This window comes from Cricetulus griseus, chromosome 3, assembly GCF_003668045.3.
Source record: "Cricetulus griseus strain 17A/GY chromosome 3, alternate assembly CriGri-PICRH-1.0, whole genome shotgun sequence".
Taxonomy (NCBI): Eukaryota; Metazoa; Chordata; class Mammalia; order Rodentia; family Cricetidae; genus Cricetulus; species Cricetulus griseus.
Window position 1 is genome coordinate 159,111,501 of NC_048596.1, and position 136,914 is coordinate 159,248,414.

Sequence of the window (136,914 nt, forward strand, 5' to 3'; positions counted from 1 at the left end):
CTCAGGGTGGGGTGGCAAATAAAAGTCCAGGCCACTGACTGTGCTGTCTGTCCCTTTCTGCCAGCACCCTGTGTACCCTCCTGGAATACTGGTTGGACAAGTTCCCTGAAGATTTTTGCAAGATCGAACACCTGCCCATTGTGCAGCGGCTGAAGTGCTACTTGATTGTGAACCTGCCTTACTCAGACCTTCTGGTCCGTGTCCACAATGTCGAGATGCAGTTGCTGGCAAAGGTGGCCACCAAGGAGGAGGAGGAAGAGGAGGAGGAGGAGGAGGAGGAGGAGGAGGAGGAAGCAGAAGCCTCAGGGTAGGTGCTTGGCAGTCTGTGAGAGGGCTCAGGACCTGAGTGCTCTGTGGATCCAGGAGAGGCTCCTCTTTGCAGGAGCTGTCGCTGGACCCTAACCCGGGCACGGGTCCTTTTGTAGGATAAGGGTCCGGAGTCCGGGCAGACATGGTCTCATCTGTGTTTGGAAAGGCTGATTCCGGCCATGTCTCTTCCTGTAGCTCCATGGCCACTTCCCCTACTAGAGACGCCTGCGCCAGCAGCACATCTGCCTCCGTCCTCAGACCCGGAGAACCGCACCTCTGCAGATCCAGAGCTCCCAGACTTGTTACCAGCAATGAGGATGCCTCTTCTCGCCCCCAAAGCCGCCGGGGCACTGGACGCAGAGAGGACACAACCAATAGAAGGTGCTGTGAGGCGTGTGCACCTAGAGCCCGATGTGGCAGCTTCAGTAGGATCATCACAACAACCCTTTGAATCTTTCGATTTTGCATCTGTGCTCGCCATGACAGACATGGCCAGTAGCCTTTATGCTATTTGGATTTATTTCATGTTGTGTTACTTTTTTTTGAGTATTGGATTTTAATAAATTGTTCTTGTTTGTTTTCCATTGTCTAACTGGTGGTTCTGACATCCACTCAGCATGCTTGTAGTGGGCTTAGGGGAAAGGCTCCCTGGGCGAGGCTACATGGAGACACACCATTCTGGAGAAAGGGAGACCAAAGCCCCAGCCTTGACAGAGACCAGCTGAATTCCGAGAGTGGGACTACAAGTACACAGAGTTGTGGCTGGCTGCCATTGGCCGGGGTCCTGACGGCCAGGGTCATGTGTTTAGAGGTCTGGCCGACCAGGTGACCTTCAAAGGGGTTTCTGTTTGAGGTGTAGGCTCCTGTAGCTGGATAGCAGTACCATGTCAGGGGCCGATGAGGACAAACTCTAATGTCGTGCATGAGATCCCTGTCTGCTATGAGCACAGGGCCAGGTACACTTACCCTTTCTGAGGAGAGGATGTGGGGGGTGGTGTTAGAAATGAGGTTAGGGTGATGGGGAGCGGGACGGAAGGGAGAGGAGAAACTGTAATTGATGTGCAAAATAAATGAAACAAAAAGATGAATTAAAAAAATGAAAATCAAAATAAAACCCCAAAACCCATTAATCGCAGTGCCCTGAAGTTGACTCTTCTACTGGTATTCTCACCCGCTGTGTCCTTGTCCTCCAAATGGGGGCAGTGGTGAGAGTCAGCAGCCTTTGGGAAAGTTGGGAAGTAGGGAGGAGCTGCTGAAGGCTCCAGGCCTTTGGAAGTGATCTCTCTCTCTCTCTCTCTCTCTCTCTCTCTCTCTCTCTCCCTCTCTCTCTCTCTCTCTCTCTCTCTCTCCTCTCTCTCTCTCTCTCTCTCTCTCTCTCTCTCTCTCTCTCTGTTCTTTCCCTGCACTGTTTTGCTTGCTGAAAAAATATCCAGCATGGAGGAGGTGACCCTAGTAGTGCCTAGGTACATAGAGCTGCAGGAGCCTGTACCAGAAACCATCAAACCATAGCCAAAGGGAGGATAGGGAGAAGAAACACTATGGCACTCCATGTCAACAGAGCACAGGATTTTAATTAACTCTACAAATGTCCCCACCGGGTTGAGGTGGGGGAGTACACCTGTAATCCCAGTACACAGGTGGTTCTGTGTGAGTTAACCAGCTTAATCCACAGAGTGAGTTCCAGCTCAGCCTGCTCTATACAAAGAAGCCCCGTCTTAAAACAGAAAAATACAAAATACAAATCTGAAAACTTGAAGAAAAATCTCCACCGTGTCTTGGTGCTCATATTTCACTCAGAACACACACCAAGTAGTGTGGAGACAAGGCAACATGGTTAGGGTTTATGGTGTGCTAGTCCGATTAGGGTCGAGTTGAGGATGAGGGTAAGAGATGCAGGTGAACCATAGGGACTCAGAGTGCCAAGCTGAGGTGCTGCCTGTTCCCAGACAACCCTGGGAGCAGTGGAATGGGTAGCACCCCAGTGAGGGTGTAGAGTAGTGCAGCTGCGAGGCAGGAGGGGACCTGGGTACTCTTGGGAAAGCATCTAGTGAGCAGGAGACTCAGGTAGGGGACCCCAGGAGTGACCTCACTTCATTAACGATGACCTAACAATGCGGGACCCAGCAACCAGCTAGCCAACTGCTTACAGACAGACCAGAAGGCTCACTTGTCTTGAGACACTAGAGAAAGAAGGATGTTTACTTCTTGTCTTGGGATTACTCGAGAAGGAGGCTCAGACCTCAATGAAGATGCAAGCAGAGGCCGTGGTGGAGGCCGTGGTGGAGACCATGGTGGTTCCTGGATATTCCGGGCACACTCCTGGCTCCAAGGCCTCTGGCCATTTGGCCGGAGAGATACAAATTTGAGCCAGGGCAACCAGGGCAGCCAGGGCAGCCAGGGCAGCCTGGGCAGCCAGGGCAGCCCTGGGAGCCAGGTTAGCCATGTTAGCCAGGGCAGCCGTGGTAGCCTGGACAGCCAGGGCAGCCAGAGCAGCCAGAGCAGCCAGTGCAGCCAGGGCAGGCTGGGCAGCCAGGGCAGCCCGGGGACCCAGGTTAGCCATGTTAGCCAGGGCGGCCGTGGTAGCCTAGGCAGGCAGGGCAGCCAGCGCAGCCAGGGCAGCCAGCCCTGCCAGCACAGCCAGCGCACCCAGTGCAGCCAGCACAGCCAGGACCAGGACCACACAGACCAGGTGTGCACTCTGAAATCTCAAGAGGTTTCCCCCAGTTTCAATCTGGGTGTTTGGCAGTCTAGAGCATCAGGAACGATGGACATTGGAACGATGACAGCCAGTCAGAAGGTCGCAGTCCTGTCCTTGTCTGAGCCATCCACCTTGATCTCTCCTCAGGTCGGGAAGGAGTCTGCCCCTAAGGTCCTGAAGGAGGCGTCCCGTAGAACGCCCCTCTTCGGCTCGCTGGAAGAGATGGTGGCTCACCTGGTGACGTCCCTGCAGGCTGGAAACACCTGCTTTGTCCTTGTCTTCCTCTGCATATACCACAGGTTTCTCACCACCCAGCAGGTGCTGGACATGCTGTTCAAGCGGTGAGTGTCCACCTCCAAGCTCATAGGCCTCACATGATCTTGTTGGCTGTGGGAAGCGCTCTGCCTTTCTCTGAGCCTACTCTGATTTTCTAGGGTCTTGTCAGGACCCAACAGCATGAAGTCAGAAAATGCTTCCTCCAGGCTCTGCCCGGAGCTGAGAGCCTAATGAGTGTGGTGTCCTCTGAACATACAAGAAGCTCTCTATCCGGGGCCCAGGTTTTCTGAGGCCAGGGTCAAAGCCCTTCTCCATTGTAAAGGAGGTCCTAGAAGTTGTGTTGGAGTAGCGAAGAGAGCTGTGTCCAGACTGGAGAGCCGTGGAGGGTAATGGGAGGGAGGGACCCTGTGTCCGCTGAGTGTCTGGTTAGAGGTGTTTGTGATCACCCACCCACTGCACAAAAGTATTTGAAGCACCTACTTGTATGCAGGGGAACGAGTGATTCTTAGAGCAGACAGAACTTCTAGGCTCTGGGCTTTGATTCCTCTCCAGGAATCAGCAGTGCCCCCAGGTGTCTGTCCTTTAGGTGGGGGACCTGGGACTCTCCAGGTGACATCCTGCCTGGTCTCCTCTAGATACTCATCCTTCCGGACCGCCTGTGAAGAGGATGAACAAGTAAAGAAGTAAGTGGGCTTTGTAACGAGAGAAGTGTTTCCTGGGCTCTCCAGAGCGGGGTCATGTGGGTTCTAAGGGTAAGGGATGGCCTGCCTATGCTTGGGTCTCACCCTCCTGGTCTCTACTACCATCCTGGGGTCTAAGCGTTGCCTGGAGGGTGAGAAGAACTGCCCGGGCATGGTCCCTGCAAGGGGGGATATTGGGGATGCCTGTGGCCTCTGGTACCCCTGGGAGACTCTACCCTCATCTCAGCCCATGGCATGCTCCATCAGAGCCCGAGGAAGGGGTGTGTGGAGCTCCCTGCTCACACAGACCTCACAAGGACTGGATCTCTTCCACTTTGCGGTCTCACATGCTCAGAGCCCTCTCAGGGTGGGGTGGCAAATAAAAGTCCAGGCCACTGACTGTGCTGTCTGTCCCTTTCTGCCAGCACCCTGTGTACCCTCCTGGAATACTGGTTGGACAAGTTCCCTGAGGATTTTTGCAAGATCGAACACCTGCCCATTGTGCAGCGGCTGAAGTGCTACTTGATTGTGAACCTGCCTTACTCAGACCTTCTGGTCCGCGTCCACAATGTCGAGATGCAGTTGCTGGCAAAGGTGGCCACCAAGGAGGAGGAGGAGGAGGAAGCCTCAGGGTAGGTGCTTGGCAGCCTGTGAGAGGTCTCAGGACCTGGAGTGCTCTGTGGATCCAGGAGAGGCTCCTCTTTGCAGGAGCTGTCGCTGGACCCTAACCCGGGCAAGGGTCCTTTTGTAGGATAAGGGTCCGGAGTCCAGGCAGACATGGTCTCCTCTGTGTTTGGAAAGGCTGATTCCGGCCATGTTGTCTCTTCCTGTAGCTCCATGGCCACTTCCCCTACTAGAGACGCCTGCGCCAGCAGCACATCTGCCTCCGTCCTCAGACCCGGAGAACCGCACCTCTGCAGATCCAGAGCTCCCAGACTTGTAACTAGCAATCAGGGCGGGGGCGAGAGCTGCCGGGGCAGTGGACGCAGAGAGGACACAACCAACAGAAAGGTCTGTGAGGTGTGTGCACCTAGAGCCCGATGTGGCAGCTTCAGTAGGATCGTCACAAGAACCCTCTGAATCTTTCGATGTTGCATCTCTGCTCGCGATGACAGACAAGGGGTCACTTTTAACAATTGCTTGGACATGTATAGGACTGCAGACAGCACAGGTTCTCTTGTTCTCCCACACAAGGATTCCATGATTTCAACCCAGCAGCATCCCCAGCCCCACAGCCAGACCCACCCTCCCTCCCCTGGACAGGAGCCTTTTTGCTATTCGGGTTTATTTCAAGTTGTGTTACTTTCATTTGAGTATTGGATTTTATTCTTGTTTGTTTTCCATTGTCTAAGTCGTGGTTATGACATCCACTCAGCATGCTTGTAGTGGGCTTAGGGGAAAGGCTCCCTGGGCGAGGCTACATGGAGAGACACCATTCTGGAGAAAGGGAGACAAAAGCCCCAACCTTGACAGAGACCAGCTGAATTCCGAGAGTGGGACTACAAGTATACAGAGTTGTGGCTGGCTGCCATTGGCCGGGGTCCTGCCTGACGGCCAGGGTCATGTGTTTGAGGTCAGGCCGACCAGGTGACCTTCAAAGGGGTTTCTGCTTGAGGTGCAGACTCCTGTAGCTGGATAGCAGTACCATGTCAGGGGCCGATGAGGACAAACTCTAATGTCATGCATGAGATCCCTGTCTGAAATGAGCACAGGGCCAGGTACACTTACCCTTTCTGAGGAGAGGATGTGGGGGGTGGTGTTAGAAATGAGGTTAGGGTGATGGGGAGCGGGACGGAAGGGAGAGGAGAAACTGTAATTGATGTGCAAAATAAATGAAACAAAAAGATGAATTAAAAAAATGAAACCCTCCCAACCCCCCAAAAAACCCATTAATCACAGTGCCCTGAAGTTGACTCTTCTACTGGTATTCTCACCCGTTGTGTCCTTGTCCTCCAAATGGGGGCAGTGGTGAGAGTCAGCAGCCTTTGGGAAAGTTGGGGAGTAGGGAGGAGCTGCTGAAGGCTCCAGGCCTTTGGAAGTGATCTCTCACTCTCAGGTCTTTCCCTGCACTGTTTTGCTTGCTGAAAAAATATCGAGCATGGAGGAGGTGACCTTAGTGGTGCCTAGGTACATAGAGCTGCAGGAGCCTGTACCAGAAACCATCAAACCATAGCCAAAGGGAGGATAGGGAGAAGAAACACTATGGCACTCCATGTCAACAGAGCACAGGATTTTAATTAACTCTACAAATGTCCCACCCCGGGTTGAGGTGGGGGAGTACACCTGTAATCCCAGTACACAGGTGGTTCTGTGTGAGTTCAAGACCAGCTGAATCCACAGAGTGAGTTCCAGCTCAGCCAGGACTATACAAAGAAACCCTGTCTTAAAACAAAAAAACAAAAAATACAAATTTGAAACTTGAAGAAAAATCTGCACCGTGTCTTGGGGCTCATATTTCACTCAGAACACACACCAAGTAGCGTGGAGACAAGGCAACATGGTTAGGGTTTATGGTGTGCTAGTCTAATTAGGGTCGAGTTGAGGATGAGGGTAAGAGATGCAGGTGAACCATAGGGACTCAGAGTGCCAAGCTGAGGTGCTGCCTGTTCCCAGACAACCCTGGGAGCAGTGGAATGGGAAGCTCCCAAGTTTGGGTGTAGAGTAGTGCAGCTGCGAGGCAGGAGAGGACCTGGGTACTCTTGGGAAAGCATCTAGTGAGCAGGAGACTCAGGTAGGGGACCCCAGGAATGACCTCACTTCATTAGCGATGACCCAACCATGCGTGACCCACAACCAGCTAGCCAACTGCTTACAGACAGACCAACAGGCTCACTTGTCTTGAGACAATAGAGAAAGCAGGATGTTTCCTTGCTGTCTTGCGATTACTCGAGAAGGAGGCTGAGACCTCAATGAAGATGAAAGTAGAGGCCATGGTGGTGCCTGGAGATTCCGGGCACACTCCTGGCTCCAAGGCCTCTGGCCATTGGCCGGAGAGATAACAAATTTGAGCCAGGCAGCCAGGGCAGCCAGAGCAGCCAGGGCAGCCTTAGTAGCCTGGACAGCCAGGGCCGGAAGCGCAACCAGCGCAGCCAGTGCAGCCAGGACCAGGACCACACAGACCAGGTGTGCACTCTGAAATCTCAAGAGGTTTCCCCAGTTTCACTCTGGGTGTTTGGCAGTCTAGAGCATCAGGAACAATGGACAATGGAACAATGACAGCCAGTCAGAAGGTCGCAGTCCTGTCCTTGTCTGAGCCATCCACCTTGATCTCTCCTCAGGTCGGGAAGGAGTCTGCCCCTAAGGTCCTGAAGGAGGAGTCCCGTAGAACGCCCCTCTTCGGCTCGCTGGAAGAGATGGTGGCTCACCTGGTGACGTCCCTGCAGGCTGGAAACACCTGCTTTGTCCTTGGATTCCTGTGCACTTACCAAAGGTTTCTCACCACCCAGCAGGTGCTGGACATGCTGTTCAAGCGGTGAGTGTCCACCTCCAAGCTCATAGGCCTCACATGATCTTATTGGCTGTGGGAAGCGCTCTGCCTTTCTCTGAGCCTACTGATTTTCTAGGGTCTTGTCAGGACCCAACAGCATGAAGTCAGAAAATGCTTTCTCCAGGCTCTGCCCTAGGGACTGGCCTGTCCGGAGCTGAGAGCCTAATGAGTGTGGGTGTCCTCTGAATATACAAGAAGCTCTCTATCCTTGGCCCAGGTTTACTGAGGCCTTGGTCAAAGCCCTTCTCCATTGAAAAGGAGATCCTAGAAGTTGTGTTGGAGTAGTGAAGAGAGCTGTGTCCAGACTGGACAGCCGTGGAGGGTAATGGGAGGGAGGGACCCTGTGTCCGCTGAGTGTCTGGTTAGAGGTGTTTGTGATCACCCACCCACTGCACAAACGTATTTGAAGCACCTACTTACTTGTATGCAGGGGAACGAGTGATTCTTAGAGCAGACAGAACTTCTAGGCTCTGGGCTTTGATTCCTCTCCAGGAATCAGCAGTGCCCCCAGGTGTCTGTCCTTTAGGTGGGGGACCTGGGACTCTCCAGGTGACATCCTGCCTGGTCTCCTCTAGATACTCATCCTTCCGGACCGCCTGTGAAGAGGATGAACAAGTAAAGAAGTAAGTGGGCTTTGTAACGAGAGAAGTGTTTCCTGGGCTCTCCAGAGCGGGGTCATGTGGGTTCTAAGGGTAAGGGATGGCCTGCCTATGCTTGGGTCTCACCCTCCTGGTCTCTACTACCATCCTGGGGTCTAAGCGTTGCCTGGAGGGTGAGAAGAACTGCCCGGGCATGGTCCCTGCAAGGGGGGATATTGGGGATGCCTGTGGCCTCTGGTACCCCTGGGAGACTCTACCCTCATCTCAGCCCATGGCATGCTCCATCAGAGCCCGAGGAAGGGGTGTGTGGAGCTCCCTGCTCACACAGACCTCACAAGGACTGGATCTCTTCCACTTTGCGGTCTCACATGCTCAGAGCCCTCTCAGGGTGGGGTGGCAAATAAAAGTCCAGGCCACTGACTGTGCTGTCTGTCCCTTTCTGCCAGCACCCTGTGTACCCTCCTGGAATACTGGTTGGACAAGTTCCCTGAAGATTTTTGCAAGATCGAACACCTGCCCATTGTGCAGCGGCTGAAGTGCTACTTGATTGTGAACCTGCCTTACTCAGACCTTCTGGTCCGTGTCCACAATGTCGAGATGCAGTTGCTGGCAAAGGTGGCCACCAAGGAGGAGGAGGAAGAGGAGGAGGAGGAGGAGGAGGAGGAGGAGGAGGAGGAGGAAGCAGAAGCCTCAGGGTAGGTGCTTGGCAGTCTGTGAGAGGGCTCAGGACCTGAGTGCTCTGTGGATCCAGGAGAGGCTCCTCTTTGCAGGAGCTGTCGCTGGACCCTAACCCGGGCACGGGTCCTTTTGTAGGATAAGGGTCCGGAGTCCGGGCAGACATGGTCTCATCTGTGTTTGGAAAGGCTGATTCCGGCCATGTCTCTTCCTGTAGCTCCATGGCCACTTCCCCTACTAGAGACGCCTGCGCCAGCAGCACATCTGCCTCCGTCCTCAGACCCGGAGAACCGCACCTCTGCAGATCCAGAGCTCCCAGACTTGTTACCAGCAATGAGGATGCCTCTTCTCGCCCCCAAAGCCGCCGGGGCACTGGACGCAGAGAGGACACAACCAATAGAAGGTGCTGTGAGGCGTGTGCACCTAGAGCCCGATGTGGCAGCTTCAGTAGGATCATCACAACAACCCTTTGAATCTTTCGATTTTGCATCTGTGCTCGCCATGACAGACATGGCCAGTAGCCTTTATGCTATTTGGATTTATTTCATGTTGTGTTACTTTTTTTTGAGTATTGGATTTTAATAAATTGTTCTTGTTTGTTTTCCATTGTCTAACTGGTGGTTCTGACATCCACTCAGCATGCTTGTAGTGGGCTTAGGGGAAAGGCTCCCTGGGCGAGGCTACATGGAGACACACCATTCTGGAGAAAGGGAGACCAAAGCCCCAGCCTTGACAGAGACCAGCTGAATTCCGAGAGTGGGACTACAAGTACACAGAGTTGTGGCTTGCTGCCATTGGCCGGGGTCCTGACGGCCAGGGTCATGTGTTTAGAGGTATGGCCGACCAGGTGACCTTCAAAGGGGTTTCTGTTTGAGGTGCAGGCTCCTGTAGCTGGATAGCAGTACCATGTCAGGGGCGGATGAGGACAAACTCTAATGTCGTGCATGAGATCCCTGTCTGCTATGAGCACAGGGCCAGGTACACTTACCCTTTCTGAGGAGAGGATGTGGAGGGTGGTGTTAGAAATGAGGTTAGGGTGATGGGGAGCGGGACGGAAGGGAGAGGAGAAACTGTAATTGATGTGCAAAATAAATGAAACAAAAAGATGAATTAAAAAAATGAAAATCAAAATAAAACCCCAAAACCCATTAATCGCAGTACCCTGGATCTTACTCTTCTACTGGTATTCTCACCCGCTGTGTCCTTGTCCTCCAAATGGGGGCAGTGGTGAGAGTCAGCAGCCTTTGGGAAAGTTGGGGAGTAGGGAGGAGCTGCTGAAGGCTCCAGGCCTTTGGAAGTGATCTCTCACTCTCAGGTCTTTCCCTGCACTGTTTTGCTTGCTGAAAAAATATCGAGCATGGAGGAGGTGACCTTAGTGGTGCCTAGGTACATAGAGCTGCGGGAGCCTGTACCAGAAACCATCAAACCATAGCCAAAGGGAGGATAGGGAGAAGAAACACTATGGCACTCCATGTCAACAGAGCACAGGATTTTAATTAACTCTACAAATGTCCCACCCCGGGTTGAGGTGGGGGAGTACAACTGTAATCCCAGTACACAGGTGGTTCTGTGTGAGTTCAAGACCAGCTGAATCCACAGAGTGAGTTCCAGCTCAGCCAGGACTATACAAAGAAACCCTGTCTTAAAACAAAAAAACAAAAAATACAAATTTGAAACTTGAAGAAAAATCTGCACCGTGTCTTGGGGCTCATATTTCACTCAGAACACACACCAAGTAGCGTGGAGACAAGGCAACATGGTTAGGGTTTATGGTGTGCTAGTCTAATTAGGGTCGAGTTGAGGATGAGGGTAAGAGATGCAGGTGAACCATAGGGACTCAGAGTGCCAAGCTGAGGTGCTGCCTGTTCCCAGACAACCCTGGGAGCAGTGGAATGGGTAGCACCCCAGTGAGGGTGTAGAGTAGTGCAGCTGCGAGGCAGGAGGGGACCTGGGTACTCTTGGGAAAGCATCTAGTGAGCAGGAGACTCAGGTAGGGGACCCCAGGAGTGACCTCACTTCATTAACGATGACCTAACAATGCGGGACCCAGCAACCAGCTAGCCAACTGCTTACAGACAGACCAGAAGGCTCACTTGTCTTGAGACACTAGAGAAAGAAGTATGTTTTCTTCTTGTCTTGGGATTACTCGAGAAGGAGGCTCAGACCTCAATGAAGATGCAAGCAGAGGCCGTGGTGGAGGCCGTGGTGGAGACCATGGTGGTTCCTGGATATTCCGGGCACACTCCTGGCTCCAAGGCCTCTGGCCATTTGGCCGGAGAGATACAAATTTGAGCCAGGGCAACCAGGGCAGCCAGGGCAGCCAGGGCAGCCTGGGCAGCCAGGGCAGCCCTGGGAGCCAGGTTAGCCATGTTAGCCAGGGCAGCCGTGGTAGCCTGGACAGCCAGGGCAGCCAGAGCAGCCAGAGCAGCCAGTGCAGCCAGGGCAGGCTGGGCAGCCAGGGCAGCCCGGGGACCCAGGTTAGCCATGTTAGCCAGGGCGGCCGTGGTAGCCTAGGCAGGCAGGGCAGCCAGCGCAGCCAGGGCAGCCAGCCCTGCCAGCACAGCCAGCGCACCCAGTGCAGCCAGCACAGCCAGGACCAGGACCACACAGACCAGGTGTGCACTCTGAAATCTCAAGAGGTTTCCCCCAGTTTCAATCTGGGTGTTTGGCAGTCTAGAGCATCAGGAACGATGGACATTGGAACGATGACAGCCAGTCAGAAGGTCGCAGTCCTGTCCTTGTCTGAGCCATCCACCTTGATCTCTCCTCAGGTCGGGAAGGAGTCTGCCCCTAAGGTCCTGAAGGAGGCGTCCCGTAGAACGCCCCTCTTCGGCTCGCTGGAAGAGATGGTGGCTCACCTGGTGACGTCCCTGCAGGCTGGAAACACCTGCTTTGTCCTTGTCTTCCTCTGCATATACCACAGGTTTCTCACCACCCAGCAGGTGCTGGACATGCTGTTCAAGCGGTGAGTGTCCACCTCCAAGCTCATAGGCCTCACATGATCTTGTTGGCTGTGGGAAGCGCTCTGCCTTTCTCTGAGCCTACTCTGATTTTCTAGGGTCTTGTCAGGACCCAACAGCATGAAGTCAGAAAATGCTTCCTCCAGGCTCTGCCCGGAGCTGAGAGCCTAATGAGTGTGGTGTCCTCTGAACATACAAGAAGCTCTCTATCCGGGGCCCAGGTTTTCTGAGGCCAGGGTCAAAGCCCTTCTCCATTGTAAAGGAGGTCCTAGAAGTTGTGTTGGAGTAGCGAAGAGAGCTGTGTCCAGACTGGAGAGCCGTGGAGGGTAATGGGAGGGAGGGACCCTGTGTCCGCTGAGTGTCTGGTTAGAGGTGTTTGTGATCACCCACCCACTGCACAAAAGTATTTGAAGCACCTACTTGTATGCAGGGGAACGAGTGATTCTTAGAGCAGACAGAACTTCTAGGCTCTGGGCTTTGATTCCTCTCCAGGAATCAGCAGTGCCCCCAGGTGTCTGTCCTTTAGGTGGGGGACCTGGGACTCTCCAGGTGACATCCTGCCTGGTCTCCTCTAGATACTCATCCTTCCGGACCGCCTGTGAAGAGGATGAACAAGCAAAGAAGTAAGTGGGCTTTGTAACGAGAGAAGTGTTTCCTGGGCTCTCCAGAGCGGGGTCATGTGGGTTCTAAGGGTAAGGGATGGCCTGCCTATGCTTGGGTCTCACCCTCCTGGTCTCTACTACCATCCTGGGGTCTAAGCGTTGCCTGGAGGGTGAGAAGAACTGCCCGGGCATGGTCCCTGCAAGGGGGGATATTGGGGATGCCTGTGGCCTCTGGTACCCCTGGGAGACTCTACCCTCATCTCAGCCCATGGCATGCTCCATCAGAGCCCGAGGAAGGGGTGTGTGGAGCTCCCTGCTCACACAGACCTCACAAGGACTGGATCTCTTCCACTTTGCGGTCTCACATGCTCAGAGCCCTCTCAGGGTGGGGTGGCAAATAAAAGTCCAGGCCACTGACTGTGCTGTCTGTCCCTTTCTGCCAGCACCCTGTGTACCCTCCTGGAATACTGGTTGGACAAGTTCCCTGAGGATTTTTGCAAGATCGAACACCTGCCCATTGTGCAGCGGCTGAAGTGCTACTTGATTGTGAACCTGCCTTACTCAGACCTTCTGGTCCGCGTCCACAATGTCGAGATGCAGTTGCTGGCAAAGGTGGCCACCAAGGAGGAGGAGGAGGAGGAAGCCTCAGGGTAGGTGCTTGGCAGCCTGTGAGAGGTCTCAGGACCTGGAGTGCTCTGTGGATCCAGGAGAGGCTCCTCTTTGCAGGAGCTGTCGCTGGACCCTAACCCGGGCAAGGGTCCTTTTGTAGGATAAGGGTCCGGAGTCCAGGCAGACATGGTCTCCTCTGTGTTTGGAAAGGCTGATTCCGGCCATGTTGTCTCTTCCTGTAGCTCCATGGCCACTTCCCCTACTAGAGACGCCTGCGCCAGCAGCACATCTGCCTCCGTCCTCAGACCCGGAGAACCGCACCTCTGCAGATCCAGAGCTCCCAGACTTGTAACTAGCAATCAGGGCGGGGGCGAGAGCTGCCGGGGCAGTGGACGCAGAGAGGACACAACCAACAGAAAGGTCTGTGAGGTGTGTGCACCTAGAGCCCGATGTGGCAGCTTCAGTAGGATCGTCACAAGAACCCTCTGAATCTTTCGATGTTGCATCTCTGCTCGCGATGACAGACAAGGGGTCACTTTTAACAATTGCTTGGACATGTATAGGACTGCAGACAGCACAGGTTCTCTTGTTCTCCCACACAAGGATTCCATGATTTCAACCCAGCAGCATCCCCAGCCCCACAGCCAGACCCACCCTCCCTCCCCTGGACAGGAGCCTTTTTGCTATTCGGGTTTATTTCAAGTTGTGTTACTTTCATTTGAGTATTGGATTTTATTCTTGTTTGTTTTCCATTGTCTAAGTCGTGGTTATGACATCCACTCAGCATGCTTGTAGTGGGCTTAGGGGAAAGGCTCCCTGGGCGAGGCTACATGGAGAGACACCATTCTGGAGAAAGGGAGACAAAAGCCCCAACCTTGACAGAGACCAGCTGAATTCCGAGAGTGGGACTACAAGTATACAGAGTTGTGGCTGGCTGCCATTGGCCGGGGTCCTGCCTGACGGCCAGGGTCATGTGTTTGAGGTCAGGCCGACCAGGTGACCTTCAAAGGGGTTTCTGCTTGAGGTAAAGACTCCTGTAGCTGGATAGCAGTACCATGTCAGGGGCCGATGAGGACAAACTCTAATGTCATGCATGAGATCCCTGTCTGCTATGAGCACAGGGCCAGGTACACTTACCCTTTCTGAGGAGAGGATGGGGGTGGTGTTAGAAATGAGGTTAGGGTGATGGGGAGCGGGACGGAAGGGAGAGGAGAAACTGTAATTGATGTGCAAAATAAATGAAACAAAAAGATGAATTAAAAAAATGAAACCCTCCCAACCCCCCAAAAAAACGCAAAACCCATTAATCACAGTGCCCTGAAGTTGACTCTTCTACTGGTATTCTCACCCGCTGTGTCCTTGTCCTCCAAATGGGGGCAGTGGTGAGAGTCAGCAGCCTTTGGGAAAGTTGGGAAGTAGGGAGGAGCTGCTGAAGGCTCCAGGCCTTTGGAAGTGATCTCTCACTCTCAGGTCTTTCCCTGCACTGTTTTGCTTGCTGAAAAAATATCGAGCATGGAGGAGGTGACCTTAGTGGTGCCTAGGTACATAGAGCTGCAGGAGCCTGTACCAGAAACCATCAAACCATAGCCAAAGGGAGGATAGGGAGAAGAAACACTATGGCACTCCATGTCAACAGAGCACAGGATTTTAATTAACTCTACAAATGTCCCACCCCGGGTTGAGGTGGGGGAGTACACCTGTAATCCCAGTACACAGGTGGTTCTGTGTGAGTTCAAGACCAGCTGAATCCACAGAGTGAGTTCCAGCTCAGCCAGGACTATACAAAGAAACCCTGTCTTAAAACAAAAAAACAAAAAATACAAATTTGAAACTTGAAGAAAAATCTGCACCGTGTCTTGGGGCTCATATTTCACTCAGAACACACACCAAGTAGCGTGGAGACAAGGCAACATGGTTAGGGTTTATGGTGTGCTAGTCTAATTAGGGTCGAGTTGAGGATGAGGGTAAGAGATGCAGGTGAACCATAGGGACTCAGAGTGCCAAGCTGAGGTGCTGCCTGTTCCCAGACAACCCTGGGAGCAGTGGAATGGGAAGCTCCCAAGTTTGGGTGTAGAGTAGTGCAGCTGCGAGGCAGGAGAGGACCTGGGTACTCTTGGGAAAGCATCTAGTGAGCAGGAGACTCAGGTAGGGGACCCCAGGAGTGACCTCACTTCATTAGCGATGACCCAATCATGCGTGACCCACAACCAGCTAGCCAACTGCTTACAGACAGACCAACAGGCTCACTTGTCTTGAGACAATAGAGAAAGCAGGATGTTTCCTTGCTGTCTTGCGATTACTCGAGAAGGAGGCTGAGACCTCAATGAAGATGAAAGTAGAGGCCATGGTGGTGCCTGGAGATTCCGGGCACACTCCTGGCTCCAAGGCCTCTGGCCATTGGCCGGAGAGATAACAAATTTGAGCCAGGCAGCCAGGGCAGCCAGAGCAGCCAGGGCAGCCTTAGTAGCCTGGACAGCCAGGGCCGGAAGCGCAACCAGCGCAGCCAGTGCAGCCAGGACCAGGACCACACAGACCAGGTGTGCACTCTGAAATCTCAAGAGGTTTCCCCAGTTTCACTCTGGGTGTTTGGCAGTCTAGAGCATCAGGAACAATGGACAATGGAACAATGACAGCCAGTCAGAAGGTCGCAGTCCTGTCCTTGTCTGAGCCATCCACCTTGATCTCTCCTCAGGTCGGGAAGGAGTCTGCCCCTAAGGTCCTGAAGGAGGAGTCCCGTAGAACGCCCCTCTTCGGCTCGCTGGAAGAGATGGTGGCTCACCTGGTGACGTCCCTGCAGGCTGGAAACACCTGCTTTGTCCTTGGATTCCTGTGCACTTACCAAAGGTTTCTCACCACCCAGCAGGTGCTGGACATGCTGTTCAAGCGGTGAGTGTCCACCTCCAAGCTCATAGGCCTCACATGATCTTGTTGGCGCTGGGAAGCACTCTGCCTTTCTCTGAGCCTACTGATTTTCTAGGGTCTTGTCAGGACCCAACAGCATGAAGTCAGAAAATGCTTTCTCCAGGCTCTGCCCTAGGGACTGGCCTGTCCGGAGCTGAGAGACTAATGAGTGTGGGTGTCCTCTGAATATACAAGAAGCTCTCTATCCTTGGCCCAGGTTTACTGAGGCCTTGGTCAAAGCCCTTCTCCATTGAAAAGGAGATCCTAGGAGTTGTGTTGGAGTAGTGAAGAGAGCTGTGTCCAGACTGGACAGCCGTGGAGGGTAATGGGAGGGAGGGACCCTGTGTCCGCTGAGTGTCTGGTTAGAGGTGTTTGTGATCACCCACCCACTGCACAAAAGTATTTGAAGCACCTACTTACTTGTATGCAGGGGAACGAGTGATTCTTAGAGCAGACAGAACTTCTAGGCTCTGGGCTTTGATTCCTCTCCAGGAATCAGCAGTGCCCCCAGGTGTCTGTCCTTTAGGTGGGGGACCTGGGACTCTCCAGGTGACATCCTGCCTTGTCTCCTCTAGATACTCATCCTTCCGGACCGCCTGTGAAGAGGATGAACAAGTAAAGAAGTAAGTGGGCTTTGTAACGAGAGAAGTGTTTCCTGGGCTGTCCAGAGCGGGGTCATGTGGGTTCTAAGGGTAAGGGATGGCCTGCCTATGCTTGGGTCTCACCCTCCTGGTCTCTACTACCATCCTGGGGTCTAAGCCTTGCCTGGAGGGTGAGAAGAACTGCCCGGGCATGGTCCCTGCAAGGGGGGATATTGGGGATGCCTGTGGCCTCTCGTACCCCTGGGAGACTCTACCCTCATCTCAGCCCATGGCATGCTCCATCAGAGCCCGAGGAAGGGGTGTGTGGAGCTCCCTGCTCACACAGACCTCACAAGGACTGGATCTCTTCCACTTTGCGGTCTCACATGCTCAGAGCCCTCTCAGGGTGGGGTGGCAAATAAAAGTCCAGGCCACTGACTGTGCTGTCTGTCCCTTTCTGCCAGCACCCTGTGTACCCTCCTGGAATACTGGTTGGACAAGTTCCCTGAAGATTTTTGCAAGATCGAACACCTGCCCATTGTGCAGCGGCTGAAGTGCTACTTGATTGTGAACCTGCCTTACTCAGACCTTCTGGTCCGTGTCCACAATGTCGAGATGCAGTTGCTGGCAAAGGTGGCCACCAAGGAGGAGGAGGAAGAGGAGGAAGAGGAGGAGGAGGAGGAGGAGGAGGAGGAGGAAGCAGAAGCCTCAGGGTAGGTGCTTGGCAGTCTGTGAGAGGGCTCAGGACCTGAGTGCTCTGTGGATCCAGGAGAGGCTCCTCTTTGCAGGAGCTGTCGCTGGACCCTAACCCGGGCACGGGTCCTTTTGTAGGATAAGGGTCCGGAATCCGGGCAGACATGGTCTCATCTGTGTTTGGAAAGGCTGATTCCGGCCATGTCTCTTCCTGTAGCTCCATGGCCACTTCCCCTACTAGAGACGCCTGCGCCAGCAGCACATCTGCCTCCGTCCTCAGACCCGGAGAACCGCACCTCTGCAGATCCAGAGCTCCCAGACTTGTTACCAGCAATGAGGATGCCTCTTCTCGCCCCTAAAGCCGCCGGGGCACTGGACGCAGAGAGGACACAACCAATAGAAGGTGCTGTGAGGCGTGTGCACCTAGAGCCCGATGTGGCAGCTTCAGTAGGATCATCACAACAACCCTTTGAATCTTTCGATTTTGCATCTGTGCTCGCCATGACAGACATGGCCAGTAGCCTTTATGCTATTTGGATTTATTTCATGTTGTGTTACTTTTTTTTGAGTATTGGATTTTAATAAATTGTTCTTGTTTGTTTTCCATTGTCTAACTGGTGGTTCTGACATCCACTCAGCATGCTTGTAGTGGGCTTAGGGGAAAGGCTCCCTGGGCGAGGCTACATGGAGACACACCATTCTGGAGAAAGGGAGACCAAAGCCCCAGCCTTGACAGAGACCAGCTGAATTCCGAGAGTGGGACTACAAGTACACAGAGTTGTGGCTTGCTGCCATTGGCCGGGGTCCTGACGGCCAGGGTCATGTGTTTAGAGGTATGGCCGACCAGGTGACCTTCAAAGGGGTTTCTGTTTGAGGTGCAGGCTCCTGTAGCTGGATAGCAGTACCATGTCAGGGGCGGATGAGGACAAACTCTAATGTCGTGCATGAGATCCCTGTCTGCTATGAGCACAGGGCCAGGTACACTTACCCTTTCTGAGGAGAGGATGTGGAGGGTGGTGTTAGAAATGAGGTTAGGGTGATGGGGAGCGGGACGGAAGGGAGAGGAGAAACTGTAATTGATGTGCAAAATAAATGAAACAAAAAGATGAATTAAAAAAATGAAAATCAAAATAAAACCCCAAAACCCATTAATCGCAGTGCCCTGAAGTTGACTCTTCTACTGGTATTCTCACCCGCTGTGTCCTTGTCCTCCAAATGGGGGCAGTGGTGAGAGTCAGCAGCCTTTGGGAAAGTTGGGAAGTAGGGAGGAGCTGCTGAAGGCTCCAGGCCTTTGGAAGTGATCTCTCTCTCTCTCTCTCTCTCTCTCTCTCTCTCTCTCTCTCTCTCTCTCTCTCTCTCTCTCCTCCCTCCCCTCCCTCCTCTCCTCTCTCTCTCTCTCTCTCTCTCTCTCTCTCTCTCTCTCTCTCTCTCTGTTCTTTCCCTGCACTGTTTTGCTTGCTGAAAAAATATCCAGCATGGAGGAGGTGACCCTAGTGGTGCCTAGGTACATAGAGCTGCAGGAGCCTGTACCAGAAACCATCAAACCATAGCCAAAGGGAGGATAGGGAGAAGAAACACTATGGCACTCCATGTCAACAGATCACAGGATTTTAATTAACTCTACAAATGTCCCCCCCGGGTTGAGGTGGGGGAGTACTCCTGTAATCCCAGTACACAGGTGGTTCTGTGTGAGTTTAACCAGCTTAATCCACAGAGTGAGTTTCAGCTCAGCCTGCTCTATACAAAGAAGCCCCGTCTTAAAACAGAAAAATACAAAATACAAATCTGAAAACTTGAAGAAAAATCTCCACCGTGTCTTGGTGCTCATATTTCACTCAGAACACACACCAAGTAGTGTGGAATCAAGGCAACATGGTTAGGGTTTATGGTGTGCTAGTCCGATTAGGGTCGAGTTGAGGATGAGGGTAAGAGATGCAGGTGAACCATAGGAATTCAGAGTGCCAAGCTGAGGTGCTGCCTGTTCCCAGACAACCCTGGGAGCAGTGGAATGGGTAGCACCCCAGTGAGGGTGTAGAGTAGTGCAGCTGCGAGGCAGGAGGGGACCTGGGTACTCTTGGGAAAGCATCTAGTGAGCAGGAGACTCAGGTAGGGGACCCCAGGAAATGACCTCACTTCATTAACGATGACCTAACAATGCGGGACCCAGCAACCAGCTAGCCAACTGCTTACAGACAGACCAGCAGGCTCACTTGTCTTGAGACACTAGAGAAAGAAGGATGTTTTCTTCTTGTCTTGGGATTACTCGAGAAGGAGGCTCAGATCTCAATGAAGATGAAAGCAGAGGCCGTGGTGGAGGCCGTGGTGGAGACCATGGTGGTTCCTGGATATTCCGGGCACACTCCTGGCTCCAAGGCCTCTGGCCATTTGGCCGGAGAGATACAAATTTGAGCCAGGGCAACCAGGGCAGCCAGGGCAGCCAGGGCAGCCTGGGCAGCCAGGGCAGCCCTGGGAGCCAGGTTAGCCATGTTAGCCAGGGCAGCCGTGGTAGCCTGGACAGCCAGGGCAGCCAGCGCAGCCAGGGCAGCCAGCGAAGCCAGGACCAGGACCAGGACCACACAGACCAGGTGAGCACTCTGAAATCTCAAGAGTTTTCCCCCAGTTTCAATCTGGGTGTTTGGCAGTCTAGAACATCAGGAACGATGGACAATGGAACGATGACAGCCAGTCAGAAGGTCGCAGTCCTGTCCTTGTCTGAGCCATCCACCTTGATCTCTCCTCAGGTCGGGAAGGAGTCTGCCCCTAAGGTCCTGAAGGAGGCGTCCCGTAGAACGCCCCTCTTCGGCTCGCTGGAAGAGATGGTGGCTCACCTGGTGACGTCCCTGCAGGCTGGAAACACCTGCTTTGTCCTTGTCTTCCTGTGCATATACCACAGGTTTCTCACCCCCAGCAGGTGCTGGACATGCTGTTCAAGCGGTGAGTGTCCACCTCCAAGTTCATAGGCCTCACATGATCTTGTTGGGGGTGGGAAGCGCTCTGCCTTTCTCTGAGCCCACTCTGATTTTCTAGGGTCTTGTCAGGACCCAACAGCATGAAGTCAGAAAATGCTTCCTCCAGGCTCTGCCCTAGGGACCTGCCTGTCCAGAGCTGAGAGCCTAATGAGTGTGGGTGTCCTCTGAACATACAAGAAGCTCTCTATCCTTGGCCCAGGTTTACTGAGGCCTTGGTCAAAGCTCTTCTCCATTGAAAAGGAGATCCTAGGAGTTGTGTTGGAGTAGTGAAGAGAGCTGTGTCCAGACTGGAGAGCCGTGGAGGGTAATGGGAGGGAGGGACCCTGTGTCCGCTGAGTGTCTGGTTAGAGGTGTTTGTGATCACCCACCCACTGCACAAACGTATTTGAAGCACCTACTTACTTGTATGCAGGGGAACGAGTGATTCTTAGAGCAGACAGAACTTCTAGGCTCTGGGCTTTGATTCCTCTCCAGGAATCAGCAGTGCCCCCAGGTGTCTGTCCTTTAGGTGGGGGACCTGGGACTCTCCAGGTGACATCCTGCCTGGTCTCCTCTAGATACTCATCCTTCCGGACCGCCTGTGAAGAGGATGAACAAGTAAAGAAGTAAGTGGGCTTTGTAACGAGAGAAGTGTTTCCTGGGCTGTCCAGAGTGGGGTCATGTGGGTTCTAAGGGTAAGGGATGGCCGGCCGATGCTTGGGTCTCACCCTCCTGGTCTCTACTACCATCCTGGGGTCTAAGCATTGCCTGGAGGGTGAGAAGAACTGCCCGGGCATGGTCCCTGCAAGGGGGGATATTGGGGATGCCTGTGGCCTCTGGTACCTCTGGGAGACTCTACCCTCATCTCAGCCCATGGCATGCTCCATCAGAGCCCGAGGAAGGGGTGTGTGGAGCTCCCTCCTCACACAGACCTCACAAGGACTGGATCTCTTCCACTTTGCGGTCTCACATGCTCAGAGCCCTCTCAGGGTGGGGTGGCAAATAAAAGTCCAGGCCACTGACTGTGCTGTCTGTCCCTTTCTGCCAGCACCCTGTGTACCCTCCTGGAATACTGGTTGGACAAGTTCCCTGAAGATTTTTGCAAGATCGAACACCTGCCCCTTCTGCAGCGGCTGAAGTGCTACTTGATTGTGAACCTGCCTTACTCAGACCTTCTGGTCCGCGTCCACAATGTGGAGATGCAGTTGCTGGCAAAGGTGGCCACCAAGGAGGAGGAGGAAAAGGAGGAGGAGGAGGAGAAGGAGGAGGAGGAGGAGGAGGAGGAGGAGGAGGAAGCAGAAGCCTCAGGGTAGGTGCTTGGCAGCCTGTGAGAGGGCTCAGGACCTGAGTGCTCTGTGGATCCAGGAGAGGCTCCTCTTTGCAGGAGCTGTCGCTGGACCCTAACCCGGGCACAGGTCCTTTTGTAGGATAAGGGTCCGGAGTCTGGGCAAACATGGTCTCCTCTGTGTTTGGAAAGGCTGATTCCGGCCATGTTGTCTCTTCCTGTAGCTCCATGGCCACTTCCCCTACTAGAGACGCCTGCGCCAGCAGCACATCTGCCTCCATGCTCAGACCCGGAGAACCGCACCTCTGCAGATCCAGAGCTCCCAGACTTGTTACCAGCAATGAGGATGCCTCTTCTCGCCCCCAAAGCCGCCGGGGCACTGGACGCAGAGAGGACACAACCAATAGAAGGTGCTGTGAGGCGTGTGCACCTAGAGCCCGATGTGGCAGCTTCAGTAGGATCATCACAACAACCCTTTGAATCTTTCGATTTTGCATCTGTGCTCGCCATGACAGACATGGCCAGTAGCCTTTATGCTATTTGGATTTATTTCATGTTGTATTACTTTTTTTGAGTATTGGATTTTAATAAATTGTTCTTGTTTTCCATTGTCTAAGTCGTGGTTATGACATCCACTCAGCATGCTTGTAGTGGGCTTAGGGGAAAGGCTCCCTGGGCGAGGCTACATGGAGACACACCATTCTTCAGAAAGGGAGACAAAAGACCCAGCCTTGACAGAACCAGCTGAATTCCGAGAGTGGGACTACAAGTACACAGAGTTGTGGCTGGCTGTCATTTGCCGGGGTCCTGACAGCCAGGGTCATGTGTTTAGAGTTCAGGCCGACCAGGTGACCTTCAAAGGGGTTTCTGCTTGAGGTGCAGACTCCTGTAGCTGGATAGCAGTACCATGTCAGGGGCCGATGAGGACAAACTCTAATGTCATGCATGAGATCCCTGTCTGCTATGAGCACAGGGCCAGGTACACTTACCCTTTCTGAGGAGAGGATGTGGGGGGTGGTGTTAGAAATGAGGTTAGGGTGATGGGGAGCGGGACGGAAGGGAGAGGAGAAACTGTAATTGATGTGCAAAATAAATGAAACAAAAAGATGAATTAAAAAAATGAAACCCGCCTTTCCGTGGACTCACCGCAGACCAGAGTCCTCATCCAGTGGCTGATGAGAGCAGAGACAGACATCCACAGAAATACACTGAGCTGAAATCTGGAACTCAGTTGAAGAGAGGGAGGAATGAAGAACGAAGGGGTCTGTACCTGGTTGGAGAAACCCACAGAAACAGTTGGCCTGAAAAAGGGAAAGCATATCGACCCCAGATGCTCTTTGGGAGGACAGTACAGGACTAATCCAGCCCCCTGATCATGGATGCCAATGGGGAGGCCCCTGCACTCCTGGGATTTTTAGACATAGAGCAAAGGTTTACCAGCCTATAATCCTCTACCCCAAGGAAACTAGAAATCATGAATGACTCCAGAGGGAGGTGGACTGGCGTTTTGCCCTGGTGGGTGGGAGGGACTTCGAGAGCCCATCCCACTTGAAGGGATTCGCTCTGTCTCTGAACACATGGGGAGGGGCCTAGGCCCAGCACAGGAAGATTTGGTGGACTTGGTGGAACCCTGGTTGGGGGCCCTACCCTGCCTGGGGAGTGGCGGGTGGATGGGGTGGGGGGTAGGTTGGAGGTGGGGGAGAAGGAATGGGGGTGGGGGGAGGGAGAGGGAGAGGGAAAGTATATGTGAAAATATTAATAATTTAATAAAAAAAGAAAAAAAAATGAAACCCTTCCAACCCCCCAAAAAAACCCAAAACCCATTAATCGCAGTGCCCTGAATTTGACTCTTCTACTGGTATTCTCACCCGCTGTGTCCTTGTCCTCCAAATGGGGGCAGTGGTGAGAGTCAGCAGCCTTTGGGAAAGTTGGGAAGTAGGGAGGAGCTGCTGAAGGCTCCAGGCCTTTGGAAGTGATCTCTCACTCTCAGGTCTTTCCCTGCACTGTTTTGCTTGCTGAAAAAATATCGAGCATGGAGGAGGTGACCTTAGTGGTGCCTAGGTACATAGAGCTGCAGGAGCCTGTACCAGAAACCATCAAACCATAGCCAAAGGGAGGATAGGGAGAAGAAACACTATGGCACTCCATGTCAACAGAGCACAGGATTTTAATTAACTCTACAAATGTCCCACCCCGGGTTGAGGTGGGGGAGTACACCTGTAATCCCAGTACACAGGTGGTTCTGTGTGAGTTCAAGACCAGCTGAATCCACAGAGTGAGTTCCAGCTCAGCCTGGACTATACAAAGAAACCCCGTCTTAAAACAAAAAAATACAAAATACAAATCTGAAAACTTGAAGAAAAATCTCCACCGTGTCTTGGGGCTCATATTTCACTCAGAACACACACCAAGTAGCGTGGAGACAAGGCAACATGGTTAGGGTTTATGGTGTGCTAGTCTAATTAGGGTCGAGTTGAGGATGAGGGTAAGAGATGCAGGTGAACCATAGGAACTCAGAGTGCAAAGCTGAGGTGCTGCCTGTTCCCAGACAACCCTGGGAGCAGTGGAATGGGTAGCACCCCAGTGAGGGTGTAGAGTAGTGCAGCTGCGAGGCGGGAGGGGACCTGGGTACTCTTGGGAAAGCATCTAGTGAGCAGGAGACTCAGGTAGGGGACCCCAGGAAATGACCTCACTTCATTAGCGATGACCCAACTATGCGGGTCCCAGCAACCAGCTAGTAAAACCCAACTGGCTTGGCTCATCTGTGATGGATTCTCTTTCTTAATAAAATCCTCTGAAATGAGGAAACCTACTTCTAATCCAGATCTTTCAGGTTGGAAGAGCCACCCCTAATCTAGGCCACATATTCGCTGGCAGCCTCTATAAAGGCCATGAATGAAGGTCACTTACTCTCTTTGCCTACTTCTTCAGGATTCTGACATAGGCTTATACTGAAGACCATCTGAGACACCTAAGTCCATGGATAAACACTGGGTTCTTCGACCTTCCATACATAGGCAGCCACTGTTGGATTAGCTGGACCGAAGCCTATAAGCCATTCTAATAAAACCCATGTCTGTCTCTATTAATCAGATCATTCTGTAAGTTTTGTTTCTCCAGAGCACCCAGACTATCACAATCAAACTGATTAGGTTTCAAATTGCACAATAGGCGGAATGATTATTGTGAGCATAATTAAATGCAGTGGTAATCATTACAAAATCCCATCATCGGTGGGCCTAGGCCATATCCCAAAGGATACTATAGACTCTGATGACACGCTATGGAAGGCCTCACCATCCAGGGGGAGCCGAAAGGATATCTGATAGATAGGGTTTTAGTTGGGGGTTGGTGGTGGGGGTGGACGGGAGGGAGAAGGGAACTGGGATTGTCATGTAAAACAATCTTATTTCTACTTCAAATAAAAAACAGTTAAAAAAGTTAAATTAAAAAAAGAAAAAATACAAAATCCCATCATCTCCATAGCAATATGTTAGTGTAGGTTATAAAATACTGAAGAAAAATTAAATTTTCTTGCTCTTTAATAAGCATATCAAATGGGAAGGGAGACTGACCAGTATCATGGACTTAAGGGACTTTGTGGATCATTAAAACAAAACCTGAATATCCAGGCAAGAATAAGGATTAGTGGTACTTATTATGTATGTTGTCAGTGCTAGGATGCACTTAGAATACACACACACACACAGACACACACACACACACAGAGAGAGAGAGAGAGAGAGAGAGAGAGAGAGAGAGAGAGAGAGAGAGAGAACACCAAAGAAAAGAACCCTTTCCTCCATTTAACTCTTCATGTTTGAGGATGTGAAATACTTACTTCTGAAACAAGAAACTAAGCAGTTGTTGGGGTAGAGAGTCGTTAGAGTAAGAAGTGGACATGTCCCAAATGCAAGGTTGTGATTAAAAAAAAAAGCATAGAGAAGCTGTACCCTGGATGGGAGAGTATTAGAAAACTGAGGTGTCTGATAAGATCCTTGAGTGCGTGTGCAGTGAGGTTGTGTAGGGGGCTGGGAAGCAAGATTTTGCCTCCTGGACAAGCAGTGCCACCACACTAGGGTCTGGAGGCAGGATGGCCAGCCTCTGATGACCATGTTAGCTGTTTGGAGAAATACACAGTGGGGCTGTGTGTGCGCGCCCTGTCTTTGACAGGGTATTGCAAAGGGTGGTAGTTGGTTAGCATGTAGAAAGGGACAGAAGGGCTTGTGTAGGTCTGGAAGTGCTAGTGTAGAGGAAAGAGAGAACAGGAGGCTGGAGAGAGGGAGATAGGACAGAAGAGAGTCACCAGGCCTGATAAAGGCTTTGGAAAACTCAAAGCCCACCCCCAGTGACACACTTTCTCTAACAAGACCAGTCTTCCTAATCCTTCCCCAACAGTCCACCAGCTGGAAACCAAACATTCAAATATATATGAGCCCATCAGGACATTCCACTTAAACACCTCAGGGAGCGGTAGAACAGGTTAGTGTCAGTCTTTCCAATTTCCTGCTTCTTTGAAAAGTCTGCCAGATACTATGGGCCTGTAGTATGATAACAGGGAAAATGGTACATTGTTACGATAAAAAGGGGGGTAGATTACTGAATCTACTTTAATGCAAAAAACAACTTAATCTCAAAATACTTTACATTGGTGTGGATTTTGGTTTAGTGATTCAACTTTAAGGTCAATTTTATTATGCTTTATTTATATTTCTACTCCTAAGGTAGTTAGGTTTTCTAAATATGCAAAGATATATTTCAGATGGATGAATAATTTTCAATCACTTCAAAGACCTACAGGATATCACGTTTATATGTTTTAAGAACTTGGACTTTTCTTGACAGTGAGACATGTCTGCTCCTGGCTGCACCAATTATTTCCAAGAAGAAGATGTGCAATTGCGGAGACTCTATGGAATCTGCTTTGACTGTTTGCTCTATAAACTGGACACAAAGCCCACAGGAAAAATGACTGCTGCACTCAGTCAAAACAAGGTGGAATTGTCCTTCAGGCTTCTGCTTCACAGAAGAAACTGCCAGACCTTCTGCAGTACACAGAGGAAAATGAATGACAAATTGTCAATATAGGCGGGAAAGTCTCTCAAATTCCCATTCCACTACTATGGGCCTGTAGGCTGAAGATGGATGCCCCAATGTTAGTGAAGATCTTGTGTGACTGTATAGAAATTGTCTTTTCTAGAGTTTTGGAAGTTGCCTTCAATGCATTTGCTATTTAGTCAGGAATTATTATACCCTTCTGGGCTTTTTGACTGAGTAGAAGACTAGATAGTTATAAGTATAGTTTTCCTGAGTAATGATAAAAGATAAATTAGATATGAAACTTTAGACTCGCAAACATAGGATAGATGATAGAGTATTTTCTTTTATTTTGTCAAATACAAATAGACTAAATATTGTAAGTGTAATTCTTGTTTGATAATCATTTTGTTATATGTAATTTTACTATATTAAAGTTAAAACCTTCCTTTTTAAAATATAATTCTGTTTTTTTATGCAAACAGCACAAGGCTTTATTGTAGTTGTTTAACAAGCTAACCCCAATGTTAGCTCGGGCCTTTCATCCATCCACCATGGCAGATGGCTAGGAAAGACACTGTGAAGCCACTGCATAGAGATCTATAGGGCAGCGTAAGGGGAGTGTCTAGGGGTACGCACAGGTTAGGATTGGTGTGCCTCCAGGCTTGGAGGGTTTGCCCTGTGTTGATTGGTCAACTGGTTGTTATGGCCCATAGGCCCTCCAGGGTGGTTGCTATGCTCTGCGAGTCATTGCTGTGCACTTGTCCGTAAAGCACACTCAGAGCCATAAAGCATAGCACCACCAGCTAACTTTTGATTGGTTCCTTGCCACGAAGCAGGCATCTGATCTTCTAGTGACCAAGGCAAGGTCAGGAAAGCACATGTTCGGCTGTTAAGGCTGCCAAAATGGGGAGCTGGTCCCTTCATTCCCCCATTTTCTTTTTTGGAGATTCTAATCATGGAATTGCTGTCTCTCCAGCATCCCCATCAGGGAGTGAGAGGTATTGGCATCCCCTATGAAAGGGAGTTTTTTCTGACTTAGCATTTCAACCAGGGAAAATGGGTGACGTATTCTTTCCCATTCTACTTCCTGCTGACTTCGGGATGAAGTTAGGGACCCTAGAAGGCTGAAATGCTAGTTAAAAGCAAAAAGGGAATTTAGGCAATGAGGAATCCATCAGGAGCTTCTGGTTGGTAGACTCTGTTGCAGAGACAGGGGGAGTCAGCATCAGCTGGACTGTTTCACATCCACAGCAAGTCCAGGGCTTGCAGTCTACTTAGGAATAGCCTATAGTCAGCAACTGATACTCAGATGTGTCGGCCAGAAGCAGAAACCTGTTTAAGACATGTTTAAACTGGGAACCGAAGTTAAAAACTTATTTATTGAAGCCCACAGTATAGAAAACAGATATCTGTATATCCGTTCAAACAGCAGGAACATATTTATAACTTTGAGTTCTTGCAAAAACTACAGATATGGGCTAGAAGCATGTACATTTTTCTTCTGTCCAGAGAGCCAAGTATGGATTGGACAGAGGTGCCTTTGGCCTGATGAAAAGTCCTTTAAGTTTATACTTAGATGACAACCAAATAAACCTAAAAACTTCTAACTTGTGACTGAACAGTAGGTAGTCACTACTTTATCAGTTAACATGCTCACTATAGTCTATAGTGGATCTGACTGTCTGATGCTGTCAAGCTGACAACCATTAATATTTCAGAGATCTGAGAAGGGTATATTTTATCCGAATCTACTAAAAAGTGACAGAAGCCAGTTAGAAGCCAGTCCATATACAGTCAGCCACACCCAAGTCTCTCCATTAGCGTTGGAGGCAGAAGTATGAACAAACAGCAATCTTCGCCAGGCCTATAAGGTGAGAGGTTTTTTCTCTGTGGAAGAGGGACATGGAAAAGACTGACCTTGTTTTTGTCTAGGCAAAGAGGGTGTAATCAGTTTTCCAGTGTCCAACAGCTTTGTCCACAGTCTCGGGCAGGTTCTGGCAGGCAGCAAGTGTCACATCTGAGCATCTCACTCACTAGTCAGCATCGTCATCATCCAGGTGCAGGACCTGGGGTGCCTCATAATCTTCTTTGGAGACTTTGGGTCACTGTCAGGATCTGGTAGTCTGTCTGATATTATAAACTTTTAAAACAATGTTTTAAATGCCATATTCTGCAGGTCTTTGAAGCATTAGAGGTCTGTCTGTCTGTTTTAGTTATTTGACTTAAGCACACATTAAGCACACAGGTGGCTAGTAAGGCCTTATTTCCGTAATTAATTAATTTTCAGTCTGACTGTAACCAGTTTTAACTTAGTAAAATATTTGAAACTTAGCACAGTTGAATTTAAAACTACATAAAGTTACCTTATATTCTTTATACAGTAGCTGTGAAGGACCAGCTCCCCTTTCGGCAGCCATAACAGCCGAACACGTGCTTGCCATAATCTTGCCTTGGTCACTTAGTGGTCAGATGCCTGCCTTGTGACAAGGAACCAATAAGAAGTTAGTTAGTCACTAGAAAGTTAAATGCCTGTCTCGTGACAAGGAACCAATCAGAAGTTAGCTGGTGGCTCTATGCTTTACGACCCTGGGTGTGCTTTACAGACAAGTGCATAGCAATGACGCACAAAGCATAGCAACCACCCTGGGAGGGCCTATGGGCCATAACAACCAGTTGGCCAATCAATACAGGGCAAGCCCTCCAAACCTGGAGGCACACCAATCGTGAGCCTGTGCGTACCCCTAGACACTCCCCTTACGCTGTCCTATAAGATCTCTCAGGAGGCCCTAGGAGCTGTCTTTGCTAGCCATCCGCCATGGCGGGTGGGTGAAAGACCTGAGCTAACATGGGGTTAGCTGATTAAATTACAATAAAGCCTCATGCAGTTTGCATCAAGCTCTCGAATCTGCCTGGTGATTGGGGTGACTGAGAACATGGCCTGGGACCCCGGATACCTGAGTTTTCCGGGGGTCTAACATTTGGGGGCTCGTCCGTGATTTGCAACCACTCCTCACCTGAGTGGATTCGATCTTGGAGGTAAGATGATTCGAGCTTGTAACTTATATGTTCAATGTTATATGTTTGCTTGTTTTTGTTGGTTTGGTGCCACTTGAATTTGCTGTTTTGTTGATCTGAGCCTACGCAGGACTCGTGATTTGTAATTTGGACTTCAGGGGGAAATAAATGTATTTCAAGACCCTGAAGTCCCACCCTGGACGAAAGTCCGAGGGTTGTTTGAATTGAACCATAGGGAAAGAAATAGACGTATTTCTGGAACCTTTGGTTCCGCCCTGGACGAAAGTCCAAGGGTTGTTTGTAATTTTGGTTTGGGGCACCATTTCTTTGCCACAGTTTGTGCTGTCTAATGTCTGTCCTGTCTAATGTCTGTTAAGCCTGGAGGATTGGAATGGGCTGGGTGACTGAACAGTTGAGCAACAGGTTTGTTATCTGTTATCTGATCTGTTGCAGCCCACGCCCTAACCGCCTGCTTGTGTGTCATTTTACTATTTCCGTTAATTTTGTGGATGTGGAGGTCCTATGTTGGGGTTTCTGGCGACATCTGTGAGTAGGCCTACAAGAATTGTTTAGGGCAGAGGTTTGGGCGGCAGCCTTCCAAAATCTATAGGGGAGACTTGGTTTCGAACCAAGTTGATCTCCATGGGGCTAGCCATCTGAAATTCCGAATAGGACCCTAGTCTATGTTAAACATCTCTTTCTGTCCCTACTGCCCACATACATGGCATGCATGGGTCAGGGGTCTTTTCATGATGCTCTGAGCACGTGGCGCCACCTCAACTGTGATGGGCAGATGCGCCCGGAGGACAGACTGCTGCGCTGAGGACACCCAGGAGGTACAAACCGAGGCCAAGGACTTGGATCCTCCTCAGTTAGCAGTGATTTAGCCACCGGGTTCTGCCGCCCATCTTCCCGGCACCATTGCCTTATAGGCGGCGCCGGCAGATTGGGTTGGCGTCTGTTCATTGCTGTCTATTCTGTGTTATCATCGTTGGTTTTCAATTCAGGATCCACCATGCCACCCCCTTTCTATCCCCACCTGCAGGTCTGTGAGGCGTGCCAAGTGGGGTTGTTTCTGCCCCAGCTGCTGTCCTGCCTGCCGTCCTGCGGGAGTTTCCCTGCTCTGAGGGAACATGGCTGCAAGGCCGCCATCTTCCCGGCCTTCTCTGTGCTCCACACACAAGGTATGCATGGGGGCCGCTGGGGTCTTTTTCCCACCCCTGCATTGGCCGAGGGTCTGGGGTTATCAGCAGCACCCCCACCCCAGATCTCTCTGCCTTGAGCACATGGAGCTCGATCTTATGAACTTATCTGGCCTGATCTGGACTTCTAAAAAAAAAAAAAAAAAAAGGCCTTAAAGTTATTAAGAACTATAAAAAGGGACTTTGATAAAAATTTTTATGCTGGCTGAGAAATGAGGAAAAATGTAGGAGACTTAAGTAATAAAGAAAGAAAGGAAAAAGGAAAATTGTCTAAGAATGTCTAAGAAAATCAGAGGACTGAACTAAAGGTATAGAAAGTTATAGAAAGTTAAAGCAAGTTGTCAAAGGTCAGAGAAAAGGTTGTTACAAGTCGGAGAAAAATGTAAACTGTAAACTGTTATGGTTTCTCATGTCTACAAATGGTAAATTTTAAAAATGGTAATATAAGTTAAAACTGTAACCATATTAAGCTAATTCTGTTTTTAAAGTCCTGTTTATTTCACAAGTAATTTATGAATACTTGTTTTAAAATGTTCTGTTTCCTGGTAGCCAGCCACATGGCAAACTGGTCACATGGCTGACTGGTCGCCATTTTGCTGAAGTTGAAAAAGGATACTTAAACCGCCATCTTGACTCAAGGTGACCGCATGGAAATTAGAGGTGCCATCTTAGAAACAAGTTTTTCAGTTAAGATTTAAAATGTTAATGCTTCGATATATTACAGAAAGACATTAAGGGAGTTTAAATTTCTTTTTAAAACCAGTTTTTTAATGTTTGTTTTTATTAATGTTTGTACTTAAAGAGCTTCAATTTAGAATCATTTTTTTTAGTTTTTTAATTTTTTTTATTTTATTATTATTATTATTATTAATTCAAGTTAGGGAACAGGCTTGTTTCACATGTAAGTCCCCTCTCCCTCTCCCTCCCCTCACCCCCATTCCTTCTCCCCCACCTCCAACCTACCCCCCACCCCATCCACCCACCACTCCCCAGGCAGGGTAAGGCCCCCAACAGGGGCTCCACAAAGTCCACCAAATCTTCCTGTGCTGGGCCTAGGCCCCTCCCCATGTGTCCAGAGACAGAGCGCATCCCTTCAAGTGGGATGGGCTCTCAAAGTGCCCACACACACACACACCAGGGCAAAACGCCAGTCCACCTCCGGAGGCTCCCTGGAGTGCAGGGGCCTCCCCATTGGCATCCATGATCAGGGGGCTAGATCAGTCCCGTACTGGCCTCCCAAAGAGCGTCTGGGGTCAATATGCTTTCCCTTTTTCAGGCCAAGTGTTTCTGTGGGTTTCTCCAACCTGGTACAGACCCCTTCGTTCTTCATTCCTCCCTCTCTCCAACTAGGTTCCAGATTTCAGCTCAGTGTATTTCTGTGGATGTCTGTCTCTGCTTCCGTCAGCCACCGGATGAGGACTCTAGGATAGCATAGAGAGTAGTCATCAATCTCATTCTAGGGGAAGGGCTTCTAGGCCATCCTCTCCTCCACTGCCTGGACCGTCAGATCATGTCATCCTTGTAGGTCTCTGGAGATCTCCCTAGTTCCAGATCTCTTCTCGGACCTATAGTGGCTCCCTCTGATATGGTATCTCTCATCCTGCTCTCTCTCCTCTATTCTTCCCCCAACTCAATATCTCTGCTCCTCCATTTCTTCTCCTCTACTCTTCTTCTTGTGTTCTTATTGTGGCAGCACCTTCTCCCCTACCCTCATGCTCCAAATTAGCTCGGGAGTTCATGCCACTTCCCTTTCCTGGGGTCTATTTATCCCTTAGAGTCCTTCATGATTTCTAGTTTCTTTGGTGAAGAGGATTATAGGCTGGTAAACCTTTTCTCTATGTCTAAAAATCATATATGAGTGAGTACATACCATGTTTTTCTTTTTGTGATTGGGTTACCTCACTCAGGATGGTTTCTTCTAGTTCCATCCATTTGCCTGCAAATTTCAAGATTCCATTGCTTTTTTCTGCTGAGTAGTACTCCATTGTATAAATGTACCACATTTTCTCTTTCCATTCTTCAGTTGAGGGGCATCTAGGTTGCTTCCAGTTCTGGCTATTACAAACAATGCTGCTATGAACATGGTTGAACATATGTCCTTGTTGTATGAACATTCACTATTTGGGTATATACCCAAGAGAGGAATGGCTGGATCTTGAGATAGACTGATTCCCATTTTTCTGAGCAACCACCATACTGATTTCCAGAGTGGTCTTACAAGTTCACACTCCCACCAGCAATGGAGGAGTGTTCCTTCTTCTCCGCATCCTCTCCAGCATAGGTTGTCATTGGTATTTTTGATTTTAGCCATTCTGACAGGTGTGAGGTGGTATCTCAGAGTTGTTTTGAGTTGCATTTCTCTGATGGCCAAGGATTTTGAGCACTTTCTTAAGTGTCTTTCAGCCATTTCAGATTCCTCTGTTGAAAAATCTCTGTTTAGTTCTGCACCCCACTTTTTAATTTCATTGTATGGTGTTTTGGTGGCTAGCTTCTTGAGCTCCTTGTATATTTTGGAAATCAGTCCTCTGTCAGATGTGGGGCTGGTGAAGATCTTTTCCCAATCTGTGGGTGGTCGTTTTGTCTTACTGTGTCCTTTGCCTTACAGAAGCTTCTCAGTTTCAAGAGGTCCCATTTATTGATTGCAGACCTCAGTGTCTGTGCTTCTGGCATGATGTTCAGGAATCATTCTCCTGTGCCAATTTGTTCAAGGGTTATTCCCACTTTCTCTTCTAGAAGATTCAGTATGGCTGGATTTATGGAGAGATCTCTGATCCATTTGCACTTAAGTTTCATGCATGGTGACAGGTATGGATCAATCTGTAGTCTTCTACATGTCCGAATCCAGTTGTGCCAGCACCATTTGTTGAAGATGCTATCTTTTTTCCATTGTATAGATTTAGCACCTTTGTCAAAAATAAGGTGTTCGTAAGTGCGTGGGTTAATATCTGGGTCTTCAATTTGATTCCATTGGTCTATCTGTCTATTTTTGTGCCAATACCAAGCTGTTTTCAGAACTATGGCTCTATAGTAGAGCTTGAAGTCAGGGATGGTGATGCCTCCAGAAGATCTTTTATTGTAAAGAGTTGTTTTGGCTATCCTGGGTTTTTTATTTTTCCATATAAAGTTGAGTATTGTTCTTTCAATGTCTGTGAAAAACTGTGTTGGGATTTTGATGGGAATTGCGTTGAATCTGTAGATTGCTTTTGGTAGGATTGCCATTTTTACTATGTTAATTCTGCCTATCCAAAAGCATGAGAGATCTTTCCATTTTCTGGTATCTTCTTTAATTTCTTTCTTTAAAGTCTCAAAGTTCTTATTGTACAGGTCTTTCACTTTTTTGGTTAGTGTTACCCCCAGATATTTTATGTTGCTTGTGGATATTGTGAAATGTGATGTTTCCATGATTTCTTTCTCATTGAGTTTATCATCTGTATACAGTAGGGCTACAGATTTTTTTTTGAGTTAATTTTGTATCCTGCTACCTTGCTGAAGGTGTCTATCAGCTGTAGGAGTTTCCTGGTAGAGTTTTTCGGGTCACTTATATAGACTATCATATCATCTGCAAATAGTGAAAGTTTGACTTTGTCCTTTCCAATTTGTATCCCTTTGATCCCCTGTTCTTGTCTTATTGCTCTAGGTAGAACTTCAAGTACAATAATGAAGAGGTATGGAGAGAGTGGACAGCCATGTCTTGTTCCTGATTTTAGAGGAAACGCTTCGAGTTTCTCTCCATTTAGTTTGATGTTGGCTATTGGTTTGGTGTATATTGCGTTTATCATGTTTAGATATGTTCCTGTTATTCCTGTTCTCTCCAAGATCTTTATCATGAAGGGATGTTGGATTTTGTCAAAGGCTTTTTCAGCATCTAGTGAGATGATCATGTGGTTTTTTTTTTTTCAATTTATTTATATGGTGGATTACATTGATGGTTTTTCGTATGTTGAACCATCCTTGCATCCCTGGGATGAAGCCTACTTGATCGTGGTGGATAGTTTTTCTGATATGTTCTTGGATTTGATTTGCCAATATTTTATTGAGTATTTTAGCATCGATGTTCATGAGGGATATCGGTCTTAGTTCTCTTATCTTTGTGTGGCTTGGGTATCAAAGTGATTGTAGCCTCATAGAAAGAGTTTGGCAATATCCCATCTGCTTCTATTGTGAGGAACAGTTTGAGAAGTACTGGTATCAGCTCTTGTTTGAATTTCTGGTAGAATTCTGCAGTGAAGCCATCTGGCCCTGGGCTTTTTTTGGTTGGGAGGCTTTTGATGACTGCTTCTATTTCATTAGGGGTTATAGGTTGATTTAAACTGTTTATCTGATCTTGGTTTAATTTTGGTAAGTGATATTTATCCAGGAAACTGTCCATTTCCATTAGATTTTCGAATTTTGTGGAGTACAGGTTTTCAAAGTATGACCTAAAGATTCTCTGGATTTTCACAGTGTCCGTTGTTATATCCCCCTTTTCGTTTCTGATTTTGTTAATTAGCATGCTCTCTCTCTGCCCTTGGTTAGTTTGGCTAGAGGTTTGACTATCTTGTTGATCTTCCCAAGGAACCAACTCTTTGTTTCATTGATTCTTTGTAATGTTTTCTTAGTTTCTACTTTATTGATTTCAGCTCTCAGGTTGATTATTTCCTGGCGTCTACTCCTTCTTGGTGAGTTTGCTTCTTTTTGCTCTAGTGCTTTCAGTTATTCTGTCAGTTCTCTAATGTGACTTTTCTCTAGTTTCTTCACGTGGGCACTTAGTGCTATGAACTTCCTTCCCTCTTAGCACTGCTTTCAGAGTGTCCCATAAGTTTGGGTATGTTGTGTCTGCATTCTCATTAGATTCTAGGAAGTCTTTAATTTGTTGTTTTTTTTTATTTCTTCCTCAACCCAGGAATGGTGCAATTGGTGTTATTCATTTTCCAAAAAGTTTGCAGGTTTTCTGCCATTTGTATTGTTGCTGAATTCTAGCTTTAATGCATGGTGGTCTGATAAGATACAGGGGGTTATTTCAATTCTTTTGTAACTATGGAGGTTTGCTTTGTTGCCTACTATGTGGTCAATTTTAGAGAAGGTGCCATGTGGTGCTGAGAAGAAGGTATATTCTTTTGAGTTTGGATGGAATGTTCTATAGATATCCGTTAACCCCAGTTGGGTCATAACTTCTTTCAGATCCTTTGTTTCTTTGTTAAGTTTCTGTCTGGTGGTCCTGTCTAGTGGCGTAAGGGGGGTGTTGAAGTCTCCTACTATAAGTGTGTGTGGTTTTATGTGTGGTTTGAGCTTTAGTAATGTTTCTTTCACAAATGTGGGTGCCTTCGTATTTGGAGCATAGATGTTCAGGATTGAGATTTCATCTTGATGGACTTTTCCTGTGATGAGTATGAAATGCCCTTCTTCATCTCTTTTGATTGATTTTAGTTTAAAGTCCAATTTGTTAGATATTAGGATTGCTACACCGGCTTGTTTCTTGAGGCCATTTGATTGGAAAATCTTTTCCCATCCTTTTACTCTGAGGTATCGCCTGTCTTTGAAGTTGAGGTGTGTTTCTTGTAAACAGCAGAAGGATGGATTCTGTCTTCGTATCCATTCTGTTAGCCTATATCTTTTTATGGGTAAGTTAAGACCATTGACATTTAGGGATATTAATGTCCATTGTTCATTGGTTCTTGTTTGGTTTGGATTTATTGTTGGTGGTGTCACTGTGTGTGGATTTTGCCCTCCTGCTTCTTTTTGTGTTTGGCAAAATTAGATTATCTATTGCCTGTGTTTTTGTGCATGTAGTTATGTTCCTTGGGTTGGAGTTTTCCTTCTAGAACTTTCTGTAGTGCTGGATTTGTGGATATATATTGGATTTGTATTTGTGGATATGTATTTGTGGATATGTATAAAAAAATCTGTTTTTGTCATGGAATATCTTGTTTTCTCCATCTATAATGATTGAAAGTTTTGCTGGGTACAGTAGTCTGGGTTGACATCCATGCTCCCTTAGTGCTTGTAGGGTATCTATCCAAGACCTTCTGGCTTTCAGAGTTTCCATTGAGAAGTCGGGTGTGATTCTAATTGGTTTGCCTTTATATGTTACTTGGCCTTTTTCCTTTGCAGCTCTTAATATTTTCTCTTTATTCTGTAGATTTGGAGTTTTGATTATTATGTGTTGGGGGGACTTCTTTTTTGTGGTCTAGTCTGTTTGGCGTCCTGTAAGCTTCTTGTACTTCCATAGGCATATCTTTCTGTAGGTTGGGGAAGTTTTCATCTATGATTTTGTTGAATATGTTTTCTGTACCTTTGAGCAGTGTTTCTTCACCTTCTTCTCCACCTATTATTCTTAGGTTTGGTCTTTTCATGGTGTCCCATATTTCCTGGATATTTTGTGTTAGGGATTTGTTGGACTTGAGGTTTTCTTTGGTTGATGAATGTATATCCTCTAGCGAGTCTTCAATAGCTGAGATTCTCTCTTCTGTCTCTTGGATTCTATTAGTTATACTCACGTCTTTAGTTCCTGATCATTTATCCAGTCTTTCCATTTCCAGCATCGCCTCATTCTGTGTTTTCTTTATTGTGTCTAATTCAGCTTTCATGCTTTGAACTGTTTCAAGAGCTTCCTTCACTTGTTTGGTTGTTTTATCTTGGGTTTCTTTAGATTCTTTAAGAGATTTGTTTATTTCTTGAATTTTTTGGTTTGTCTTTTCCTCCATTTCGTGTAATTTTTTGCTTGCTTTTTCTTCTATTTCTTTAAGGGATTTTCTTGTTTCTTCTTTGTAGGTCTCCATCATCTTGCTGAGATAATTTTTGAGGTCCATCTCTTCTTCATGCACTATGTTGGGCTTTTCAGGTCTTGCTGGAGTGGAGTCCCTAGATTCTGATGGTGTCATATTGGTCTTTCTGTTATTGAGCCAGTTCTTATTCTGTCTTCTTCCCATATCTTTTTTCCAGTGAGTGCAGGTAGGGTCTCTCTATCTCCTCTTGTTACGCAGTAGTGTGTGTGGGCCAGGACTTCAATGTCCGAAGCTCTGGATGGTCTTGCCTCTCCTCGTAGTCTCCTCACTCTGAAGGAGTTAGGCCTCCATAGGGATCGGGTGTGTGGGGGTGGGACAGGAAGTAAGAGTGGGGTGTTTCCAGGCTCTGGGGGTTCCTCACTGCCTGGGCAGGTCTACCCCAAGCAGGAGCAGGCCTGGGGAGATCGGGGTGGATGGGGCTTTGATAGGGAGTTGGGTAAGAGTGGTGGATCACTCACCTCCTGGCGGATCGGTCTCCGGGAACGGAAGGAAGAGTGACCTGTACCCAGATTCAGGGAGCTCCTCCCTGCCTGGGCATGTCTATTTCAAGCAGGGACAAGCCTGGGGGGATCTGGGTGAATGGCATTTTGGACAGGAGTTGGATAAAAGCAGGGGGTCACTCACCTAGTCTCTGTTGGGTCGGCGGAAAGGGAAGGAAGCTAGAATCATTTTTAAGCAAAGCCTGACATTGTAAAGTTCTTGTTTTATAAAAGCTGCTAATCTAAGATATTACAGTTTATGTTTTCAGAAGTTAAGTTTAGGGCGTTGATGGCACACGCCTTTAGGTTTAGGGCGGTTGGTGGCATACGTCTTTAATCCCAGCACTCCGGAGGCAGAGACAGATGGATCTTTATGAGTTCAAGGCCTGCCTGCTCACAGATCGAATTCCAGGACAGGGTCCAAAGCCACAGAAAAACCCTGTCTCATTTGAGCAAGCAGCTAAAATATGTATATGTAGCTACTGTTTAAGGAATATAAGGTAGCTCTATGCAGTTTTAAATTCAGCTGTGCTAAGTTTCAAATATTTTACTAAGTTAAAAACCAGTTACAGTCGGGCTGGAAATTAATTACAGAAATAAGACCTCACCTAGCCACCTGTATGCTTCTTGTGTGCTTAAGGCAAGTAACTAAAACAGACAAACAGACCTCTAATGCTTCAGAGATCTTCAGAATATGGCATTTAAATTGTTATCTTTAAAGTTTATAATGTCAGAGTGCCAGATCCTGACAGTGACCCAAAGCCTCCAAAAAAGATTATGAGGCACCTCAGTTCCTGCACCTGGATCAGTGAGCGAGATGCTCAGATGTGATACCTGCCACCTGCCAGAACCTGGTTGAGACTGTGGACAAAGCTGCTGGACACTGGAAAATTGATTGCACCCCCTTTGCCTAGACAAAACAAGGTCAGTCTTTTCCATGTCCCTCTTCCACAGAGAAAAAACCTCTCACCTTATAGGCCTGGCGAAGATTGCTGTTTGTTCATACTTCTGCCTCCAACGCTAATGGAGAGACTTGGGTGTGGCTGACTGTATATGGACTGGCTTCTAACTGGCTTCTGTCACTTTTTAGTAGATTCGGATAAAATATACCCTTCTCAGATCTCTGAAATATTAATGGTTGTCAACTTGGCAGCATTAGACAATCAGATCCACTATAGACTAGTCAGTATTTTAGCTGATAAAATAGTGACTATATACTGTTCAGGCACAAGCTCAAGGTTTTTAAGTTTATTATGGTTGTCATCTAAGTACAAACTTAAAGGACTTTTCATCAGGCCAATGGCACCTCTGTCCAATCCATACCTGGCTCTCTGGACAGAAGAAAAATGTACATGCTTCTAGCCCATATCTGTAGTTTTTGCTAGGACTCAAAGTTATAAATATGTTCCTGCTGTTTAAACAGATATCCAGATATCTGCTTTTTCTGCACTGTGGGCTTCAGTAAATAAGTTTTAACTTCTGTTCCTAGTTTAAACATGTCTTAAACAGGTTACTGCTTCTGGCAGACATCTGAGTATCAGTTGCTGACTACAGGCTGTTCTAAGTAGACTGCGAGCCCTGGAGTTGCTGTGGATATAAACCAGTCCAGCTGATGTGGACACCCCCTGTCTCTGCAACAAAGTCTGCCAAAAGCCCCTGATGGATTCCCCATTGCCTAAGTTCCTTTTTTGCTTTTGACTAGCATTTCAACCTTCTGGGTTCCCTAACTTCATCCCAAAGTCAGCAGGAAGTAGTTTGGAAAAGAATTCGCCACCCATTTTCCCTGGTTAAAATGCTAAGTCAGGAGGGACTCCCTTGCATGGGGATATCTCTCACTCCCTGATGGGGACACTAGAGAGACAGCAATTCCATAATTGGAATTTCCAAAAAAGAAAATGGGGGAATGAAGGGACCAACTCCCCTTTTGGCAGCCATAACAGCCGAACACGTGCTTGCCATAAACTTGTCTTGGTCACTTAGTGGTCAGATGCCTGCCTTGTGACAAGGAACCAATAAGAAGTTAGTTAGTCACTAGAAAGTCAGATGCCTGTCTTGTGACAAGGAACCAATCAGAAGTTAGCTGGTGGCTCTATGCTTTACGACCCTGGGTGTGCTTTACAGACAAGTGCACAGCAATGGCGCACAAAGCATTGCAACTACCCTGGGAGGGCCTATGGGCCATAACAACCAGTTGGCCAATCAATACAGGGCAAGCCCTCCAAACCTGGAGGCACACCAATCGTGAGCCTGTGCGTACCCCTAGACACTCCCCTTACGCTGTCCTATAAGATCTCTCAGGAGGCCCTAGGAGCTGTCTTTGCTAGCCATCCGCCATGGCGGGTGGGTGAAAGACCTGAGCTAACATGGGGTTAGCTCATTAAATTACAATAAAGCCTCATGCAGTTTGCATCAAGCTCTCGAATCTGCCTGGTGATTGGGGTGACTGAGAACATGGCCTGGAACCCCGGATACCTGAGTTTTCCGGGGGGTCTAACAGCTGCATGTACACATTTTAGCTGCTTGCTTAAACAACTTCTGAAAACATAAACTGTAACATCTTATAATAGATTAACAGCTTTTATAAGACAAGAACTTTACATTGTCAGGCTTTGCTTAAAAATGATTCTAAATTGAAGCTCTTTAAGTATAAACATTAATAAAAAACATTTTAAAAAACATAAACATTCAAAAACTGGTTTTAAAAAGAAATTTAAACTCCCTTAATGTCTTTCTGTAATATATAGAAGCATTAACATTTTAAATCTTAATTGAAAAACTTGTTTCTAAGATGGTACCTCCTAATTTCCACGTGGTCACCTTTAGTCAAGATGGCGGTCCAAGCAGCTTTTTTCAACTTCAGCAAAATGGCTCCCAGCCAGCCCTGTGACCGGCTTGCCATGCGGCTGGCTACAAATGGCAGTGACCTGCACCATTTTTTTTTTTTTAATCTGTATGCTTGTAACAGAACGTAGGTTACATCAGGGAACAGATAGAACATTTTAAAACAAGCATACCTAATTTACTTGAGAAATACAGAACTTTTTAAACAGAATTAACTTAATGTGGTTAAAATTTTAACTTATATTATCAATTTTTAAAATTTACTATTTGTAGACATGAGAAACCATAGCAAATAGTTTACATTTTTTCTGACTTTTAACAACCTTTCCTCTGACCTTTGACAACTTTCCTCTGACCTTCTACAACTATATAACTACTTTCTTGCACTGACTCCATCTGGCCCTGGGCTTTTTTTGGTTGGGAGACTATTGATAACTGTTTCTATTTCCTTAGGGGTTATAGGTGTATTAAAGTTGTTTATCTGTTATTGATTTAATTTTGTTAAGTGGTACTTTCTAGAAAATTGTCCATCTCCTTAAAGTTTTTGAATTTTGTGGAGTACAGGGTTTTGAAATATGATCTGATGATTCTCTGGATTTCCTCAGTGTCTGTTGTTATGTCCCTCTTTTCATTTCTGATTTTGTTAATTTGCATGTTCTCTCTGCTTTTTGTTTGGATAAAGGTTTGTCTATCTTGTTGATTTTTCTCAAAGAACCAACTCTTTGTTTCATTGATTCTTTGTATTGTTTTCTTTGTTTCTATTTTATTGATTTCAGCCTCATTTTGACTATTTCTTGCCATCTACTCTTTCTGTGTGAGTTTGCTTCTTTTTGTTCTAGTGCTTTCAGTTGTTCTGGTAATTCACTAATGTGGGATTTTTCCCAGCTTCTTTATGTAGGCATTTAGTGCTATGAACTTTCCTCTCAGCACTGCTTTCATTGTGCCCCATAAGTTTAGGTATTTTGTGCGGTCATTTTCATTAAATTTTAGAAAGGCTTTTATTTTTTTCTTATTTCTTCCTTGACCCAGTGGTGGTTCAGTTGATTATTGTTCAGTTTCCACGTGTTTGCGAGCTTTCTGAAATTAATGTTGCTGTTGAATTCTAACTTTAAGCTGTAGTGTACAGGGGTTTATTCCAATTTTTTGTATCTTTTGAGGTTTCCATCGTTACCAAGTATGTGGTTGATTTTGAGAAGGTTTCATGACGTGCTGAAAAGAAAGTATATTCTTTTGTGCTTGGGTGGAATATTCTATAGATGTCTGTTAAGGCCATTTGAGTCATAACATCTGTTAGTTCCCATATTTCTCTGTTAAGCTTCTGTCTGGCAGACCTGTCCAGTGGGGAGAGTGGGATGTTGAAGTCTCCCACTATTAGTGTGTGGGGCTTGATTTGTGATTTAAGCTTTAGTAATGTTTCTTTTACAAATGCAGTAGCCCTGTGTTTGGGGCATAGATGCTCAGAATTGAGATTTTTCTCTTGATGGATTTTTCCTGTGATGAATATGAAATGACCTTCTTTATCTCTTTTGATTGATTTTATTTTGAAGTCTATTTTGTTAGATATTAAGATAGCAACACCAGCTTGTTTCTTTTCTTTTCTTTTTTTTATTAGTTCAAATTAGGAGCAGGCTTGTTTCACACGTCAATCCCTTCCCCCTCTCCTTCCCTTCCCACCACCTCTCCACCCCTCCCCCCGTCCTACCCCCCACCTATCCACCCTCCACTCCCCTGGCAGGTAGGGCTCTCGATGGGGACTCCCCAAAGTCTACCACATCATCCTGGGCCTGGCCTAGGCCCTCCCCCATGTGTCCAGGCCAAGAGTACATCCCTTCACGTGGGATGGACTCTCAAAGTCTCTTCTTACACCAGGGAAAAATACTAATCCAGTACCAGGGCCCCCCTGAGTGCAGAGGCCTCTTAATTGACATCCATGTTCAGGGGTCTGGATCAGTCCTGTACTGGTCTCCCAGACAGCAGTCTGGGGTCCATGTGCTCCCTTTTGTTCAGGCCAGCTGTTTCTGTGGGTTTCACCAGCCTGCTACCAACCCCTTTGATTTTCATTCCTCCCTCTCTGCAACTAGGTTCCAGAGTTCAGATCAGTGTATAGCTGTGGGTGTCTGCCTCTGCTTCCATCAGCCACTGGATGAGGGCTCTAGGATGGCATAAAAAATAGTCATCAGTCTCATTATAGGGAAAGGGCATTTAGGCTATCCTCTCCACCATTGCCTAGATTGTCAGTTCATGTCATCCTTGTAGGTCTCAGGAAATCTCCCTAGTGCCAGATCTCTCCTTGGACCTATAATGGCTCCCTCTAATATGGTATCTCTCATCCTGCTCTCCCCTATTCTTCCCCACAAACTTGTTTCATAGGTCCATTTGATTGGAAATTTTTTTTCTAACCCTTTTACTTGGAGGTAATGTCTGTGAGTTTGAGGTGTGTTTCTTGTATGCAACAGAATGATGGATTCTGTTTTTGTATCCAATCTGTTAGCCTGTGTCTTTTTATAGGTGAATTGAGGCCATTTATATTAATGGATATTAATGACCAATGATTGCTAGTTCTTGTTACTTTTGTTTTTGTTGTTGGTGATAGCATCATGTGTTCAATTCCCTTCTTTGGAGTTTGCTGCTGTAAGCTCATCGATTTCCTGTGTTCTTGTTGATGTAGGTGATTTCCTTGGGTTGGCATTTTCCTTCTAGTACTTTCTGTAGGGCTGGGTTTGTGGATAGGTATTGTTTAAATTTGGTTTTATCATGGAACATCTTGTTTTCTCCATCTATGATTATTGAAAACTTTTCTGGGTAAAGTAGTCTGGGTTGGCATCCATTGGTCCCTTAGTGTCTGCATCACCTCTGACCAGGACCTCTGGCTGTCACTGTTTCTGTTGAGAAGTCAGGTGTAATTCTGATAGGTCTGCCTTTATATGTTACCTGGCCTTTCTCCTTTGCAGCTTTTGATATTCTTTCTTTATTCTGTATGTTTATAGTTTTGACTGATGAATCTATTTCTTCCAAGTTATTTTCAGTGCTGAAATTCTGTCTTCCATCTCTTGTATTCTGTTGTTTATTCTTGCATTTGTGGTTCCTGATTGTTTACCCAGATTTTCCATTTCCAGAATTCCCTCGGTTTGTGTTTTCTTTATCACCTCTATTTCAGATTTCATGTCTTGAATTGTTTCCTTCGCTTGTTTGATTGTTTTTTCTTGGTTTTCTTTAAGGGATTTGTTGATATCTTCCAATTTTTTGTTTGTCTTTTCCTCCATTTCTTTCTTTCTTTTTTTTTTTTTTTTTTTTTGTTTTTCGAGACAGGGTTTCTCTGTGTAGCTTTGGAGCCTATCCTGGCACTCACTCTGGAGACCAAGCTGGCCTCGAACTCACAGACATCCACCTGCCTCTGCTTCCCAAGTGCTGGGATTAAAGGTGTGCGCCATCAATGCCCGGCATTTTCCTCCATTTCTTGAAGGAAATTTTTCATTTCATTTCATTTTTCATTTCCTCTTTAAGAGCCTCAATCATCCTCATAAAGTCATCCGCATAAGGTCATTTTCTTCTGCTTCCTCTGTGTCAGGATGTTCAGGTCTTGCTGTTGTAGCACCGCTAGTTTCTAGTGGTGCCATATTGCTCTTTATATTGTTGACTGTGTTCTGACCCTGTCGTCTACGCATCTCTTCCTCTAATCAGTATGGGTGGAGCTTGTGTTTCAGGTGTCCTCTCTTTCTCAGATTGGTATAGTTGGGGGCTGTGGCTCCCTTGACCTCTCCTTCAGGCACAAGTAGAGCAGAACTTCTGGTGAATTGTCTTCCTGGTGCAAGTGGGCCCAATGCTCTCAGGTTGTCACTCCTTGAGGTGCAGGTGGGGGGCTACAGCTCTGGTGGATGCTCCTCCCATTGGAGGTGTAGATGGGGCTGAGTCGATGTAGTAGCTGGGTATTTCATCCAAACACAGAAGAATATACCTTCTTCTCACCACCTCATGAAACCTTGTCTAAAATCACCCACGTACTCAGCAACAAAGCAAACCTCAACAGATACAAAAAAAAAAAAATTTGGAATAACCCCCTGTATCTTATCAGATCACCATGGTTTAAAGTTAGAATTCAACAACAACAAATTGCAGAAATCCTACAGTTTCATAGAAGTTAAACAATGCTCAATTGCATCACCCCTGGGTAAAGGAAGAAACTAAAGACTTCTTAGAATTCAATGAAAATGAATTCCCAAACTTATGGGACACTTTGAAAGCACGTAAAGAAACTAGAGAATAGTCACACTAGAGAATTAACGGCACAACTGAAAGCTCTAGAACACAAGAAGCAAACTCACAAAAGAGGAGTAGAGGCTAGGAAATAATCAAATTGAGGGCTGAAATCAATAAATCGAAATGAAGAAAACAATACAAAGAATCAGAGAGAATATGCAAATTAACAAAATCAGAAAGAAAAAGGGGGACATAACAACAGACACTGAGGAAATCCAAAGAATCATCAGGTCATACTTTGAAAACCTGTACTCCACAAAATTGGAAAATTTAAAGGAAATGGACAATTTTCTGGATAGGAATAACTTACTGAAATTGAATCAAGAAAGGATAAGCAATTTAAACAGACTTATAACCCCTAATGAAATAGAAGCAGTCACCAAAAGTCTCCCAACCCACCCTCCAAAAAAACCCCAAAAGCCCAGGACCAGATACCTTCAGTGCAGAATTCTGCCAGAAATTCAAAGAACTATTACCAATTGTTCCACACAATAGAAGCAGAAGAGTCATTTCCAAACTCTTTTTATGAGGCTACAATTTCCTTGGTACCCAAACCACACAAAGACACAACTAAGAAAGACCAATCTCCCTCATGAACATTGATGCAAAAATGCTCAATAAAATGCTGGCAAATCGAATCCAAGAACACATTAGGAAAAATCATCCACCATGATCAAGTAGGCTTCATCCCAGAGATGCAAGGATGGTTCAACATAAAAAAAATCTGTCAATGTAATCCACCATATAAACAAACTGAAAAAGAAAAACCACATGATCATCTCACTAGATGCTGAAAAAGCCTTTGACAAAAATCCAACACCCCTTCATGGTAAAGGTCTTGGAGAGAATATGGATACAAGGAACATAACTAAACATAATAAAGGCAATATACAGCAAGCCAACATAAAACTAAATAGAGAGAAACTCAATGCGATCCTTCTTAAATCAGTAACAAGAAAAGTCTGTCCACTCCTGCCTCAAATGATGTGATAGACTTTGATGATCCCCCATGGGAGGCCTCACCCTCCCTGAGGCGTGGAGGGGGGTAAAATAGGAGTGGGTGGGGGGCATGGAAGGACGGGAGGGAGAGGGAAACTAAGATTGCTTTTAATTCAAATAAAAAATAATTAAAACAAAAAACCTTTTGTAATTCTCAGTTTAGTATAACGGTGCTTTAGAAAATTGCTTCCCAAGTGTGTCCTCAAAAGAGTAGAATTTGGCAGTTTTACAGAAATTTTATTAAATTGGTCATCTCTTGTCTGTCTGTCTGTCTGTCTGTCTGTCTGTCTGTCTGTCTATCGATCTATCATAAACTGAGTAGATCTAGCTTTGTGTACAAATTAAATATAACTGCTAAGTTGGGGCTAGATTCTCCAGGAGAGAAATCCAAATCAACCTGTTATTGTTCATTCAATTGCCAATTGGATCAATCCACTGTCACTCTGGCTCTGGATCTGAGGTTCTGTCCAATCAGAGGCATTAGTGCGAGGCTTGCCCAATCAGGAGCAAAGACACAGTGTGATGGACTCATTATTGTCTCAGACCAGCCATCTTGGGACCTGTCGCCGGGTGCCGTCCCCTTTCAGAGGGCCCCTCCTGGACACTTTGTGCTCCTCTGTGGTCCGGTGCCTCGGTGGTGTGGGGTGAGCCATAGTGAGGACTTGGGATGCCCGGGAAGCTGGAGATGGTGAGTGAGGCGCGTGCTAGCCGGAGAGCAGCTGTGCACTCTGTCGCCTGTCGCTGTGGGGTTGGGGCTGGATCGGCTCCTGTCGGTTCCCTGCTCCTGGAGTTGAGTCCTGCTGCAATCCTCCCTGCGAGCTCTGCCCTGGAATGTGTGGCGGCCGAGTCGGGAAAGCAGCTGTAACGGGTCGGCCAGCGCCACTGTACCGGCCAGGAACGCGGTGGGACGACCTGTCGGTGGAGCCAGGCGGGAGTCTGGGGCCCGGGTCCCACCCGAGGACTCTGGGGGAGCTCCCGAGCTGCCGCAAAGCCCGGACTGCTTTGTCTCCACTGGGTGCTCAGATCCCTGCGTCCCTAGACAACAACCATTGCAGCAGCATCGGGCGGCGGATTCCTTTCCCCTACAGCATCTAAGGGACTGTTATCATCTCAGCGGTTACAGTTACCCGGCTCTCCACCTCCTAGAACTCCACCCGTGTTCTGGTCCTTTCCCTGACCCCCCACTACCGCCGGGTCCCACCCGCCGCTGTAGCTTTGCCTCTGCCTGGGTTTATGTCTCTGACTGTCCTTTTGGATCTGCTTGATTTCTCATCTTTGAGCTGCTGTGACTGTTTCTCTGACAGTTTGAATATAGTCCTGTATGTCACTTACCCCGCTAGCTCGGTTGTCTGGGCCATCTTTCCCTGGGTCTCTCACCACCTCTTCTGCAGGACGCATTTCCTTTGAAAAACTGGGTTACTAAGACAAGGTTTGGAATCCAGGTGACAGCGTTCTTACTGCTTGATGCAGATCTTATCCTCTATCAGCTACTCTGTGTGTGTGTGTGTGTGTGTGTGTGTGTGTGTGTGTGTGTGTGTGTGTGTGTGTGTGTGTGTGTGTGTGTGTGTCTGTCTGTCTGTCTGTCTGTCTGTGCGCGCGCGCACGTGCCCGCGTGTGTTACTGAGTGAGGCTCAACCTTGGGATTGTTAGGCAAGCGATTTGCTAAGAACCACCTTCCCAGTATCGTTTTGTTTGCTGGGGTTTTTTTGTTTGTTTTTGTTTTTGTTTTTTTTTCCGAGACAGTATCTTACAGGGAGCCCAGAATGATCTTGAACTTGGACCCCCCAGCATTGGTCTCCAGAGGTGTTGAGATCAAAGTCTGGAGCCCTCAGGATTGTGTCCTTTTTTTGTGGAGATAAACAATGGAGCCCAGTTCAAAATTGGCATTTTTCAGGTCTCCAGGTACTGATTCTCCTCCCCAGTCCCCAACTGCACGCTGGTCTCCTGAACATATGTCCAGGGCAGATCTGGGGCCAATTGGAGATGCACAGAAGCCATGGATGGGTCTGTTCTTTAGGATCCCTGGACCTTGCCAAGAGCCCTCTGCATTCAAGGTGATGCCTGAGGAATCCCAGATGATGTAGCAAAAGATAGGTGTGGACAAGGGCAGAGATGGTGACCCTCTTCCACCCCGCAAAAAAAGCGAAAAGCACTGATAGATTTGTTGGCTATTATTAGAGCCCCAGGACCAAATACTGGGAGGTGAGGTGGCGTTCTTCAGTTCTCTTTCTTCTCAGACCTGGGCGGTCATGACAGTGGTGAGCAGATGCTGTTGGTGGGGAATATGACTCAGAAGCACAGAACTGTGGATTCTAGAACAGGCACGTCCCTCTAGTCTGGAAAAGGCCCCTGCTGAGGTCTTGAGTCCTGGTGTGCCAGTCTCAGGAGGCAGATGGAAAAGAGACAAGAGGCTAGCTAAGAAAAAGAGAGGAACTGCACTCAAAACCTGATGAGGGTCCACACAGCTTCTCCATTTGGGTGTTCCTATATGTTTGCAAAGGCATTCCTACAGCCCTTTCCCTTCCCCTTTTGATTATATTCTTCAAACAGGCTCTCTGTAGACAAGCAGAGTCTGGAACTCTTTATGGAACTCAGGCTAACCTCAAGCTAGAAGCAATCCTCCCCCGTCTTCCAATCACAGGGATTCATACACATTCACCAGCAGCCCACGGGTCCCTGTTCCTCTGCATCCCCTCCCTCATCTCTGTGTGTCTGTCTCCTTGGTGGCTTATCTCTGAGTGAGTGAGGAGCCCTTGCTAGGGACTGCACATGTGTCAAGTGGATACAGGATGTCAGGAACTCTCCGCAGAGCCCCGACCCTCCTCCTTTGACCCCATTCAGTACAGTCTTGAAGTGAAACAAAGGAGGGACCTATATGTGGGGTTCCAAACCTGACTTCAAGCCAGGAGTGGTTGTGCAGGTTGCAATTCTTGATACCTGGAAGGGTGAAGCAGGAGGAACTAGCAGAAGTTTGAGACCATTGTGTACTACTGACAACTCATGCGTTATGTCAGAAAACAAGTCTGCGGCAGCACAGCGCGGTGGCGGAGTACTCACCTGGCATTTGCAGGACTCTGCCCCCTGTTCCCAATGACCTTGTTTCTGTAGAACCCCAGAGAGGCCGGTGTCCTGGAGGATCACAGTGTTCCTCTGGACAGTGGGACACTGTCACCCCTGCCTGGCATTGTGCTGGCACCCAGCCAGGCAAGAATAAGACTGCCTCTGAGCGGTGAGGAGCACATCTCAGCAGACCTCTGATGTGGCCCTGGAACCAAGAGGTGGCGTGGTACTGGGAGATCTGTCCATTGCACAATGGACAGCCAAAGCTGGGGACAAAGCTGAGGGGGTGCACTGTGTGCACACTGATAGTAGCTGGGCCCTCACAGGCTAGGAGAAGGTTCTCTGCAGTAGGCCCAGGGAAGCTCCAGGTGGCTGTGACAGTTCCGATGGACCTGTCTCTGAAGATGGATAAGGAACAAAAGGGTCTGGGCCAGGAGTGGTACTTGTGGGACGAAGAGTGGTCTGAGTGATGCAGGGAAGACAGGCCCATCATGTAATGTGAGACCTCAGGATGTCATATATAAGTAGGACACTATCTTATATGTGTTATATATGTGTTAAGCTGGGCTTCTCTGGTGGTTTGAATGAGAATGGCTCCCATAGGCTCATAATGTTTGAATGCTGGTTTCCTACTTGGGACACTGTTTAGCAAGGATCAGGAGGTATGGCCACCTTGGAAGAGGTGTGATCTTGGAGAAGATGTGCCACTATGTGAGGCCTTTGATGTTTCAAAAGCCCACACCAGGACCCATCTGGCTCTTTCTGACTCCTTCTATGGGTCAGATGTGAGCTCTCAGCTACTGCTTCAGAGAGCCACGCCTGCCGCCACTGTGCTCCCCACCATGATGGCCGTGGACTCACCCTCCAAAACTGTTGAGCCCTCAACCTAATGCCTTCTTTTATAAGTTGCCTTAGCCATGGTCTCTTCACAGCCATAGAACAGTGACTGAGACAACAAGAAGTGTACCCCTGTAATCCCAGCACTTGGGAGGCAGGAGGATTGTGAGTGTTTAGGGCCAGTCTGAGCTACAGGGTAAGACCTGTAAGCTACAGGGTAAGATATTCTCCAAAGAAATACCCAAAGCCCAATTGTTTGGACCTGAACTCCAGTGTAGCATTCCCAGCTCTGCAGTCTTGCTTAGTGGTTTATTCCCTCTCAATGGGTTTTCCTCTCCTATAAAATGGGGCCAAATCCATGTTTCATGGGGGCTGATGTAAGGGTCAGACTTGGTTCCACCCTGTCAGCACAGGTCTGGCAGAGCAAACTCTCTGTGGCACAGTTCTGTAAGTCTACTGTAAGCATTGTAGTAGCTGGGATGGAAAGGTTTTCTGGCACTTGGGAGCCACAGAATACTGAGTGTTAGAGCTTGGACAGAAAGGTATTCTGGCACTCACGAGCCAAGGAATATCACAGGTCACAGTAAGGGAAAGGTTTCCCCAGTGTAATAGCTCTGCTCCAGTTTGGCTCAGGTCTGGCTCAGGTCCCCAGAGTGTAACTTCTCCACTTCCCTGGGGAAGGTTCCCCCTATGATACAGCCCTGCTCTGCTCGCTCCACTCTGCTCTGCTCTGCTCTGGTGAAAAGTTGTTATTACATCGAAGGAAGGTCTCACCCAAACCTCATTCAAGAGATTTATTGAGAGGGAAGAATCCAGGAGAGTGGCAGAGGACAGCCAGACAGCCAGACAGCCACAAGCTGAACAGACACAGGGTTTATATAGAGATTCTTAGGGGCAGTTTTTCCAGGGAGATTTCCAGGGTGGGGATTAGTCAGATTTCAATCCCTGAGCTCAGATTGGCTAGATCTCCTGCTCAGGGATTGGTTGGTTTTCTGAACAGGTTCAGTTTCAGATTTGGCTCTGATTTCAGGGCCCAAGTGTGTTTCTTTCACTGGTTCTTTTTAGCCTTTTGGCTCTAATTTTAGGGCCAGGGTGTATTTTTTTTCCCCCACTGGCTCTGATTCCAGGGACAAAGTGTATGTCTTTGGCACTGGTTTCAGTGTCAGGGTTCATTTCTTTGGTTCTGGTTGCAGGGCCAAAGTGTATTTCTCTGGCTCTGCTCAGGGTATGTTTCTTTGGCTGGCCCTTTTCCCCTACGCCTACCCCATTGGGAATCACAGGCAGGAGGAACAGGAGTTTGAAACCAGTTAAAAGGTACATAGGAGCCTGGTGGCTGTGCACGCCTTTAATCCCAGCACTTGGGAGGCAGAGGCAGGCAGATCTCTGTGAGTTTGAGGATAGCCAGAGATACACAGAGAAACCTGTCTCGAAACTTCCCCCCTACCCCAAATTACATAGGAAATCTTGTCAGAGGGAGGGGGAGAGGAGGGTTGTTGCTCAGGGACAGAATCCTTGCTTAGCATCTGCAAGACCATCATGGGATCTACTACAGTCACACAAGTAACCCTTCTCAAAAATCCCAAAAACCCTGACTCTGTTGGATAAAAAAGACAGGAAGGATTTTTTGGAATGTGGAAAGTATTATTTTAAATGAGTACTCGTAACTATACAGTTCTGGTTACCTGCCACAGAGAGGGCCACTCCATTCTCCTTCAAGAAAGGATTTGTGGCCCACATGCTAGGGGTGTGGTTCAATGACAAAGTCCAATAGCAGCTGTTCAAAATCCCTTGAACTGGAAGCTGAAGACCTGTCAGGCTGTAACTGTCCCATCCCCAATGGACTCCTCTTGGGAAGAGGCTTCTGTCATAGCTCATTGACCTCCCATCTGTCTCTGCCTCCTGCCCTTCTTTAGATGGTCACTCATCCATCTTTTGTCCCCTTGTTACCACATGGAGGCTTGGCTGTCTCGAACCTGATCTTTCAGGGCCTTAGTTCCCCTTGGTTATCTGCATAATGACAGTATTAAAATAGGACAGCAGGGAATCTATATTGGCAGCCTCTGGGAGAGTGCTAGCCTCCAGGCAGCTCTCCATCCTCCTGGGTGAAGATCCAGGGCTCAGGCATCTGCTCTGTTAGCCCTGACAAGTTAGCCTGTTCCGTTTGACTCAGCTTTGCCTGAAGGTGGGCATAGCAAGGTCTAGCAAACCGAGTTCTGGAGGAGCCTGCCAGTCTTCCTCACTGAGACAGTGAAAAGCCAGCCTGTGTCATGGCCCCGTGGAAGTGATAAGTGAGCAGCATCTGTGTGGCTGGCACATCAGGCCTCAGGGAGGCTAACAAAGAAGGTGCTTGGGCTGAGAGACATACTGCATTACCTCAGAAAGTCGTTGCTTTACCTTATGTGTAGGGAAGGGAGGCCTGCAGAACTTGCTTCTCCAGTCAGCCAGAGAAAAGAGAAAGCATGGAAAAGATGGTCTTAGCCCCTATGCCCCATTCCCATGTCCCCATGGTAGTGTACACTTGCCATCCTAGCATTGAAGAGGCTAAATCTGGAGTATGTTTTGATTTGGAGGGTAGCCTGGGCTACCTAAAAAGACCCTGTCTCCCACCCTCACACACAGAAATACAGATTGTGGACAAGGCACACTAGTGGCACATTGTTAATGCTGCCTCTTGGGAGCTGAAGCAGGTGGATTATGACTTTGAGGCCAGCCTGCGCTCCACTTGAAACCCTGTGGATGGAGAGAGACCAGAGAGGTAAGCTGGTGGACACAGGATGATTCATGCCCGTCATTCCCCACTAAAGAGGCGGCGGCAGAAAGAATGCTGAGTTCTAGTCCTGTGAGGGAAGTCCTGCTCACTGCAGCATCTCGGTTCCTACTGGGAGAAAGCAGCAAAGGGAAAGTTCAGAAGAGGTGCCTTGCTTGACCTGAGTGCTGAAAGACAGAGTGCGTTGTCAGCGGACACCACATCTGTATCAATGTTGCTAGCTTTTGCAGAAAGGCAATTCTAGCACAGTAATTTAATTCTGTATGTGTAGGACATCAAAAACAGTGCGAAGATGCCAAAGGGAATGGTGTGAGGCCCCTGCAAGTGCTACGGCTGGCAAAGGAATGTCTTAGAGTGGCAAGAGGGAGGGAGCTCTGGTTCAGCACAACTTAATTAGGCAGACTGGTTCAAGCTTTCAGAGTCTGACCCAAAGCTGCTTATTTTTGACAATAATAAGCACAGTACAATTTTGGAAAACAGGCATACATCCCCTTGCATTGAAGAGAAAAGCCAGTGTATATAATTCCCCCAGTTTCTCTAGTGCTATCTGTGAGCACAAAGACTTTGTGCCTCCTACATCTCCCTGTTTCTAAGTTTTTAAAGAAAAAATAGTGGCTGTTATAGAGCCCATGGTTGAATGCATTGTCTCTATGGCTAGTCTAATTAATACAGCAAGCATAAGAGAATTATAAGAATAGCTAACAGAGGACCAAGAGAAAGGGAAAGCCTCCTTAACCATGATGGCCATTCAAAGGTCACTTGATGGCTGGAGAGATGGTTCAGAGGTTAAGAGCACTGAGTGCTCTTCCAGAGGTCCTGAGTTCAATTCCCAGTAACCACATGGTGGCTCACAACCATCTGTAATGAGATCTGGTGCTCTCTCCTGGTCTGCAGGCATACATGCAGGCAGAACAGTGTATACATAAATAAATAAATAAATAAATAAATAAATAAATAAATAAATAAATAAATAAATAAATCTTTCTTTAAAAAGTCACTTGAGAGATTTCATCTATCTCTTTATGCAAATCATTAATTTGACCATCAATAGTATAAGAAAAATCCAACACATTAAAGCAGCACATGCCAGGAATTGTTGACAAACACAATTATGCTTGAGCAACAAATAATCTATAGTAGCTCTGTGTTGTAAAACTGTGGTCCTCAATTCACCATCTCTTGATTGACTTCTGCTAATATGTTTGCTGGAATATTATTAGTTTGACTTATCATGCTGGCCATCTTTGTGTAAGTACCGCACACTAACTGATTGCACCACTGGAGCACCCGAAGGCCATCTTTAAGACCTTGTATCCCAGTAACTATTCCTGGGAGGGGCAATAAAAAGCCCATTGAAGGTGTGAATATTAAGGATCCAGTACATGCAAAGAATCATCACAAGGTGATGTTCCCTCTCTGTTTTTTTCTAGACAGGGTTTTTCTGTGTAGCCTTGGTGGTTCTTAATTCTATTGATCAATTACAAGGATTTACTGAGTAAAGTGGGTGTAATATAGTCTGTCGTACATAAACCTTTATAACCTGCAGGAAGGGCAGTGTAAGTAGCATTTACACACACACACACACACACACACACACACACACACACACACACACAAGTTCATCCCAGAGTTCAGGGTATTATTAGAGGTGGAATTGCAATAGGGAGGGATATAAGTACATTTAAAGCATAAACAATGTGAGAGAAAAACACCACAGATAGGAATATCATTGTTTTTGACATCTGAGTAATACCGCATTATGTAAATGTACCACATTTTTGTTTGTTTTTTTCTCAATTTCTTTAAGAGAATTTTTCACTTCCTCTTTAAGGGCCTCCATCTACTTCATAAAGTTATTTTTAAGGTCGTCTTCTTGTACTTCTTCTGTGTTGGAAACTGTAGGATTGCTGGGTTCTGGCAGTGCCATACTGCCCTTTCTGTTGTTGAATGTGTTCTTACACTGTCATTGGTACCTGTTCTTCCAACTGGTGTGGGTTGTGCCTGTGCCTATGTAGTCTTCTGGGGTTGTGGAGAAGGATTAGCCACAAAGAGGATGACCAGGTATGTGGGGTTGGGCATCAGAGTGGGTTTTGGGAGAACAGAATCCAGTGGGTGGTGTTGGTGTTGGTGCAGCCTGGAGGTAGGTTTCTGGTGCTGGGAACTGCACTAGAGCAGTGGAGTTCCACCAGAGTTGGGGGTGCGGCCCAGCTGCCTGGTTGGTGCTGAGATAGGTAGGGAGGGACACAGAAAGTGCCTGGGGTTTAGGTCTGGTCATTGGGGCAGTTCAGCTGGGGGCCAGTCACTCACCTGTTCTTCCAGCTGGTGTGGGTTGTGCCTGTGCCTGTGCAGTCTGCTGGCATTGCAGCGGGGGATGGCTGGCCACAAGGAGGAAGACCAGGTTCACGAGGCAGGTCTTGGAGGAACAGAATCCATCGGGTGGTTGCAGGGTGGTGCAGCCTGGAGGCAGGTCTCTCACCTCTTGCCCAAGATGTTGCATTTTGATGAAAAAGTTGGTGAGATTTTGAGTGGCCTGAAAAAGTATTAGGAGTGAGGAAGAGGCCAGTGTGCTGGCTTGAGCATTAGCGGTGTTAACGGGTCTGACTAATTAGAATGAGCACGAATGTGAGTTACAAAGAATGTTGAGTTTGTTGTCATATAGACACCTGAAGGGAGAGAAATACTTGTGAAATAACATTAGTAGTGGGGTTGGGTTCAAGTCTTGCAGTTTCTAAAAGAGAGTGTTTGAGCACAATATGCAGAACCAGTTAAAATAGTCAATGATTGGGAAACATCTAATAACAGCTGATTGAGTTCAGTGACTTCAGACTGTTACTGCACAACCTGGGGTAGATCCAGGCTTTTTTTTTTTTTTTTTTTTTTTTTGAGGAACAAGTGGAATTTGTATACATAACATGCTCGTTGTCCTTTTGAAGAGCCATCTGTAAAAGCATTGAGAGCAATTTATGGGATTTTTAAATGTAATTTTAGGCAATCCCCAGGAGGTATCTTCAAAAAAATCTTTAAAGGATCTTTTAGATAATGATTACATATAGATCATGAATAGCATGCTAGTGAAGCCTGCCATTTGTTATCACTGTGGAACAAAATAATCAACCTGCATTTCATTTAGTGGCACAATGGTTTCCATGTGCTCTTTACCGGTAAGTTCTTTATGATCTGTCCTTCCCATCATTATTAAGTCTATAATTTCTTGCAAATAAGAAGTTACAATTGTTGTTGAGAATTATGGCATGCATACATTTCTATGATACCATTACCTTATTGATAGGTAATTCCAAAAGCAGAAAAAGAGGGGTTAAGGATAAGTAATTGGTAAGGAAGTGAAGGATTAATTATATGAGCTACTGTTTTAGCAGCAGCATTATTTAGTAGGCTAATTTCCCTATTTGCTTCAGGTGTTATCTGTCTTATAGCATTTAACTGAGAGTCTCCAGAAAGCAATTTAAAGAGTGGAGCCAAACTCTTAATCACGATAAGCAGATACGCAACTGACATGGCCCAAAAGTTTTTGTACGTAATTGAGGGTGCACTGTTTGGGAAGTTTTAATTTTAAACAGATGATAATGGCAATTTTTTGTTGAGAAATGATATATCCTAAATAATTATAAAGTGGGTTCTTTGTATTTTATCTGGAACTGTGTTTAAATTTTGTTCTTTTAGTTTATGTACCCTGAAAGTTTAGAGCTGGTGGGATGAGCAGGAGAGGAGAATGCCATGCTTATAACAAATGATCAATACCTTAGGAAATTTAATCAGCACCAGTTTGGGTGCTTAGTGTACATAATATTGGCATATAATGGGCTATTCTTCGTCCTCTGCGATTAACCCTTCCATTGCTATCTGGTCGTTGGCTATTGATTATTTAAAGTAGTGACAGAGAACGCAAAATGTTCCTTATCATCGGGATGTGAAGGAATAGACAAACAGGTTTTTAAGTCAAATATAATAATGTAATGTCCCTGGGAGGCCTGGCTGGAGGTCCTCATTGTTTTCATAGTAGCATTTATGCTCCTAAGATCATGTAACAGTCAAGATTTATTCTTTGCCTTTCTATGAACTACAAAATTAGGAGAATTCCAAGGACTAACTTAGGGCTGTCTATTTCTTAGATGCAATTGCGCCTGTACTAGAAGTTGGGCCTGTTTTAATTTCCCCCCCCCCCCACGTGCAATCCCCGAATGACTGGATATTGTTCCTGAGCCTAGTTTATTTTTTGTTGCCTAGGTTGGTTTCCCCATTTGTCGTAGGACTAGGGGTTGCCCTAGTTGGAAGTTTAAAGGCTTACCCTCCTTGTCAAATTTGAATTAACATTCTTGTTTGTCTGTTTGTTTGAGACAAGGTCTCACTATATAGCTCTGGCTGTCTAGAAACTCAATATGTGGGTCAGGATGGCCTCAAACTGCCTCTTGAGTGCTGGGATTAAAGGCATCAATATTCTTCCGCCCAATGTTTTCCTCCTGTACATTGTGGGGAAAGGTGAGTTAGATTATCAGATTTTTTTGAATTAATTCTTTTCAAAGTCCTCTATTTCCACATTCAAAGCAAGGTCCTTTTTGAAATGTTTCGGAATGGCTGCTTCAGTGGCTGCTGCAACATGAGAGGAGTTGAGTGGTCATTACCCAGTTAGAACTCGCACATTTAACTGGTTCTGTGGCTCTACACTCTGTGGTGGCCTGAACAGGATATCTGCAGCTTCCTCCATGCGTTAGCAAGACATTCAGGCCAAGACTCACTAACTTTCTGTCTTAAAGTGGCCAGAGGAGCCAGTTTCTCCATGATCAGTAGTTCTCCAGGCTCACCGTGCACAAAGGTGCACTTGGTCTGAGTACTGAGCGGAACCATTCATTTGTTCTAGAATGTCACTAAATTGTTCCACTCGCAGAAACATGCCCAAATTAATAGGGGCGTTGTTGCTACAGTTTCTGTCCCCTTTTCCTCCTACTCATCTCATCGTAATAGTTTGTGTTCCACATCAAGTATTATCCTGGAGCTCAGGAAGCTTTGTCTATTTTCTTATAGTCCCAAAGAGTGACAATATCTTTCTTAGTTAGGGTTTTATTTTTGTGAAGAGACACCATGACCCAGGTAACTCTTATAAAGGAAAACATTTCATTGGGACTGGCTTCGAGCTTATCATCATCGTGATAGGGAGCGTGGCAGTGTGCAGGCAGACATGGTGCTGGAGAGTAGCTGAGAGTTCTATGCCCAGATCCATAGACAGCAGGAAGATAGAGCCACTAGGCCTGGCTTGAGAATTGGAAACCTCAAAGCCTATCTTTAGTGACACAATTCCTCCAACTGAAAGACCCCCAGACCCCTAAGGGCCTCAGGATCCCAAGGAGCCCCCAAGACTCAGAAACCAGACCAAGAGCTGCAAAAGCAAGAGGGTTTATTGAAGGAATGAGCATTCAGGTGTCAGCAATATCGAGGAAGCTGCGCACCCCAGCAAGGGTTACAGGCTCCTTATATAGGAAAAACCACAGATCAGCATACAGGCAAGGGGCACAAGGTGAGTGATTACAAAGTGTGATCCCATGTTAGAGTGGTCACCCAGGTGTGACCTGCTTTTTTACAAAGGAAAAACCATAGAAAGTACCCTGTAAAGTCCTTGATTGTCTGTTGGCCAGCCAGGTGTGACCCAGAGAGGGTTGTCTTGGCGATCGCCCCCGTCTAAACCATAGGATGTGCCCGGGGCTGGGGCAGCTTCCTGGTAACGGGCCAAGGCCTGTGGGGAACTTTTCTCTCTCTGTGAACTAAAATCTTTCACAACAAGGCCACACTTCCAAGTAGTGCCACTTCCTATGAGCCTATGGGGACCATTTCATTCAAACCACCATAATATTTGTTTTAATTAGAGTTTCTATTGCTGTGAAGAGACACCTTGACTACAGCAACTCTTATGAAAGAAAACATTTAATTGGGGCTGGCTTACAGTTTCAGAGGTTTAGTCCATTATTGTCATGACACGCAGGCAGGCATGGTGCTGGAGAAGGAGCTGAGAGTTCTGCATCTTGATCTGCAGGCAGCTGAAGGAGACTGTCACACTAGGCCTGGCTGAGCGTAGGAGACCTCAAAGCCCAACTCCAGTGACGCACTTCCTTCAACAAGGCCACACCTCCTAATAGGGCCACTCCCCATGGACCAAACATTCAAACACATGAGTCTATAGGGACATTTCTATTCAAACCACCACAATATTCCTGCTTAAATTTTTCCACATCATACCAGTAAATGCTATTGTCAGCAATGAGTTTTCTAAAAATATTTAGGAACTGAAAAGTAAATGGGCGATACTGATGAACATTTGGGTCTTGATGATTTGAAATCACAGGTTATCATAGGACTGACATGAGAGGGTTAAACATAAACTGTCCAAGCATTTCCTGTTCATTATTTTCCTCATCTTCCAAATGTAGTCTCTGGAAGTAAGGCAGCATAGACTGAACTTCTGAATCGGATTGATGAGAATGAATATTTGTTGTACATGGATATAAATTTGGGGCTCTTGAAAGGGGAGGCAGCATATCTAAGTCAATCTCCTTAGCCATGGGAGTGGTAGCCCCTTGCTGAGAAGTGTCCCGGGAATCCAGAGGATTTTTTCATGGTCCTCAGGTGGATTCAAGCAGTGCATTACTGCAGTCCAGACTTCAAAATAACTGACAGAGATTTTAACTTCTTTCTCATGGGATGTTTTTACATTGACTCCTATACATTTCCAATTTTCAAAATCTATGGTTCCTTGTTTAGGGAACCAAGGATTAAATTTACAGTTGCTTGTACAAAATTATAGAGCTGTTGCTTTGAACATTTTGCTCCGTTAGATTTTAACAAGTATTTCAGTAATTGTATAAAGTGCTTTGTCTTAGAGGACTGGGAAAATTCCATATTAATTCCACTCTCTCACTTACCGTCATGAACCCTTGAGTAAGAGGCATGGATTCCTGCCCCTAATTTCTTTCTTTTTTCTGCAGATTTTTTTTATTTAATTAGAAACAAGATTGTTTTACATGACAACCCCAGTTCCCTTTCCCTCCCCTCCTCCCCGACCCCCCCCAACTAAAGCCCCACCTATCACATATCCTTTCTGCTCCCCCTGGATGGTGAGACCTTCCATAGGGTGTCATCGGAGTCTATGGTATCCTTTGGGATAGGGCCTAGGCCCACCCCTCTGTGTCTTGGCTTAGGGAGTATTCCTCTATGTGGAATGTCTACCCCTGATTTCGATTTAAAGAATTTTTTTCTTATTGTCTTAGCCAGTGTTCTAGTGCTGTGACGAGATGAGATGCCATGACCATGACAACTCTTACAAAGGAAAGCATTTGATTGGGGGCTGGCTTACAGTTGAAGGTTTAGTACATTGTGTCGTGGCAAGAAGCATGGCAGCACACCGGCACACATAGTGCTGGAGGAGGAGCTGAGATTTCTACATCTGGACCTACAGTTAGCAGGAAGAGAGACTGTGGGCTTGGAATGGGGTTTTGAAACCTCAGAGCCCACCCCTAGTGACTCACTTCCTCCAACAAGGCCACACTTCCTAATCCTTTCAAATAGTCTTTCAAACACTGGTGACCAAGTGTTCAAATCTATGGGGCTATGGGAGCCATACTCATTCAAACCACCACACTCACCTTCTCCAAGGGTTGAGCCCCTTACATTGGGCACTAGTTGTGGGGGTTTCTGTAGATGCTATAGCCACAGCCAGTAGAGGAACTATGTGCCAGCACTAAGAAGGTAATCTGGTTTAGTATCGCCTAGGTAGCCAGACTGGTTCAAACTTCTGACCCCAAGCAGTTATTTTTTTTAACATATTTAAATACAGTGCAATTTTGGAAAAAAAGAAGTTTCCTAATGGCATTTATCACAAACTTAAGTCATGACTACATCAAAACTCCTTTGCAAAATGCATGGAACCTCTTTCATGAGAATGGGTTCTATTGACTAAGAAACAATGCTTGGAGTCTGTGAAATTTGGGTGAAACTTGGCCTTACAGAATAGCAGAGATCACCAGGCTATAAACAACATTCACTCCCAACTTTCTGGGTGGAAAACATGTAAATTCCTTCTGTTGAAGAGAAAAGCCTGAATGTAAAACATTCCTGATTTCTCTAGTGGTATCTATCTGTGAGTACCAGGACCTTGTGCCCTCCTGAAGAACAGAATTAATTTGTATACAGCTGTCAAGGCTGGAAGACAACTCCAGTGCTTAAAACCACATACTGCCAGCCTGTGATGGTGGCATACACCTTTAATCCAGCACACAGGAGGCAGAGACAGGCAGATCCCGGTGAGTTCCAGGACAGCCAGGGCTACACAGAGAAACTCTGTCTCAAACAAACAAACAAACAAACAAAGCATGTGCTGTTCTTGCAGAGGACTTGAGCTCCGTTCCCAGCATCCATGTTGGGAGGGTCACAGCTGCCTGTAACTTGTAGCTCCAAGAGATTCAAACCTTCTGACCTCTTCTGGCATCAATGGGTTGCTGCACTTACATACACAAGCACATAATTAAAAATAAAATCAATCTTTAAAAATACACAAAATCACACCTCTTACCTCACCAGAGACAAGAGTTTATTTTAGAATCAAAAATGAGTGATCCTGACTTTGAAACACTGATTTACAGTACCCCAAATTCCATGTTTCAATATGGTAACAATTTCATGGAGCTCCTATGGTAAAAATCAAATTAATGCATGAAAGCACTTGAGGTACACCAGTGGAGACATCGGGTAGGCAGTTTGAAGCAAGACCTCAAGTATGAGTCCCCACATCATCTGATATAATTCTTAGCCATTGGTTACTAGAAGCTTGTGGTCTGATACATTAACTAACCAATAATTAGCCAAGGCATCATGTGATAGTTACAAGGCTATCAGATAAGACACAGAGACTGAATATCGGGAGATGCGGGAGTGAAGAGTACCCAAGGTAATTTGTAATTGGACTGTGGAACTGCACCATTCCAACCTTTCCACAGTCCAAATTAAAGTTCTAATTAGTCCATCAGTTTTCATAAAAGGTGTAGTGTAGCCTGGGAGTGATAGCTCAGGCCTTTAATCCCAGCATTTGTGAGATAGAGGCAAATCAATAATTGAATTTAAGGCCAGCCTTGTCTACATAGCAAGTTCTAGGCCAGCCAGGGCTACAAGGAGAGACCTTGACAGGAAAAAAAAAAAAAAAAAAAAAGCTGCAAACGGTGCTAGTTGTTTCATTTCTGAGAATATCATATACTGTTTTTACTTCTCCTCCCTCTTCCTTGGACTACTCCCATGTCTCCTCCACTCTCTAATTGATGACTGCTTCTATAATTGCTACTGATATATCTTTCATAAACTTACATTGCTCGTGTGTGTGTGTGTGTGTGTGTGTGTGTGTGTGTGTGCGTGTGTGCATGTGTGCGTGTGTGGGTGCATGCATGTATTTAATGATGAGCACTTGGGGTTGGATAACTAACTTACTGAGGGACTCATCTTGAAGAAAACTGAGTCTCCTTTGATGAGCAGCCACTCATTGCCCGTGGCTCTTTAGGAGTGGGGCCTTGCTAAATTTCTCCCATATACTTGGGCATTTCAGCTGATACTGTCATTATGCAAGTCTTGCTTAGGGAACCATAGTGCACAGGTTTCATGGGTGCAGCTTCCCCATCATGTCTAGAAGATTCTTGTCGAAAATAATCTGGTCCTCTGGCTCTGGAAGTTTTTCCTTCCCCTCTTCTGTGATGCATCCTGAACAGTAGGAATAGGGTGGCGTTTTAGATGTAGCGATTGGGTCTGGGTACTCCCTGGTTACTTATTCTCTGCATTAGGCCAGTTGACTAAAGTTAAAGCAATGATACAGTCTAATAAGATGAACGTGTGTGTTTTGCTAACACAACACAATTCAGATATATACTAATTGATCCTTAAGTACTGAAAAGATGGTAGGAAAACTTCTTTGTTTTTTAAGACAGGGTTTCTCTGTGTAGCCCTGGCTGTCCTGGAACTCATTATGTAGACCAGGCTGGTCTTAAACTCACAGAGATTCACCTGCAGCATGAAAACATTTAAAGTTTTTTCTCCATAACTGAGCTATTTTTTTTTTTTTTTGTGAACAGTACAATAAAACATGGCAGTTCACAACAAACAGCTGGGCGTGGTGTGCTCTTGATATCTTGTGCTCAGAATCCATTCACATGGGATGACAGATTTAGTGCATAACATGTCTTTTTCCTAAGTTTCTTCTTCAGAGAGTCAAAGCATGCGGCAAAAGGTGTTATGTTGCATGTTTACTACTCCTGATGCAATATGGGGAATGCTGCCCCAAACACATTAGAATCATGGCATATTTGGTGCTGGACTAATTTTTGGTTGTGTTTTCAGAAACTGTTTAAGTATTGCCAGACTTTTTATTTGGCAATACTTGGCCTCTACATTCTGTTTTGTTTTGTTTTGTTTTGTTTTGTTTTGTTTCCTGAGACAGGGTTTCTCTGTGGCTTTGAAGGCTGTATTGGAACTAGCTCTTGTAGACCAAGCTGGTCTCGAACTCACAGTGATCCACCTGCCTCTGCCTCCCGGGTGCTGGGATTAAAGGCATGTGCCACCAATGCCCGGCGGCCTCTACATTCTTATGTGACCTTATATGGAGTTATAATTCACATTTAAAGAAATGTCTTTTGGATTTAGTTATTCTACATGTTTTGATCCACATATGTACCTGTGCCACATTCATGCCTGGCGGCTGGAGAAGTCGGAATAGGGTGTTGGATCACTTGGGCCAGATGCTACAGGTGGTTGTGAGCCATGGTGTGACAAAACCAGGGACTTCTGAAAGCAAAAGAAGTGCCCCTAACCTCTGTGTCGTCTCTTCAGCCCCAGTAATCCATTTCAACAGCCGTGCAACTTGGGGCATAGATTTTATTAAAATACTGTGCCACCAGCCTGAAATTTTGCATTTTCATTGAGGTTCTTGCTTTTCCAGATTTGGTACTATTTTTATGTGGCTGGAGGTACACATGTCTTCCCCTTGCTCTTTATAGCACAATTATCACACACATATGTTATTCCTTGGATTTTGTCTCCATTTTAAGTTCATGGAAAGTCTACAATCCTATTTTCTTGAATCACTGTACTAACACAGAAGATATTTATATTGATTTTTCTTTCCCCAAAAACAGACCATGTGTTTTGTTTTGTTTTGTTTTGTTTTGTTTTGTTTTGTTTTGTTTTTTATGGTCACTGTGACATAAGCTATACACATCTGGGAAAGGGCATCTCGATTGGGAAAATGCCTCAATCAGGTTGTCCTGGAGGTAAGTCTTTGACTGATGATTGGTGTAGGAAGGTCCAGCCTGTTGTGGGTAGAGCTACTGTTGGACAATTGGTCAGGATTGTATAAAAAAATTCAAACTAAGCAAGTCATAGAGGCCAATAACCAGAGCTCTCTACTCCAGTGTCTGTCATGTGTCCCAGCCTTGGCTTCCCTGGAGGGTGGACTGTCACTTGAAAGCCAAACAAGCTCTTTCCTCCCCAGGTTGTTTTTTTGTTTGTTTGTTTGTTTTGTTTTTTTGTTGCTGTTGTTTTGTTTTCTTACAGTAATAGAGAAGCTAACTAAGCCAGAATACAAATAGAGCTGCACCTTCTGTAAGATGCTGTTTAAGTGTATGTCACAGTGAAGACTGGGGTGTCATTTTCTGTTCCCAAGGCTTAATGGTGCCAGGGTCAAAAAGAGATGTGTCATTACAGGGATCGGTGTCATTTGAGGATGTGGCTGTGGACTTCACGTGGCGGGAGTGGCAGGAGCTGGATGCTTCCCAGAGGACCCTCTACAGGGATGTGATGCTGGAGACCTACAGCAGCCTGGTGTTTGTGGGTGAGTCCAGCCCTCTGTAAGTCCACCAGCAACTCCCTTCTGCCCGGTTGATAAGTAAATTAGTTGATGGCTAACTGTTGGTAGTAACTGATAGACATTGAGAAGACACACTCCCATGCATATTTATGTAGGACAGTGTGTCTTTGCTATGTACTTACAGATGTGTAATGATCAGATGATGGTACCTGGTGAATCTGTCAGCTCAGATAATCTTTGTGGATTATTTAAAATTTCTCTGACAGCTATTATCAAATAGGTAATTTGCCAACTATAAATTCACTGCTGTTCTGCTGAACATTACAAGTTTCTCATTCCTGCCAAATGCACCCCAGTGGCTAGACACATCTTTTTTTCTGTGTCTTTGTCCTCTATCTTTTCCATGCTTTAATAACCAGTACTTTACAGCTTTGAGGTAAATTATAGCTTGCAAGAATGATGGGAACATGCCAAGCTCTGTTTCTGTCACATTTTACTTGTATCTTCTGATATTGCTACCCTTTTCTCTGGGCTTTCATCTTTCAGTGTTTTATATTCCTTTCTTTTCTTCTTACTTCATGGCTGGTTGTGTAGCTGGGAGGCTGGTCCCTGGCATCCTCTTCTCCTTCTCCTGCTCTCACTCTTCCCTCCTCTGTCTTCCTCAGCCTAGATTTCTCCTCCAATTTATTCTGTCTGTCTGCCAGCCCCACCCATCCCTCTCCTGCCTAACTATTGGCCATTCAGCTCTTTATTAGACCAATCAGGTGTTTAGACATGCAAAGTAACAAAGCTTTACAGAGTTAAACAAATGCAACATAAAGTATGTAACACATCTTTGCATCATTAAACAAATATTCCACAGCATAAATGAATGTAACACATCTTCAACTAACATTTCCCCCTTTTATCTAAATAAAAATGAAAAGTTTTAACTTTAACATAGTAAAACTATACACAACAAAACAGTAATCAAGTAAGAATTACATTTACAATATTCAGTCCATTTGTATTTAGCAAATTCAGAAAAATACTACATTATCTTATCTTAGTGATTCAAAAGTTTTATACCTAATTTACTTTCTATCATAACTAAGGGACAATTAAATCTTACTATTTAGTCTTTAACTCAATCAAAGACTCCAGAAGGATGTAATATTACCTAACAACAGAGATATCTGGCTGCCTGCACAGTAACATAAAGTTCCTCTGCAACTTTGGGGCATCCATCTTCGCATATAGGCCCAAAATATCTGGCAGACTCTTCTGTGAAGCAGGAATCTCGAAGGACTGTCCTGCCTTGTCTTGGCAATGTACAGCAGTCACTTTCTGTCTGTCCAGTCTACACAGCACACTGTCAGTAGTCAAGGCAAGAACAGTTTCTTGCCCAAATGGCTAGCCTTGCCACATTGAAATCAAACTCCAAATGGAGTTTCTTCAAAGCCCATCATCCTTTTATGAGCAATTAGTGCTGCCAGGAGCAAATGTGTCTCATTTCCATGAAAAACCTTTGGTTATTAAACATCTTAACTCCTGTATTCTCTAGGTCTTTGAAGTGTTTGAAAATCTGTCTAAAGCATACCTGTTTAACCTTGAAAGCATACCTAATATGACTACAAGATTGACTATTATAGATTAACTACTAACCTCATTTCTTAATTATACTTTGCATTTTAAAATGAACTGCATAAGCACAATCCCCCAAGCAAAAGTAGAAACCTATATACAGTGTAACAAAAATAACTTTAAATTTGTATCCACATACCAAAATCCATGCCAATACAAAATATCTGAAATTAATAGTTGTTTTTTTTTATCCTATATTCCCATATTCCTCTAAATGATAAATATCCATAACCCACCAAAACCCACCCACACGCCAACTCTTGGGAATGTGGGTGTGGTTTTCTCTAGACTGCTTCCTGTTGTCTGTGGGCAAAGGCATCTTTAGGGGAACCTGAGAAAATTGAGATAATGACCAAGTCCTGGGAAGACCAGCTGTCATCTGTCAAGATTCAGGTCTCCCTCAATCAAACCTGATCCATATCAACCCTGAAGGAATCCACAGCCTCTCATTTCCCGTGGAAATAAAAGCAGAACGTCTTCTCCAAAGCAATGCATTTTTTGAGTTCCATTTTAAAGCTAAGGCATTCTTAAAACATATAGGGTGGTTTGTTTTAGCATTCCAGTCCACAATCCCATGTGTGTCAGCGCCGTCATTTACTTACCAGCAATCAAAAATTCAAGGTCAGGAGCCGGACGGTGGTGGTGCACACCTTTACAGCATTCAGGAGGCAGAGGCAGGTGGATCTCTGTGAGTTCCAAACCAACCTGGTCTACAAGAGCTAGTTCCAGGACAGCCTCCAAAAGCCACAGAGAAACCCTGTCTTGAAAAAAAAAAAAAAAAAAAAATTCAAGGTCAAGGTCAGTACAGCAACATACATGATCCAGACTCCCTGTGTATCTCCCATCTCTCTGTGCCTTATTCTTTTTTATTACTTCTCTCTTTAAATACTACTATATTATTTTAACCTATTTTTTTCTGTAACTGTCTATACCTTTTCTCTTTTCTTTCTTATACCTACATACATTTTTAAACACACTGACCTGCTTAGAGGGTTTTTTTTTCTGTTTGAATCTGTCTTTACTGTATATCTCTCATCTGTTTTGACTGCATGAGCCTCTAAACTGCTAAGCATTGCAGCTAGGACCTCCACCACGGCCTTGGTGGCTGGTTCCACCCACTTCTTGGGTCATGAAAGCAAGCTTAAGCTTGTAGCCTTGGGCTGGAGAGATGGCTCAGAGGTTAAGAGCACCAACTACTCTTCCAGAGGTCCTGAGTTCAATTCCCAGCAACCACATGATGGCTCACAACCATCCGTTATGAGATCCGGTGCCCTCTTCTGGTGTGCAGATATACATGGAAGCAGAATGTTGTATACATAATAAATAAGTAAAATCTTAAAAAAAAGAAAAAAAAGCTTGTAGCCTTGTTTGAGGTGTGTGATTGGGAACTGCATTCATTTGCCTACGTCTGGAATGCCAGTGCCCTGCATTGTGGCAGGAATTTTTTACTTACTTTTCATGTCTACTTAGCATACAAAAGGTTGTTTAAATGCTCTGCTGTGTGGCAGAGAGTCTTCAAAGAGCTGTGTCTTTTTTCTCCCCAGCTTTCTCAGGCCCTACATGGAAACATGGGCCCATGCCGGAACACCAAAATGTAGTTGGCTTTTATTACTCTTTACTCTTTTGGGGGTTCTGCCACCCAGCTCTAAGTAAATCACACATGGAAGGTTATTCTTAGTTATGAATGCCTGGCCATAGCTTGGCTTGTTTCTAGCCAGCTTTTCTTCACTTAAATTATCCCATCTATCTTTGACCTCATGGCTTTTATCTTCCTCTTTTCCTGTATACCCTTTCTTTCCTTCTTTCTCTGTGTCTGGTTGTGTGGCTGGGTAGCTGGTCCCTGGCATCCTCCTCTCCTTCTCTCATTCCTCCCTCTTCTGTCTCCCCAGTCTGGATTTCTCCTCTTTATCCCCTCTGCCTGCCAACCTCACCTGTCCTTTTACCTGCCTAGCTATTGACCATTCAGATCTTTATTAGACCAATCAGGTGTTTATACATGCACTGTATAACAGCGTCACACAATTAAACAAATGCAACATAAAAGAACACAACACATTTTTGCATCATTAAACAAATATTCTAAATGAATATAACACATCTTAAATAATATTCCACATTAAGATTGCCCTTTCAACTTCATCTTTTTGTCTCTTCTTGTCATCTGCTTATTAAAATTTTAAAAATTATGTTGCATAGTTTATTGTGTATTAATGCCACTTGAGGGTAATATTCCAGACAGTGAAAAACATGAGTGTGAAGCTAACAAATTCAAATGCACCTGCCATTGCCCAAATCAAAATTGGGGTTGAGGTCTTTCTTCAGTGGACTTGATAGCACTTTACCATGGTTTCTATGTGATCCCCCATTTACAGGGCACTGCACAACTAAACCCGAGTTAATCTTCAAGTTGGAGCAGGGATTTGGGCCTTGGAGTAAAGCAGAAGCCTCAGTCTGGAACGTTCGAGGTCTGTGAGTGTATCCTGGGCAAAGGAGGTAAACCAGAATAGAGATGGCCGGCTCTTGGTCATAGTAAGCCCTGAAGACAGCTGGTCATATGATCCAGGCACATGACTTTTGCAGTCCTTAGAGAGGTCTCCCTGTCAAGCCACTTTGCTAGTTTTGTTGATATAATTACCCCATTTATATGGGGGGTAATTTGTTGTTGTTTTTGTTTGATTGGTTGGTTGGTTTTTCAAAACAGGGTTTCACTGTGTAATAGCCCTAGCTGTCCTGGATCTTACTCTGTAGACCAGGCTGACCTTAAACTAAGAGAGGTCTCCCTGCCTCTGCCTCCTAAGTGCTGGGATTAAAGGTGTGCACTATATAGATAAATGTGACAAAAATCTCATCCCTGTATATATGTTAGGCAAATTTTGTTGTGTTTAAGCAATTTCCAGTTGTGCTTCCTCCTTGTTTTCATAATAGGTTTTCTTTTTATTGTTAACAAAGTAGATTTTTATTACATGTTTGTTTACATATTTATTCAACACTTGGATTTTGTTCACCTGATAAGCAGTGGTTCTGACCATTGGATCAAGCAGTGTGGTTTTCTCTTGTCTATAATAGCAGACTGGCCTTGGAGAAGAAATTGGTTGCATTTAACCACATCTCTTGAAATTCTAAAAGCAGAATCCTGTACGCTAGGAAACTGAAAAGAAATCATCATAAATCAGAGAGGCTGTGGACACTGACAGTTCCTAGGTAGAGGGTTGTTTTTGTTTTTGTTTGTTTCCTTTTTTACAAGAGCAGGCATGGAAACTGAAAGTGCAGATGCACTGAGAAAAAAATGTTCAAGATGCTTGAGATGTGTAAGGCTTGGCAAGGCTCACTGTGGACAACTGAGTGTGATACCCAGATCATCCTTAACTTCTCTTCCAACTCGAGCTGGGCATTGGTGGTGCATGCCCTAAACCCAGCACTCAGCACTCAGGAGGCAGAGCCAGGCGGATCTCTGTGAGTTCAAGGCCAGCCTGTTCTCTAGATCGAGTGCCAGGATAGGCTCCAAAGCTACACAGAGAAACCCTGTCTCCGGGGAAAAAAAAAAAAAAAAAAAAAAAAAACTTCTCTTCCATCTCATCCATTAAGGTCTCTTGCCAGATCCCCCTAGGGTTCTCTTATCTCTAGAATTACCATTGTTTAATCTAGCCTGCCTGGATTATGGGGATCTGAGCTCCAGTTTTCATGAATGCATGGCCAGCACTTAATTAAGTCACTGAGCCACTTACTCAGCCAGAGTCACACTAATTTATTGAAGAATAAATTGTCAGCCAGGCAGTGGGGTGCACACCTTTAAGCCCAGCAATTGGGAAGTAGAAGCAGGTGATCTCTGTGAGTTCCGGGAATTCCATGACAGCCAGGGCTACACAGAAAGACACTGTCTCAAAACAAATAAATAAAAGAATAAATTGTCCCATCCAATGTTGTCATAAAATATACATGAAGAAACTAAGACATCATGTGTTAAAATTAATAAATAATATGGTTATTTGTGGATAATGTTTTTTTAAATATTATTTTAGGTGTTAAAAAAGCATGTGTCCCGATTGAGACCATCCAGGAAAATGAAGAAAGACATTGTTGTGAAGTGAAAACCACCAGCAGCAGTATATCAAATGAAGAGGTGGCTGAAGTAAGTAAAAATTTTAATGTGGACTCAGACTACTTGTAAACTGAACAAGAACAGTGGAACTGTTTGGGGAGGTTTCCTTTTAATTTCTCTCATGTCAAAATACACTACTTCTCCATACTGAGTCCTAAACCACGCAGGCTGGAGAAGAACCCAGTGATGAAACTGAGAAACTCCTCCCATATTCTATACATCTTAGTCCCTGTAACAAGAATAAAAGAGTGTCCTGCCATATTCAATAAATTCAACTAGGATCTTTCTATACAAAGGTAATATTCAATAAAGTAACTTCATATTCAAGGGACCTAGTTATTTCAAGGAATTTTTTGAATCCTTTGTTAAATAGCACTTATTGCTCAAAACACTGTTAAATTAAGGATGAAACTTATTGGATGAAAAATCAGCGAATAATAAAGTACACAGATGAGAAATTCATGAGGCTACATGAGAAAAAAAATCACACCTTACAAGACATTAGGAAGCCATGTTAGGACAATGTGTACAATGAATAAAACAAATTCTTCTTTCCTAAGGCACAATTAAAGGTTCAGTGGAAAATTCAGCAAGGAGCAAAATCCAATTCATGTGTGGAAACATACTGCCAAAGGCCACAGCACAAGAAGCGTCACACATGTGGGAAACACTGTGAATATAGGGACTGCTGTGGAGCTGTCCATGATAAGTCAACACTCACAGAACACCAGAGAACTGAAACTAAAGAGAAGACCTACGAGTGTAAACAATGCAGGAAAGGTTTCTACCACAAGTCACATCTCTTTCGACATCAGAGAACTCACACCGGAGAGAAGCCCTATGGGTGTGAAGAGTGCCCAAAAGCCTTCTACCACAAGTGCCATCTCATCCAACACCAGAGAACTCACACCGGAGAGAAGCCCTATGGGTGTGAAGAATGCAAGAAAACCTTCCGCCGGAAGTGGCTTCTAACTTTACATCAGAGAACTCACACAGGAGAGAAGCCTTATGGATGTAAAGAATGTAAGAAAGCTTTCTTTTACAAGTCCCACCTCACTCGACATCAGAGAACGCATACGGGTGAGAAGCCCTATGAATGTGATGAGTGTAAGAAAGCTTTTTGGCAGAAATCAAACCTTACTGCACACAAGAGAATTCATACCGGTGAGAAGCCCTATGAATGTAAAGTGTGCATGAATGCTTTCTACAACAAGTCAAACCTCACTTTACATCAGCGAACTCACACAGGTGAGAAGCCCTATCAGTGTAAAGAATGCCTGAAAGCTTTCTACAGCAAGTCAAAACTCAGTCGACATCAGGCAACTCATGCAGGTAAGGTCCTTTTTAGTGTCAACAATGCAGAAAGCTTCTCGATGGAAGTAATTTCTCTCTCACAATCAGATTTCATTCAAGTTAGGGTTAGGGTTAGGGTTAGGGTTAGGGTTAGGGTTAGGGTTAGGTTAGGGTTAGGGTTAGGGTTAGGGTTAGGGTTAGGGTTAGTAACATACAGAAAGTTTGTAGTTTCAATTGGCCTCCTTTGTACCTCACTGAAATCAGGTAGGTAAAGTCTGAGAACATAAAGAATGCGTGAAATGTTTCTTTTCTACCTCCGGCCTCTCTCTACAAGAGTGCCTCATCTGGGAAACCCTAGGTAATGCATGAAATATACTGTTAGTCCTTACTTAGCCGGGCGTTGGTGGCGCACGCCTCAAACTCAGCACTCGGGAGGCAGAGGCAGGGGGATCTATGTGAGTTCGAGGCCAGTCTGGTCTCTAGAGCGAATGCCAGGATAGGCGCCAAAGCTACACAGAGAAACCCTGTCTCGAAAACAAACAAACAAACAAACAAACAACAACAAAAAACTGTTAGTCCTTACTAACAGTTCTCTGGTCAGAGTTCTCTGATCAGGTTCTCTGATCGGAGAATACATGCTGGTGAGGCTGACGAATGTAAAGAATGTTTGAAAGTGTTCTTCCACAGGTCAGGTCTTAACTCTAGGGAACACATACTGGTGCAACATACCAGGACTGTACAAATATAGGAAGGATTTCTACCCAAATGGCTTCTTTCTGCATAAGCAGCTCATACATGTGAAATAGCATATGAATTTAAGGACTGTGAGAAAGGTTGTATAACATGGGGAAGGGCCTAGGCCTGGCCCAGGATGATGTGGTAGACTTTGGGAAGCCCCTTTTGAGGGCCTTACCCTGCCTTGGGAGTGGAGGGGGGATGGCTAGGGGCAGGTGGGATGTTGGGGGGAAGGGGGGGAGAGGGAGAAGGGATTGACATCTGAAGCAAGCTTGTTCCTAATTTGAACTAATAAAATAAAATAAAAATTAAAAAAAAAGAATTCAACAACAGTCCCTGAGCCAAGACACGGGGGGGGGGGGGGGGGGGTCCGGCCCTATCCCAAAGGATACCATAGACTCTGATGACACCCTATGGAAGGCCTCACCCTCCAGGGGGAGCAGAAAGGATATGTGATAGGTAGAGTTTTAGTTGGGGGGTGTTGTAGGAGAGGAGGGGAGGGAGACGGAACTGGGATTGACATGTAAAACAATCTTGTTTCTAATTCAAATAAAAAAATCTGCAAAAAAAGAAAAAAAAGGTTGTATAATTAGTGAAGCCTCAGTTAACTTTAAGATATACAAGGAGGCTAGTAACCCTATAAATTTGATGACTGTGAGAAGGTTTTCTAACATGAAACACTGTCACAGCCATTAAAAACTCATACAGTTAGGGGATTCACTAAGTAAAAACCAGAAAACACCCAGAAGAAGAATTTGGGCGTACACATGGAGTATATACAGGAGTGAGAGTAAGTGGATAGCAGATAGTTTACCCAGTTCAGACATGGTTACTTGCTTTTCACCTTATGCTGTTTTGAGTGCTGTTGGTTGGCACTGTTCACTGTCGTGTGGAGCTCTAAAGCCAGTCTGAGCATCAGAGCACAGGGCTGATTCAGAATTCTGAGGTCAGTGGTTGATGAGAAGCCTCCAATTCCCAGGTGGTGGTGGGATCTTGCATTCCAGGAAATGGCCATGTGAACTTTAGAACTTGTGTGAGGTGGGGGAGGAGAGGCCTTTATTTAATGTTTATGCACCACTCCGCTTGTTAGTTTCCAATAGCTTGTAGACCATAGTCTTGGTCCTGTATGTAGAATCAGCTGTGAGGATGGAGAAAAATACAGTTGTATATGAGAATGACCTCTACAGTATCTGGTCTAGATTCTAACAAATGTGTCTAATCTGTTACTCATCTGTCAGCATAAAATAACAAAAGTGGTAAAGTACAGGTTTCTGATGTGAAAAAATATGCTTCAAATTTACCTAACTGCACCAGAATTTGTATTAGTTATTCTATAAATATAAAGATTTTAGAACAGGCATTTAGCAACACATATATTAGCAAGTACCAAATCACTTATTAAAGTGAAGAGTCATGGCCTTTGAGTTGACTCATGAGGTAAAGGTGCTTGCTGTCAAGATTGACAACTTAAATTCATCCCCTGGACCCATGCGACAGAAGATAAGCAACTCATAAGTTGCTTTTCAACCTCTACATGCACACAGTAGTACATGCGTGCTCACATACCTGTGCATACACTACATAAATCAAAATGAAAACAGTAAAGAAAACGCATTTGAAATGACCGAATTTATAATTCGCTGGACATGTACTCAGTTAAAGTTTACTTACCAAGTTTGTGTTGTTTGTCTCTTTTGTATTAAAGTTTCCATGCCAGTGATGCCCAGTGTGGTTAAGACATTTGCTACCAAGGTTGACCACCTGAGTTCAATCCCCAGAACCCATGTGGTGTAAGAACTACTTCTCCACATGTACAGCATAGTATGGGCATGCATGAAGCACACATTGGCAAACGCACACTATATAAATTTTTTAAATTTTTTAAGTTTCCTACATGTCACTTTTTGTTGTTGAACATTTATATATGATATTCAATTGTAGATATAAGCAATCATGCAAGAAATTGCATCAAATTTAGAATGTATCATTGGAAAATTTCAGTCCTCCCCCCCCCCCAAAATCCACCACTGGTGGTGGTGCATGCCTTTAGCTCCAGCACTCAGGAGGCAGAGGCAGGCGGATCGCTCAGTTCAAGGTCAGCCTGGTCTACAAAGTGAGTTCCAAGACAGCCAGGGCTACACAGAGAAACCCTGTCTCGAAAAAACCAAAAACAACAACAACAACAACAAAAAATGTAGTGGTTTATTTTTAATTAAGGTATCTATCTAAAGCTCCACTGTTTTTTGTACTTATATTGTAATCAAAGCTATTCTAATATCTGTGTTGCTTCTCCTCTGTTGAGACCTGTCAGTGCCCATGCAATTCAAGAGTAACCGGAACCAGGGAACTCAAAGCTAAGCCGCTCAAGAGCACCCTTCCTGACATTCTATGGTGCTTTTATTCTGGATAGCTCACAGTTCAAAGCAGGAATGGAGAAACAATAAAAAAAAATAAAAAATAAAAAATAAAAAAAAACATAGATAGTATTTCTCATCACTATCACCGATGTGTTCAGGTCTCTTGGCCAAATGAAGGCTGTTTGTTTAATGCTCTTGAATGCTCTAAGCTACATTGCTAAGATGTTGGGGGAGTCTTGTCCAAGGCAGGCAGGTCCACTCCTCCAAGGAGAGTAAACAAGCATGAATATCTTATTATTTTCGGTCTACTTGCTACCCCTTTCCTATGATCTCATTAAGAGTAGTGTAAAGTTTCTGTCGATAAGTAAGATGATATGTGGAGTTCAGGAAGCATTGAAAATGCAGGTTAAATTAAACCAAAGCTGTAATAGCTGCCAGTGCTCCCTGAAAGGAAAGGAGCCAAGGGAGTCAATGAGGCTGGCTCCACCACTTTTGATCTCTCAAAAGTTGACCCAGCTTTTGTGGGACCAAGTAAGAATCACCTATAATATTGAAGAACACATACCAGGAGACGTTCACAACCAGTATCTTTTAGCAGTAAAACTTTAATGGCAGCTCAGGTTTTGCAAAACTGCTGTTCAAAGTCCCTTCATTTCTACATTTAATTCTCCAAAGACTGTAGCCATGACATTGACAGTTTTGCTGAAGATACAAACCAGTTGGGAGATTTCATGCTGAAGATGCTATCGGTCCCAGTGCTGGAAGCAGAAAAGAAGCCACAACTGCAATCTGCTTTATCCTTAATGACTGCAGTTTGTTACAGCAAGATGATGCCAAACTTCTAGTAGCTCTGGGTGTGTTATCTAGAAAGGCAAGAGTGCAGGACTTCTGCTGGTGGGACAGTATCCCAAGAGACTGGCTAGCAATGTCTGAAAGGCTAGTTGATTACATAAACATTCCCTTTTAGAAGGCAAAGCTTTACCTAAAAGTAAAGACATATTTCTTTCCACAGTATAGTTAGGGGTTCATAGTTAGTATTAGAACATTCAGTACATAAGCAATGAGGAACCCACATCACAAACACAATGGGTGAGGCTGGGTTACATGTCATAACTGAATCACTCTGTGTAGTGGCATTGTCATATATGCCTGGAAATGAAAGAACTGTCATGCTCAAAACCATGTTTCTTATGATGTTAGCTGTCATTCATGTTTATACTATACAAGGGAGTTGTCTACCATCTGTCTCTATTAAGAGTTAAGTTGTCATTCACCTAGTGACATTAACATAGTCATCATAGTCATTGCTGACAATCCAACCAGATTCTTTAAAGTAGACGATGAACAGATTATCCCTCATGAACACAAAATGAGGTTTTGTTCATGGCATCTATAGCCAGTTTGACCCAAAAATGTTGATTAGGTGTAAGTGGATCCAAGTAAGTCTCCTTTTAAAGTTACATTAGCATTAAAAGTATCTGATTGCTCTCCTTAAGTTTTGCACAAGTATAATTTCCTGTATATTGGGTAGATTTCTTATCAATTATTGAGCCAGAAAATAATATCAAAGAGTTCAAGCTGTTTTCACTTTGCCTAATAATAACCATTTCTAAAAGTGGTAATGGAACTGTAAAATATCAAAAATCACAGAATTAAGTGGGGTGAAAGCATCCCTTAGCAATATCTCTACAGAATACAGCTCACTTTGTTGTATTGAAGAAAAGGCAGTTTGTAAAATCTCTAAGGTTCATCATAGGCTGCCCTTCTGTGACTGGTACCCTCAGTGAAGTAGGTAGAACCTCCCCAAGGGGGTGAAGTGTGAAAGACTTTGGGAACTATTCAAACAGTAGATTTAAAAAGGAAAAATAGTTTTTTTAAAAGATTTATTTATTTATTATGTGTACAGTGTTTGGCATCAAATCTCATTACAGATGGTTGTGAGCCACCATGTGGTTGCCAGGAATTGAACTCAGGACCTTTGGAAGAGCAGGCAGTGCTCTTAATCGCTGAAACATCTCTCCAGCCCAAAAGGAGAAATAGTTTGCTTTAGGCTTTAACTTTGAAAACATATATAAAGAGGGAGATACAAATTGGTCTCTTCTTCTAATCTTGTCTCTGTAATTGAATTAAATTTGTATTTAACATGACTATAAACAATTCTGGGCCCATTAAAAACACTTGGTGATTTATGAAGTGATCATTAACTTTTATATTTGAATGATCTGTCTTAAAAGTTTGAATTAGTAACTCTTGTAAGACTATGATTTTATAAATTATGGTAGTTTATCCTTGTTAAGATTTTGAGCCTTAAAAACTACTGGAGACTTTTTCACCATCGGCTCCCCAGTAACGACACAGAGACTTGTTATTAACTATAAAAGATCGGCCAATAGCTTAGGCTTGTTTCTAACTAGCTCTTATAACTTAACTCAACCCATTTCTATTAATCTACATGCTTCCATGGCTCATGACTTGTTACCTCATCTCCTACATGTCATGTTTCCTCCAAGTGTAGCTGGCTTTGCCTTCTTCCCAGCATTCTCTCTTTCCAAAAAATCCTGCCTAGCTGTTGGCCATTTAGCTTTTTATTAAACCAGTCATAGTGACACATCTTCACACAATGTAAAGGAATATCCACAACAAATTAGCATTTTTGAGTTGAAGCTCCTTTAGTACCAAATAAACATTAAACCATAAATACAGCTTACAATAACTGGGAACAACCTCTCTTGATCTTTCTATAGTGTACTTTTATAAGTTCTAAGTTAATTTAATCAATTTTTTATTTTAGCTTATTTTACCATAAAGCATATAATTACAGGAGAGACTTGCAACATTGGTTTTCACAAGGAGACATTTATTATAATAATAAAAAGGTTTTTTCACATGGGTAAAACAACAAAGTTAGCAAAGACATAGTGGTTAGTTTGATTTGACATACATTTTAAAATCAGTTTTTGTTACCATGAATAGATCATTCTGACATTAGGAAATTATAGATCTTACTCCTCAAATGTATATCATCTGTGAGTCCCTTAGGGCTCATACACCTTAGGAAATTTATTCAGACCTTCTTTCTGCTACTTGGCGTAAAGATTTCTTGGCTTTGTTCTCATCTGTCAGTTTTCTTTTTTGGGCAAAATAATTTTATCATACAAAATCCATTTTTATCCAAAATGCTCTGTTTGAAAGTCCCTTTTACCAGAAATATACCCTCAAGCCAGTTGAGCTGGCACATGACTTTAATCCCAGCACTTGGGAAGCAGAGGCAGATGGATCTCTGAGAGTTCAAGATCAGCCTGGTCTACAGCATGAGTTCCAAGACAGTCAGAGTGACATAATAGAGAGACCTTGTCTCAAATAAAGAAATGAAAAAATAAATAAAGCAGCAAGGTGTGGTGGTATATACCTCTAATCCCAGAACTTGGGAGGTAGAGACAGGCAGACTTCTGTGGGTTCGAGACCAGCCTGGTCTACAAAGTGGGTGTGTGTGTGTGTGTGTGTGTGTGTGTGTGTGTGTGTGTGTGTGTGTGTGTGTACATATATATGACTCATTCTCTCATACCTTTTTATTGTTTGTTTTTATTTTGCTAAACAACATTTTTTTTTGTTTCCAGTTTTAAACAAACTTTCTCTGCTTGGAATTTTACAGGTTTTAACCTCCTCTCCCTCTTAGGGTCTTACAAATCCTGAGAGGCAGAACACTTTCATTTTAACAATAGCTTAAGAGATAATGATGACCTTGAATGGGGCAACATTTTTGTAAGCAAGAACCAAAAGCAGGGGAGTTCTCAGAGAGCTAAACATCTATAATTATACCCAGCCCTCTTGACCATTATATACAGATTTCCCTTTATTAAAAGAAAAGTATCCAGGTGGTGGTAGCTCACACCTTTAATCCTAGCACTCGGAAGACAGAGACAGGAGGATCTCTGAGTTCAAGACCAGTCTGTAAAACAAGTTCCATCTACAAAGCCAGAGATGTTACTCAGAATAACTCTATCTTCAAAAAGTAAAAACCAAAAAAAAAAACCATAAATACCATGAGACATATCAGCAATAACATCAACAAATCATAGATTTATTATGTTCTCTAAAGGGGTGGTAAGCAGTATCTGTTTTTATTGAGGCCTTTACCTAGAATACATAGCAGCCTATAAAGCTGTATAAGTGGACACATACACACCACTCCCCATTCTTAGTTTTTACCCTGTATCCCCTAGTTTCTCTAGAAAACCTTGGGTCCTCATGAATTAGAGCCTAATTGCATACAAGTAGCTAGGAAGAGAGCCTAGATACTAAGGTGAAGTTCCAATGGCCTTCTCTGTTTCCTGTTTTATTGAAGGAAGATTAAAAAAAGAGAGAGACTTATAGAAGAAATAGCTTACTGGGCTTACAGTTCCAGAGGGTGAGTTCATGACCATTATGGCAAGGAATATGGCAGCAACCAGGCAGGCATGATGCTGGAGCAGTAGCTAAGACCTCATCTTAAGACAACAACCACAAGACAGAAAGTTAACTGAGAACAGTGTGGGCTTTTGAAACCACAAAAACAGATTCCAGTGACATCTCATCCAGCAAGGCTATGCCTCATAATCCTTCCCAAACAGTTCCACCAATTTCTCAAGTATTCGAATATATGCGCCCGTGGTGACCATTCTGGTTCAAACCACCACATTCAACTCTCCAATTTCTATGGGCACCTAGCTATCATAATGCAAGATGCATTTAGCCCAGCTTCAAAACTCCCTATGGTCTTTCAGCCACCAAAGTGTCTCCTGAGACTCAAGGCAATCTCTTTACTATTCCCCTATAAAATCAAAATCACAAAGCAAATCAAACTTCCAACATATAATAATACAGAATACACAGCGCCATTCCAAAAGGGAGGAAAGCAGGACCAAAACCAAGCAGGGCAAATTCCAAATACTATAACTCTGATGGCAAAGGGGTCAGATGACTCCACCCTTCCAACTTTGTTAACTGCAATACTCTCCTCTCTCTTAGGTTAGCTCCACTCCCAGCACGCAGCTATCCTTGGCAGGTATCCCATGGCTCTAGCACTCCTAACATCTTAGGGTCTCCAACACATTCCAGGCTTCACTTACACAGCATCACACAATGGCCTCTCCAGATTTCCTTGCAGGGACACCCCTGCCACATGCCTGGCCTCAACCTGGCTTTTTTTCTTAAAGCACCTTTCTTTAACCACCAAGGAAAATCCCATGACACCTTTACCTTACCAATACCATATATCGTTTATGACTCTAAACCTAGGACCACATGGTTGACGCTGCTAAGTTCAGCTGCCCACTAGAGATGAAACCTAGCACCCTTCTTGAATTATGTTTGCATAAGCTTTGATTTGTGGGGTCGAACCCTGTGAGCACCACTCCCTTAATTCCATTTCACATCTTCATCTCTCCTTTTCTCTTCCAGCATAAGCCATGACCCCAACATTAAATTTCCTGGTGCTCCTTTTCTCCTCAAAGTGTACGTTTTGTACTCCCCACCCCACTTGTATTTTTCATTGTAGATCTATATGAGCCTGATCACTAATAGTCATGTAACATAGTCTATATCAGGCTGTTTTGAAATCTCCTTTGCCAATGAAATTAGTGCAAAACATTTTAATTTACCCTCAGGTAGATTCCTAGGACAAGGGCATAAAGCAGCCACATTCTTTGCCAAGTATCACAAGAATGGTCTGTAGACCAGTTGTTCATTGTTCCCCTCTGAAACTTCTTGAACTGAGCCTCAGGACTTATATCTTATTAATTATCTCTGGATTAAGCTCCTATTAGGATTGCCAGTTAAGCCCTCTCTTACAGTGATCAGTCTATTTCCTGGTCGAAAGTCACAAAGCCTTCCCCATTCCTCCAAATGCCAGCAAGATCAGGTCTGTCACAGCAATACCCCACTCCTGGTACCAATGTCTATCTTAGTTGCTTTTTTCTGAGATGAGACACCATCACCCATTCAGCTTATATTTTAAAAGAAAGGCTTGCAGTTCAGAGGGTGACTCCATGACCATCATGGTCATGGTGGAAATCATGGCAGCAGGCAGGCAGGCATGGTGCTGAAGCCAGTAGCTGAGAGCTTACATTCTTATTTTATTTATTTATTTATTTATTTATTTATTTAGGCTTTATTTATTTCTTATGTATACAGTCTTCTGCCTGCATACCAGCAGAGGGCACCATATCTCATTACAGATGGTTGTGAGCTTACATTCTTATTTTATTTATTTATTTATTTATTTATTTATTTAGGCTTTATTTATTTCTTATGTATACAGTCTTCTGCCTGCATACCAGCAGAGGGCACCATATCTCATTACAGATGGTTGTGAGCCACCATATGGTGGCTGGGGAATTGAACTCAGGACCTCTGGAAGAACAGTCAGTGCTCTTAACTGCTGAGCCGTCTCTCCAGCTTACATTCTTGTCTGAAAGTAAGAGGCGAGAGTGGGGGAGGGAGAGACAGACAGACAGACAGACAGACAGACAGAGAGCGAGAGTGCGCACTAACTAGGAATAGTGTGAGCTTTGGAAACTTCAGAACCCACCCCCAGTCACACACCATCTCCAACAAGGCCACATCTCCTAATCCTTCCCAAACAGTTCAACTAACTAGGGACCACATAGTCGAACATATGAGCTTATGGGGACCATTCTTACTCAAACCAACACAAACACTAACATTTTGTAAACACAGCTGTGACTATTTTAAGCAAGCACAGCTGGGGTTATTTTTGTTTGGTTTTGGTTTTGGAGACAGGGTTTCCTCTATGTAGCCCTGGCTGTCCTTGAACTTGCTCTGTAGACCAGGCTGGCCTTGAACTCATTGATGTGCCTGACTCTGCCTAAAGGTGTGCACCACCACTGCCAGGCTACAGCAGGAATTGTTAATGAGAAACCTTTAGGAAGGATATTTTTCTTGAGTGTGAACATATAATTAGCTGTTTTTAAGCACAACTGTGTGCTTAAAAAAAATCTTCCTTTGATTTTTGTTTGTTTTATTTTTCTTTTCCTGTCACAGAGGCAGGGGGCCAGCCTGACCCAGGACAGGGGCTTGGAAGGAAACTTTGAGGTAATTATTTGAGTCTTGAGTAGGCAGACCAGATCTTGTCTCAGAGGCAGCTTTTCAGTAAGCCAAAACAGCACACGGCAGTAATTTTTAATATTTAATATGAAACACCTAAAGAACTTAGAAAGTGGTACCATCGGTGTCATTATAAATGAAAGAAGGAACAAAAGCAAATGTATCCTGTTACGGGCATTTTTTCCTGCCAGCCTGGTCCCAGCCTCCTGGATTTCCAAAGAAGCACAGGGACGCTATATTAATTATGAAACTGTTGACTGTTGGCTTGGTCTTCTTATTGGCTATCCCTGTCTTAATTGATAACCCACTTTTATTAATCTAAGTATTTCCACATGGTCTTATCTTACTGGAGAAAGGTCCAGGGACCTGTTACCCCTCTGGCATCCTACATGTCAACTCGACTGCCTACGTTTCCCAGAATCCTCCTTGTCTCCTAGTTCCACCTATCATCCTGCCTCATTGTCCTCAGTGCTTTATTCATCAACCAATAAGAGAAACATATGTACAGAAGACATCGCCATTATCTCTTTTCTGTCTAAATAAAAAGAAAGGTTTTAACTTCAACATAGTAAAATTATATATAGCAAAAAGTTACCAAGAACTATAGTTACAATATTTAGTTCATTAAAATATTTAGCAAGATTTAAAGAAAATATTCTATCATCTATCCTATCTTTGTGAGTCTAAAGCTTTATATGTAACTTATCTTTTATCATAACTAAGGAAAACCATAACCATAACTATCTGTCTTCAACTCCATCAACGACCACAGAAGGATAGCATATAAACTCTAGAATTGACAGAGACATTAGCTACCTGGACAGTCACCCAAAGTTCTGGAAATTGGAGCATCAATCTTTGGCCCATAGGCCACAGTGTGTCTGACGGGCCTCTCAGAGAAGCAGGAAATTTTAAGCTGTCCACCTGTATTGTCAGTTTGTTAGTCATTTTTTGTGTGTCCTGTAGAATGTCTGACAGACTTCCATGAAGCAGGAACCTCTCCAGACTGTCTTGTTTTGTAAGTTCAGCAGTCACTTTCCTGTGGGTCCTGCATGTCCAGTTCATACAGCAACAAACAGTCCAAGTAAGAACAGTTTCTTGCCCAAACCGCTATTTCTGCCATGGCAGAGGCAAACTCCATAACAAGATTTTTCAATGTCCATCTTCCTCTCTGAAGTAATTGGTGTTGCCAGGAGCAGTTGTGTCTCATTGTCATGAGGAACCCTGGCGAATCTTGCCATGATGAAGGCAAACTCCATAACAAGTTCCTTTGATACCCATCCTCCTCTCTGAAGTAATTAGTGTGCCAGGAGCAATTGTGTCTCACTGTCATGAGAAACCCTAAACCATTTTAAATGCCATATTCTGTAGGTCTTTGAAAGGTTTGAAGAATGCCTATCCATTTGAAATATATCTCTATATATCTAGAAAACCTAACTAACCTAACTATTGACTATTATAGGTAACTATCTATAATCTGTACTTAGTTATACATTATATTCTTAAATGAGCTATATGAACACAATATCTAAACAAGAGGAGAAATATACATATCATAAAATTGACCTTAAATTTGTATCAATAAATGAAAATTCATTCCAATAAAAAGTATTCATTTCTATATCATAATCCCCCTTTTTTTTCTTTAGAAAGAAATCAGTTGTGATCCTTAAACATTTATAACCAACCCCATTTAGATGAAAACAAACATTTATAAACAATATTTGTGATTTGGGGCATCATTCTCTCCAAACTACTTCCAGCTGTTAGGGAGTGTTGAAATACCATGGGAATCCTTAGAAAACACAGAAACCTGGCCAAGTCCTTGTTGTAGTAGCCTGCAAAGCTGCATCGTCTCAGCTGTTTTAAATGTTGGATCACCTGGGCCATTGCTTCAGGGGGTCTTGCTTCATCAAACCATATTAGTCTGGAAGGAATCCACAGCTTTTCATTTTCTGTGGAAACAAAAGCAGAAATTCTTTTCCCAAGTAATGTATCCTTATACTTAAATTTTGAAGTCAAAGCATTTTCAAAATATAAGTTGGATTAATCCAGCAGCCTTTATAATACGTGTATTTTAGTAGCTATAGCTCTTTCCACAATCAAAAAATTTAAAGACCACACTATAACATACGGTATCCAGACACTCTGTGTAATTTCTTTTTTTACGTGGCTTTTTTAAAAACTCTATTTCTTTTACTTTTATTTTTTCATTTTCTGAGGCAGAGTTTCTCTGTGTACATTTGCCTGTCCTGGAATTCACTCTGTAGACCAGGCTGACCTTGAAATCACAGAGATCTGCCTGCCTCTGTCTCCTGAGTGCTGAGATAAAAGGCGTGCACCACCACCACAGTTACTTTATTTCTTTTTTAAACCATTTATCCTTTTTCTGTTATCTCCCAAACCTAGGTATATTTTTAAACACACTGCAAATCTTTTAGAGGTCCCCCCCCCAAATCTGTCTTTACCATAAATCTTTATCTGGCCACAAGTCTTAATTTGCTAAGCAGCATGGCAAAAGAGCCCTACTACGGGTTTTTGCTGAGTCAGGAAACCACTCTTAAAGGAGCCACAGGTCTGCTTGCCTTGGAGAACTCCTGGCAAACAGAGCTTATCCAACAAAATGCTGCTACCAGGAAGCTGTGCTTGCTTCTGTTGTTTTGTTGTTAAAAATCCCTTTTTAAGTTTTTGTCAGGTTTTAAGTGGAAGTTCATGCCAAATGTTGCTGGCACCATTTTGTTACGGAGGTTCTTTGTCCTGGCAGCCTGGTCCCACAGCCAGGTCAGCCCCAAATGAACACACAAAAACTTAACATTAATTATGAAACTGTTGGATATTGACTTGGGCTTCTTCTTGGCTAGCTCTGCCTTAATTACTAACCCATTTCTATTAATCTAAGTATTTCCACATGGTCTTATCTTACTGGGAGAAAGGTCCAGGGACCTGTTACTCCTCTGGCGTCTTACATGACGTAATTGCTCTCTACCTACAGTATCCAGATTTGGTAGTGCAGAAACAAAGTTGTGACAAGCTTTCTCATCGAACTTTTTTGGACCACCAGCCCCCAAATAATAATGCAGACTTGTTATTAATTATGAATGTTTGGCCTTAGCTTAGGCTTGTTCAGCACTAACTCTTATAACTTAAACTGTTTGTATTAATCTACATTTTGCCATGTGGCTCTTTACCCCTCTTCCATTCCACACTACTCACCCCCTCCATGTCTCACTGGCAAAAAACACATGCCTAGATTCATCCCCTCAGTTTCTTTCTCTGCAAGGAAGTTCTGCCTAACTTCTTCACCTAGCTACTGGCTATTCATCTTTTTATTAAACCAGTCACAAAAATACATCTTGACATAGTGTACAAGTATCCTGAAACATAAAGGCAGACTACAGGCATACGGCGAGGAGACCCAAGAACACAAATATCCAATCTCCATTAGTGGAAGCCGGCTTGGGGACCCAATGTCATTTCAGGCTCCTATGTAATCTTCTCAGATGCCTTTAGCTGTTCAAACTAAGTGTAGAGCCCGTTGCCATTCTCTGCTAGCATTGTCAAAGGCTGCCATTTCTAATAACATCTCTCTAAGATCAAACTGAAAAACAGTCTTCATGTCACTGGTGGGTCCTGGGGCACAAATAATGGAGGAACAAGACCACCCAAGTCTGAAACAAAAGTAAGCTTTATTCCATAAAAAGAAAAAGGGACAAAAATCTCCATGGGACACAAAAGTTGTAGTTGTAGCTGAGACCGAACTGTGGCAGTGGGGGCTGGTGTGGGGCCTCTTACAGTAAAGTCAAGCATCGGGTGTGCGTCAAAGAGTTTTTATAGCCTTGAGGTCAGGCTCAGAGTCACATTACAACTTTTGGTTCTAGGATAGTAGGATGTTAACTTAGGATTCTTTTGAAAGCCTGTGGCTGATACAGCCACTTTTCGCTGTCCCTGAAAGAATACAAGGCAGAGAGTAGAGTCACATAAAAGGACAGTTTAAAAATTAAGGGAATACAATGCAGAGTGTCCCACAGAGGCAGTGACTAGAAGCTAACCTTTGTCTGCCGGACCTGCCTAGCTGGGAAGGTGGGAGGCAGGAGACCATTGTTAAAAGTTTACCTCTGTACACAGTAGCTGCCAGGATGTCTGCTCTTAAGGCAGAAAGTGGTTGTTAAAGAGTAACAGTAGCTGCCGGGTTTATTCATTTATTTACTTTTCAAAATGTGTTTGGGCTTACAATTTTATATTTCTACATTCCTGGATCTTTCATTTTTATAGTCCTATTTCTGGATCCTTCATCATGAAGTCCTGAAATGAAGGAATTCAGCAGGTTTAAACAAGGCCTGGTGTTTTAGTTAGGATTAGGTGAAGAGACACCATGATTATGGCAACTCTTTTATTATTATTATTTTTATTTTTAAAATAATCTTATTTTACATTCCAATCCCAGTTCCCTGCCCCCTGCTGTCCTCCAGCTATCCCCACCTTCTCCCCACTCCCCGTCCACTCAGAGTTGGTGAGACCTCCCATGGGGATCATCAAAGTCTGTCATATCACCAAGCCTCCCCCACCCCATCTAGGCTGAGCAAGGTATCTTTCCATTGGAAACGGCCTCCAAAAACCCAGTGCATGCACTACTGGATAAGTACTGGTTCCACTGCTAGGGGCCCCACAGACTGTCCAAGCCACCCAACTGTCACCCACATTCAGAGGGCCTCGTTTAGTCTTATGCAGATTTCCCAGCTGTCAGTCTGGAGTCAGTGAGCTCCCATTTGCTCAGGTCAGCTGTTTCTGTGGGTTTCCTCATCATGGTCTTGACCCCTTTGCCCATATTATCGATTCTCCCTCTCTACAACTGGACTTCAGAAGTTCAGCTCAGTGCTTAGCTGTGAATCTCTGCATCTGCTTCCATCAGTTACTAGATGAAGAGTCTATGATGAAAATTAAGGTATCATCAATCTGATTACAGGAGAAGGGCAGTTAAGGCACCCTTTCCACTATTGCTTACATTCTTAGCTGTGGCTGCTATCCTTGTGGATTCCTAGAGATTTCCTTAGTGCCAGACTTCTCGATAACCCCATAATGGCTCCCTCTATCAATGTATCTCTTTCCTTGCTCTTCCTCTCTGTCCTTCCCCCAAGTCGACTTTCCCTATCCCTCATGTTCTCTCCTCCCCATACCCCTACCATCCTCCCCTCCCCCAACACTCCCAGTTTACTCAGGAGATCTTGTCTATTTTCCCTTTCTGTGGAGGGAGAGGTATCCATGTATGTCTCTCTTAGGGTCCTCCTTGTTTCCTGGCTTCTCTGGGGTTGTGGATTGTAGGCTGGTTATCTTTTGCTCTATGTCTAAAATCCACTTATAAGTGAGTACATACTGTGTTTGTCTTTCTGTGTCTGGGTTACCTCACTCAGGATGGTTTTTTCTAGTTCTGTCCATTTCATTTGCCTTTGAATTTCAAGATGTCATTTTTTAACCACTGAAGTAATACTCCATTGTGTAAATGTACCACATTTTCTTTATCCATTCTTTGGTTGAGGGGTATCTATGTTATTTCCAGGTTCTGACTATTACAAATAATGCTTCTATGAACATAGTTAAGCAAATTTCCTTGTGTTATGAGTGTGCATCCTTTGGGTATATACCCATGAGTGGTATTGCTGGGTCTCAAAGTACATTTATTCCCAATTTTCTGAGAAACTGGATTATGGCAACTCTTATAAAGGAAAACATTTAATTATCGTCATGGCAGGGAGCGTGATAGCTTGCAGGTAGACATGGTGCTGACTACAACTTTGATCAGAAGGCAATAGGAAATGAACTGAGACACTAGGCAGTATTCTGAGAATAGGAAAGCTCAAAGCCTGTCCCCACAGAGACACACTTCTTCCAATAAGTCCATACCCACTCCAACAAAGCCATACCTCCTAATGGTGCCACTCCCTATGAGATTATGGGGGCCAGTTACATTCAAACTACTACACCTGGCCAGCTTGCCCCAGTCATGGGGGAGAGTTGGTCTGTTTCAGCTATCCCTCTTAACCATCCTGTCTTACATGGAGATGTAGGTCTATAAGAGGAGATGGTTTGTTGTAAACCCCTAAGTATCGTATAGGGAATAGGCCCCTATTCTGCTCATATTCCCCTCTTAGGAAAATTATCTTCAACTCTGGGTCTAATGGGTTAGAAGTCACCAGGGCTTCAGGAAATGAGGTTAGGTGTGCCTCCAAAACCCCATCACTTTTTGTTTCTTTGTTTGTTTGTTTTGTTTTTCGAGACAGGGTTTCTCTGTGTAGCTTTGGAGCCTATCCTGGCACTTGCTCTGGAGACCAGGCTGGCCTCAAACTCACAGAGATCTGCCTGCCTCTGCCTCCCGAGTGCTGGGATTAAAGGTGTGCACCACCAACACCCGGCCAACCTCATGACTTTTGAGCTAACCAAATCCTGAGCTAATTTTCGAGCACCGGAATGCAAAGGAGCAGCAAGCAGAGACCTTTTCAGCTTCGAATCATCAAGAGTCAGAAGACTGTTAAGGAGGAAGAGCTTAAGGCAGGGCTCATGTGCATTTTCTCTTTTCCTGTCCTTTCCCATGGTGTCTCCTTGTACAGGTGTCATTTGCAATGGTTGAATACTGCAGCCCAGAAATTAAAAAATCAGACCTTTAATGGGCTCACTTCTCCTGGCCCATGAGCTTGTTTAAAACAACACAGATATATTTCTAATGCTTTCTGGATAGTATTCCCTGTGCTGGCAGCCAACAACAGTATTTGTCTATATAGTGAAGGTCACGGAAATCTTGTTTTTGTTCTTTTGATGAAAAAGAAACTTGCCTGGCAGTGTTGGTGCATGCTTTTAATCCCAGCACTCAGAAGGCAGAGGCAGGTGGATCTCTTGAATTCTTCAAAGGTCAGCCTGGTCTATAGAGTGAGTTCTGGTACAGCCAGGGCTATATAGAGAAACACTATCTTGATGGAGGATGTCCTTCTGTGTGATGGGAATATGTATTTCTCTTATTGGTTGATGAATAAATGCTTATTGGCCAGTAGCCAGGCAGGAAGATAAGCAGGGCTACCAGACTAGGAGAATTCTGGGAAGAGGAAAGGCAGGAAGCAGTCATAAGAGGGAGAGATACCATGTAGCCACCAAAGGAGTAGCATGCCAGAGCATTACGGGTGAGCCACAGCCTCATGGCAATACATAGTTTAATAGAAACGGGTCAATCATTAAGAGAGAGCTAGTCACTAAGAAGCCTGAGCCATCAGCCAAACAGTTTATAATTAATATAAGCCTCTGTGTGTTTATTTGGGACTAAACAGCTTCAGGATCAGGCAGAACAGAACTCTGCCATGACTGTCTAATAAAAAAAGAAAAAAACTCTAAGTAATAAAATTGATGCTAGAAAGAACATACTAATAGATGTGCTTAGGAGACAATAAGTAATACAAGTAGAATTTAACTAAGGGAAAACTGCCTCCCAAATACTCTGAAGATCAGAGCGCTAACTAGACCTGTTAGGAATAAGGGGAATTTAGGATGCTAGGATGTGAATGTTTATTTATCAGGGCTGACCATGACAACAGCATTGACTTAAAGCCAGCCATTAGACTGATTACCTTTCCCAAAGACATACATCTAAAGGGCAGCTCTCAGAGGCAGCGTAAGGTCACAATTGTCATTAGTCAGGGTCTGTTTTTAAGTCTCCTGTCCTTTTATCAGAAAAGCATAATGCTTTCAGGTAGGCAAGATGACCCTTAGTAACAACTATTTAAAAAAATTTTTGAAGAACAACATTGGTAAGCTTAAAATAATGCTGGCAATATATAAGATCCATGCTGTGTAAATCTGCTGCCTACTTATAGTCTCCTGTCTCTGTTTAGATTCAAGTGTGACCTGGGACCAGGAACCAAAACAGATTTGAGGATGACAGTGTTTGTGGAATACGTAATTCTAAAGTGTGTGTACACTAGTAAATTGTTATGTTCGTGTCCAACTCTTCTTGGGCATTAGCCCAGCCAGACAAACACCATTAAAGAGATTTTCCTTTTTAACATCTAATGTAGAGAGATTCCTCCTCAATGGGAATGCATATTATTTCTGTAACACTTTAACCCCTCATGTTGTTATCATTGTGAGCAATGAGTGCACAAGATCTCTCCCTTTGCTTTTGGTTTGACACCTGGGTACCCTGGATCCTAGAGTAGGATCCTTAAAAGATTAAAAAAAACCATACACCTCTCTAGTGTTCCTCAATACAGTCCATAGGCATCTGTCATAGCCCTGTTTCAAGTACCACGTATTGATGTCCATCAGTGACTGGTGCCAGACAACTGAAGTTGAATTTGAGATTCAATAGAACCAAGGCTATGTTGCTCAAGAGCGTCTTAACTGACATTCTGTGTCTCTCTTATTCTGGATAGCTCGGAGTCAAAGCATGGTCACAAAACACTGATAAACTCACTTGGTATTTCTCATCACTATCACCAGATGTGCTCAGGACACAGAAGGTCTCATGACCAGATGGAGGCTGCTTGCATATTGCCCTCAAAAACACTAAGCTGCATTGCTTGGGAAGGGAGGAAACACCTTTCCTGAAGCATTCCTTGGACAGACAGAGGCATTGCTCTAAGTGGGGTAAATAAAGTTAAATAGGAAGAGAGTTCAACAACAGGATATTGTCAGAAAGCCTATTCTATGCAGGCTACAACACTCCATCTTGCTGAATGCTAAGATTGTAGGCGTGTGGCACAAGCCAGTGAGCCATTAATTAATATGTGAACACTGAGTAAAACCTTCAACTTTTTATATGTGAGAAATTTGTGAGAGAACATCAGTTTGTGTAAGTTGAATGTTTGCTTTTAGTTGAAATTGTCAGTGTGTCATGGAAATTATAAGGTATTCCGCTCTGTGACCAAGGAAGATCCTAGGGGTGGCTGTCTTGCTGGGACACACCATGCACAGCACTCTTTTCCCTGATGGTACAAAGTGTAAAAGGAGTCGAGTGTGTCTGAAGAACCTGAAAAGTTGTCTCCTCCTAGTATGGTGGGTACCAACAGTGCAGACTGCTTGGGGGCTATGTACAGAAACCATCGACTACTTAGAAAATGTATAGATTATTTTCCTAGCTTGAAGTCTGCCAACAGCCTGCACAGCCAGATAGCTCCTGGAGAGCCATACTAGCTTAATGAGTACAATGAAGTAGTTGCTGGCATCCATGCTGCTGTACCCATCATGGCCCTTATGATGGAACAATTGATGAAAGCAGTGAGATCTTTAACTGTTGGACTTTGCAAGATTTTTTAGTATCCCCTTGATTGCCTGAGATCAAATGCATTTATTTGGAATGGATGATGGTGAGACTTCAGGAATCCTGTCTACACTATGTTAAAAGATTTCTTTATATACTGCTCACCATTGAATGTCTTAAGAGATACTTAAAAAGACCTAGAAGTACAATTAAGAAAAATTAAGGTATTTAACTTAAAAGGCACACATTTTATGACTTAATGTGGCTGCATAAAATGTTCAATCCCAGAACTATGGTCAGGAAGGTCCCAGAGGGCTCCCCAAACAGTAGAAGCTGTTTTCTCTGCTAAAACATGGACACCAGAACTATATGGTAGAACCCAATTGCTGAAGATGACACATGCTTTGGTTGCAGGACACAAAGGAGTAGAACTATGATGGAGCTGGATAGTTCCCAGAGGCTCCATGCCGGCTGCTTGGCTTTGTGCCAGGCAAGATGCCTGCTCGTGCCAAGGTGGCATGTCTACCGCGAATACAGCCAACAACTTTGTGGTTGGACGTTAGGGCCACTTCACAGGAAGGAATCCGTGTCTTCTGTAAGCCAGGGGTAAAACCCGTGGGTGAGGAGTCCCAGGCCTCATTGGGCAAACGACTGCTATTGGTTTTTTGAGTGGGTGTGAGCTTATCAAACTGTCTCCTGCATATTTGTGCTTATGCCCATAGGTCACTGCTTCTGTCAACTACAATCCGCCATGGGAGGAAACTTCCTCTTTTCAGTGGTGTACCACAAAGCCTCATAACCACCTGAACTCCTGAGGCTAAGTGACTATTGTGACATTCTGATCCAATGCTCAATCACAGATGGAGGAAAATAATCAGACATCTATGCCATCCATCTAACCCTCAGGGAATGTTCTGGAAGAGGTGGCTTAAAAGAATGTAAGCGCTGTAGGAAAGTTGGAGTGTTTTGTGTCAATATCCTCTGAATTGAAACATTTCCATCCTGGAGGGAGGCTCATTAGTATACAGGAAGTAAACTCAGAAGTGTCAAGAAGTCCCTGAAACTTACAAGATTCACCAGGTCCCTTTCTCCCGAAGTGATATAGGCAGTATCAGACACTAAGGATTGGAGGTTGAGCAGTTAAGATGTCTGGAGGACACTGATCTGATGAACTGGCTGCAGGTAACTCAGAGAAATTAGGGGCTGTAGCTTTTGTGAGATATCCCCCATGCTGATGTGGTACATCTGCCTTTGACTTGTCCATGCTCATTTAAGTCATTCATTCCTCAGGCTTCAATAAGTTATCTTAGTAATCTCATTTGTTCACGAAGCTTTGCTCTGTTGTTGGTGCCCTGCCTAGGGTGACTGGATGTTTATTTTGTGTCTTCCCAGGAAAAGTCACAAACAGCAAGTGAAGACAAACCTGAATAACCTGACCCTGAAATGCATCAGAATCTGTCCACAGTCTGGAGAAGGTGTCAGCATCCTACTGATCACATCCATTGGCAGAGATGTGTTGGTATATGTCTTAGTTAGGGTTATTATTGCTGTGAAGAGACACCATGACCATAGTAACTCTTATAAAGAAAGACATTTAATAGGGGGGATTATAGTTTCAGAGATTTAGTCCATTGTCATCATGGTGGAACATGATGGGGAACAGACAGACATGGAACTGGATCTGAGAGTCCTGCATCTTGATTGGCAGGCAACAAGAAGTTAACTGAGATACTGTGTCTGGAGCATATATGAGACATCAAAGCCCACCCACAGTGACACACTATTTCCAACAAGGCCATAGCTACTCCAAAAATGCCACACTTCCTGATAGTGCCACTCACAATGAGCTTATGGGGGCCAATAACATTCAAACTACCACAGTATGTAACCTCTACTAACTCCAAATCAGTTTAGTGAACAGTTGATACTATGTTTTAGCAGTAAATAATTAGTGGCAGCTAGTGTTTTGTTTGAAGTTCCTTCATTTTTGTTTTTAATTCTCCTAACACAGTAGCCATGTTTTAAAGTATTAATTCTTCTCATTAGTCAGATTGAGTCATGGAGCTTTGAAAGAAACTTTGAGACAAAAATGGTTGGGTCTGAGGTAGGCAGGCCAAATCCCATCTCAGAGATGAAACAGCACATGGCAATATATTTTTTAACATTATCCATACCAGAAGAACATTTGAACCAGACATGTAAAGTACTCAGGAAGTGGTGGCATCTGTGCATTTACAACCAACAAGTAGAAACAAAAGCAGGAGTGTCCAGGCTTGGTAAGGAAGAAACAAAGGCAGACCACAGGCATAAGGCAAGAACACAAAAAATGTCCTATCTCAGAGGAAGCTGGCTTGGGGACCTAATGTTATTGCAGGCTCCTGTGTAATATTCTCAAAGGCCTTTGGCTGTTTGAACTGAGTGTAGAGCCCATTGGCTTTCTCTGCTAGCATTGTCAAAGGATGACATTTCTAATAACATCTCTCTAAGATCAGACTCAGAAACAGTCTCTTCATGCCACCAAGTCCTGAAATGAAGGAATTCAACAGGTTCAAACAAGTCATAACCAGCTTGCTCCAGTCATGGGGGAGAGTTGCTCTGTTTCAGCTATACCTGTCAACAATCCCATCATACATGGAGATGTAAGTCTGAAAGAGGAGATGGTTTGTTTTAAATCCTTAAGTATCCTAAAGGGAATAGGTCCCTGTTGTGCTCATAGTCCCTCTTAGGAAAATTATCAACTCTGGGTCTAAAGGGTTAGAAATGTATTGGCACTTCAAAGAGGCACAGATAGGTACGCCACAGGGTCCTCTTACTCTTGAGCTAACTGAGTCCCAGGGCTCTTGCAGAAGCACCAAGTGCAGGGATGCAGAGGAATGAATGGGGACCAGAGAACTTTTCATCTTCTTAGTCATCAAGGGAGGCAGATCACTGGGATACAGTGATGGGGTTTTCTTCTGTACATATGTTTCTCTTAATGGTTGATGAATAAAACACTGTGGCCAGTAGGGCAGCAAGATAGGTGGGTCTAGGAGATGAGGAGGATTCTGGGAAGTGTAGGCAGAGAGGAGTTGTCCTGTGATCCCGGGAAGATAGGACACAAGTGAGGTGTTCTCCAGTAAGATAAGACCATGTAGAAATACGTAGTTATGGATTAATAATTAAGGCAGAGCTAGCCAATAAGAAGCCCAAGACATGGGCTGGAGAGATGGCTCAGAGGTTCAGAGCACTGGCTGCTCTTCCAGAAGTACTGAATTCAATTCCCAGCAACCACATGGTGGCTCACAACCATCTATAATGAGATCTAGTGCCCTCTTTCTGGCCTGCAGGCATACATGCAGGCAGAACACTGTATACATAATAAATAAATAAATCTTTAATAAAAAAAGAAGCCTAAGGCAATGGCCAACAATTTCATAATTAATATAGAGTCTGTGTGTTCATTTGGGGCTGATGTCTGATGTCGTTGTGGGACCAGGCTGGCAGAAAGAACATCTGTAACAATCCAGGGAGCCAAAGGAGGAAGGCGGAACTCCTTTGCTCATTCCTTCTGAAAGAGCTGCCCGACCCCTGGTGTGTCCTCCTCCAATAGGACAGGAGTCATTTGCAGTGGCTGAATTCTAAGGTGAGGGAACTATGTGAGCAGACACTTCATGGGATCGAGACAGGCCTGCCGAGGAGCCTGTCTAAAAGAACATGGACATCTTCCCATTGCTTCCTTGGCAATGCTCCTGTGCTACCAGAAGTAACAATATTGTCTGTATGTTCTGACAGGTCATAGTTACTTTGTTTTTCTACTTTCTTCCAGGATGCTGTTAGCACTGTTAGCAATATGCACATGGGACCTGCCCTTTACCCTGGCATCTAGGAGTGGGTCCCCTGCATGCTTTATAATTTGGTTTTTACTTCCCTTTTTCATTGTGAAAGAAAAAGTTTTTTAAAAAGTTCCCATTTTTCAGTTTTGTCCCTCTAACCAAAAAATTCAAACACTTAAACTACTACACCTACTGTTTGGCTAGTTACTTTACCATGAATTTTCTATTTTAAAACTATTAAGAATTTGAGTAAAAAAAAAAAAACAGATTTAAAGCTATAAGAATAATGCAACCTACTTGTGGAAGGCTAAAGTTTCAGAACTTAAATTCAAAGTATAGGCAACTGTATCAGAACTCTGGAACTTGAGTGTGCCTTGAAAATGCCCATGAGTCAAAGTAATTGTTTCTCATAAAAGGTCATTGGACACTTCTTTCCTATCTGAAGTCACTGAGAGCATTAATGAGTGTAGAGCAGTGGTGGTGCTGAGGGCTAGCTGGCTTCACAGAGACTGACCTAGCATGCCGTAGGTCTTGGGTCTGATCTCCATGGCTGCAAACACCCAACGGGGGTGGGGTTGGGCTCATCCCTCTAACCAGCAGTTCAGAGGTTGAAGCAGGAGCACACAGAGAGGTTGCTCTAAGCCTCTCATCAGCCTCCCTGGAAACTTCGGCTCCAAACAAAAACTAAAGTGTTTGCTCTTCTAGCTTGTTGTGTTTTTGTTTCTTTTGGTTAGGTTTGTTTGAGATAGGGTCTCGCTACATAGCTCCTGGAATTCACTTTGTGGACCAGACTGACCTCAAACTGACAGACATCAGCCTTCCTTTGCCTCCCCAATGCTGGGAATAAAGGTGTGGGCCACCATGTCTGACTCTTTTAGCTTATTTTTTTTTTGTCCTTTAATTTCCTTTTTAAATTTTATTTTCTATGTGTTTGAGTATTTGTCTGCATGGAGATCTGTGCACTGTGTTCTTGCCTGGTACCTTCGAGGGCAAGAAAAGTGTGATGATGAACATATGTTTAGAGGATAATTTAATGTACAAGCTTGTAAACAAAAATAAATTGTTTTTAGCTTGTAAAAGCCATAAGGAAGTTACTCGTACTTGAATGTAGCCTGTACCCTAGCCTGGGATAGGCAACTTCCTGGAGTATTTGCACAAGTCTTCAAATCTGCAGATTGTTGCAGAATATGTCACTGCCTCAGCTATTCATACAAGTTACAGTGACAACATTCAACAGTCTAACTCCAAGTTCCACTTTTGTATGAAACGCTTGCTTGCTTGGATAGTGAGACAGCTGCTGAATATTTGTTAGAAAATCAAGCCTTGTCCACACCCAGATAGAATGAGTTAATCTGGCTCTCCAAAATCATAGGTTTATGGGTTTTACCTTTATAAACTTTGGACTAACAATAAAACCCAGCTAACCCAGGAACTTTCTCTGGTTCCCTCCTGCCCGTCTTTTTAAATAAAAGCCTCTAATTTGCTAAAACCAAAACGAGTCAGACTGGTGAATCTGTGAACGACCATAGACCCACAATCAGAGCAAGATGGACTCCCTGGGACTGGAGCTACAGACAAATGTGAGTTGCCATGTGGGTGCTGAGGATGAAATCCGAGTCGCCTAGAAGAGCAGGCAATGCTCTTAACCACTGGGCAGCCCCACAGCCCTTGTCCTTCAATTTCATCAGCAAAGGATGATAGGTTTGTCATATCTGTGTTCTGCATCCGTGAACTGTAAGTCACAGCCCACAAATCCAGTTTCTGAAAGTTGATGGGAGGGAGGTGGCCGAGTCCATCTAAAAACCAGTCAACCATTACTATCTCCAATACATGTGAAATCATGCATATGAACACCAGGCTTTGTGCTCTAGAGACAAGGAATCTAAAGCTCAGGGATCTTAAACTGAATGTCTCTGGTCACAGTCAGGGCACCTTAAGCCTCACATAAGAAGTGAATATTGCCCACTTAGTGGTTTTCTGGTGTATGAGAGTCAGAGTTCACTCTTCAATGCAAATGAGACAGATTAAACCCAGCTCAGCCACAAGTTCCTCAGCTTTGCATTTGGGCCAATCAGTAGCTTCACCAGTGCACTGTCTGTTTTCCTGTCAACTTGCCACAACTAGAGTCATCAGAAAGGAGCCTCTCTTGAGGAAATGCCTCGATGAGAACCAGCTATAAGACAGCATCTCAATTAGTGGTCAGTGGAGAAGGGCCCAGCCCATGGTAGGTGGGTGGTTCCTTCCCTGGGCTGAGGTCCTGGGATCTCTAAGAAAGCAGGGGGAGGAGGCCGGGCAGCAGTTCCCTTCCATGGCTTTTCTCAGCTCCTGCCCCAGGATCCTACCCTACTGTGAGTTTCTGTCCCAACTCCCCTCAGTGGGAACAGCAATGTGGAAGTTTGAGCTGAATAAGCTCTTTCCTTCACAACTTGCTGTATGGCCATGGTGTTTCATTGCAGCAATAGAAATGCTAACTAGGGCATTCAGTCTGTGCCAGAAACCATAAAATACCTATTAATACTCAAATGTAGACATGAATTTGCATTCATGTTGTGTGCAGTGTATGTTTTCAAATCTGTACTACCTTGAGCAATGATTATGTGTCATTGCTCTTTATAGGCTGTTATAATCCATGGCACCTGTTCTCATAGTTTATATCACTTATAGGTTTAATTTCGACTTGGGATCCCCACAACGTGAAAGCAGGGAGTAGGACATCAGCGGAAGGAAGTGACCAGCAGGAATGAAGCAGGAAGCACAGGAGGGGGCAGGGAACGAAGTAGGTCAGAGTATAATACTGCACTGGGCTGGCAGGGAGACTCAGCTAGGGAAGGTGTTTTCTGTTGGAGGGTACAAGCCTGACAATGTGAATTCAATCCCCAGAACCCAAATAAAGGTAAAAGGAAAAGTCAATTCCACTAAGTTCCCTTCAGCCTCCACACATAGACCATGGCATGAAGATCTCCACACACGTCTTTTACAGTAAGAGTAGAAATGATGGCGTGACAGGTCTAGTGGTCACACGAAGTTAGAACGTTAAAATTACCCCAATTGTTAATACTCATCCTGTAAAGAGGAGATTTAATGTGTTTTTGTTATTTAAGTTTGTTTATTTCCTTATCTGGCTGCCACACTTGGCTCTGCCTCAGTTCATCACTCAATCCTTGTGAGGGAAACTTGTTGCAGTAGATGGGAAATAACACAGAGACCCACAAGTGGCCAATGTCCAGAGAGTGGGAGACTTGCAGCACTCAGCCATAAATAGGATGTGTTTATTAAAACCCTCCCTTCAAGGCTCAGGTTTTATGTGGAAGAAGAGTGAGAAAGTAGTAAGAGCCGGAAGTAATGAGGAATAAAGGAAACAATCTTTCAGACACAATGGGGCTGATGCACACATGAACTCACAGAGATTGTGACAGCAGGCACAAGACCTACACAGGTTCAAACCAGACAAAAATCCTAGCACAGAGAAGGGGGACTGGGTACAGTATCCATCCTAACCAAAAAACCTCTCTGCAATGGATAGATATCTAAATATTCTTCTCTCTCTCTCTCTCTCTCTCTCTCTGTGTGTGTGTGTGTGTGTGTGTGTGTGTGTGTGTGTGTGTGTGTGTGTGTGTGTCTGTTTGTCTCTTGAACCAGAGGCTTCTCTGTCCCACATGGCCCCTCCACCATTTCTACATAATCACTCAGAGACTTAATATTAATTACAAATGTTTGATCAATGACTCAGGCTTATTACTAGGTAACTCTTACATTTAAATAACCCATTTCTATTAATCTGTATATTGCCTAGAGGTCCGTAGTTTACTGGTAGTGCTCTGGCATATTGCTCTTTGGGCAGCTGGTGGAGTCTCTCTGACTCTACACTTCTCCTGTATCTCTGCTTGGATTTCCCACCTGGTTCTATCCTGCCTTGCCATATGCCAAATTATCTTTATTTATCAACCAATGAGAGCAACACATTCATAGCATACAGAAGACATCCCACATAATTTTCCACTTTCTGTCTAATGAAAACGGAATATTTTAACTTTAACAAGTAAAATTACATATAACAAAACAGTTGTCAAGCAAGAATAGGTTACAATATTTGCTATATTTGTATCTGGAAAAATTAAAATACTCCATCAACTATCTTTGTGAGTCTAACGTTTTATATTAATTTATCTTTTATCATAACTAAGGAAAATTGTAATTATAACTATCTAGTCTTCAACTCCATCAAAGACCCCAGAAGGACATAATATTACCTGAGTAAACAAAAGGTGCTTTGCAAGCAGTTTTCAAAACTGTAAATGACAGAGACATCTGGCTGCCTTGACAGTCACCCAAAGTTCTTCATTATTTTGGGGCATCCATCTTCAGCCTACAGAACCACAGTATCTGGCAGACTTTTCAATGAAGCAGGAAATTTGAAAGACTGTCCTACCTACATTGTTTGTTTGTCTGTCACTTTCCTCTGTGTCCTTCAGAATGTCTGGCAATTTCTTCTGTGAATCAGGAACCCTGAAAGACCATTCTGCCTTGTTTTAACAAAGTACAGCAGTCATTTTCCTGTGGATCCTGCATGTCCAGTTTATACAGCATACAGTCAATCAGTTCAAGCAAGTGTAGGCTGCTGCCCAAATGGCTAGCCTTGCCACATTGAAAGCAAACTCCATAAGAAATATCTTTGATGCCCATCATCTTTGAAGTAATTGGTGATGCCAGGAGCAGACATGTCTCACTGTGGAGAAAAGTTTAAATTCTTAAAACATATAAATGCGATATTCTTTAGGTCTTTGAAGTGTTTGAAGGTTATATATCCATCTTAAATATATCTCTGCATATCTAAAAAAACTAACAAACATGACTATAAGTTTGACTATTATAGATAACTATTAATTTGTATTTCTTAATTATACATTACATCTTTAAATGAGCTGAATAAACGTAGTACCTTAAGAGTAGAAATACTCTCTGCCCTGCTTGGAGATACCTGAGTCATAGGGACTGTGCACTGAAGACCCCATCCTGGCGGGATCCAACCCACCCAGAGACTGCCAAGGCTCCAGTACCAGTCTTGCCTCCATCCATGGGAAGAGGAGAAATATCAGAGTATTGGACCTGTTTGCAACCACCAGAAGGGAACGTTAGTCCCATACCTACCAGGAGAGGAAGAGACTCCTTCTACACCCACCAGAAGAAGGGATGGGAAGAAGACAATATAAAAACACACTCAACAACAGAAAAACCAATCTGATACCACCAGAGTCTAGGGACTCTACACCAACAAGACCTGAACATCAAACACCCAGATGAAGCAGAAGAGAATGACCTTAAAATAAACTTCAGGAAAATGATAGAGGCCCTCAAACAGGATATGAGAAAATACCTTAAAGAAATGAAGAAAAAACAAACCAAAAAATAAAAAAAAATCAGCAAATCTCTTAAAGAAACAGTTCAAGACCTAAAAACTGAAATAGAGACAATAAAGAAATCACAATCTGAGGAAATGCTGGAAATAGAAAATCTGGGTAAATGATCAGGAACTACAGATGTAAGCATAACCAACAGAATACAAGAGTTGGAAGAGAGAATCTCAGGAGTTGAAGATACACTAGGAGAAATAGACTCATGGACCAAAGAAAATCTTAAGCCAACAAAACCGTAACACAAATATCCAGGAAATATGGGACACTGTGAAAAGACCAAACCTAAGAAAAATAGGTATAGAAGAAGGTGAAGAAACCCAACTCAAAGGGGCAGAAAACATATTCAACAAAATCATAAAAGAAAACTTTCCCAACAGGCCAATGAAAGTATAAGAAGCCTACAGAACACCAAATAGAATGGACCACGAAAAACAGTGCCTTCACCACATAATAATAAAAACCCCAAACATACAGAATAAAGAAAGAATATTAAAAGCAGCTAAGGAAAAAGGTCAAGTAACATATAAAGGCAAAGCTATCAGAATTACACCTGACTTTTCCATGGAAACTCAAAGCCAGAAGGTCCTGGATAAGATATTCTACAAACACTAAGAGACCACAGATGCCAGCCCAGACTACTATACCCAGCAAAGCTTTCAATCAACATAGATGGAGAAAACAAGACATTCCATGACAAACCAGATTTAAACAATACATATCCACCAATCCAGCCCTACAGAAAGTTCTGAAAGGAAAACTCCAACCCAAGGTAATTAACTACAGCCAGAAAAACAGAGGCAATAGATAATCCCACTTTACCAAGCACCAAAAGAAAAATGGGGTGGAAATCACACACAATACCAACAACAACAACAATATCCAAAACAAGAATGAAAAACCAATGGTCATTAATATCCCTCAATATTAATGGTCTTAACTTGCCTATAAAAAGACACAGGCTAACAGAATGATACGAAGATAGAATTCATCCTTCTTCTGCATACAAAAAACACATCTCAACTTCAAAGACAGACTGTACCTCAAAGTTAAGGGTTAGGAAAAGATTTTCCAATCAAATGGACCCAAGAAACAAGCAGGGGTAGCAATCCTAATATCTAACAAATTAGACTTTAAACTAATATCAATCAAAAGATATGAAGGAGGTCATTTCTTACTCATCACAGGAGAAATCCACCAAGATGAAGTCTCAATTCTGAACATCTATGCCCCAAATACAAAGGCGTCCACATTCATAAAAGAAGCATTACTAAAACTGAAATCACACATAAAACCTCACACACTTATAGTGGGAGACGTCAACACCCCATTCGCACTAATAGACAGTAACACCAGACAGAAACTTAACAAAGGAACTAATAGAAGTTATGGTCCAATTGGACTTAACAGATATCTATAGAACATTCCATCCAAATACAAAACAATTTACCTTCTTCTCAGCGCCATGTGGAACCTTCTCTAAAATTGACCACATACTTGGCAACATAGCAAACCTCAACAGGAACAAAAATTAAAATAACCCCCTGTATCTTATCAGACCACCATGATTTAAAGTTAGAATTCAACAACAACACAAATTTCAGAAAATCTACAAATTCATGGAAATTGAATAATGCCCAATTGCACAATTCCTGGCTCAAGGAAGAAATAAAAAAAAGAAATTAAAGATTTCCTAGAATTCAATGAGAATGAAGACACAACATACCCAAACTTATGGGAAACATTGAAAGCAGTGCTAACAGGGAAGTTCATAGCACTAAGTGCTCACATGAAGAAACTGGAGAATAATCACACCAGAGAATTAACAGCACAACTGAAAGCTCTGGAACACAAAGAAGCAAACTCACCCTGAAGGAGTAGAGACCAGGAAATAATCAAACTGAGGGCTGAAATCAATAAAGTAGAAGCTAGGAAAACAATACAAAGAATCAATACAACAAAGAGTTGGTTCTTTGAGAAAATCAACAAGATAGACAAACCTTTATTCAAACTAACCAAACAGCAGAGAGTGAACATGCAAATTAATAAAATCAGAAATGAAAAGGGGGACAACAGACACAGAGGAAATACAGAGAATCATCAGGTCATACTTTGAAAACCTGTACTCCACAAAATTTGAAAATCTAAAGGAAATGGACAATTTTCTGGACGGATTTCACTTACCAAAATTAAATCAAGAACAGATAAGCAATTTAATTAGACCTATAACCCCTAATGAAACAGAAGCAGCCATCAAAAGTTTCCCAACCAAAAAAAGCCCAGGGCCAGATGGCTTCAGTGCAGAATTCTACCAGAAATTCAAAGAACAGCTAATACTAATTCTCCTCAAAGTATTCCACACAATAAAGGCAGAAGGGTCATTGCCAAACTCTTTTTACGAGGCTTCAATAACCTTGGTACCCAAGCCACACAAAGACACAACTAAGAAAGAGAACTACAGACCAATATCCCTCATGAATATTGATGCAAAAATTCTCAATAAAATACTGGCAAATTGAATCCAAGATCACATCAGAGAAATCATCCACCATGATCAACTAGGCATCATCCCAGGGATGAAAGGATGGTTCAACATTCAAAAATCCATCAATGTAATCCACCATATAAACAGACTGAGAAAGAAAAACCACATGATCACCTCACTAGATGATGAAAACGCCTTTGACAAAATCCAACACCCCTTCATGATAAAGGTCTTGGAGAGATCAGGAATAACAGGAACATACCTAAACATAATAAAAGCAATAAACAGCAAGCCAACAGCCAACATCAAACTAAATGAAGAGAAACTCAATGTGATTCCTCTAAAATCAGGTACAAGACAAGGCTGTCTACTCTCTCCATACCTCTTCAATATTGTCCTTGAAGCTCTAGCTAGAGCAATAAGACAAGGGATACAAATTGGAAAGAAAGAAAGAAGTCAAACTCTCACTATTTGCAGATGATACGATAGTCTACATAAGTGACCCAAAAAACTCTACCAGGGAACTCCTACAGCTAATAAACACCTTCAGCAAAGTGGCAGGATACAAGATTAACTAAAAGAAAAATATCAGTAGCCTTACTATATACAGATGATAAACACACTGAGAAAGAAATCAGAGAAACATCATTCTTTACAATTGCCACAAACAACATAAAATACCTTGGAGGTAATGCTAACCAAACAAGTGAAAGACCTGTATGGCAAGAACTTTCAGTCTTTAAAGAAAGAAATTAAAGAAGATACCAGAAAACAGAAGGATCTCCCATGTTCTTGCATAGGTAGTATCAACATAGTAAAAATGGCAATCTTGCCAAAAGCAATCTACAGATTCAATGCAATCCCCATCAAAATCCCAGCACAATTCTTCACAGACCTTGAAAGAACAATTCTCAACTTTATATGGAAAAACAAAAAACCCAGGACAGCCAAAACGGCCCTGTACAATAAAGGAATTTCCAGAGGCATCACCACCTTTGACTTCAAGCTCTATTATACAACTATAGTCCTGAAAACACCTTGGTATTGGCACAAAAATAGACAGGTAGACCAATGGAATCAAGTTGAAAACCCTGATATTAACCCTCACACATACGAGCACCTGATTTTTGACAAAGAAGCTAAAATTATGCAATGGAAAAAAGAAAGCATCTTCAACAAATGGTGCTGGCATAACTGGATGCTGGTGTGTTGAAGACTGGAGATAGATCCATATCTATCACAATGCACAAAACTTAAGTCCAAATGGGTCAAAGACCTCAACATAAATCCAGCGACACTGAACCTCTTAGAAAAGAAAATGGGAGGTACCCTCAAAAGAATTTGTACAAGAGACCACTTCCTGAACATTACACCAGAAGCTCAGACACTGAGATCTACAATTAATAAATGGGACCTCCTGAAACTGAGAAGCTTTTGTAAGGCAAAGGACACAGTAAACAAGACAAAATGACAGCCCACAGACTAGGAAAAGATATTCACCAATCCCACATCTGACAGAGGGCTGATCTCCAAAATATACAAAGAACTCAAGAAGCCAGTCTCCAAAGCACCAACTAATCCAATTAAAAAGTGGGGTATAGAACTAAATAGACAGTTCTCAATAGAGGAATCTAAAATGGCTGAAAAACACATAAGAAAGTGCTCAACATCCTTAGCCACCAGAGAAATGCAAATCAAAACAACTCTGAGATACCATCTTACTCCTGTCAGAATGCCTAAAATAAAAAACACCAAAGGCAGTTTATGCTGGAGAGGATGTGGAGAAAGGGGAACACTTCTCCACTGTGGGCAGGAGTGCAAACTCATACAACCACTTTGGAAATCAGTGTAGAGGTTCCTCAGGAAAATGGGTTATCAGTCTACCACAAGATCAAGCAATTCCACTCTTAGGCATATACCCAAAGGATACACACTCATACAACAAGGACATCTGTTCAACTATGTTCATAGCAGCATTATTTGTAATAGCCAGAACCTGGAAGAAACCTAGATGCCCCTCAACTGAAGAATGGATAGAGAAAATGTGGTATATTTACACAATGGAATACTACTCAGCAGAAAAAAACAATGGAATTGTTGGACCCAAAAGTGAAGTCCAACTCCAGGAGATGCACCCCACAGAGTCACTCACAGGACACAAGTTCAATGCAAAAGCAAAAGGATTTTATTCCAACATGTTGGGGTCTTTCTCTGAGAAGAGATGGACCCCGAGTTTTCAAAGCAAGCAGTTTTTATGTCTTTTTGGTCACTAGGCAGGAGTATGAAAACCTATTGATTGGCTATACATACACAAGTCATTTACTGATTGGTTTGGTTTGGGAACTGAACTTACAATTTTGCCCATGAGGGGTTTGGAATGTTATTTTGGTCTTTACACCTGCAAGGCCATGGGACACCTAGTGGTTTTTCTGGGAACAGAGTGACTTACACTTATTTTCAAAATCTGGGTGCTCTGGAGCAGGGTAACACATAACAATTTTTAGAAACCAGACAGTTGTTGAAGATAATAGAAACTAGTAATAATAACAATTTCCAGAGACTGGTCATCTTGACGGACCATTTCATGTGTTCTTTGTCCCAGAGCTGTGTGTGGCCAGAGTGATTTTTAAATAAATGCTGGTGGGTATCAGGCTAGGCTTGAGTTGGGGTCTTTCAGGACAAGATTTCCTAAGCTAATAGGGAGTATGTGGGGAGGGGAGAGAGAGAAGAAAGAGAAGGAGAGAAGAGGAGGGGAGAGGAGGACATGAGGGATCAGGAAGATCTAGTCAGGGAAAGAATAGAGGAGAGCAAGAAAAGAGATACCATCATAGAGGGAGCCATTTTAGGTTTAAAGAGAACTTTGGCACTAGGGAAATGTCCAGAGATCTACAACGTTGACCCCAACTAACAATCTAAGCAATTGTCGAGAGGCTACCTTCAATGCCCTTCTCTGATAATGAGATTGATGACTACCTTATATGCCATCCTAGAGCCTTCATCCAGTAGCTGATGGAAGCAGAAGCAGACACCCACAGCTAAACACTGAACTGAACTCCTGGAATCCAGTTTCAGAGAGGGAGGAGTGATGAGCAAAGGGGTCAAGACCAGGCTGGAGAAACCCAGAGAAACAGCTGACCTGAACAAGGGGTTGCTCATGGACCCCAGACTGATAGCTAGGAAACCAGCATAGGACTGTTCCAGACCTCCTGAATGTGGATGTCAGTTTGGAGGCCTGGGCAATCTATGGGGCCACTGGTAGTGGATCAGTATTTATCCCTAGTACACAAATGTCCTTTGGGAGCCCTCGCCACATAGAGGGATACTCTCTCAGCCTACTCACACTGTGAAGGGTCTAGGCCCTGCTCCAAATGATATGACAGATTTTGAAGATCCCTATGGAAGGCCTCGCCCTCACTGGAGAGCAGAAAGGGGATGAGATAGGAAGTCAGTGGGGGGCAGGGGAGGAGGAGAGGGAGAGGGAACTGAGATTAACATGTAAAAGAAACTTATTTCTAATTTAAATAAAAAAGGGAAAGAGTAGAAATATACATACAGTATAACCAAATTGACCTTAAATTTGTATCAGTAAACCAAAATCCTTAACAATGAATAGTATTTTGAGATTAGCTCTTATTTTTTTTCAATTAAAGTAGATTTAATATACTAAAAATCACAATACTGTACCATTTCCCCATATACTACAGGCCCATAGTATCTGGCAGACTTTTCAAAGAAGCAGGAAATTGGAAAGACTGACACTAACTGTTCTACCGCTCCCTGAGGTGTTTAAGTGGAATGTCCTGATGGGCTCATATATATTTGAATGTTTGGTTTCCAGCTGGTGGACTGTTGGGGAAGGATTAGGAAGACTGGTCTTGTTAGAGAAAGTGTGTCACTGGGGGTGGGCTTTGAGTTTTCCAAAGCCTTTATCAGGCCTGGTGACTCTCTTCTGTCCTATCTCCCCTCTCCAGCCTCCTGTTCTCTCTTTCCTCTACACTAGCACTTCCAGACCTACACAAGCCCTTCTGTCCCTTTCTACATGCTAACCAACTACCACCCTTTGCAATACCCTGTCAAAGACAGGGCGCGCACACACAGCCCCACTGTGTATTTCTCCAAACAGCTAACATGGTCATCAGAGGCTGGCCATCCTGCCTCCAGACCCTAGTGTGGTGGCACTGCTTGTCCAGGAGGCAAAATCTTGCTTCCCAGCCCCCTACACAACCTCACTGCACACGCACTCAAGGATCTTATCAGCCACCTCAGTTTTCTAATACTCTCCCATCCAGGGTACAGCTTCTCTATGCTTTTTTTTTTAATCACAACCTTGCATTTGGGACATGTCCACTTCTTACTCTAACGACTCTCTACCCCAACAACTGCTTAGTTTCTTGTTTCAGAAGTAAGTATTTCACATCCTCAAACATGAAGAGTTAAATGGAGGAAAGGGTTCTTTTCTTTGGTGTCTCTCTCTCTCTCTCTCTCTCTCTCTCTCTCTCTCTCTCTCTCTCTCTCTCTGTGTGTGTGTGTGTGTGTGTGTGTGTGTGTGTGTGTGGTGTGTCTGTGTGTCTGTGTGTTCTAAGTGGATCCCAGCACTGCCAACATGCCTAGTAAGTACCAGTAACCCTTATTCTCACCCAGACTTTTCTATTTTTGTTTTAATGATCTAAAAATTCCCTTAAGTCCATGATACTAGTCAGTTTCCCTTCCCATTTGATATGCTTATTAAAGAGCAAGTAAATTTTATTTTTCTTCAATATTTTAATAACCTACACTTGGATTTTGCTATAGAGTTGATGGGATTTCATAATGATTAGCACTGCATATAATTGTGCTCACCCTAATCGTTCCCCCTATCAGGAAAATCCATTTGAAGCCTGCCTGTAATAGTCTAAATTCTCTGGACAAACAAAACTTACAGAGTGAATCTCTCCATATACAGAAAGACAGGGGTTTATTAGAGTGGCTTACAGGCTTCGGGCCAGCTAACCCAACAGTGGCCGCCTATGTATGGAAGGTCCAAGAACCCAGTGTTGTTCATCTATGATCTTAGCTGTCTCACATGGTCTTCAGTACATGCCTATTCTGGAATCCTGAAGAAGTAGGCAAAGGGAGCAAGTGTCCTTCTTCCCTGGCCTTATACAGGCTGCCAGCAAAGGTGTGGTCTAGATTACAGGTGTCTCTTCCAATCTCAAAGATCTGAATGAGAAGTAGGTTTCCACACTTCAGGGGATTTTATTTAGAAACAGAATCCCTCACAGGTGAGCCAAGCCATTTGGGTTTTACTTAATTCCAGGTGTACTCAAGTTGACACCAAGAATTTCAATCACATTGCCCATGCCTGTAATCCCAGCACTCAGGAGGCTGAAGCAGGAGAATTCCCATAAGTTCAATGTCAGCCTGAGGTACATAGGAGTCCAAGCCAAGCCAACCTGAGCTGCACCGTGAGATTGTCTGAGAAAAATGAGAGAGAAAAAACTGTAACCCTTAGAGGCAGAGAGTCTTGGCCTAATTCATGTAGCTCACAATAAGAGAGGGTCCTTCAGTTTTTGAGGGTCAAATGTATTCAATTGTAGTGCCAAAGCTTTCTATGTTGTCTTAAACAAGAAAGAAACCTACTCCTAGGCTAGGGTTGTCCATTTCAATCATCATCCCAGAGTAGGGGAACCCTTTTCTACATTTGGATCTGTGAGGATGGGGAAACTACGAGGCAAACTCTGACCATATGTAACAGGGGCACTTGATGGTTTATTTGCGGGGATATTTGGGGGTGTAGTTCAGTAAACACTGAACTACACCCCCAGTTCACTTTATTTTTATAGAGAGTCTCATACAGGCCAGGCTGGCCTTGAACTCATTACAAGGGCTTGAATTCCTGATCCTCCAGCTTCAGCCTCCCAAGTTCTAGCATGACAGAGTGCACAGTTATGCCCAGCTTCATTGTGTCCAAAAACAATCAAGATTCCAGGAATAAGCTTATAGCATTAAGCCAAGTCTCCATCCCTGGAGGACTTGAGGTTCTCTTTCAAACAATATGAACGATTGTGGGTGATGCTAGGTGTCACACCATCAGGAAGGAGAGCATATTTATGTCCCCCTATTAAGAAGCAGCTGCAGAAAGACAACAGTCTCACCAGAACAACTTAAAAGCAGAAGTGCCCCCACATCTCCTTTGCCTCCTAGTCAATCAAGGTTGCAGGCAGGGGATCGGGCATAGCCACATTGCACACATGTGCATTGCTTCATATAGGACCCTATGAATGAGAGAGTAGGACTAGATTCAGTTTACCAGCGGGAGAAAAGGCAATGTCTTGTTGCTGGAAGACCTGTGATGGTGAGTGCAGCCACCCTGCCCTTCACAAGGGAGGAGGGGAAGCCTGCTGGTTCTATAGCTAGGAAGGTTGATTGTAGTTCCTGGTCATTCACTGCTGGACCAGGTCTTGAGCTTAGGCTTGACTCTCATGAATCAAGAAGCAGATAGTGCCTGCTGCTAGAGCAGTGCAGAGGACCCAGCTGTAGTTTAGCAGTTTAAAGTTTGCTCACAGAGTTACAAAAGGCTAAATGATATGCAGAAAAAAAAACGGTTAGATAGAACAAATCTGCAATCAGGTTCCAGTGTGTTTCACAATGGGTGTAGGCTTAAGAAAGAAAATGGGTATAGAGTCATAGAAATGATTAAAAATAGGTCTTTAAAGAGACAGTAAAAGAAATAAACCATGTAAAGGTGGTGAATACACAGGGAGTCTGGATCCTGTATTGTGATGATGGGCAAAGGACAACTGCTAAGAGACTTGGAAGTGAAAGAGGGACTGCTGAAATAAAGCAGCCTATATATTTTAGGAATGATTTAACTTTAAAATGGAAGTCAAAAGTATTTGTCAAGTGGATCAAAAATGCTTTGGAGAAGAGATTTTGCTTTTGTTTCTGTAAGAAACAAGAGGCTGAGGATTCCTTCCAGGTTAATATGGTTGATCAGGGGAGATCTCCTGAATCTTGCAGGTGATATATATCAACAAAAATAACTGCTGGTCTTTCCAGATCCGGGTCATTATCTCGAATTTTATCAGGGACCCTAAAGATGCATTCACCCACAGACAACAGGAAACAGTCTAGAAAACATGATGCCCACTTTCTCAGAGATGGTGTGGGTGAGTTTTGGTTATTTGTTGGGTAGTGGGTGTTTGTTAAATTTAGGGGAATATAGGAATATAGGATAAAAATAAAATTATTAATCTCAGATCTTTTACATTGGCATGATTTTTGGTATATTTCTTAACTAATTTAAAGTTAATTTTGTTACACTGTATATATGTTTTTATTTTTGTTTGGGGTATTGTGCTTATGCAGCTGATTTAAAAAAGCAATGTATAAATAAGATATGAGGTTACTAATCTGTTATAATCAAACTTTTAGTTACATTAGGTATGTTTTCAGGGTTAAACACGTGCAGTTTAGATTAATGGTCTTCAAACACTTCAAAGACCTACAGAATATGGCATTTAAAATGTTTGTTAACCTAAGGTGTTTCATGACAATGAGAAACATTTATCCGTGGCAGCACCAATTTACTTTATAAAAGGATGATGTGCATTGAAGAAACACCGTAGGAGTTTGCTTTCATTGAGGCATGACTAGCCATTTAGGCAAGCAGCTGATTTTGCTTTGACTGCTTGGCAGTATGCTGTACAAACTGGAGACACAGGACATACAGGAAAGTGAATGAAAGTGGCCAATACAAGGCAAGACAGTCCTTTAAATTTCCTGCTTCACTGAAAAGTCTGCTAGATACTTAAAGGCCTTCAGGCTGAAGATAGATGTCCCAGTGTTCCAATGGAGGTTGAGTGAATGTCCAGGCAGCCAGATGTCTCTGTACTTAGGTAATATTACATCCTTCTGGGGTCTTTGATGGAGTTATAGACTAAGTAATTAGAGTATCAATTTTTCTTAGTTATGATAAAAAGTATATAAAACTTTTTTAGATATAAAACTTTGAACTTCCTAAGATAAAGTAGTATTTTCTCTGAATTTGTGAAATGCAAACAGACAGAATATTGTAAATGGATTCTTACTTGATAACTCTTTCGGTGTATATAGTTTTACTATGTTAAACTTAAAAAGCTTTCATTTTTATTTAGACAAAAAGGGGAAATGTTGTAGAATAATGTATTTCTTTTTTAATTTAAATTAAAAACAATCTTATTTTATATACCAACCCCAGTTCCCTCTTCCCTTCCATCCTCCAACTTCCCCCACCAACCCCCTTTCCACCCTCTCATCCATTCCCCAGAGAGGGCGAGGCCTCCCATGGAGGATCATCAAAGTCTGTCACATCTTTTGCAGCAGGGCCTAGGCCCTCCCCCATGTATCTAGGCTGAGAGAGTATCCCTCCATAGGAAATGTGCTCCCAAAGTCCATGCCCTAGGGATCAATACTGGTGTGGAATGATATTTTAGGATGTGTTACATTTGTCAGTGCTGTGGAACATTTGTTTTATGATGCAAAGATGTGTTGGATTCTTTTATGTTGCATTTGTTTCACTCTGTGAAGCTGTGTTTATTGGCCTATCTAGAACATGATTGGTCTAATAAAGAGCCAAACAGCCAAAAGTTTGGCAGAAAACAACAGGAAGACCTGGTAGGCAGGAAAAATAAATTGGAGAGGGGACCCCAGAAGAGAGACCAAGGAGAAAGGGAAAAGAAGAATAGGATACCAGGGGCCAGACACCCAGGTACACAGCCACCTGTGAGGTAAGAAGAGGTAAGAAAGGCAAACAGAAGGACGGGAAAAGCCCCACAGGAAAAAGATAGATGGGGTAATTAGTTAAGAAAAACATATACAACGAAGCCAAGCAGGATGGCGAATTTATGACAAACAATAAGACTTCTTCTGATTTATTTGGGACTTGATGGCAGGACCCAAAAAGAAAAAGAGCTCCATGATTAGAAATCAAACCAAATACAGGCTTCCTAATTTTTGATTTCTGAATTACTGGCCACTTCTGCCTGCAATTGTATCTGGAGCATTTGAATGCGGACCAGAAGGTCTGAGTACGGCATGTTGACAATCAAGTAGGTCTTCACCTGCTTCAGAAGGGGCAGGTGTTCGATCTTATAAAAATCCTCAGGGAACTTGTCCAACCAGTAGTCCAGGAGGGTACAGATGGTGCTGGCGGAAAGGGACAGACAGCACAGTCAGTGGCCTGGACTTTCATTTGCCACCCCTCCCTGAGAGGGCTCTGAGCATGTGAGACCGCAAAGTGGAAGAGATCCAGTCCTTGTGAGGTCTGTGTGAGCAGGGAGCTCCACACACCCCTTCCTCGGGCTCTGATGGAGCATGCCATGGGCTGAGATGAGGGTAGAGTCTCCCAGGGGTACCAGAGGCCTCAGGCTTCCCCCATATCCCCCCTTGCAGGGACCCTGCCCGGGCAGTTCTTCTCACCCTCCAGGCAATGCTTACACCCCAGGATGGTAGTAGAAACCAGGAGGGTGAGACCCAAGCATCGGCCGGCCATCCCTTACCCTTAGAACCCACATGACCCCGCTCTGGAGAGCCCAGGAAACACTTCTCTCGTTGCAAAGCCCACTTACTTCTTCACTTGTTCATCCTCTTCACAGTTGGGCCGGAAGGATGAGAATCTAGAGGAGACCAGTGAGGAGGTCACCTGGAGAGTCCCAGGTGCCCCACCTAAAGGACAGACACCTGGGGCCACTGCTGATTCCTGGAGAGGAATGAATCTAAGCCCAGAGCCTAGAAGTTCTGTCTGCTCTAAGAATCGCTAGTTCCCCTGCATACAAGTAGGTGCTTCAAATACGTTTGTGCAGTGGGTGGGTGATCACAAACACCTCTAACCAGACACTCAGCGGACACAGGGTCCCTCCCTCCCATTACCCTCCACGGCTCTCCAGTCTGGACACAGCTCTCTTCGCTACTCCAACACAACTTCTAGGACCTCCTTTACAATGGAGAAGGGCTTTGACCCAGGCCTCAGAAAACCTGGGCCCCGGATAGAGAGCTTCTTGTATGTTCAGAGGACACCCACACTCATTAGGCTCTCAGCTCCGGACAGGCCAGTCCCAGGGCAGAGCCTGGAGGAGGAAGCATATTCTGACTTCATGCTGTTGGGTCCTGACAAGACCCTAGAAAATCAGTAGGCTCAGAGAAAGGCAGAGCGCTTCCTACCGCCAACAGGAGCATCTGAGGCCTTTGAGCTTGGAGGTGGACACTCACCGCTTGAACAGCATGTCCAGCACCTGCTGGGTGGTGATAAACCTTTGGTATATGCACAGGAATCCAAGGACAAAGTCTGAGTCCCCACCCTGCAGGGATGTCACCAGGTGAGCCACCATGTCTTCCAGCGAGCTGAAGTGGGGCGTTCTACGGGAGGCCTTCAGGACCTTAGGGGCAGACTCCTTCCCAACCTGAGGAGAGATCAAGGCAGATGGCTCAGACAGGAACAGGACTGCGACCTTCTGACTGGTTGTCATTGTTCCAAGTGTTCCCAATGGTCTACACTGCCAAGCACCCAGAGTGAAACTAGGGGAAACTCTGAGATTTCAGAGTGCTCACCTGGTCGGTGTGATCCTGGCCCTGGCTGCCCTGGCTCAAATTTGTTTTTTTCTGGCCATATGGCCAGAGGCCTTGTAGCCAGGAGTGTGCCCGGAGTTTCCAGGCACCACCACGGCCTCCACCATGGCCTCCACTATGGTCTCCCCCATGGCCTCCACTATGGTTTCCCCCATGGCCTCCACTATGGTTTCCCCCATGGCCTCCACTATGGTCTTCACCACGGCCTCCACTTTTGTCTCTGTTGAGATCTGAACCTCCTTGAAAAATCTCAAGGAAGCAAGGTAACATCCTGCTTTCTCTAGTGTTTCAAGACAAGTGAGCCTGCTGGGCTGCCTCAAGGCAGTTGGCTGCCTGGTTACAAGATTCTGCATTGTTGGGTCATTGTTAATGAAGTGAGGTCACTCCTGGGGTCCCCTACCTGAGTCTCCTGCTCACTAGATGCTTTCCCAAGAGTACCCAGGTCCCCTCCCGCCTCGCAGCTGCACTACTCTACACCCTCACTGGGGTGCTTCCCATTCCACTGCTCCCAGGGTTGTCTGGGAACAGGCAGCAGATCAGCTTGGCACTCTAAGTCCCTATGGTTCACCTGCATCTCTTACCCTCATCCTCAACTCGACCCTAATTGGCCTAGCACACCATAAACCTTGTCTCCAGGCTAGTTGGTGTGTGTTCCGTGTGAAATATGAGCACCAGTCATCTCTGTGTGTTGGGACTTCACTGGGAAAGACATGGTGGGACTTTTTTTTCTTCAGGTTTTCAAATTTTTTATTGTTTTTTATTTTTATCTTTTAAGACAGGGTTTCTTTGTATAGTCCTGGCTGTGGTGCAACTCACTCTGTGGAAAAAGCTGGTCTTGAACTCACAAAGATCCACCTGCTTCTGCCTCCCGAGTACTGGGATTAAAGGTGTGCTCCACCACCGGGGCCGGAGTGAGAAGTTTGTAGAGTTAATTAAAATCCTGTGCTCTGTTGACATGGAGTGCCATAGTGTTCCTTGGCCCTTTCCTCCATTTGGCTATGGTTTGATGGTTTCTGGTACAGGCTCCTGCAGCTCTATGTACCTAGGCACTGCTGATTTCACCTCCTTCATTCTGGATATTTGCCAGCAAGCAAAACAGGCAAAGACACTGGAGAGAGAGATCCCTTCCCAAGGCCTGGAGCCTTCAGCAGCTCCTCCCTACATCCCAACTTACCCAAAGGCTTCGGAGCATCACCACTGCCCCCATTTGGAGGACAAGGACTCAGGGGGGGTGAGAATACCAGTAGGAGAGTCACCTTCAGTGCAGTGTAATTATTTTAAGAAGAACAACTGAAGATTAGATTTCACTGGGATAAAATAGAATGACACAGCATATCCCTTGAGTCGGTACAATTACTATGTGTCAATTAAACATAAAAAGGAATTTCAAATAAAGATTAAAATCTTTCTGATATAAAATATCTAAAAGGTAGAAAACATTCTTGAGAGAACGGAAGTCTGTGGACATGGAGAGACTTGGTTCAGGACTTGACAAATTTGGTATTAGAAGGTCAATTCACCTAGATTCATTTCTAGCAGGACACGGGGTCTCTTTTCCCATTATGGTTCCAAAATCCCCAAGGAAATCTGCCAGTTGAGCTTAGTGAGAGAGCATTTGGCCGACATGCACCAGGACTGGGTTATAAGAAAAACCAAAACAAAGACCCTCTGTTTACAAAGTGACAAACATGTTCCAAAAGGGAATTAAAAGGAAGCAGGAACCTTCCCTCTGTGGTGCTCTGGTGCTGTGCTGTTGCCCACAGCAGTCATCGGATGGCTCCCCGCCCACTGTGCAGGTCCTACGTGTCCAGGAACCGTCTCCTGGACGGAGGCAGAGCCAGCAGTCCTGCCCTCTCCTGACCTAGGGCCACCTCGGAAGGCAGGCTTTCTCCTTCAGACCACACAGCACCCCATGTTCCCAGGTCTCCTGACAAGCTCTCCATGCTGTCATTCACACAAATTTTCAGGAGTGTAAGTTGTCCCTGCATTCTGGTGACATCTCCCATGCTGGCAGCCTTTGAGCTTTCTAAAGATTCTACATCCTTTGAGGAGTCTGGACCAGTCTGAGCAGTAGGATGCTGACACCCTGGCTCCTGGCAGGGTCACGGTGGGAAGGTGAGGATCAAAAAGAGTTCCCAACCCATCAAGCTTCACATCTACAGCCTGCTGGAAGCCATGGGCCAAGTGGCCCCTCACATCTTCCTTGCCTCTCTGTTACCCTATTTCCCTCCTGTCTCTGATGAAATTCTCTGAAGCAGTCACCACCCCGAACTCTCCTATCCCCTGGTCTCTGTACTTAGATTTATCTATTTTATATGGTTGGGTATTTTGTCTGAATGTATGAATGCACACCATGTTTGTCAAATCTGCTGGGACTGTAGTTACATACAGCTGCTGTAAGCTGTTGTGTAGCTGCTGGGAAACAAACCCAGGTCCTTTGCAAGAGCAATAAGTGCTCTTACCTGCTGAGCCATCTCTCCAGCCCCCTGCTGTCAGCTTTCTTGATGACAACCATTCTGACTGGGCTAAGGGAGTGTCTGAAAGTAGTTTCAATTGATATTTCCCTGGCGGTTAGGACATGCAGCACTTTAAAGTAATTGTTGGCACGTTTGTTGTCAGTCTTACTTCCTTGATACTTAATTTCTGCAGCTTTGAAAAGAATTCCCCAGGTTCTCTTCTACGAGATTCAGTGTTTGGGGTCTTCAGTTAGTCTTTGTTCCCTCTTGAATTGATTTTTGTCCAAGGTGAAATATAAGAACTCAATTCTATTATTAGACAGGTAGATAGCTAGTTTTACCAGCACCATTTATTGACCAGGCCATCCTGTTTTGATGTATCTTATGTTCTTCACCAAAAATTAAGCTAGTGTAAGTATGTGATTTTATTTTGGGTCTTGTATTTTGTTTCACTGGACTGTCTGCTTAGATGCCAGTGAATTGTTGTCTGCCATTACAGCTCTGTATGTAACTTGAGTCTGGAGTTGGGAGGCCTTCTTTCTCCTAGGACCACCTTGTCAATTCCTTGCCTTCTGTGGTTCCAATTGCATTCCTGGAACTTTTTTCTTTTCCTAAACCTGGGAAATAAGATATCAGATTTTTTTTTATTTCAACACAAGGTTCTCCTGCCTAACCATGTCTGTCCTAGAACTCGAACTGGCCTCGAACTCAGAGATCCACCGGCCCCTGCCTCCTGAGTGCTGGGAACAAAGAGGTGCTCCACAACCACCTAGTGATGTCAGAATAGTGACAGTCTTCCCATTGAACTGTAAATTAATTTTGGTAATATAGCTGTTTTCATAATATTAGTTCTGCCAAGCCTGGAGCATGGAAGGGCTTTTCTTCCCATGGTATCTTCTGTGACTTCCCTGTTCAATGTGTTAATTTTCATTGTAGAGACTTTCTCTTCTTTTGTTAGATATATTCCTACATAATATTTTGTGTTAATTTGAATGGTATATTTTCTCACCTTCTTTCTCTCAGAGTATATTCTTGATATATATGAAGTCTGTTTGTCCTTTAATATTGGTCTTCTATCCTGCAACTTCCCTGTGTTTATTGATCCAAGAGTTTCTAGTTGACTTTAAAGAGTGTTTTAAGTGTGTAAATCTTTGGGGGTGTTAATAAAAGCAGTATTTTTGAATATGGAACAGTGAAAAATTGCAAATTTTTTACAAATGGTCATGTCTGGGTCAATTTACCACACCAAAGTTACAGTTGCTAAGATACAGTTGTGCTCAACTGAGCCACGTATCTGCACTACAGTGTTTGAAAACAATCCTAAGGTCAAGATTTAAAACCCATTTTAAGGAACAAGACTTTGTGTTTTATAGCCACCTCCTGAGAGGTATTTTTTCTTTCCCCCAGCAGTCAATGCTTAATTAAAAGATTGAAAATTTAATCTTTTTCCTTGTCATATCTTCAGTTCAAAACACTATATCACTGGTAATATGGTCTGTATCTTGTTTGATTTGGATGATGTGGTCCAGGAAGCGGGGTTTGAGAAGGCAGGCCCTGCCTTCATGGAGGTGGTGGCGGCCCTCGTGGTGCAGGCCATATACTGGGACTCATTCCTCCTGGTTGTGTAAATGGAGGGCTCAGAGTTCCTTGATCTTCAGTAAACTGGGGTAAAGAGTTAGGATTGTAATGGTGAGGGGTGCCGTTACAGGTGGACCTCCATGCTGAGGTGGGGGGTCCTGGAGGAGGAGGATTCATATATAAGGTGGCATCTGGGCAATCATATGTCCAGGGGAGGGGTTATTGGTGGTGGAGCAGAGGTCATTGGTGGAGGTGGAGCTTGGCTATATACTGAGTGAGGAGTCCCTGCAGCCTGGGGAGGGTGTGGCATTGGATGGCTTACTGGTCCTGGAGCAGGTGGGGTGGTACATAATGCAGCTATGGAGGCAAAATATGAGAGACACCACTGGCTGGCCCTGATTTCAGGATGATGGAGAGCAGGTAGTGGGGCAGGAGGTGGTGGTTCTCTAGCACTGAACTTGAGTCATCCTGAATAGGGACAGTTATTAAATTGCTGTGCTTTCTTGTTGAAATACGAAAGGTTTCCTGACTGACCGAACGAGGTGGAGGTGGAGCCATAGACAATTCTGCTGGAGGAGCACGAAGATCCTCATGTGGCTGATCCTAGCGCTCATGGGGCACATGCTGCAAAGGAGGTGGTGGCCCATGGTGCGCTGCTTTGGAGGAACAGGGCTCATGTGATGCTTGTCTGGTGGCATGATGAACCATCGGGGATGTCAGTTGGTGGTGGGGCAATAGGAGGATGAACATTCTCAAGTGAAGCACGGGTAACAGGCTTTCCAGCTCTCATATGGCGATGGTTGATATGAGCTTGTAAGTCTCTCTGAGACAGGTATGTTCTCTTGCACCCTTGAACAGTGCTACACATGAAGAGAGAGAGAGAGAGAGAGAGAGAGAGAGAGAGAGCCTCATGTGCACTGCTCAGTCTGCTGCACAGGATCACTACAGCCATGGCACATCTTTTTTTTTTTCTGCAAATTTTTTTTATTTGAATTAGAAACAAGATTGTTTTGCATGACAATCCCAGTTCCCTTTCCCTCCCCTCCCCTCCCCCCCCCCCAACTAAAACCCACCTATCACATATCCTTTCTGCTCCCCCTGGATGGTGAGGCCTTCCATAGGGTGTCATCAGAGTCTATTGTATCCTTTGGGATAGGGCCTAGGCCCACCCCCGGGTGTCTTTTCTCAGGGAGTATTCCTCTATGTGGAATAGGGTCCCAAAGTCCACACCTATGCTAGGGATAAGTGCTGAACTACTACAGGAGGTCCCGTAGATTTCTTAGGTTTCCTCACTGAAACCCATGTTCCTGGGGTCTGGATCAGTCCCATGCTGGTATCCCAGCTATCAGTCTGGGAAGCAAGAGTTCCCTGATGTTCAGGTCAGCTGTTTCTATGGGTTTCACCAGCCTGGCCTGGATCCCTTTGCTCTTCACTCATCCTTCTCTGCAACTGGATTCCAGTTCAGTTCAGTGATTAGTTGTGGATGTCTGCTTCTACTTTCACCAGGTTCTGGATGAGGGCTATCGGGTGGCATATAAGTCAGTCATCAGTCTCATTATCAGGGGAGGGCATTTAAGGTAGCCTCTCCTCTGTTGCTTAGATTGTTAGCTGGTGTCATCTTTGTAGATCTCCAGACATTTCCCTAGTGTCTGATTTCTCTGTAAACCTAAAATGTCTCCCTCTTTTATAGTATCTCCATTCTCGTTACCTTCTATTCTTCCCCTGACTCAACCTTTCTGCTCCCTCATGTCTTCCCCACCCCTCCTCTTCTCCCCTTCTCATTCTCCTAGCTCCCTTCCCCCTCTTCCCATGCTCCAAATTTGCTCAGAAGATCTTGGCCCTTTCCCCCTTCTCCAGGGGACCATGTATGTCTCTCTTAGGGGTCCTCCTTGTTTCCTAGCTTCTCTAGTAGTGTGGATTGTAATCCTTTACTCTATGTCTAAAATCCACATGTGAGTGAGTACATACCATGTTTGTCTTTTTGTGATTGGGTTACCTCGCTCAGAATGGTTTCTTCGAGTTCCATCCATTTTCCTGCAAATTTCAAGATTCAATTGTTTTTGTCCTCTGAATAGTACTCCATTGTGTAAATGTACCACATTTTCTCTATCCATTCCTCGGTTGAGGGGCATCTAGGCTGCTTCCAGTTTCTGACTATTACAAATAGTGCTGCTATGAACATGGTTGAACAGATGTCCTAGTTGTATGAATGTGCTTCTTTTGGGTATATGCCTAGGAGTGGAATTGCTAGATCTTGTGGTAGACTCATTCCCATTTTCTTGAGGAGTCGCTATTACTGATTTCCAAAGTGGCTGTACGAGTTGGCACTCCCACCAGCAGTGGAGAAGTGTTCCCCTTTCTCCACATCCTCTCCAACATAAACTGTCATTGGTGTTTTTGATTTTCGCCATTCTGACAGGAGTAAGATGGTATCTCAGAGTTGTTTGATTTGCATTTCAGCCAAGGCACATCTTATCTCCCTTTTTTATGTAAAATAGCACAGTCATAGCAAAAGATATCCTTGCATGGAATCATTCTCCCATAGACTTTAATAGGCAATCCACGTGTGTCGCAGAAATGAACTGGAGCATCATCCTTTTCACCTAATGTGGCAACCACGCCACAAGGAAGTCTGAGTATCGGGCGAAAGCCTGGAGATTTGGATGAAGGACAAGACAGTGCAGTCCTTTTTTGAGAGAATGTGTCTCTCACCTTTATTGTGGAGCAGCCTGATATACAGACTTACAAAAACCCCAGGTATAAGGGTTCACAACAGGATGTTGATGCCAGTGGGGTGAGACCGGGAAAACAGGAGGTAACTGTGGTTATGCTGGCAAACAACTCCCAGACACCCCATGGGGGCAGGGTCCCAACAACCTAAGATATTTATCTTAAAATCCCAAAAAAAAAAAAAAAAAAAAAAAAAGGCATCCTGGAAATCTTCGCTGATTTCCAAAGAGTTCCCCTCTTTTACAGTCATACCATTGTTCTTCATTATAATCAAATCCTTCCTCATTACTTGGTGGGGCCTTTGCAGGCATCCTACTAATAGTCCTTTCAGTTGGAGACACAGGTTTAACTTTGTTGGCTTGTTTGAAGATGAGTTTTATAGGAATTCTTCTGCAAACATCAAGACCACCCACGGATCAGAACTATTAGTGCCTTGTAACTCTTTGTCAGTGTGATCCATGATTCCACTGGCAAGGCATAGTCAAGTGTGTAAATCTTATCTGCCTTGTTGACCCTGAGAAACTCAAGTCTTACATAGTAATGTAAAAAATATTACTGTTGCAAATGTACCCACCAAGAACTGGGGAGAAACAGAGAGACAGAAAACAGAGACAAAGAAATGGAGAGGTAGAGAGACAAAGAAACAGAGACAGAAAACAGAGAAACAGAACAGCAAGAGAGAAAGAGCATAAGAAGAATAAAAGAACACGCAGACGAGCAAGTGTGTGTGTGTAAATTCCTTTGCCCCTCAGATTTTAGTTCCTTCGCTTATTTGTCCTTCCTTTTTTTGAACCCTGAGTGAAAATTTTAGAAGGTGGACTTCTAGAGTTTTTGATAATGGATGAAGCCAGAGCCAGCAGTCCCTGCCCTCTCTTGACCTAGAGCCACCATGGGAAGGCAGGCTTTCTCCTTCAGACCACACAGCACCCCATGTTCCCAGGTCTCCTAACAAGCTTTCCATGCTGTCATTCACACAAAATTTCAGGAATGTAAGTTGTCCCTACATTTTGGTGACATCTCCCATGCTGGCAGCCTTAGAGCTTTCTGAAGACTCTGCATCCTTTGAGGTATCTGGACCAGTCTGAGCACTAGGATGCTGTGACCCTGGCTCCTGGCCAAGGTCCACACAGAGAACCTGCCCTAACTCCCCAAGCGTCACATCTACAGCCTGCTGGAAGCCTCACCTCTCTCCCTGTCCAACCTAGACCTTTGAGGAATCCCAATTCTTGGCTCATTGTAGAACTTTGGAAGAGCACAATACAGCAAGCCCTCAAATCCCATAGCATTGCTCTCCTATTTGGAGTCTAAAAACCACAACATTGATAGACCCAAGGGTTTGCAAGTACAATTTTACCCATATAGTCAGAACTGTTATCCTACAGTGCTGTTGTACACATGAGCCATCCTGCCTGTCACATGAATTAATACAGACACCCGAGAGTTTTTACATTGTCAAATCCCTGTGTCAGTGAACAGGGATCACAAACTTTTTCCTTCCTTCCTTCCTTCCTTCCTTCCTTCCTTCCTTCCTTCCCTCCCTCTCTCCCTCCCTTCCCCTCTCAACAGTTTATCTGCATAGCACTGGCTGCCCTGGAACTCACTATGTAGACTAAGCCTCCATATCACAGAGACCTGCCTCCCTGTGATTAATGGAGTGCACCACCACTCCTGGCTCCCCCTCCCCCTTTTAAAGAGTTTTATTTTATGTATACGGGTGTTTTGCCTGCATATATGTCTGTGTACTATGTGTATATTTGGTGCTGGGGGAGGCCAGAAGAGGGTACCACATCCCCTAGAACTAGATTTACAGACAGTTGTGGGCTATCATATGGCTTCTGGGAGTCAACCTAGGTCCTCTGGAAGACCAGCCAGTACTCTTAACCACTGAGCCATCTCTCCAGCTCTTAAATTTCTTGATTTACATATTTGCCAAACAGGATGAAACTCTCTTGGTTTTTGTGGTTTGAATGAGTTGTCCTCCATATTCTCTTCAGTGTGGGAGTCTTTTGGGAGAGGCTTAAGAAGTTGACCTTGCTGGAGGAAGTATGTCCTCCAGCAAAGGTTGGGTTTTAGGGGCCCAAGGAATTGGAGCCATTTGGAGTTTGCTCCCTCTGTTTCTTGCTTGTGGTTCAGATGTGAGCTCTCAGATGTTCCTGCTGCGGTGTCTGGTGCTTGCTGCCAAGCTTCCCCTACTGATGGTGATGGACTCTTACCCCTCTGAAACTGTAAGCCCAAATGAAACCTTTCATTTCTGGAAGTTGACTTGGTCATGGTATTTCATCACAGCCATAGAAAAGTAACTAAGACATTTGCAATGTATAATCACCTTAATGTGCTCCTGAATTTGTTTGCAAGTATTTTGTTGAGAGTTTTTACATCTATGGTCACAAAGAAATTGTTCTGTTGTATCTTTACCTGGTTTTGAAAGTAGAATTAGAATACTACTTTCATAAAAATGATTTTGATTACATTTACTTTTTGTTTATGTAACAAAGAACTGGTGTAAGATCTGCCTGAGAGTTTGGTAGAATTCCACAGTGAGTCTCAAACCCTTCTGTTCTTGAGCTTTTCTTTTGGAGGAGTGGGGGGTGGAGCTTTTGATTATAGCTTTGATCCCATGACTTTTAATAGGTTTGTTTAAGTTACATCTTCTGGGTTTATTTTGGCTGAGGATACACATATAGAAACTCTGGTTTCTTCTGGGTCACCCAGCTTTTTAGTCCTCATAGTCATCTCTAATAATGTTCTGTGTTGTACTAGAGTCATCACTAATGACATCCTTTTCATCTCTAATTTTAATTTTAATTTTTCTCTATTTCTATTTGTCACATTGGCAAAAGGGTTTATCTCACTTTTTCAAAGAACCAATTCTTTGATTAATTTTGTGTTTTGATCTTTCAGTCACTATTTAATTAATTCTTTCCCTAATCTTTATTTCTTGTCATCTCCTGTGTGTGGGGTTGACTGCTTGTTTTTCAAGAGCCCAGATTAGGTTATATATCACAGATCTTTATAATATGAGCACTTATTACTATAAAATTTCTTCCATTGGATGCTTTGGTGGTGTGCCAGACATTCTGATAGGTTCTGTTTTCATTATTATTTCCTTCTGGGAATCTTAAAATTTCCTGTCTGATTTCTTAGCTGACCCTCCAACTGTGCATTCAACAATACATTCTTTACTCTCCACGTATTTTTGTGGTCTTGGTTGTTTCTCTCATTGTTGCTTTCTAATTTCATTTAGTTGTGTTCTGATAATATGTATGGAATTATCTTAGCTTTATTTGTTTGCTTGTTTTTGTTTTGTTGATACTTGATTAATTTGAGAGAAGGTTCTGTGTGCTGCTAACAAAAATGTGTATGTCTTATCTGCTGAGGGAATATTCTAAATATCTCTTAACTTCAGTTAATCGGTAGTATATTTTAGTTCTAAAGTTTGATTTTAGTTTGGGTTGGAGATCTTTCAGGGCCACTCCCTTAGAGAGCTCCAGCAGGTCCTACATGGGGTAGATGCTAGTGTGGGTGACCATAAGCCCAGCTGTGAACCTGGGCAGTAGTCAAGCTGGTCAGTGTGGACCACTGGGGGCAACTGCCTCAGGTAAGGGGACAGAGTCAGTTCCCCTACATGCATTCCCTCAGGGTCGGGTCACCCTTACCTGTAGTGAGGAGTAGGGGCCATCTCTCCCAAGAGCAGAGACCAGCTCTCATGCTGTAGAGGCATGAGGCAAGGCAAGTTTCTCCAAGCACAGGAAGAAAGGGGTGTAGTGCAAATTCTAATTGGTTTTAATAATAAAAACTCAGAGTCAGATATAGGGGTTAAATGCTGAAAGATCAGAGAAGTAGCACAGCTAGCCACTAGTTCTTACCTCTACTGAATCCTCAGACCTAGTGGGATCCTGTCCCTATGAATCCTCAGACTGAATGTCATGAGCTCCAGTCTCCTCCTGCCTTATATCCCTCTCTCCATCCAGTCTTATCACTCCTGTCTCCACCTACCTAGTGCTGGGACTAAAGGGGTGTGACTTGCAAGTACTGGGATTAAAGATATGATCCACCACCACCTGACTCTCTTTCTCTTTTAGAATGGATCAATCTCCAGTAACCCAGGGTGGCCTTGAACTCACGGAGATCCAACTGCCTGTGCCTCCCAAGTGCTGGGATTAAAGGTGTGTAACACCAATGCCTGCCCTCTGTGGCTAACTACTGGCTAGCTTCCATCTCTGATCTTCAAGGCAAGCTTTATTTGTTAAAGCACAAACTACAAAATATCACCAAAATGGGGTAAATAGTCTAACACACAATTGAGTGTAAATTTATGCTTCTCTAAGATGCAGTGTTTTTTGGAGTATCCAACAGAGAGGGCTGCTTGGACATGGGTTTAAGCCAATAGAAAGTCTTTATTGTAAGTCAGTTGAACATATGTTTTTATTGCATGAATATGTGTCCTTTGGGAATATGCCCAAGAGTGGAACTGCTGGATCTTATGTAGACTGATTCCCATTTTACTGAAAAACCGCCATACTGATTTCCAAAGTGGCCGTACAAGTTTGCACTCCCACCAGCAGTAGAGGAGTGTTCCTCCTTCTCCACATCCTCTCCAGCATAGACTGTCATTGGTTTCTTTGATTTTAGCCACTTTGGCTGGTATAAAGTGGTATCTCAGAGTTGTTTTGATTTGCATTTCCCTGATGGCTCAGGATGTTGAGCACTTTCTTAAGTGTCTTTCAGCCATTTTGAATTCTTCTGTTGAGAATTCTCTATTTAATTCTGTACCCCTCTTTTTAATTGGATTGTTTGGTGTTTTTGTGACTAGCTTCTTAGGTTCTTTGAGTATTTTGGAAATCAGCCCTCTGTCAGATATGGGGTTGGTGAAGATCTTTTCCCATTCTGTGGGCTGCCATTTTGTATTGTTTACTGTGTCCTTTGCCTTGCCAAAGCTTCTCAGTTTCAGGAGGTCCCATTTATTAATTGTCTATCTCAGTGTCTGTGGTACTGGAGTTATGTTCATGAAGTGATCTTCTGTACCAATTCATTCAAGGGTACCTCCTATTTTCTCTTCTAAAAGGTTAAGTGTGGCTGGATTTATGTTGAGGTCTTTGACCCATTTGGACTTAAGTTTTGTGCATGGATAGATGGATATGGATCTATCTCCAGTCTTCTACACACCAGCATCCAGTTATGCCAGCACCATTTGTTGAAGATGCTTTCTTTTTTCCATTGCATAATATTAGCTTCTTTGTCAAAAATCAGGTGTTCATAGGTGTGTGGGTTAATATTTGGGTCTTCAATTTGATTCCATTGGTCTACCTGTCTGTTTTTGTGCCAATACCAAGCTCTTTTCAGGACTATGGCTCTATAATAGAGCTTAAAGTCAAGGATAGTGATGCCTCCAGAAGTTCCTTTATTATACAGGGCTGTTTTGGCTATCCTAGGTTTTTTGTTTTTCCATATAACATTGAGAATTGTTCTTTCAAGGTCTGTGAAGAATTGTGCTGGGATTTTGATGGGAATTGCATTGAATCTGCACATTGCTTTTGGCAAGGTTGCCATTTTTACTATGTTGATCCTACCTATCCAAGAACATGGGAGATCTTTCCATTTTCTGATGTCTTCTTTAATTTCTTTTTTTAAAGACTCAAAGTTCTTGCTATACAGGTCTTTCCTTTGTTTGGTTAGAGTTACCCCAAGACATTTTATGTTGTTTGTAAAGGGTGGTGTTTCACTGATTTCATTCTCAGCCCATTTATCATTTGTATATAGTAGGGTTACTGATTTTTTTTAGTTAATCTTGTATCCTGCCACTTTGCCTAAGGTGTTTATCAGCTGTAGGAGTTCCCTGGTAGAATTTTTTGGGTCACTTATGTAAACTATCATATCATCTGCAAATAGTGAAGGTTTGATTTCTTCCTTTCCAATTTGTATCCCTTGATCTCCTTTTGTTGTCTTATTGCTCTAGCTAGAACTTCAAGTAAAATATTGAAGATATATGGAGAGAGTGGACAGCCTTGTCTTGTTCCTGACTTTAGAGGAACCATGTTGAGTTTTTCTCCATTTAGTTTGATGTTGGCTGTTGATTTGCTGTTTATTGCTTTTATTATGTTTAAGTATGTTCCTTTTATCCCTGATCTCTCCAAGACCTTTATCATGAAAGGGTGTTAGATTTTGTCAAAGGCTTTTTCAGCATCTAGTGAGATGATCAGGTGGTTTTTCTTTTTCAGTTTGTTTATATGATGGATTACATTAATGGATTTTCATATGTTGAAACATCCCTGCATCTCTGGGATGAAGCCTACTTGATCATGGTGGCAGATTTCTCTGATGTGTTCTTGGATTCAATTTGCCAGTATTTTATTGAGTATTTTTGCATCAATATTCATGAGGGAGATTGGTCTGTAGTTTTCTTTCCTAGTTGTGTCTTTGTGTGGCTTGGATACCAAGGCAATAGTAGCCTCATAAAAAGAATTTGGCAATGCCCCCTTTTGCTTCTATGTGTGTAGAACACTTTGAGGAGTATTGGTACTACCTCTTCTTTGAATTTCTGGTAGGATTCTGCAGTGAAACCATCTGGCCCTGGGCTTTTTTTGGTTGGGAGACTTTTAATGACTGCTTCTATTTCATTAGGGGTATAGGTCTATTTAAATTGCTTATGTATTCTTGATTTAATTTTGATAAGTGATACCTCTCCAGAAAATTGTCCATTTAAATTCTCTAATTTTATGGAGTACAGGTTTTCAAAGAATGACCTGATAAGTCTCTGGATTTCCTCAGTTTCCTTTGTTGTGTCCCCCTTTTCATTTCTTATTTTTTAATTTGCATATTCTCTCTGTCTTTTGGGTTAGTTTGGATAAAGGTTTGTCCATCTTGTTGATTTTCTCAAAGAACCAACTCTTTGTTTCATTGATTCTTTGTATTGTTTTCTTCATTTCTACTTATTGATTTCAGCCCTCAATTTGATTATTTCCTGGCCTCTACTCCTCCTTTGTGAGTTTGCTTCCTTTTGTTCTAGAGCTTTCATGTGTGCTGTTAATTCTCTTGTGTGACTATTCTCCAGTTTCTTCATGTAGGCACTTAGTGCTGTTAACTTACCTCTTAGCACTGCTTTCAAAGATTCCCATAAGTTTGGGTATGTTGTGCCTTCATTTTCATTGAACTCTAGGAATTCTTTAATTTCTTTATTTCTCCCTTGACCCAGGAGTGATGCAATTGAGGATTGTTAGTTTCCGTGAGTTTGTAAGCTTTCTGCAATTTGTGTTGTTGTTGAATTCTGACTTTAAACTATAGTGATCCAATAAGATACAGGGGGTATTCCAATTTTTTGTATCTATTGAGGTTTGCTTTGTTTTTTTTTTAAACAAGATTTATTTATTGTGTATACAGTATTCTGTCTGCATGTATGCTTACAGGCCAGAAGAGGGTGCCAGATCTCATTACAGACGGTTGTAAGCCACCATATGGTTGCTGGGAATTGAAGTCAGGACCTCTGGAAGAGCAGCCAGTGCTCTTAACCTCTGAGTTATCTCTCCAGCCCGAGGTTTGCTTTGTTGCAGAGCATGTGGTAGATTTTAGAGAAGGTTCCATGGGGTTCTGAGAAGAAGGAATATTCTTTTGTGTTTGGAGAAAATGTTCTATAGATGTGTATTAAACATAATTGAGTCATAACTTCTGTTAGTTCCTTTATTCCTTAGTTAAGTTTCTGTCTGGTGTTCCTGTCCAGTGAGAATGGGATGTTGAAGTCTCCCACTATAAGTGTGTGGGATTTTATGTATGATTTGAGTATTAGTAATGTTTCTTTTGTGAATGTGGATGCCTTTACATTTGGTGCATTGATGTTCAGAATTGAGACTTCATCTTGATGGTTTTTCCTGTGACAAATATGAAATGATCTCCTTCATCTCTTTTGATTTATTTTAGTTTGAAGACTAATTTGTTAGATATTAGGATAGCTACACCAGCTTGTTTCTTAAGACCATTTGATTGGAGAATCTTTTCCCTTCCTTTACTCTGAAGTAACGTCTGTCTTTGAAGTTGAGATGTGTTGCTTGCATGCTGCAGAAGGATGAATCCTGTCTTCGTATCCAATCTGTTAGCCTGTGTCTTTTTATAAGAGAATCGAGACCATTGATATTAAAAGATATTAATGACCAGTGATTGTTAATTCCTGTTAGTTTTGGATTTGTTGTTGGTAGTGGTATTGTGTGTGTTTTTCCCTTTTTGGGGTTTTGGTAATGTGGGATTATCTATTGCCTCTGTTTTTGTGAGTGTAGCTAAATTTTTTGGATTGGAGTTTTCCTTCAGTACTTTCTTTAGGGCTGGTTTTGTTTAAATCTGGTTTTGTCATGGAAAATCTTGTTTTCTCCATCTATAGTGATTGAAAGCTTTGCTGGGTATAGTAGTCTGGGATAGCAACTGTAGTCTCTTAGTGTTGGTAGAATATTTATCCAGGAGCTTCTTGCTTTCAGAGTTTCCATTGAAAAGTCAGGTGTAATTCTGATAGGTCTGCCTTTATATGTTACTTGGCATTTTTCCTTTGTAGCTTTTAATATTCCTTATTTATTTATTATGTATGTTCAGTGTTTTGGTCTATGATTTTGTTGAATATGTTTTTCTGTGTCTTTGAGTCGGGCTTCTTTACTTTCTTCTATACCTGTTATTCTTAGGTTTGGTCTTTTCACGATGTCCCACATTTCCTGGATATTTTGTGCAATTTATTGTTGGATTTAACATTTTCTTTGGTCAATGAATCTATTTCCTCTAGTGTATCTTCAACACCATCTCTTGTATTCTGTTGGTTATACTTGCATCTGTAGCTCCTGATCATTTAACCAGATTTTCAATTTCCAGAATTCCCTCAGTTTGTGTTTTTTTATAGCCTCTATTTCAATTTTCAAGTCTTGAATTGTTTCCTTCACCTGTTTGATTGCTTATCTTAGCTTTCCTTGCTTTCTTTAAGAGATTTGTTGATTTCTTGCTTTTTTTTTTTTTGGTTTATCTTTTGCTCCATTTCTTTGTTTGTCATTTCTTCCATTTCTTTTTTTTTAAGATTTATTTATTATGTACATAGTGTTCTGCCTGCATGTATGCCTGCAGGCCAGTTGGCCAGAAGAGGGCACGAGATTTCATTTCAGATGGTTGTGAGCCATTATGTGGTTGCTGAGATTGAATTCAGGTCCTCTGGAAGAGCAGTCAGTGCTTGTAACCTCTGAGCCATCTCCAGTCCCGTTTCTTCCATTTATTTAAGGGAGTTTCTCATTTCCTGCTTAAAGGCTTCTATCATTTTCATAAAGTTATTTTTAAGGTGATTTTCTTCTGCTTCATCTGGTTCTTGCTGATGTAGAACCCCCAGAATCTGATGGTTTTGAATGTTGTTGTTGAATGTGTTCTGATATTGTCTTCTTTCCATCTCTTCCTCCAGTATTTGCAGTTGGGGCCTCTCCCAAGGTGTGTGTGGGGCCAAGGCTCCAATGGTGCAGTCCTGGATGGTTCAGGCTGCCCCTAGGTCTTTGGGGATTCGGTGGGCGGGATGGGGCTATGTGCCCTGGGCAAGGGCCTCCAATGAGTGGGGGAATGGGGCAGGAGAAGACCCAGTGCTCATCTCTTCTGGTGGGTGTGGGCCCAAGGATCTGCTGGTGGCAAACCTCGTGCTGGATGGTTTGGGTTGCCCCAAACCAGACTGGCCTGGAACTTGTGATCCTAATGCCTCGGCCTTGTTCAGGAATCTACCATTGTGCTGCACCACAACTAGCTAATCCACTGTTTTATCCTATCATTTCCATATCCCCCCCTTTTCTTTTCAGAACAACTTCATTGCATCTAATATCCTTTGTTTAACTTTTTTCCCTGACTGTTAAGAATACCAACTTGTAACCAACTCCCCTTAGATGATAATAAATATTCACAACCCATATTGGGGGAAATGTGGGTATCATTCTCTATTATTTGTGGGCACCATGATCTTTGGGGGAACCTTCATAATATCAGTATGATTCTTAAGTCTTAGAAGGAGTAGTTTGAGAGGCCGGGCCATTTCAGCCAGCAGGACCAGATGAGAATTATCAATAATATTGAAGAACAGCATACCAGGAAACCTTTCACAGTCTATAGGGTATTTTAGCAGTAAATAATTAATTAGTGCCAGCTCAGGGTTTGTTTGAGGTTCCTTCATTTTTGTGTTCAATTCTCCTAACACAGTAGCTATGTTTTAAAGTATGAACTCTTCTTTTAGCTGTTTTCACACTGGATTCTCTCTGTGTCTCTATCTCTGTCTCTGTCTCTGTCTCTGTCTCTCTCTGTCTCTCTCTGTCTCTCTCTCTCTGTCTTTCTCTCTCTCTCTCTCTCTCCTCTCTCTCTCTCTCTCTCTCTCTCTCTCTGGATCTGTCTGTCTATCTATCTATCTCCACCTCTATGTATCCCTGTCACAGAGTCAGAGGGACAGCCTGAGTCATGGAACTTTGAAGGAAACTTTGACACAAACACACATGCTTTGAAGTACACAGATAAAATTGCATCTCAGAGCCAGTTTTTCAACCTAAAACAGGACATGACAATATATTTTTTAACATTATCCATACCCAAAGGGCATTTGAAGCAGACATCTAAGGAATTCAGGAAGTGGTGGCATCTATGCCTTTACAACCAACAAGTAGAAACAAAAGCAGGAGTGTCCAGGCTTGGTAAGGAAGAAACAAAGGCAGACCACAGGCATAAGGCAAGGAGTCCCAAGAACATGAGGAATGTCCTATCTCAGAGGAAACTGGCTTGGGGACCCAATGTTATTGCAGGCTCCTGTGTAATCTTCTCAAAGGCCTTTAGCTGTTTGAATTGAGTGTGGAGCCCATTGGCTTTCTTTGCTATCATTGTCAAAGGATGACACTTCGAATAACATCTCTCTAAGATCAGACTCAGAAACAGTCTCTTCATGCCACCAAGTCCTGAAATGAAGGAATTCAGCAGGTTCAAACAAGTCCTGACCAGCTTGCTCCAGACATGGGGAAGAGTTGCTCTGTTTCAGCTATACCTGTCAACAATCCCATCATACATGGAGATGTAAGACTGTAAAAGGAGATGGTTTGTTTTAAATCCCTAAGTATCCTAAAGGGACTAGGCCCCTATTCTGCTCATAGTCCCCTCTTAGGAGTGCCTGGCTCTATCCTGCCTTGCCACTAGTCAAAGTACATTTATTATCAGCCAAGGAGGGCAACACATATCCACAGCACACAGAATACATCTCACATCATTCCCCCCTTCCTATCTAATCAAAAAGGAAGGTTTTAACTTTAACATAGAAAATTAGTTAAAACAATTACCAAGCAAGAATTATACTTACAATATTTAGTCTGTTTGTATTTGACAAAATAAAAGAATATACTCTATCATCTATCCTATGTTTGTGGATCTAAACTTTCATACCCAATTATTCATAAATAAGAAAAACTATAACTATCTAGAATTCTCTTTCATCAAAAACCCTCTTGGGGTTTTTGATGAAATTACCTGAGTAAACAGGAAGTACATTGAAAGCAACTTCCAGAAACTCTAGAAATGACAGAGACATCTGGCTGCCTAGACAGTCACCCAAGATCTTCACTAACACTGGGGCATTCATCTTCAGCCTACAGGCCCATATTAGCTGGAAGACTTTTCACTGGGGCAGGAATTTGAAAGACTTTGCTGCCTATTAGCAATTTGTCAGTGTGCCCTGCAGAAGGTCTGTCAGTTTCTTCTGTGAAGCAGGAGCCTGAAGGACAATTCCGCCTTGTTTTGAAAAAGTGCAGCAGTCATTTTCCTGTGGGCCTTCATGTCCAGTTTATACAGCATACAGTCAATCAGTACAGGCAAAGGCAGGTTCTTGTCTAAATGGCTAGCCTTGCCATATTGAAAGCAAATGCCATAAAGAATCTCCTCAACGTACATCATCTTCTTTGAAGTAATTGGTACTGCCAGGAGTAGACCTGTCTCACTATCAAGAAAAGTCTAAGTTCTTAAAACATATAAATGTGATACCCTGTAGGTCTTTGAAGTCTTTGAAGATTATTTATCCATCTGAAATATCTCTTCATATTTAGAAAACCTAACTAATATGACTATAAGTTTGACAATTATAGATGACTATCAATTTGTATTTCTTTGTATTTCTAAATGTTTATTATATTTTCAGTGAGCTGCATAAGCATACTACATCAGGAGTAGAAATATAAATAAAGCATAACAAAATTGACCTTAAAGTTCTATCACTAAACCAAAATCCACACCAATGTAAAGTATTTTGAGATTAAGTTGTTTTTTGCATTAAAGTAGATTCAGTAATCTACCCCCCTTTTTATCGTAACAATGTACCATTTTCCCTGTTATCATACTACAGGCCCATAGTATCTGGCAGACTTTTCAAAGAAGCAGGAAATTGGAAAGACTGACACTAACCTGTTCTACCGCTCCCTGAGGTGTTTAAGTGGAATGTCCTGATGGGCTCATATATATTTGAATGTTTGGTTTCCAGCTGGTGGACTGTTGGGGAAGGATTAGGAAGACTGGTCTTGTTAGAGAAAGTGTGTCACTGGGGGTGGGCTTTGAGTTTTCCAAAGCCTTTATCAGGCCTGGTGACTCTCTTCTGTCCTATCTCCCTCTCTCCAGCCTCCTGTTCTCTCTTTCCTCTACACTAGCACTTCCAGACCTACACAAGCCCTTCTGTCCCTTTCTACATGCTAACCAACTACCACCCTTTGCAATACCCTGTCAAAGACAGGGCGCGCACACACAGCCCCACTGTGTATTTCTCCAAACAGCTAACATGGTCATCAGAGGCTGGCCATCCTGCCTCCAGACCCTAGTGTGGTGGCACTGCTTGTCCAGGAGGCAAAATCTTGCTTCCCAGCCCCCTACACAACCTCACTGCACACGCACTCAAGGATCTTATCAGCCACCTCAGTTTTCTAATACTCTCCCATCCAGGGTACAGCTTCTCTATGCTTTTTTTTTTAATCACAACCTTGCATTTGGGACATGTCCACTTCTTACTCTAACGACTCTCTACCCCAACAACTGCTTAGTTTCTTGTTTCAGAAGTAAGTATTTCACATCCTCAAACATGAAGAGTTAAATGGAGGAAAGGGTTCTTTTCTTTGGTGTTCTCTCTCTCTCTCTCTCTCTCTCTCTCTCTCTCTCTCTCTCTCTCTCTGTGTGTGTGTGTGTGTGTGTGTGTGTCTGTGTGTCTGTGTGTTCTAAGTGGATCCCAGCACTGCCAACATGCCTAGTAAGTACCAGTAACCCTTATTCTCACCCAGACTTTTCTATTTTTGTTTTAATGATCTAAAAATTCCCTTAAGTCCATGATACTAGTCAGTTTCCCTTCCCATTTGATATGCTTATTAAAGAGCAAGTAAATTTTATTTTTCTTCAATATTTTAATAACCTACACTTGGATTTTGCTATAGAGTTGATGGGATTTCATAATGATTAGCACTGCATATAATTGTGCTCACCCTAATCGTTCCCCCTATCAGGAAAATCCATTTGAAGCCTGCCTGTAATAGTCTAGATTCTCTGGACAAACAAAACTTACAGAGTGAATCTCTCCATATACAGAAAGACAGGGGTTTATTAGAGTGGCTTACAGGCTTCGGGCCAGCTAACCCAACAGTGGCCGCCTATGTATGGAAGGTCCAAGAACCCAGTGTTGTTCATCTATGATCTTAGCTGTCTCACATGGTCTTCAGTACATGCCTATTCTGGAATCCTGAAGAAGTAGGCAAAGGGAGCAAGTGTCCTTCTTCCCTGGCCTTATACAGGCTGCCAGCAAAGGTGTGGTCTAGATTACAGGTGTCTCTTCCAATCTCAAAGATCTGAATGAGAAGTAGGTTTCCACACTTCAGGGGATTTTATTTAGAAACAGAATCCCTCACAGGTGAGCCAAGCCATTTGGGTTTTACTTAATTCCAGGTGTACTCAAGTTGACACCAAGAATTTCAATCACATTGCCCATGCCTGTAATCCCAGCACTCAGGAGGCTGAAGCAGGAGAATTCCCATAAGTTCAATGTCAGCCTGAGGTACATAGGAGTCCAAGCCAAGCCAACCTGAGCTGCACCGTGAGATTGTCTGAGAAAAATGAGAGAGAAAAAACTGTAACCCTTAGAGGCAGAGAGTCTTGGCCTAATTCATGTAGCTCATATTAATAGTGGTAATAGAGGGTCCTTCAGTTTTTGAGGGTCAAGTGTATTCCGTTGTAGTTTCAAAACTTCCTCTGTTATCTAAAACAAGAAAGAAACCTATTCCCAGGATAGGGTTGTCCATTTCAATCATCATGCCAGAGTAGGGGAAGCCTTTTCTAAACTTGGATCTGTGAGGATGGGGAAACCATGAGGCAAACCCTGATCATATATAACAGGGGCACTTGATGGTTTATTTGTGGGGATAATGTGGCTTCACAATGGGTAAGCATTGAACTACACCTCCAGTTTCCTTTATTTTTATAGAGGGTCTCATGCATCCCAGGCTGGCCTTGAACTCATCAGGCTTGAATTCCTGATCCTCCAGCTTCAGCTTCCCAAGTTCTAGCGTGACAGAGTGCACAGTTATGCCCAGCTTCAGGGTATCCGCAAAAATCAAGATTGCTTGAATAAGCTTATGGCATTCAGCCAAGATGCTGTCTTGCAAACATTGTGAATAAAGGAAGGGAACCCATTTGTGTTCCGTTATTAAGAAGCAGCTGCCTTAAGACCGCAGAGTCTCAGCAAAACAACTTAAAAGCAGGAGTGCAGGCACATCCCTTTGCCGACTAGTCAATCATGGTGTAGGGGGAGGAACAGGAGTGGCCACATGTAGCTCATGTACATGACTTCATGCAGGACCATATGAATGAGCGACTGGGGAAGTGGCAAAGGAGGAGACAACATGGCCAGGATCAGCCTTTCCAAACACAGAGGAGACCATGTCTGCCAGGAATCCCAGACCCTATCCTACCAAAGGACATGTGCCCAGATATGGGACCAGAGTGAACGGTTTTTGGGGCCGCTGGCAGTGGACCAGTATTTATCCCTAGTGCATGAACTGGCTTTTTGGAGTCCATTCCCTGTGAAGGGATTATGTTGCTCAGCCTAGATACAGGCCTCAGTCCTACTCCAAATGATGTGACAGATTTCGGTGATTCCCGGTGGAATGACTCAACCTCTCTCAGGAGCGGATGGGGGTAGGATGGGGAGATGGTGAGGGCGGAGTGGGAGGATGAGAGGGAAGGAAAACTGGGATGGGTATGTAAAATAAGTTTGGTTTTAAAATATAAAAAATTGAGACTGAAAGCTGAGTTTTCCTGAGAGATTATGGTCTTTGGAAAACAGGAAAATCCGGGGAAGTCAAACTTTTTACCTTAGGGAGGGACCCTGTGGATAGAGTCAAACATCAGGCATGACTGCTGCTTATGTGTAGATGCAACTCCTGTACTGCACAGGAATAGGAACCAGACAGTCAGCCCTTTGACAGACGGAACTCACTGTGACTGGAGGCAGCCCAAAGCACATTAGAGGACTTAAAAGGGGCTAAAACTCGCCTGGACACCAAGCCATTTACCTAGGCACTTCCCCTAATTCTGAAGCCTGCTACTCAGATTTATCATATGGATAAAAATATTACCAGACCTCTGAGAGCGCTTGGTGGTCAGGTAATGGTCGGGCTAAATTGGCTCTTCTGATGATTTAGACTAACTAGGTAGATGAGGACCTAGAGATACTTACTTCCAGTTCTTAATTAAAACAACAGTTCAGTTCCCAGACTGGAGAGACTGCTCAGAGGTTAAGAGCACTGATTGCTCTTCCAGAGGTCTTGAGTTCAATTCCCACTAACCACATGGTGGCTCACAAGGGTCTGTAATGAGACCTGGTGCCCTCATCTGGCCACTAGGCATATATGTAGGCAGAAAAATGTTTTATCATTTTTTAATAAATAAAAAAGCAGTTCAATTCCCTTGCAAATGGCCCTATGAAATAGAATATGCTTGCATGAGATAAAGGAAACTATGTACGGCTTGGGTAGAAATAGGAAGATTCTGTGCTAAATGAACAAGAGTAATTAAGCAAAACCTTCTATGACTGGAAAAAAATTGGTGACAAAATCTCTTCTCTTGTTGACCTGGATAAGTAACTACTCTGCTAAGAGCAAGGATGGGCCATTAATACTCATTCTGATCGGATTAACAGGGAGACCATGGTTTTAACTAAAAGGGAAGTAGGAAAAGTAATACGGGCACAGACATTAGCAGTGCAACCTGACAGAAAAGACCAAAACTGGCTCAGGGGACACAGTGCTCAGTTGACATAGGGTGCCATAGTGTTCCTTCTCCCTTTCCTACTCTTTGCTATGGTTTCATGGTTTCTGTTACAGGCTCCTGCATCTCTATGTACCTAGATATGGCTGATGTCACCTCCATCGTGCCGGATATTTACCAGCAAGGGAAGCAGGGCAGGAAAGACACTGGAGAGAGATCCCTTCCCAAGGCCTGGAGCCTTGAGCAGCTCCTCCCCACTTCCCAACTTCCCCAAAGGCTGCGGAGCCCCACCACTGCCCCCATTTAGAGGACAAGGACACAGCGGGTGAGAATACCAGTAGAAGAGCCACCTTCTGGGCACTGTGCCAGGTGGCTTGCTCCTTTGTCCATTAGCTTTACTGGCAAATGTTCATTGCAATGAATCACTGTTTTGATTCAAGGCCTCTGGTTTCTGTGACACCATCATCACTGGATCCTCACTGGAGCTCCTCTGGGATTGGAGATCTTTACACAGGACCTCTCCCTTCAAGAGCTCCAGCAGGTATTAGATGGGGTAGATGCTACTGTGTGTGACGGAAAGCCCAGTTGTTGGCCTGGGTGGTAGTCAAGCTGGCAGGTGTAGATCACTAGGGAGAAGTGCCTCAGGTCTGCGGACAGTGTCTACTCCCCTACATGCATTCCCTAGGATCGGTTCACACTTACTTGTAGTGAAGGTTGGAGGCCATCTTTCCCAAGAGCAGAGACCAGCT

The 136,914-nt window shown here is 44.1% G+C and overlaps 1 protein-coding gene and 1 pseudogene across 2 annotated transcripts; one reads left to right on the forward strand and one right to left on the reverse strand.

The window, feature by feature from the left end:
- The first annotated feature begins 46,448 nt into the window (after window positions 1-46,448).
- On the forward strand, window positions 46,449-93,932 carry LOC100754794 (zinc finger protein 300). 2 transcript variants are annotated; one of them, XM_027406281.2, is made up of 7 exons: window positions 46,449-46,588; window positions 64,307-64,433; window positions 68,405-68,497; window positions 70,052-70,161; window positions 70,692-71,463; window positions 91,581-91,796; window positions 92,251-93,932. In XM_027406281.2, the coding sequence occupies exons 1-6, from the start codon at window positions 46,568-46,570 to the stop codon at window positions 91,655-91,657; spliced, it is 1,200 nt and encodes a 399-aa protein (XP_027262082.1). In that variant the 5' UTR covers window positions 46,449-46,567; the 3' UTR covers window positions 91,658-91,796; window positions 92,251-93,932. The 2 variants fall into 2 exon arrangements, with proteins under 2 accessions (XP_027262082.1, XP_027262083.1); XM_027406282.2 differs by lacking the exon at window positions 91,581-91,796.
- A 23,153-nt stretch (window positions 93,933-117,085) lies between these two features.
- Window positions 117,086-120,374, reverse strand: LOC100755373 (annotated as a pseudogene).
- Between the last annotated feature and the right edge of the window lie 16,540 nt (window positions 120,375-136,914).

Excerpts from the sequence above, each read along its gene's own strand:
- LOC100754794 (XM_027406281.2), top strand. The coding sequence starts at position 46,568 with ATGCCCGGGAAGCTGGAGATG. Across the intron at positions 46,589-64,306 it reads TGCCCGGGAAGCTGGAGATG|GGATCGGTGTCATTTGAGGA; the intron begins GTGAGTGAGGCG and ends GTGTCATTACAG. Across the intron at positions 70,162-70,691 it reads CAAATGAAGAGGTGGCTGAA|GCACAATTAAAGGTTCAGTG; the intron begins GTAAGTAAAAAT and ends TTCTTTCCTAAG.